Source organism: Plectropomus leopardus, chromosome 14, assembly GCF_008729295.1.
Source record: "Plectropomus leopardus isolate mb chromosome 14, YSFRI_Pleo_2.0, whole genome shotgun sequence".
NCBI lineage: Eukaryota > Metazoa > Chordata > Actinopteri > Perciformes > Serranidae > Plectropomus > Plectropomus leopardus.
In genome coordinates this window covers 17,676,372-17,820,550 of record NC_056476.1, presented here as the reverse complement: position 1 = coordinate 17,820,550, position 144,179 = coordinate 17,676,372, and the positions used below count along the sequence as shown (strand labels likewise).

General features: G+C 41.5%; 7 protein-coding genes across 10 annotated transcripts; 2 read left to right on the top strand and 5 right to left on the bottom strand.

Moving 5' to 3' along the window:
- Nucleotides 1–5,530: 5,530 nt before the first annotated feature.
- Nucleotides 5,531–36,073, bottom strand: tmem260 (transmembrane protein 260). The gene is made up of 16 exons (XM_042500870.1): nt 35,706–36,073; nt 32,284–32,315; nt 30,192–30,343; nt 20,071–20,248; nt 19,842–19,955; nt 19,307–19,486; nt 18,961–19,001; nt 16,038–16,124; nt 14,798–14,906; nt 14,307–14,479; nt 12,224–12,395; nt 10,366–10,505; nt 9,565–9,741; nt 7,672–7,725; nt 7,286–7,370; nt 5,531–7,117 (listed from the first exon to the last, which is right to left on the bottom strand). The coding sequence occupies exons 1-16, from the start codon at nt 35,812–35,814 to the stop codon at nt 6,857–6,859; spliced, it is 2,064 nt and encodes a 687-aa protein (XP_042356804.1). The 5' UTR covers nt 35,815–36,073; the 3' UTR covers nt 5,531–6,856.
- An 8,613-nt stretch (nt 36,074–44,686) lies between these two features.
- Nucleotides 44,687–62,401, bottom strand: peli2 (pellino E3 ubiquitin protein ligase family member 2). Its single transcript, XM_042500438.1, has 6 exons — nt 62,108–62,401; nt 55,285–55,414; nt 51,787–51,888; nt 49,938–50,135; nt 49,618–49,806; nt 44,687–48,982 (listed from the first exon to the last, which is right to left on the bottom strand). The coding sequence occupies exons 1-6, from the start codon at nt 62,209–62,211 to the stop codon at nt 48,404–48,406; spliced, it is 1,302 nt and encodes a 433-aa protein (XP_042356372.1). The 5' UTR covers nt 62,212–62,401; the 3' UTR covers nt 44,687–48,403.
- A 3,537-nt stretch (nt 62,402–65,938) lies between these two features.
- Nucleotides 65,939–91,883, bottom strand: ktn1 (kinectin 1). 4 transcript variants are annotated; one of them, XM_042500126.1, is made up of 36 exons: nt 91,751–91,883; nt 85,483–86,192; nt 84,673–84,837; nt 84,476–84,592; nt 84,227–84,357; nt 83,980–84,084; nt 83,726–83,866; nt 83,526–83,632; nt 83,067–83,211; nt 81,600–81,696; nt 81,294–81,478; nt 80,094–80,183; nt 79,954–79,991; nt 79,764–79,854; nt 79,367–79,435; nt 79,226–79,263; nt 78,996–79,086; nt 78,784–78,852; nt 78,647–78,684; nt 77,003–77,093; nt 76,768–76,880; nt 76,580–76,676; nt 76,288–76,328; nt 76,090–76,180; nt 75,220–75,306; nt 72,973–73,062; nt 72,038–72,124; nt 71,857–71,946; nt 71,682–71,774; nt 71,496–71,564; nt 71,291–71,374; nt 70,122–70,205; nt 68,364–68,447; nt 68,174–68,269; nt 67,952–68,062; nt 65,939–66,972 (listed from the first exon to the last, which is right to left on the bottom strand). In XM_042500126.1, the coding sequence occupies exons 2-36, from the start codon at nt 86,189–86,191 to the stop codon at nt 66,943–66,945; spliced, it is 3,864 nt and encodes a 1,287-aa protein (XP_042356060.1). In that variant the 5' UTR covers nt 86,192; nt 91,751–91,883; the 3' UTR covers nt 65,939–66,942. The 4 variants fall into 4 exon arrangements, with proteins under 4 accessions (XP_042356060.1, XP_042356061.1, XP_042356062.1 ...); XM_042500127.1 differs by having other exon boundaries at nt 84,476–84,589; XM_042500128.1 differs by lacking the exon at nt 70,122–70,205.
- Nucleotides 91,884–92,935: 1,052 nt separating this feature from the next.
- On the bottom strand, nt 92,936–101,735 carry msh4 (mutS homolog 4). The gene is given in 21 exon segments (XM_042501206.1): nt 92,936–93,142; nt 93,441–93,529; nt 93,614–93,788; nt 94,004–94,132; nt 94,237–94,355; nt 94,460–94,660; nt 95,345–95,469; nt 96,245–96,348; nt 96,843–96,979; nt 97,075–97,244; nt 97,333–97,397; nt 97,540–97,614; nt 97,797–97,864; nt 97,974–98,146; nt 98,680–98,853; nt 98,938–99,053; nt 99,635–99,745; nt 99,871–100,034; nt 100,430–100,462; nt 100,465–100,599; nt 101,374–101,735. Coding segments are annotated over 21 exon segments (2,763 nt in total). The 5' UTR covers nt 101,576–101,735; the 3' UTR covers nt 92,936–92,944.
- Nucleotides 101,736–103,582: 1,847 nt separating this feature from the next.
- Nucleotides 103,583–106,015, top strand: vcpkmt (valosin containing protein lysine (K) methyltransferase). The gene is made up of 5 exons (XM_042501075.1): nt 103,583–103,845; nt 104,366–104,479; nt 104,588–104,660; nt 104,825–104,944; nt 105,055–106,015. Exons 1-5 carry the CDS (start codon nt 103,589–103,591, stop codon nt 105,157–105,159), a joined length of 669 nt encoding a protein of 222 aa, XP_042357009.1. The 5' UTR covers nt 103,583–103,588; the 3' UTR covers nt 105,160–106,015.
- A 9,937-nt stretch (nt 106,016–115,952) lies between these two features.
- On the bottom strand, nt 115,953–118,531 carry arf6b (ADP-ribosylation factor 6b). The gene is made up of 2 exons (XM_042500873.1): nt 118,427–118,531; nt 115,953–118,181 (listed from the first exon to the last, which is right to left on the bottom strand). The coding sequence occupies exon 2, from the start codon at nt 117,543–117,545 to the stop codon at nt 117,018–117,020; it is 528 nt and encodes a 175-aa protein (XP_042356807.1). The 5' UTR covers nt 117,546–118,181; nt 118,427–118,531; the 3' UTR covers nt 115,953–117,017.
- Nucleotides 118,532–124,598: 6,067 nt separating this feature from the next.
- On the top strand, nt 124,599–143,208 carry aspg (asparaginase homolog (S. cerevisiae)). The gene is given in 19 exon segments (XM_042500839.1): nt 124,599–125,128; nt 127,076–127,202; nt 127,720–127,760; nt 130,529–130,615; nt 130,618–130,637; nt 131,186–131,311; nt 131,418–131,501; nt 132,675–132,801; nt 132,895–133,007; nt 134,318–134,503; nt 134,622–134,735; nt 134,890–135,009; nt 135,307–135,402; nt 136,042–136,205; nt 138,624–138,710; nt 139,232–139,331; nt 139,427–139,492; nt 140,074–140,139; nt 142,033–143,208. Coding segments are annotated over 19 exon segments (2,016 nt in total). The 5' UTR covers nt 124,599–124,878; the 3' UTR covers nt 142,075–143,208.
- The last annotated feature ends 971 nt before the right edge of the window (nt 143,209–144,179 follow it).

Genomic DNA, 144,179 nt, shown 5'->3' with positions numbered 1-144,179 from the left:
CAGCACATCAAAACAACCTGTAAGTTTCATTTCCGATACCCTTGAACCTGCTGACTGGCCATACTGTCCACTAGCTGACACTTTGAAGAGTACCTCATCTCAGTCGTCTCCTCTGACGTCGTTCTGTGTGGTCCTGAGAAGAAACGATTGATGATACATTCACTAAACAAACACATCTCATCCATGTAAATAATGAGCTAAAAAACAGCAATTTTCAACTGGAATTAAGGGATAATCTTTAAATGCATCAATTAATAATTTCTTTCAAAAGTTTTATACTAGGTAGCCTCCATATAGAATTTATTGTGATCATGACAATGCACTTTAATTGACCTCTGAGCCATTAAAGAGGCATACCAGTGAGTATCAGCATGGTTCCAGTCGCCTGGTTTCCACAGAAGAAGGTGCTGGTGCTGATGTGAGATGCTCTGGATGTGCTGTGCCCATCTGGCAGGGCAGGGTTTAGCCCTAATCCCAGAGCCCCTCGGCAGGGGTGCCCCAGTCTGTTGATCACTGCCCCCCTGCTGGCTCCTCCACAGTCCTGACCTCCTCAGCACACAAACACGCAGACCTTCGTCGCAAGAAAACAAGCATGCAAACAACATCAGCACAGAAAGCACTGCACGCTATGCAAGATTAGTTCAAGAGAACACCGTACTCACAAACTTTCTCTCATTTTTGTGGACATATGTCAATATTGACTTTTGATGTCCAGTAGAAACACACAGGCTCAGGTAGGAGCTCCAATACACAAATACAAACCGGCACTGTGAAAGACAAGAAGGAAACGTGACCTCGACCAACAGGAAAACACAGAGAAACATATCCCCACACATGCAGAGGGCACAGAGACTTGTTTTTGTGAGGCAATGTAGAATAACACATTTATCACACACACACAAGTAGAGACCCGAGTAAATATACACACACATAATTACAAAAACATAGACAGATAGGCAAACACACAAAGACACCCAGAAGCAGTCACCCAGCCATACACACCACACACCTAACCACTGATAATCCCCTAGACACGGGAACACACTCACACACACACACGCACACATACAGAGCATCATTATGTTTATCACTGTGAACCAGCCCACCGACACCCATCACTCTAATTCCATTTGTCTGTTTAGATTCGTTTTGCTTTAATCCTCCCTTGTTTGTGCACATCTGCAAGCACTGCAATAGTACAGACACAGCGAGACCGGGAACGAGAGGGAGAGAGACAGACGGAAAGACACAGAGAGTGAAAAAGAGAGAGAGGGAGCGCTCACAGGGAGCACTCTCCCTCCTGACATATACTGGTCCCTGTAGCTCCAGCAGAAGGGGCAGACAGGCGTATCTCCTTACCCAGGGAGAAGCTCCCTGTCCCAGCCACGGAGCCGCCGCCAGGCCCGCAGGCCCCTGTAATCACTGCAAACAGTCAAACATCCAGTCACACAGGCTCTTACACCAACACAACATTACAGGCTTTTTACACAGTATTACACCACATCTTATTATCCCATTCAAGTCCCTCTATTAGCTCAATTGGATGGTGGGATTTTCATTTGTAAATTGGGGGATTTTAGATTAGCTTGTCTGTCAGCGATGAAATGCCCCCTGAGACTGTGAATTATGTGACCAATCACATATGAATCAATGCTTACGCATACTGTAGTGCATGAATGGATGGTGTCAGCAGAAGGAAATGAAACAACCTTAACCTAGATTATATGCTGTACGTATACTACATCACAGATTTTTATCAATGTAAGCACCACAGCTGTATGGCTGCGTGGTCACAGATTAGACACACTATAGTCTTTAACTTCTTAAAATGCTAAATACGGCCTTTAATGTATCAACAAAACGTGAATGACACCATTTTTGTGTAGCTGACAATGAGCAGTGTTAGCTTTTATATGGCAAATAATATTCAGGTCTAATAGAGAATTATTAAAGAGATAAATATTAGATGCAATACACACCTAGCAGCAACATTATGCAGAACTGAAGCCGGTTGGTTGAAAGGAGGCGAATGAATTACCCCTCTTCCTCCCCAGGCCTTCCATTCAGACACGGAGTGAGAGAGAGAGAGGGAGGAGAGAGAGGAAAAAAAGACACCCCGAGCTAGTCGAGAGACCCGGCAAATTATGAAAATGCCTCTCTGTGTCCTAAATGGAGGCCGAGCTCTTTAATGTGGCACAAAATTAGAACCTGGGGGAGGAAGTGTGGCCCGCTTGATTGGCGAAACCCCTCCTGGCCCACTACCCTCCTTCCCCTCCTCCCTCCCCCTCTCAAAGCACACAGAGATATTATCCTGTGGCTGGTGGCACTCTCTTGTATTGGGGAAACTGAAGGACCCCAGAGAGAGCCCAGGGGCGTCCATAAAGGTGCCTAATTTGTCAGTTTACTCCTCAATTATTTAAATAGATCTAAGAGGGGAGTGGAGAATGGGGCTTTTTCTGCCTCTTCGCAGTCAAAGGCAGAGAGAGACCTTTCTCCACGGTAGCCATTTTCAATTGCGCTCTGCACTGCTGTCTTTGATATACAGAAGTGCTGTAGTGGAGAGGGGCTGTATCAAATAAACAAATGTGTGTACACAAGATAACAACGGGAACTTGGGGATAATATTCAGTTTGCTCTGAAGAACTCAAAGTTATTTCACATTTACAGATTAAAACAAACTTTACGAACGTGTACACACAGAGTACACACACACACACACACACACACACACACACACGATAACACATGTCACACATGAGCACACACACATGCATTTCCGCATCTATTTGAGAGGATTTAGGTGAGGTTTGGATAAGGGATGCAAAATATTGGATATTTTTTCCCAAGATCCGATATGCTGATATATAACAACTTATTTCTGTGATAACGGACACAGATATCGATACCTTTTTCTCTACCTAATTTTAGTGATCCACAAGGCTCTTCTATAGTGGAATTAACATATTATCATGATGGCCCATCAGCAGATGGGGATATAAAATGTAATACTTTTCAGTGTATGTAATATGAATTCATTGTGCAAAATAAGAAAAATACCTTGACTTAGGGTTGATGTTTTCATGTTCACTTTGTCAATTAAAAATAAAAAACACTGGTTTGTAATATCTGCAAAAATCAGCATGCTGGCAGATACCGATATTTCATTTTAAAGCCAAAATGAGCCGATACCGATGACGTGCCGATGTCATCATGCATCCCTTGTCTGGATATAAAACGAGGACCCTTTGTTACTCATCCCTCTGCTCTTCCATCCATCCACACTATCAGGTTATAACCCCCCCCCCCCCCCCCCTCCCAGCTCTCAACACCCAGTGGGAGCACCAGCTCACACAGCCTGGCAATGCCAACTCACAGCCAGAGAGACCACTGGAGGTATGCGGGGCCTGGGGCCAGAGATTACCAAGCAGTTGAAGATTGATCCTGGAAATGGAGATGTCGCATTCCCCAGCCCTCTGACCTCTAATCCTTCACATATCTGCTTCTATTGTTTGGTTTGTTTTACTAGAGGGGTGAGGCTGTGCTGGCTGAGGAGGATGAGGACGCTGTGAAGGTGGAGGGGGTCCACACAGGGTCCTAAGGTGACCTTATCTCTCATATGCGTCTGGCGGAGGCAGGTGAAGGAGCCTCTCTGTATATGAATGGCTTGCCACAGACCTCTATTGAGATGAACTCTCATCTGTGCAACAACAATCACTTTCAATAAGCTCTATATCAGCAGCCATGCCAGCACTGGGTCCAGTGGCAGTAGTACAATAGACTGGGTGCGCCTACACAAAGACGTGAGCACCAAGACAATAACACAGTCCTTTAAATACAGGAAAGACACTTACAAACAGCGAAAACACTTTGTCCATTCTGGCACAATAGACGCATCGCAACCCAAACAGGAAACACAATGGAGAGCATGACAAACACCTGAGCAAATAAACTCAGTAAACCTGCAAACATACTGTACCTGACACACAAACCGTGGGCACCACACACTGAGAAACACACACATCAGGAGTGATAGCAAACAAAAACCTGAGACAAGTCAATCATGACATCATGTCAACACAGACTGACGCTAATGGGTCTAATTCTACCCAATACACATCACAGAGTTAATAGGAAAATATTTAATTTAGCCAAAATAACAATAGCTTGAAGTATGTTAAAGTTAAGGTTCCACTCTGTTGATTATCTGTTATCTAAGACGTTGCAGTCAACCAAAATGACAAGAGTTGCCATTTTGGTTAAACCTGCAACTTAGTGGGCTAGAATAACAACAAAGCTACAAATATGTGTGGAGTTTGGTAGCAAGCATTGGCACCACTCACAAAGATGGGTGGCACCTCGTAAACATCCTTGAAACAGGTTTCTCATGCTTAGGGAAGGGATCTGCCGGCAAAGTTTTTCAGAGTGCAAGATTCTGCAAAATCTGTGGCCAGCTCAGTATATCATGCCTCTCACACCCTCTATTCTCTTCCCAAACACTAACCAACACACCCCAGCCCTCCGCCTCCCTCCACTCCAAGCTTCCATCCAGCCAGGGAGAGGAGAGGAGAGGAGATAGGCCCAGTTGCTAAAGCTGTCTTTTCAGCCCCTGCTCCCGCTCGGTCTATCTGAGATACACAGCAAGCGGAGGTGTCGCTTTTCCGCTGGCATTTCGGACAGTATCTACTTATAGACGGGAGAAAAAGAGAAAAGAAAAACAGAAGGGGTATTATCAGGGAGGGATGAGAGCAGCAAAGGCATTTTGTCTTTTTATTCCCCTCCTAAGCCCTGGGCTTTGCTCCCAATCCGATTGGTCGATACGGCCAGGGATGTAAATGAAATGCAAAGAGGAATAAGGCTGGCTTCCCATCTCCAGTGTGTGCCCCCCTAAGTCCTCCGCCCCTCTTTCTCTGTTTCACTGTCTTGCTCTCTGGGCTGTTTATGGTGTTGTGTTTCTGTCTCCCCATTCACAGACTTGCTGCTCTCCCTGCTTCCGTCTCACCCTCCTCACTCTGCCTCATCGTTGTCCTCCTCCTCCCCGCTCTCGCTCCTCTCTCGCTGCATCCCTCCCCTCTCCCTGGCTGGGCTCACAGCTCTTATCTCCTCAGACGCCCCACATTCCAGCGTTGCCGTGGCTCCCTGCCTGCATCCCTGGTCACGGCGATTCCATGGGTTCCCACAATCCTCGGCAGCTTGCTGATTTAGGGTGGGCAACTGACTCTCAGAGACAGGGGAGAGAAGAGGAACAGAGGGGTTAGGGAAAGACAGGGTGAGAGGGGATGAGAGGGTGGGAGACAAGAGAGGGATGACAAAGGGGAGGACAGGAATAAAGTAAAGTAAAAATAACAGCAGGGCACGAGAAAAGTGACGGCAAATGACTGCGATATACACAACATGAATATGTAAGGGAGGTTAAAAAAAACAATATCAATATCAAATATCAATATTTAATCTGTGGAAAAAAGGGTCCAAAATGTAATAAAATAAATAAAATCTTTATTGAAATATTTGAATTTGTAGAAAGCAGAGTGACAGTTTTCCCTTTTTTCTTCTGAGAAACCAAACCATCTGTGCTTACAGCAGGTCGAATCTCATCATCCAGCCAGCTGACAGCCGCTAGCCAGGCCTGCGAACAGAGAGGGCAGATTACATTCTGAGAAAACTGCACTTACTGTCTTTTGCTTTCTAGTGTTGTCTTAAACAGATTATTCCTCCCACAGTGTTTTATAAACTTTAAAGTAATAGACCGTTTTGACTTTGTGCAAAAATATGCATATGGAATCAGCGTTTACCAAAAAACAGTGTGACATTTCAGACTCTGAACACACGCGAAAGACAAGTGACTCTGGTCCACTTGCTGTGTTTGTATGCTATGCTGTCTCTCCAGCACCCCTTACTAAACTAAAAGTCCTGGGAGGCTGATGGTCCTGCATGTTTACGTGTGTCCCTGGACTTTGCATGACTTTGTATGATGATTGTAGTGCTTTTCAGTGTGCCGATCTGTTTATCGACTATTCCGGGAGAGAAAAGGCTTGGGTGGAGATTTAAGCGTGTTCACACACACATGTCAACATGCAAATGCACACAGAAACGCACCTCTAAAAGGGTCCCTGGCATTGTGACATTTCACATTTCATTTAAATCCACGAGGGATTATAGGCGTCCCGTTAAAAAAAAAAAAAAAAAACACTCATCGAATCCATTAGTTTTAAACATTTAAAGGACCATCTAAGATAGACTGATGGAAGGATAGAGCGGTGGGTGGGTGGGTAGTGCTGGTTATGCGGAGTGAGGACTGTGTGGCACAGCACAAGTCTGTCCTAGATTAAACAGCCGCTCTAATCCCCCATTTCTGCCCCCAAATTGGTTTTCCCTCAATCTCGGCCTTGCCATCCTAATGTGAGAAAAAGAGAAGTGGAACAGTGGCTGAGGCAAAATAATCAGAACGTTAAAAGCTGTGAGAGCAGAAGAGGAGAGGGAAAAAAGAGCAAGATGTAATGATAAAACAATAGAATGGGGGATTTTAAGGGAGCATGCACAGTTTGATTGGGGTCAGTCAAGGCTCCCTAAAGTCAAGCTCTGACCCTGGTCGACTGTAAACGTCCATCCAATGAAGCACTGCTGAGTGGTAGATCTCTGTCCTTTGTGTTCTGCTTGGTAACCAAGTATCAGTACTTCTGTATCACCATTCCTCTTAACTCTCAAGTCCAATTTCGCCAAAACTTTAACTAAGCAACATTGTATCCTTCTGGAGCACTGCCTGTAAAAAAGCCCACTGTCTCAGACTTCGTCCCCAGCACCTTGTACTTTGGCTGGGCTCGCAGCACACTCTCAGCTCCATGTAGGTCTCTGGATCTTGTCATGGGGTTGGCCTCCGTCTCTGGCGGAGCTCACCTCTCTCTTTGAGCAGGTGAGCAATGGCCGAGCGTATGGCGGGCTCCTGGGGATCTGTGGGTTCCTTCTCTAAGTAGAGACTAAAGTGCTGGGTGCTGCAGGTCAGCAGGCTGTCTGGACTGTAGCCCCGATGACCTGAGCGGAGCAGCCTCTCGCAGGCCAGTGCCAAGTTCTTATCCCAGTTTGGAGGGTAGTCTGAGTGGGCCTCCACAATCTCCTTATACAGCTGCCCAACAAACACATATACACACAGTGATAAACACATAAAAGCAGATTTTACCACAAATAACAACAAAGACCCTGAAAATGTTGTACTTTGCCTTGTGTGGCACTTAAATCTGTCCCATTATCGCAAAACAGATTGTTGTTGCATGTTTGTCGAGGTCAGACTCACAGTGTAAGACAGCTCAAAGAGGCGAGCTTTCCCCTCTCCCTGCATCCTTTCTGCCAGGTCAAACAGAAAGAAAGCCGTCTTCATCCTGAAACAAAGCACGCAGGGCTCAGGGCTAAGTGCTGGATGGATGAGCCATGCAGATCCACACTCACAGACGCACCACTCCAATGGAGTGATTTATGTAGATGCTGCCACCAAATAGAATGTACATGTAGATGCTCTACCACACAAGACTGGTTTATGGAGATGTTCTAGCGGGCTAGTATGCATCGTGACGCAGCTTTTTATCTGCACACTAAAGTATACAACCTTTCCAAAGAGGAAACTGCTGTCTTTTGTAAAAAAAAAAAAAAAAAAAAAAAAAACAATAAAAACTTTCACTGTACCTGGCTTGCCACATCTCCTCATTAGCAACACGCTCCCAGGACGCAGGATGGAAACTGTTCACACATGAAAAAAAAATAAAATTCTTTATCTAAACAGCTTCAGGCATTGGCTTGTGCACAGTTCCACTAACTATAAATGATTATTTATGTGAATACATTGTTCCACTCAGCTGTGCAGGTTTTGATACACTAAACATCAATATTTGCTGCATAAACATTAAATGACTGCGCAACAATACCAGCTAGCACATTAGACATGGAGTAAAACCACATCTCCCTTTTTCACTTTGTTGACTGTAAACACTTGACCTCTTCTTCAAAAGAATATTTTAGCAGGTTTCCCGAGCTAATATTTGGCTTGTGGGCATTGGCGGACACGCTTGTCGCGAGGGTGCGGGAAATAATGTCACAGTATTCAGTCGTGGATATCTGAGTGAATGAAGGGCTGCTGGCAACAGCAACAGAATATGGAGCTTTGACTAATTCTACTTTTGACACAGTTATTGACAAAATGCAATAAGAAACTCATTATTTTTCATCTTCAGTTTCATTTCAGATGGCTGAGGGCCTAATGTCTTGCTCTGGTTGAATTCACAAAAAGCTGGATCACAGCATGGAGAACAGAGGACAACCTCACTGAGGGGAGCTCTGTGGAGTCTGTGGAAGGATGATTGAGGAGACCACAGAGAGATGAGGAGGGCGAGGAGATGTTGAAATATACAGTAAAGACTAGTTAGTTGGAATTATTATCACTCTGAGTGAGCATTGCTAGTTTCATCTAAACATCATCAGTTGATTTCATCAATATGCAAAAGGATTCGTTGAGTAGGTCTCCTGGACATTACATGCTTATTGAACTCCTTAAACTTCACTGTGTTACCACAGGGCCAGTCTTTACAAACTCACAGTGGAGCTAAAAAGGGGTTAAATCCACAGAACCTTATTTTAAATTTAATTGGGATCCAAAAGTGTCCAAAGATGTCCAATATGTCAGGCTTGACAGTGGGGAAATGTGTATTAAATTATGCACAAAATGTACAAATTTTCATTTAAAGAATGTTGCTGCGATAAAAAAAGCTATTTTTGTGTTTACGTCACATAGCTTTGATGAAGAGGTGGAACAAGATTATACAGAGGATCTTCGTTATTGTTCCTTTTCGAAATTAAAGCTACTTGAAGCCACAATCAGTAACTTTTATGTAAATAAATAAGTACATGAGACAGACAGTCTTGAATACAATCATGTTCCTTCTCTTGTTCCTGCTTCTAATGGCATTAGCTTGAATCTGCTGTGACGCACCGCAAACAACCAATCATGGCCGAGAAGTCTCTAACGCAGTTTCTGTCATGTCAATCCCTGCTCATGTGAAGTCAAATTAGGCAGCACTGATCAAAAGTGAATCAAGATACTGTTATTACATTGCCCATTTCTCTCCCCAAATGTTTTCAAAAACATATTTCAGTGCACTGTTTAGCAGTAAAATGAGAAAATTTGTGACTTGGCCACCATTTCGGAAATAGTCGACCAAAGGACCAAACCGACCATAGGGACTAACTTTCTCATTTTACAGCTAAACAGTGCACAAAAATATGTTTCTGAAAACATTTAAGGTAAGACACTGGTTATGCAGAAATAGAATCTCAATTCATATTTGAGTCTGAAGACAATACGGTAAGCAGAGAAATATGATTTTTTAAAATATTTTCTCTCTCATCAAGTGCTGTATGGATAAAGAGTTTCAGCATAGATGAAAAAAGGCTTTTTTTTAAATAAGTTACCAAGTACAGCTTTGAGAACAGGAAAAAAGGAGAACTGTAACTTTAGGGGTTAAGCACATGCCTGTGTGTGCATGTGTGGAGCTATTACTTAATTTTGCATATTTGTGTATGCACCTGTTGTGTGGTTCACTCCAGTTGTAGATGTTGCGAGTTCGCTGGGCCCACCTCTCAGGGTTAAAATGCCTCTGAACTGGCACCAAGTAGTCACACACACCCATCGGCCAACGAGAGAAACTCTGCTCCCAGCTTGAGTCTCCATCAGGCAGCCCAATGCAGGTGAACACATGCCTCCTGCAGGAATACAATCAGAAAAGAGGCTTGCACGCATCCTCTGTTACCATCCCGATAAACACCCCACTTTCTCCTCCCAGGAAACTGATGATGATGAGACACACAGGAGCACCATGCAGACAAAAATTTCTCACATCCAAACTCTTTCTAGCTTCCCTCAAGCCCTTTGCTGCTAACCAAAGGCTCGGGGCCCTGAGGGTTAATCCCACAGGTCAGTGTTGCCCCACTGAAAGACAGGCATGTTGGCCTGGCAAACACTGCCCCCTGGTGGGCTTGGTATTAACAGGTCTCCAGCCAGTCTCTTGCTCTCAATTCTTCTTAGAGCAGGGAGCAGCAATGAGTCCGCCAGAGACTGTTTAACCAAATCAAGTAGATTAGTCGACTTCTGCAGTTCCTCAAACTCCTTTTATGGACTCAACAGTTCTATAGGCTTATCTTCTCCCTGCACTCACCGCTGTGTCGACCATCCCACCGATCTCTGCCTCATTAGATCACCCACTTGTTCATTTGGACCATTGTTGCCCTCCCAATTCACTCTCTCTCCAATTAAACACTCCTCTATTTATCTGTTGAGACCACCCTTTTATCCTCTCTCGGCGCTCTGCCTGTGTCTCAGTGACTCACTGTGTGTTGTGGGACAGAAACTGCTCCAGACTGAAGGTGTCTTTCTCCTCAGGGTGGACTGGGTCCCACCAGCGGCCAGGAAAGTGAACCCCCGGGTGGTGCTGCGCCAGCTTGGCTACATACCAAGCATATGTCATCATCTAGAAAGGAGGAAGAGTACCACCAACTCTACTGAGTTCTTTATATTCCCGTGATTAGTCGTTAAATTACCATTCAGCTTACAATTCACCTAAAGAAAATGATTTATTGACTTTTTTTGTGACTTTTGCTCCATATTTCAAATGGGTTTTATTTTCTTACTTGAAGTTATGGTACGCAGGAATTGTCAGCTACTATTTAAACCTGCTAGCCAGCAAAAGTGAAATTCTCATTTTGGAACAAGCTGTTCTCTGCTCAGTATTCAGCTTGTTATATTTGCGTTTTTTCTGTGCTACGTCCGACTTTTTTTAGCTTCCTCTTCGATACTTGTTGCAAAAGATTTGGCAACTGATTGCTCCCTCTCTAATAAGTCCCTATGTCACCTGCCCACTGTGCTCAGTAACTTCCTGAACACTGAAATAGAAAGATAATAAGCCAATACAGGCAAAGGGCAGAGTCTGCAAACAGTGATTACTTTTTTACTAGTCAATACATTGTTATTTTAGGAAAATCCAGCATACCACAACTTCAAGAGTCTTAAGTTTGAGGCTCTTGTTCTCACTTTTAATTTTCATTACATTGCCGTCTTAAATCCCTTTGTGATTGTGAAGAGATATACAAATTTATGTTGTATATAATGACTACATAATCAACTCAGAAAGCCTGCAAGAGACTGTTATTACATAGAGAAGGTACATTACCATTTTATCCAAAGATATCATTTGCCAGACAAATCTTTCTTATCTTTGTCTGAACTCTACTGTATCTTTCTGACTTGACAGCCAAAATAAACCATAGCAATTCTGTCATAAATCAAATAAGCAGCTTATAACATAAAGGACAAAGAAAGAACATAAAATATCAATGCAATACACAAAATACAGCATAATGGCTTTTTTGTTCCTCTGGTTGGCCGGTGAGTTATTCTATTTTTATACCTACATTTGTAAAACTACTTAAACTAAACTGTGTTTAGGGAGAACTTTGCTTGGATGTTTTTTGATTCTAAAATTAAACAGTTTGTAATATATTAAATTCCTAATTTTGATTTGTGCTGAATAGAGTGCTTCCAGAATGAGTTCTAAAACCCAGAAATGAGTAAGCATTTTAGCACTCCCAGTTTCCTGGACTCTAAGTTAATGGGTTTTTTGAATGTTTTGTTGGTTAGATGCCTAAAATAAGGTCTATGATTAACATGAGCTTAGGAGATTTTCAGGTTTTGTTCTACTATATAAAATATGTCAGTAGATACCCCACTCTTGAATTTTGAAGCATTAATCTTTCTTAAAAAAGAGGATTGATATCAAGTGGCTAAATGAGACTACAGAACATAATATATGTCAAGCACAGCGTCGCAGCCTTTTGTGGTGGTGATGATGAAGTCATGTGACTGTAGTGTAGTTCATCTATTGCCTAACATTAGTGTTTTACTTCTGACAACTGCATTTCAAAAATCATAAAAGAGGTGTTCATTTATGAAGATTAACTTGCAGAACAAAACGTGTAAGTGTCATAAACTTTTGTTTGTTACAGCAAATATTTTCTGCTACAATCCAAAATCTGATGAAAAAATCCCATAGGCTTTTTGTGGAGGGAAGCAGGGCAATGCTAACTTCTGATCTGGCCTACAAATAAAAGTCATGTCTGCACCACTCTATATTAAAACTTCAATGAGTAGAGTTTTGCAAAGATGACATTGAGAAGAAATAGAAGCTCTGACCTCCTGGTCAACCAGACGTGCGTCGGGCCGTACACCCTGGCAGTAGTATAAGTAGCGTAGGGAGTTTCCGGGCAGATCTCCTCTGGTCAGGATGATTGAATCTGCTGGGACGGAGGCCAGAAGCTCCCTGCCGAACCTCTCAACCACACTGTTTCTGCTCTGATCGCACTCCCTTAGGATTATCAGCACAAACACCATCATACATTTATAATATCATCAAAACACAACTTGTGTTTACTTGAATTTAAAAAGGGAGTTGAGTACATCCTTACTCCCGCTTAGAAGTGTGTGTGATGTGTACATCGGTGTGTATGTGAATGTTTGTAGGTACGCTTTCAAGGTGCTCTGAGGGTAAGTTGTCAGTGCCCCCGCCCCATCCCCTCTGCAGAGCGCTCTGGCTGCCTATCTAATCGTGGGGAGACAGGTGTGATGGGTCTGACAGCACAGGCCATGCTCTCCCCTTGATCAAAGCCGCTCAGTGATGGCTGTCTGGCACTCCCCAGCACTACGCTGGTGTAATCTGCCTTCTCGGACAGCTAACATCTCAGACTGAGCTGTGTGAGTGGAATCTATGTGCTAACCGTGCCTCTCTTTAGCCCCTACCATGGGGTGAGCAGAGAGAAACCTGACATGTGGAGTTCAGACCTGCGGTATGAAGCGCAGAGGAGAAACAAATCAGGTTGACTCAGGGAAAAGTTATGCATAGGGATTTTAGCAGGAACTAGAATGAGAAGGGAGTTTTTATTTCACTTGAACTTTACCAAACAGAGGAATTAAAAAGTAACTCCGGGAACATTTGGCACAGGTGTAGTTACTACAACAGGGACGCTGTAAAAAACGATTTCACGGATAAATGCACACAGATTGTACAGAGTCGGACTGCTTTTTGAAATCAGGACAATCAAAAGAACTTCTAAAAGAAGAGCAGCTTTACACAGTTAGAGCTTGGAGTCACTAATAGCCTACAGAAGTACAATACAATGCTGCTACAATTATGTAAGAATATTTTACTTCATTTCATGCAAACTTTTTAATAAGTTCACTGATGCAGTGTGATCGCAGTCTTTATTGTTGTAGATTTTGCTTTTTCAATTTTATTTTGTGTGGCTGTATAGACATGCATTTAGTTCCACCCCCACCAAAGTTGAAAATAATTTATCACTCTCTATTGACTTTGTATTGTGTGAAGATGCCCCCTTGTCACTTGTCGCTTCTAGCAAACAACCTAAAAATGCCTAAAAGCTGGCATGTCATGGAATGCACTATAAACAGGATAATGAATCCAGAACCTGGTTTTCATTAGCTGCCGAATCGAAAAAAGGGAGCTTTAAGGCAATGAGATGCGAGGCATCCCCAGGATGATTGGGAAAACCGTGGGATCATGACACCTAGTATGGTTATATGCAGCTACCATTTTGCTAATTTGGTCAGAAAAACTGTACAGATTAAAGCTAACTAAACCTAACTAAGATCTGGTTTTGATCTTTGTTATATTAAATGATGATCTTACCTTGTGATTTGATTAAATAGTTGTAAATATCAAAGTATTTCAGACCTGGTCATTCAGTGGACTCACTTCTCCAAAATAAGCAAGGTAAGGAAAAGGGACACTTAGACAGATTGACAATATTGAGTTTGTAAATGTAATATTTCCCCTGTAGTAGACAAAGGATGCTACAATAATTGTTTGACATCTTATCTTTAGGCATTTTGTTAGTGTTTCAGCCCTTGGTTGCATATCGTGGTGCCATTTATCTTCCCCTCTGTAGGGTGTGTTTTTTAGAGTGTGATGCGCTGCGCTCCGTCTCTGCTCTCTGTTGGGTTGGAAACAAAACAACCCAAGGGCAAAAAGGACTATGGGTCCTTCAGTGTTCATCCACAATCCATGTTAACACCACCAAAAATCTTAAAATTTAAAGTCAGCCTTTTTAATATCATAGCCATTGATTAATCTAAAATCGAATATGTTGTACCCAAACAATGAAAACAAATAATAATACTGTTTTGATATTTAGCGACTACAATGTATGTTTTCATCATATTCAACAGGAAATTTATTTCTGTAATTGAGTGCAATGCTCACCTGTGATTGGTGTGCACCATATGTGCCAGCAGAGCCATGGTGAGGACCCAGCCTGTGGTCTTCCACACCCCCCCACAGCCCAGCCTCCTCTCCAGCTCACTGTGTGTCCGGCTCAAGCCGAGGCCTGCCAGCACACACACCGCAGCATCACTCTGCAGCCAGAAACGCTCAACCTGCAGGTAGTGAGAGTGAATATAGACAAACAAACACACACACACACACGTCAGTGTTTCCCGTAATATTTGGGTTTTTTTGGCTCTCAGTCCAGTCCTGAGGTTACTAATGGACCAGTTCCAGGATCTGCATATACTGCTGTTTGAGTGCTTTAACTTCACGATAGATGTACTGTCTACTGTATAAAGATTTATCATATACTGCAAATTAAATTGTAAATAAATGTATAAGCTTATTGTAAGAGCACCGCAGGCAAATAAAAACAAGAGAAACATTTTGGCTTGGAGGGAGGATGTTGAAATGAGTTGAAGTCTCACCACTCCGAGCAGAAGGGGTCTGCTGATGTCCAGGTTGGCTCTCCAAGCAAAAAAGAGCGAGTAGACCACCAGCATGGCCGCCAACAGCCAGGACACTGAGCGACACGTCCTAACATAGGAAAGGCCACTAGTTATTCAGTATACAAATATTATTCCCTTTTTCATTATCACTTCATGAATATTGTTCTACAAACTCCCGAGCTGCCATTTCCCCATATCTAGTCTAATGTATTATTTTGTCTGTTTACTCTGTAAAAATATTGTTGTTTTGAATAAGTCCATACAAACATTAATGCAGGGATGGAGATCACAAGCCCAAGAGCAAATGTATACGCCAGCCAGCTAAGAGGTGCATGATTGATTTTCTAATGCAGACTGAGTCATAATGAGCTGGTGCCAAGCGCTGAATCACAAACTCATTACAGTACAGCTGTAAAATGTACTTATGCACTAAAAAGAAAACACGTTAGCCTTGTGGCAATAAAAAATCATCATCTGAACCTGAAGAGACACTTTCAAGCCCCAGAAAATGACTTTTGGATTTTCCAACAAATTGATCTGATGGGTTCCACTGAGTGGCCACTAACACATACTGTCAAGATTCTGTTTTTCTCTTCACATTATGCACAATTAGTAACAAAGTAAATGATGAGTTTTTAGTGATAAATGTTCTGATATTCTTTACATACAAAGAGTTCCACTCCACATTTTAACATTAGGTAAATTTGCATGGCTTCCTTTTGGCATTTTATAAAATGACCTTGCTCTTTTTCATCTGTGTGTGTATGCAGCCAAGTCTATCAAAGTGCACCCCAGGAGAGGAGGAAGCAGGGGGTAGCTGGCCGGTGCACCACAGACCCCCAGGGCTTCGCTGAGCTTTATCAGCTCCACCCCACAGACCCTAGTAAAGGCACTGCTGTAATGAATTACTGGATCACAACGCCACACTGCCACATACAGATACATACAAGCAGCGATTTACTCGTCCACACAAACATGTTTTTTTTGAAAATCCAAAATACACATCAACCTCTCTTGATTTGAATGTGGAGCGTCGCGACAGCTTGACAGTTAGGTGCCTCAGTGTTTTTTTGTATTCTCTTTTTCTAAGATCAGCATTTTGTCAGTGGTTTTGTTCCCTGTCTTTTACTCCGGGGGATTAGGTTTTTGGTTGAAGTGGCTGCTGAGATGAGTGTGACAGAGTTTGGTGTTTTGTATGCCGGCGTCTCGCTCATCCTACCTGTCCCATGATGAGAGGAGAAGGCCTATTCCTGCCAGCACCAGCACAGGAAGCGAGAGGTCTTCCAGGCAGTGGTCCAACTGGGCCCTGCGCATACACAAACACACACAAGATATATGATGGACACCAAAGACAAGCTCAATTACCCTCCCTGCTAATGAACTCAAGGACACCAATTACTAAATGCCCTCCATCCTCTATCAAAACAAACTCCTTGGACTGTGCGCTCCTCCTTTCAATCGGATTGACAGATACGAATGACTGTGTCATCCACCCCCCGCTGCCCCATCCTCTCCTCACAGTGCCTGTCAGTCACAGAGCGCTTGCTCAGAGCAGAGAGATAGTTTCCTGCCTCTTCCTTAATACCCATCTCTATTTGACAGCTTATTGAGTCTCTATATCTCCCAATGTACACTATGTGTGAATGTGCTCATGAGCGTGTGTTTGTGGGTGTGTGTGTCAGCTTCTCCAGCGGGTTTACGTCTCCAGTGCGACATGCCTGTCATGTTCGCCTCTCTTCCCCATCTTGAAGGTGTGCTTGTCCATCAAGCAGCAGGGGTGATGGGAAGGGGTGGGTGCCTGGCAGAGGGGGGGCTGGTAGTGGGGGGTCTTAAGACGCACATGCACCCCCATCCCGTCAGCTGGAGAAAGATACCAGGAGTGGGTTGACTGCGGTGGTGGTGGTAGCGGGGAGCAGGGGAGGGGGGATCGGGTGGAGGAGGTGGGGGGGGGGGGGTGTTGCTGGAGTGGAAAAATACAATTTCTCCAGCTCTATTGCAGTGTCTGTCATCACAGCTTGTCACGCTTAAACACCAGAGCTGAGTGATCATTTCAAACTGCTGGAGAAACAGAACACAGCGATTTGGCCCTCTAAGCAGGTTCAGTTCTGCTTTGATGGGAGAGAGTGGAATGGGAAGAACAAAAGCTGCTGGGGAGGAGAGAGAGGCAGAGAGAGATGGGCTGCAGAAACGACTCTGGGCTCTCAGAACAGATTGGAGTGTGTGTGGTTAAACCTGTGTAAAACACCGGAACCAGGGCAGAAAGTGGTTGGGTCCTTCATTTGGAGAACCAGCCTATCACAGTGCCTTTAGATCAAATCTCTACAGCTTTCATTGTTGTTTCTTTCCTACTCCATCTTCGAACCTAATGTTTAAAGGCCTAAACAATCTGACGAGAGTGTTTTGAAGTACACCTAGTGTTTTAAAAGGCAGACTGTGCACCAAAAGTGTTATGAGGAACATGAAACTGCTCTGACGCCACTACTGTGACCTTCTTTTTTGATTTTGAGCTTTCAAATAAGGACCTTGCGACCAAAACAGTTTTTTCTGCAGCTACAGAAGCTGATGCGAAAGGTCCCACTTTGATTTTTGGGTTTCGGGTTTCCTGTTTGGGTTTTTCCTTGTTTAATTTTATTCACTCATAATTGGTCTGTTTCCTGATTCATTTTAGGTCCACTCCTTATGTCAAGTCCATAGACAGTATATAAAGATGGACAGCTACCCCAAAGTGAGGCTATTCGATCTCGATCGGCCCCTGGTGTCTGACTGCAGTACAGGTCCTTAGGCCCGCCCCTCCATGTTAGTGAGTGGAGATAGGCCAAACTAAACTCAAAGTACACACCAAATAAATTATTCCCAAAGACGGTACCTGTCACTAAAGGTAGTTCTCATCACCATGATGTCTGTTCAAGTGTTGGTTTTTATGATACGTTGTACAACACGTTATACAAAAGGGGGCTTTTCCACTGTGATTGACAGCTATGACAGCCAATCCGTGCACTTGCATTCAATGGAGCTGCTCATAATTGGCCGGAGGGGTGTGTCTCAATGACATCACCCTCGCAAGATGACAACGCCCGTATCCTGGATATTTTAACCTCACCTCAGTGCAGCGGGGGTAAGTGGGGGCGTGTTGTCCATCTTTATATACAGTCTACATTTTACTTTCTGCCTTTATGTGTTTTCCAAATTAGAGATCATCTGACTCAGATACTTGTTTAACCTGTTCATCAACCCTGCCATCTCCGTGGCTATTCAAAAGATGTTGGGGCACGCTTTTTGACAGCATGGGAGGGATATGACACGTGCAGTGTAACCAGAGTTGTGATGATGGAGGGTTATAGCAGACAGTATTAGATATGAAAAGATGATGTCAGCTCAGGTGCTTTTTGATTTAACTCAAACTGATGGTGGCTTATAAACAATTGAATGTTTATGTAGAAAAAGTATTTGTTTATTTGATGAATGATATTGCGCGATCCAGTGATGGTCTGTTGGGAGCAAATGCACTAGTAGCATCCTGCAGAAGTAGTCCTGTCTGTTGTTTGTTGGTTATTGTGGGTCTTCTGTTATTGTTAGTCCACCCTGGACTGCTATTCAATGAATGAATGGTGATCTGTTGATCTTACTATCATCTGTCCATTATGGATGTGGCACACTGTTTCCTGGTGTTTCTGACCATTTTTGTGGTTGTGCTTACACAGCGTGAGCTCGTCCAACCAAATGCACTGAAGTACAGCTGCAAGTTTCTTCCTCTGTGCTGCAGGAGATATGGATCTTATGCTGTGACGTGTATATTGTATTGTATGTATTTGTGATGGACTACTGCCCGTAAAGCAAATTGCCTGTTGGGGACATGGATGTTTTTTTAAATCTTGATAGAAACACTATCATTTACAATTTTACTACGCTTCAGACCTAGTTGGCACCCCTGTTTACAGAACATTGTAATTTGTTAGCATGGATGCTCAAATCGTTAGTGTCATAGATATTGTTCTTGGTCTAGACGGCCCTTTATCTCCATTTTTACATCATTCTCCCCAGGAAAACATTTCAGTTCACTCCAAAATATGTAATAAGTAGTTGCATTTTGTGTTTTAAATGTGTTAAAGACAAAAAGTTGAAAAAAGGCCTAACAGACTTACTTTAGCATTGAGGTCAGGTTTACAGAGCTCTCTGTCTTTGCCTGCAAACACAAAAACAATACAATGAAAACCTGATGCTGTGATGAAGGCAGCTAGGCTGAACTGTTAGCATGTTTCTTTGACATGGCCAGAATAAATTATAACTGAGACTAGTTAACTTTGCCCTGACTATCTGTGTGTGTGCTACATTTTTACCATTGGATATTCAGCATTGGAGTTGTAGTGAAAACCACTGGTATACAAGGTAAAAGAATGTCACCAGAGCCCATATACCGACTAATGGTACATGATAAAAAAATCTCGAGTAGTGGGTTGATTTTCTTATAGTGAGGCAAGCAGCACGTACCAGACTGAAGGTGCCATATTCAGCCCTCAGCAAGTGGGTGAGCAGGCCTGGCAGGGAAGTCTGATCCCCCCAGCTCCAGCGGGCTGTATTGAGGTAGGAGGAGATGGGCAGGTAGATGTATGGCAGAAACCCAGCCAGGAAACACACTCCCAGAGAGACAAGGCCACGCAAAGACAGCTCCTGATGAGATTGAGAAGAGATTTTCTTGTGAAAGTAAATAGAATAATCAGAGTGGAGCTGCTAGGTGACATTTTCCATTCCAGGTGTGACATCTCGCTCCCCTGACAGCCTCTTCTTCTCCTAGTAAAATTTTACATATTAAAAAAAGCTGCATCCCAAGAAACTCAAACGTACATTTTTGTTATTACACTTGACTTGATATTTAATATATAGAATAGCAAGTGCCTTCACTGTAGATGGGACAGCAACCAAAGCTACTGTATGTTTATAACCATACTTTTTGTACCCGTCTTGAGGTTCTTAAAAACATAATTAGAATCTGTTCTACGTTTATAAAGAAAACCCCAGGACTTACCCTGAGAGAGTAAAGTCGATGAAGGACCCAGGGAATGATGACTAATACATACAGCACCAGGGTGTGCTGGTTACAGAGCCCCAGGCCACAGCACAGGGCTCCCCAGTGTGCAATCTGACAAGGTCAAGCATTTAAATACAGCACAGTGAGTCCAATTTGAAGTTTTTTTAAGGAATGATCAGAGAAAACTGAACAACAGAGACCCCAAATGAGGGTCGCACTGAGTTACCTTCCCCCTCTGGGTGGCGTTTTCAGCACAGTGGAAGCTGGCAGTCAAGAAGAAGAGCAGACCGACAAAAAGGTTGTTGAGGGTGAAGACCTCTGCCACCATGGACCACTGCCAGCCCAGCCTGGACACAGCGAACAGCCCCCCAGCCAGTACTGCTCCAGGGCCGGGGCCTGCCAACCTGACAGTGAGGGAGGAGAGGCCTTCATAACTACACACAACTTTAGAAAGATCTGCAACTTCTCACACAAACACAAGAATATCACAAACAACACCTTGTTCTAACCAAACTGAGTAATTACAGTCCAATATTTAAATATACCAATCCTAGCCTTACTTTTTGTTGTTAGTCACTTTAAAAGGCTACAGAACTTCTTTTATTTGATCTAAGTAAAACTAAACTGACACAAAAAAGGAAAAACAACAAAGTCAGCAGCTTCACACAAAATTTAATTTTTGAAAGGCACAACTTCCCCCAGACTAATTTGGGGACCCATTATAATCTTCCCGCGACCCAAGTTTGCTACTCGGACAAGACCTTGAAAAACACCCAGTAAATTGGGCCATTCACATATCATGAGAACTCCCTCCCCAGCAGAGGGTTGATCTCGAGCAGACTGGCACAGAAACCACCGTGGTAGAGATAGCACTTTATCCTCAGCCTCTTAAATATAATGTGTGCACAAAAGTTTCCCCCTTCCTCCTCTCCTGTACTGTCTCCATCTCCTTTGCAGTAATTGAAGCAAACTTGGGATAATCTGTCATACGCTAAGACCCACCACTTACTAAAAATGAGAGACAGAGGGGGAGAGAGAGAGGCGACAAATGATGGGGAGAAGGAAAAGAAAAGAAAAATAGTGCAGAAAAGTGTGCGTTAAAGGGGTGAGACAGTGTGCGGGATAAAGGATGAAATATAGAAAAGGGAAGAAAAAAGTTCAAGAAGAGAGAGGGGAAAAAAGAGAAAGGAGAAAAAAAAAGCAGCCCAGTCCCCGGCATGCTGGCTCTGAAATATGAGCAGGCTCGACAATTAGGGAAGTCAGGCAGTATGGCCCTTTCCGCCATTGTGTGGAGTGGCTTAGAGTCCTCATCAGCCTATCAGCTAACTGACAGGCAGAGAGCTGCTCTATTCAGCACCGCAGATACAAGCTGCAGGCCAAACGGCTGCCAGGTCCCTTATGACCCCACAATCCCTTGCCGGTGACAGCTTCAAGCTCCATAGCAAATTAGGCGCTCTCACATTACAATCGCAGAAGACAGATTCCATTAACGGTATCTGAAATTGAGTAGAGAGCAGGCCCGTTATCAGACCTGACTCATAAGCACCGCCATTAATCACAAGGCATGATACCATTTATACATTTCCAGCTCTCTGCCTGCCGCTGTGATAGTCAGCCACAAAAGGCCTGATGAGACTTAGGCTAGGGGAACAATGGAGCTTTCTGAGGAAAGCGCGGTAAATCAGGAAAAAAAGGAGAGGGAGAGCGAGAGCAGGGTGAAAAAAAACTCTTGCTTGCTGACTACTTCCCCTTTTTTTCTTGGTTTTTCTCTCTCCTTCTCTCCACTATTTTTCCTCTGTGTTCACTGTAAGGCGAGCACGGTGAATGAGTATGTATATGTGCGTGTGTGTGCACTTAAAGACGGGGGGGGTGGACTGTGTTGATGGGGCGTCTAGGAGTGGGTCTTAATAAGAGATAGCAGCGTCTTTCTTGCTGCACCGCTCCAGGAATTAGTTGTAACTTGAAGGAAGGATGAAGGAGGATGGGGTGGAGGGGGGCAGATGGAGACTTTTGTTGAGGTGCAGAGACCCCCCGCACCCATAATTTTACCTCCCTGCATGACAATTAACCCACAGCTCATGCACCTAGCAGGGGGGCTGATTTTGGGGGCAGCACTGGGTGCACAACAGTCGTGGGGGTCCACGGACGAGGTTATTACACCAAGTGTGTCCCTGCCTCTGATAGTCAGGCAGCACTCGTCACATATTCAGAGACACACACAAACACGCGCACACACACATTCCTGTTCTTCAACTTCTTTATTCTCCCCGAGTGCCTGACAAATCTCTCTGTTAGAGCTTGTCATTCGGTAAGAGCCCAGTGATGTGTGTACAGTGCGGGCTGTAAATGACCTGTCTGTCTGCACGGGACCACCTGGGTCCCAGTCAGCCTCTCAGCCTCTCCATAGCTCATTCTGCGGGCTGGCTGCTCCCAGGGCGTGCAGATAAAGCAGGACACATTCTGACACCAGTGTGGCCGTGTTCCCTGTTATCATGACTCAATGCGGTGCAGGGATGCTGCTGTGCTGAAATGTTGTGGCTCAGTGACAATGGCCTGGTTGAGACGTGGCAGGAGAATAACACCGCTGACAGTGAGACTGTTCTACCCTGCACTGATCCACCCTGCCAAAACGTCTGTGTCATCACTTGGGTAATTAACTGAATGAAAAATACATAATGCATACACTCTGGAATTGAGCACAAACTTCGTGATAATGTAAGAAAATTACAAAAATTTTAAGTTTTTTTAAAAAACTAAAAATCATACATACAAGGAAAGAAAATGGTTAAATAGAAAAAAAATGAAAATGTTTGATACAAAACAGGTTCAAACAGTAAGTTCGAAGGTAAAGTAAAAAAAAAAAAAGTAATGAATGACTGATACAACAGACTCTGGTAAGCATTGCCCCCTTCAAGGACACAACAAAAGCTCAGTATAATCACTTTGAAGTGTCAAAATGGGACCTGCCTCATTTACTCCCTCAGTTCTACAGTACGGGCCAGAGACGTGCCAGCACCAGTCGTCTGTGCTAAATAACAGCACACAAAAAGCCTTCACCAGCACTCTGCACTGAATCAGGCTTCACAATGGAGCTGGCCAAGGGAGCCACTGTCACACACCACCCCGGGGAACAGACAATACCACAGCTGTGCCATCGCGGATCAGCACCGCACTGTTCTCTAACCGAGTGGTGGTTTGGGAAAAGCAGCGCTGGAAAAGAATCACACATTCCTGAAGAGGGTAGAGAGCCCAAGAGAGGAGGTGGCCAACTCGGGCTGAGGCGGAGGTTTCCAGCTGGCCCTCGCTGACACCCTAGGGCTCTCCTCTGGCCAGGACACCAGGCAGGGTACTTAGTAGCTATTATATGACAGGGGTAAGTGTCTGATGCACAGCTTTGAAATTTCAAAGCCAAGCAGAGATTGAGATACAATTCAAGCTTTAAAATGAAACAGTATGTATGTGTCAGGAAATCTAATACTACATAAAAATACTACAAAATGTTTTAGAGTCAGTTAATGTATAACTTTGGGCTGAGCCATGTCTTGAAGTGAAATTAAATCATTACAACATCATCACATCATTTAATGATTAAAAAAAAATTGTGTGAACTTTACAATGTTCGTATCGCAACACACGTACTTACATTTACAGAGTAAAACCGACTACTGGTCAGCCTGTGAAAAAAGATGGACAATAACTGCGTCTAAAATCGCATACTATACACCATGTATAATATACATGTATGATAACTGCATCTAAAATTGCATACTATACACCACATACCCAACATGTTGACAACTGTTCAATATACTTTTGTGTCCACAAACAGTATGTATCTTTTCCAACACGCTGAGCTGTAATTATCTAGTCACTTTTCCAGAGCCTCCTTGCCGGTCGCCAGGCACGTAACCTGCTGTGTATTTTTATTTTATTGTATCTGATTTATTTATTCTCTTTAATTCTATAGACTTTTAATAATTTTTTAATATGTTATTGTCTTATTGTTTTAATTTTCTAGTCCCGTAAAACTTTATGTATATATAATTGCTTATGTTATCCTTTAAATTGTGTCTGTGTTATTTCAATTTTACTACGTGAAGTGCGTTGGGTCCCATGTTTGTATGAGAGGTGCTATATAAGTTGAGTTGAGTTGGGTAACCTGTGCTAACCTCAGCTCTATTATTTTGCTTTAAAAATATTTTTAAAACTATATTATTACGCCTAGCAAAGTGAAATCTTACACCTCTGACATATTAACACTTAATAGGAGGCTTTATTGATGATCCAGAACTGTCTTGGCTGCTGTCCATTACAAACTTTGTCCACTTCAGCATTACATTGTGGAATATATATGCCAGTGTTTATATGCTGTAATACTTCACTGGGAATAGTGTGGAAATTCCACACTCTTGGTTTCCTACCATGTTTTCAGACTATTGCTGCGTTCAAAAGGAACTCTTGAACTTCAAACATGTTTACAGCATGGGAAGTTGTATACACGAAGTCTAGAACTCTGAGTCCTCCAAAATTTTCCACTAGAGGGGGGCGTTTATATGGTCACTTCTCATGAACATGGTAAACACAACCCTTTTTGAATGCAGAAATAATAAAAATCTCACATGTTGCCTTAGCCTATTAAAAAGCATGACAGCCAATGTCTTCTGTGGCGATGTAGGAGCTTTCCAATGTTTAAAAAAAGATGCTGACATTATCAGGTTTATTTTGGCTTTGGATTTTTTGCAGAAAGCCTGTGTTACAAACATGGGGCATGGACATGGAAAGACATTAACATTAACCAGGCTGGGAGAGTTTAATGACAGATGCTAATGAATTGGATTTTAGGAACTGTAAGATCTGGTGTTTAGATGGCTTTGTTGTTTAGTCCCCTAAATTTATGTAAGTGCAATACTAAATCACTGGGGTGCCCCATTAAATTAATGATTTCAAGCAAAATGTAACTAAAGACGAACATTTCAATGCCTTATTTTATGTGTAGAGTAACAATAACAGTGTAACGGAATTAGTTGCATCGAAAATTTTAGATGTATTCTTCAATAACTTTTTCATATTGACCGGCCTGGGAAATAGATTGACATTATATCAATATTGTGATATGACACTAGATGTTGCCTAAGATTTTGGATATTATAATATCGGAAGTTTTGTCTTTTTCTGGGTTTTAAAGGCTTCTTTACAGTAAAGTGATTTAATTTTCTGAACCTACCACACTGTTCTGTTACATTATCTGACACTGTATCCACATTAGTGATGGTTATTTATCAAATAACTCATTGTGTAAATATTTTGTGTATGTAGAAAATAGTTAAACCTACAATAATATTGATATTGAGATATTTGCTCAAAATTTCGGTTATATTCGATTGTCTCCATATTTCCCAGCTCTACATATTGTGATATCATCATCACTGATTACAATATTGTTTTTAGCCATCTTATCCCATCGTTTTATTGATATATTATTGATATCATTACAAGATTTTTTTTTTTACTTGAAAAGCTGTTCTATTTGTGTAAAATACTCAGTGAATGCTTTTACTTGTACCATTTTTTCAATAATCTGGGGTGAAATTATCCTCCACAAGAACCCACAGTCACCACCAAAATTTCACATTATTAATGTTGAGGTAAATAAAATACATATTACTGCATTTTTTCAGTATTGCCAAGCCCTGGTCTTTTTTTATAGCTGACTTTCAAACAGTATATTGGAATCTGAGATGCCACAGCGTAATTTTCAGCCAATCACCAATCCAAGCACTTCCCTGTCTTTCCTGCCTCATCCGGTGTGCAAAGAGGATGCTGTCTGCTTGAACAGAGAGGAGGGTAAATAAGGGTCCCGGCGCTGCCGCTCAGACACCCCTCCTCCAGGAGAGCGCTCCAGTGCTCCAAGTGCGTGTAAAATTAATCACCACAATTCTGCTCAAACAATGCAGCCACTGACATGACAATTTCTTCCAGAATGCCATCTTAATCTCCACCCAACACACAAAAATTACAGGAAGAGGGAAAAAAAACAATTTACAAAAACCCTATGTTTATGCAATTCACTGAATGCCATTTCTATTGCTGCTTTTTCCAACAAAGTCATTAGGCACACACCAGTGATACATAAATGTTGCTGTATAGATTCCATTAACTAATTCTGGGTGAATTGTAATTGCCGAGTCTGATCCGTCTCCGTGCCTGGTGCCTTATTAAGACTGCCTGTGGTGGGTGAGGAATGTAATATTGACGTCCGAGGCAGACACAATCTCGGGCCCACGGGCGAAAGGAATATTAAACTGGTACTGTATTCTGCTGTCTATCTAGCCCTCCTCCCTCCTCCTCTCTATCCCCATCCCATAGCCAGTAATGAGGAAATAACATCTTCATTAGACATCTGTTTAACTGTATTAGAGGATGAGTCCTGGGGGAACCATTGGTCATGCTGAGGATGGGGGGGTGGGGGGTAGAGGAGGTCTGTTGGACTACAATATGACGGATGAGATATTGCAGAAACGGAACAAAAGGTCCAGATTTGGGGCCTTTTAAATAGACAAACCTAAAATTGTCTTTTGCATTTTCAGAAGAAAATAGAAATGGGGGTATTTTCTATTGCCACTTGGGATGAAGATTTTATCCTAGCATAGCAGATGTGAGAGGGAGGGGCAGCTTTGCCACCTGCAGGGAGAGGTGAGAACATTATCCAACAAAACAACTCTATTCAACTGTTTTCACAACTCAAAACAAAACCACGCAAATGGCTGCAAAACACAATCCCCACACACATTGCTCCTGACATGACCCCAACAAGATACACGCAACTCTGTGGAAAAACAACCCACCTGAGCGAGGAGGGAAGGCGCCATCAGGACCATATGGTGAAGGTCCTTATAAGGAGCTGGGGACACAGCACAAGGCAGGGGATGGCACCACGCCCACCCTCAGGTCCACTGAGGTATCAGCTGTGCCACATGGGCCAGCTCTTGGCGGGGGAGCCTCTCGCAGGTGCATTTGTTTAGAGGGCCGCCAGGGAAAGGGAAGGCCAGGCGCTTCAACAGTTATGTAATCATGTGATCAAAAAAAAGTGCTGATGACTGAGCGTTGCGAGGTTGTTTTTCTGCTCTGATGGCTGTCAGCACACTAACGTGTCTGCTCCTGGTTTCTCAGGATAAGCTCGGGGAATGGAGAGAGATTCCTCCCAGGTAGCAGAGATTCAGAGCAGCTTTAGCAGATAAACTGTGAAACGAGAGAGCACAGAATACCAAGCTGTCTGGATTATCCCGCTATGAAGGGTGCATTCCTCCAGAGACTCGTGGCTGAGGAGGCCTTTAGCATTCCACAGGCGAAATGTTTCTTTCTGTGAACCTCTGAGTGCAATCGATAGTAATTATCATTACGTCCACCATCCTCAAAGGCTTGTCAGGCCATGGTGTGAAAACATAACAAGACATGCAATTTGGCCATCAAACCATATGATCAAGCCAAGAGAACTGTAATTGACAAATCAAAGGGAGGCTAAGTGCTACATTTAAACTTATGCAAGAGAGAGAAGTGGCTTCCAAGCCTATCAACTTACATTCCCCCACATTAAACACGGCAATCTGGCCGACTAATTTAAATTGATACATCAAAGGCTTGCCATGTTGGGTATACTCCAGATGAATTTCAAGGTCTTACAATTTACTATTTGAGAGAAACTGCCTTCAAGTACCCGCATTAACTTCAATACATTTTGCCATCTGAAAATAATCACACAAAGCGATGATTTGTTTGGGGAGGGGGAAAGTCTACTTCTCAGCTGATGCAAACCCAAAAATAAGAAGTAGTGAAAAAGTTTAAAAGGGCCTCAAAGGAACAGAAACAACAAAATACATCCCGGAAGTTAATTATGTTTGGGAAAAGACACCGTAAACTGGCGTTGCTGCAAGGACAGAGCAGGTACGAACGGGTGTCAACTGGTCAGTTTTGGCATTTCATCTGAGGGAAAGGCCTGGCCAGATAATCCCTGCAGGGATGTGGCATGACATCTATGCCAGTCGTCTCAGTATGGTCAAAGCACCCAATGCCCTCCGTGCCAGAGCTGAGATGGAGGTCTTGACCATCCGGAAACATCCCCCCTTCATCTTTTGCCCTCTCCAGTAACCCCTCACCAGGCAGAGTCTGCCAGCTGATCCACGGCCACAAGCTCATCCCAAACTAGGCCCTGAGCAGATAATGACTAAAACCTTTTATGCTTATTTTTCAAATTGAAAGCGTAGATTATATGTTCATACTTAAGAGCTTATATGGTGTGACTGTGTGCTCTGGCTGAAGTCCTTGCTCTCCATCATCCCTTGTTGGGGAGTGGGTGGGGTTGGAGGTCCTCATAATGACTTTTCACTTGACCATAATCCAAAATTGGATCTAAATCCCCAGAGATTACAAACAGGGCTACAGTTAACATGCCCACAGTGAGCCAAATATCACCCAGACTGCATGGATATTTTCTGGCCTCAAAATAACTGTCTGTAAATGTCTGGCCAAGAACAGAGTCCAATCCTCCAATTGACTGGTAACTCATCAAATGTATTAGGACATGGGGGCAGTATAGATACAAAGGCAAAAAATCGCAAAAGAAGCACAGTGCTGCCTCCTTTTTTTTTTGTCCACTCTTTATTCTTTTCTTGTCCTGGTTAAAACTGGTAACTTTTGATTCACCTCTGAAAGGCAGAAATGCAAGGCAGGGTGTAAGACTGATGCAGTCTGGGCTTAAGGCCAGTCCCCTGGGTAGCATTTCCTCCCAAGCCTCTGCCCTTCTGCAGCAGGGCTGACCCTGTACCCTGACCCACTGCAGACCACCTGCCACCTAGCACACACTGGCCAAGCACACAGGAAGTAGGCCCAGTGCTGAGCACCAGGGAACACACACACAACTCCATTTTCACCTGCTTTTCCCCCCACTATCACAGCCTGCCGAGGTGTACAGCAGGAAGAAATTACATCATATTCAACAATTCCTATTCTGGCCGAGTAAATTAGAAGTATATGACATGCTTGGAAATGCCCCAGTATGCACAAACAGTGACAAAAAGGAAAAATGTTGACACTAAGCTGCCACCAACAATGCAATGTGGGAAATTACTAAGATCAGCAAAAGGGTGATGTAAGGTAGTGCGGCCAACCATGGGAGATAAACACACACACAAAGAGGGACGGGGTAAAATACTCCTTACATGATAGGGTCAGCAGCAGGCGAAACTGCAGGGTGGTAGATGGCGATGCAGAGAGCGTAAACTGTGCTCATGACTGAGCGAGGGGAGAGATGGTTGAAGAGTGGGGAGAGGGAGGAGCAGAGTTAGTGATCCTGTTCCTCTCAGACCCAGGAGGCAAGAAGGGGGAGATAAGAAATCGTGCCATGTCAGGATTGAGAGCATGCTGGGCAGTGGGGGGTGCAGGAGAACAGGGACGTCAGGATGGGGGTTTGGAGGGCGCGATAATTGTGATATACATACACACACACGCACGCTCACCACGGGTGGCTGATGGGTAAACAGGCAGGGCAGGGTGGTGGGAGGGAGGAGTGCGGCGGGGCTCTGCTCCTGAATACTGAACAGAGGATCAGGGACGACACTGCCAGTCTGTCAGGACCCAAAAATACCACTCTCTGTTCCAGACAGCATCAAGATGCAAAACGTCAGTAAGGGAATGTTTGAAGACCCCCTCCACTTTAAATAATGTCTTCCTTTCATTGTGACTTCCCTCAGATGTTTGACTTGTGCTATACAGACTGATGCATGTGCAGAGTTTGTCAGTAGACGGCTGATGTCAGATTCCTCTGCTGAAGGGGAGCTTCTTTGTGCTTTCCTGAAGATTGCAAGTGCAATTAAGTGACATCAAATCATCTCAGACAACTAGACAACTTAAAGAAGTATCTCACTGATATAAAGAAGTCCCTCACATAAAACTACGCTGTCTCTGCAGTAGAAAGACGCAAATACTCTTGAAATTGGTGCTACATGACCAGAGAAAAAGGACGCTTTTGCTCAAGAGGTAGAAAACCTACTATTACCAGATTGCTATGTGCCTGATGTGATGTGGAATGGTCCGTGAGAATGAGGGGGTGGGACATCTGGGTACTGGTTAGACCGAGGAAAGTTTACCGCAGTTCATCTACACATACTACCCACACTGTTTTGATACAAAGCTGGTCGAAAATCAGCCAAATATCTCTTTGAAATGCCCTGTTTGGGAATTATTTTTATAGAAGCACATTATTCAAAATATCAGCATAGTACTTGCTGAGCAGAGGAATAACATAATTACGACAACAAACTCTGGAAAACGACTAATATTTCATGTTCCTACCTGCAGACAGTTATGCAGAGGGCGCCGCAAGCTGCAGCCCCCAGCAGGCTACTCATCAGGTTGACACTGTGGGCTGGAGAGAGTGAGGGCAAGAGACACATCGCCAGGCGAGCCAGCAGGGTAAAGAGAGGGTATCCTGGAGGATGGGCCACCTAAGAACAAATGACAAAGTGTGAAATCAAAACCCAAAGATGCACTGAAAGATCACAGCCTCAAGAGAACAGCAAGGTAATGCGCCATTTAATATGTGCTTGTGTGGACGGCAAGCTAAGATGATAAAGGTGTTGTTGGACTGTTTTAAAATGATATGGGAGGAGTGAAAATAAAAAAGCAAGAACATAAAAGCCTGAATGAGAATATAACAGGTGACCACAGCGCACTTACAAGTTAATTTTACTTTAAAAAAAAAAAGATCACTCTGTAAAATGTAAAAAAAAAAAAAAAAAAAGAAAGAAAGGTATATATAACTCGTGATATTAATTTATGTTTACTGTATATCCAATTGTAAAGTTTATTTAAAATCAAGTTATATTTACTTGATTTTGTGAAGTTGCTGTACCTTAAAAATGGCACATTTAATATCATCATTTTTTCTAAGTTTTAGCAACTTCAGTACACATGTATTGTGCATATGTAAACAAATCAGAACTTGAAGATCTCCTTACTTCATCACTGGCAAAATGAGTTTTGTCACAATCAAGTTAAGTCAGACTTACTACTCCTTGATTTTTTTTGTAAAATCAACTTGTCAGATTTATAGTGTGAGGCAGTGAGGGTGTGTTATTTTTTTACAAGCCTCTTCTGACAGAGTGAGAAATCTAGTTGCTCTTCTGCCCTCGGTAGATGCCAGTAGTGGTGTGCTGTAGAGCTGCAATAATGGAAAATCAAGACACATCCCGCCTGGTCTGACCGCAAACTGACTCTGCTATGATACCAGAGCCCTCTTCTCCCTCACTTCCTCCCTCCTCTCACTTCTTTTCCTCTGGCCTCTTCCCAAGGACAGTGCAGCTCCCCAGAGCCCGTGGAAGAGCACGTGGTGCTCACCAGCCCCAGCCCCCAAACCACCTCCGAGCCGCAGTCATTCTCGCCTGGGGGATCTCGGCAATCACAGCAATTAGCCGCTAAGTCTCCTCTACCCAGATAAGGGCTCAGTCATTAAACACAGACTCATTCCCTGGCACTGATAACACGAGCCATGCAGGCAGGGAGAAGGGGCAGCTCTTCCAATGAGCACAGAGCTGAAAGGTGAGAGTATCAAAACCTCACTGGTCACCTCAGACATGGCAAAGGCTACTTGGTTACATTCAAAGAGACACAACTCCACCTAAATCGAGGGACGAATGTCATACAATGTCACGCATGTAGGTCAGGAGAAGTTAAGGAGCAAAAAGGGAAGAAATAATGTAGAGACAAAAAGACAGAGAAAATATGTAAAGTCAGGTGTCAGGTAACACTTGAGAACGTGGATGAGGGACTGTGTCGCCAACAGGAGTGGACAGACATGCAGCAAAAGGACAGCTGAGGGACGAAGGCCACAGGGAGCACGGGAAAGCGGAACTCAGGAGCTCTGGGGATCAGAAGGGGGGGCCAGCAGCCTGGGGCCCAGGGACGGCCTGCGAGGCCCTGGGGAGGCCTGAAAAGCAGACAGGCAGGCCACACGGACTGCAGCACTAACGGCAGGATTACTGGCATAGTGACACCGACACAGCCTCCCTAAAAGGATCACAGCGGCGTAATAAACTTTATTAAATAATAAAACTTATTATAACTGTTAACCCGATTTAGTTCATTCTTCGCGGCTTACACACACACACAAAAAAGAGGGGTGGATATAATAAGCCTTATACCGTACATAAGGCAAAGCCTACAAAAGCCATCGCCTTACCATTGACTTTAATTGGATTTGAAAAACGGGTTGCAAATTATAGCATTCTCTACTTGCAACTTAGTAAAATAAGTGTATAGAAAAGAAGGGGAAAAACCTGTGGACTGAAAGTAAATTAATCTGCTTTCTGCCCATGCTTAATTAAACTTCCTTAATGCTTATAAGAGTTAATGAGTGAATTGATTAAACAATACAGCTAATACTTACCCCCAGCTCACAAGCAGTGGTGATCAGCTCTCCTGTGGAAGAGAATAGGGGAGGAAATTAATGTAAACCCAATAATTATTATTAAGAGACAAGTCTGCTCCCAAAGTTTTCCCAAATCAAATACTTGCACTGGGGTTTTGCATTAATTTGCCAGGATCAAAACCTACAAATCTTCCCAGTGTGACATTTCCTAAGCGGCACGCTCATTCTCTTCATCTCTCGCTTCTCCCCTGATGCCTTCCTCCCCGTCTCCAGCACATACACACAGTTATAAACACACACACAAGCCATTAGACTCCCTCTCCAATGCTCTGTCACACAAAGACACACACATATGCTGATCTGAGAATAATGCTTCCAGTCCCATCCTCCCAATGCATCAGGGTCCTTTCCTTTCCTCTCTTTTTTTCTCTCCTGCTGCTCTACGTGCCTCTCTCCTGCTCCCACACTCCCAATGCCTCAATGTCTCGTTTAGTCCGTTGGGCACAAACAGAAAGGCAACGTTGGTGACAGTCACAGAATGAGGTAAGCTGTAAAAATAAGAGCCGGCTGCACAATTTTTTGACAAGCTCTGTGTGAGGCGCAGCACAAAGTGAAAAGAAAACCCCTAAAAGCTATTTGAGGAAGCTTTAATGTATCTGGGCACAAACCCATTTGTGCCAGAATACACCCAGAGCGTTTCAAATTATACTGATTTCTCACCAGTTGTTTGCATCTCCCACTCATGAAAATTGAAATTTGGTTCAGATTAAATGACATTGATAAATGTTTAGGTTCAAGATGGCTCCCTCTACTGGTACTAAATGGGTAGTCATCTCTTGCAACCTATACAGCCAATTAAACAGTGGCCTTGTTTCCCATCACTTTACCAGCATAAAAACTAGAAGTACACCTGGTAAATTAATACAAATTACGCTGGAAACGGGTTTTAACTTACTTTTTAACCAAATCCTTAAAACAGCAACAGAGTAGTGTCGGTTATCTTCAATTCTAGCATCTGTAAGTGGTTTTTCAAAATAAACATTTGAAGAGAAAGGACACGGGCCCCAATGAAGCATCGACCATTATAGAACAGAACGGCTGAGTTTCAGATGGCATTGGCTGCATCACGCATTTTGCAACCTTGCCGATACAGTGAATTATTATGCCTAAATTTCTGCCACATGAGGAGCCCTAACTCTTATCACTCTAATGGACCATGAAGTCAGAACTCCTCCACCTGCACAGCTTAAATGTTTTCACAGCTCCATTTCACCTGGCATGAGCCGCCAGCTACCTGCCATCATTTTACATCACACTTTCTCAACCCTCATCGGTTTCTCAATTTCACTTAATTTCCCTCAGTAGTGGCACACTTTTTACACCATTCAACACAGAGAAACTCAAACTAATACTGAGCCAAAACATCCATCTCAGTGCCACAGAGATGCAGTTCTGCAGCCCCAATACTAAAAAGGGAAAAATATTGACTCAACGGGGTAGCAGCATGGGTGCCAAGAGTCTTTGTGATAGTGGAGCATGGGCACCCACACCAGTCTTCCCATAATCCCCATCATTTCCACACTCCACATTCCTAGACAACAGCGTACCCGCGGGGCTGTGCTCAAGCCTCTCCAGGGCACATCACACCTAAAGAGATTAGGACACAGAGACGGAGACCTGGAGAATTCAGAAGGGTGTTCAGCTGGCACTATCAGAGCGGGCATCCTGCATGGTCCCTAAACACTGTGGAGAAGGGGTTGGCCATTTTTTCAAAGGCCCCGTTCGCCAGACAGCAGCACAAGCAGCAGGGCTACTCAGCGCTCCAATTGCCTGCTCTCTCCTCGTCTCTCCTCGCTCATATCTGGCCGAGCTTTTCACACGCTTTCATTCTGCAAAATGTGCATTCCCCTCCACAGCAGCTTGTATGCCAGAGCAGTGCAAACCTAACAAGCAGAGCCTCCATGCCCTCAAGTCCACATTTACAAGTTTGTAACCTTGCTATCACTTCTAAACACTGTTTGTAATTGTGCAAGGCAGTCCTTCATGAACTGAATTACAAGAATGTTGGAAAACATGCTGGCCTACAACATAGGAATGTACTGAGTGAAAGTCATTTGGGCTATGGCTGGTTACAGAGGAGAACAGATTAAATTTATGCATACACACATAATATGAAATTAAACAGCCCATATTTTTTGAGAGTAAGGCACTATAAACAACACACTGTCATTACAAGTGGTGTCTATATTCCCCTCCATGGCACTGCAGTCAGTATTGAAATTAATTCTCTACTTTATTTCTCCTTGTGGCAAATGTTGGTTAAAACAATAGTTATTGTAGATATGTAAAATGGAGAACATTTTGACGCAGTAAATAACTTTCTGATAACTTTATGAATCACAAAAGAGTTTGGTGCAAGTGACTGAAATAAGTTGTTGGTCAAATGGGCAAAGTTAATATTGTGAAAACAATCCTGGCATAAACTGATGTTAATCCATTGGGCCAAATTTGTTTTTGATCCTGACAGAGTATGATTTTGACATTTTTAGATTTCAAAGAAGCCTTCTTATCACATCCTTTCAGTCAAAAGTAAAATGAAATTCTTTCTACAAGCATTATCTCAATTTAAATTTACAAAACCCTTTCAAAACTCATTTATATAATAAGATAAATAAGCTAAGCTGCCCCACCAGGGCATGAAATTAACTTTTGTATCACCAATAAACACAATGTACAATGTACCAAAAAACACAGAAACAATATATACAAGACGCTTCACAGAACATCAAAAAAGGCAGACGTATGTGTTCAATGGTTCATACAATTTATAAAATTGTATTTGTTTGGTTTTTTTTTTAATGGTACTGATTGCACAAAAAATCCCTTAGATATCTTCTTTTTCTATAAAGCATCTTTAAAATCAACCGTTATAAAGTGCTTCATGCACAAGGACATGCATAAAAGAAGGCAGAAAACAAATGCAAATTCAACAAAAATCAGCAAATATCAACAACAATAATAGAACAAAAACAAAAAACAAAAAACCCCACACACAAACGTGCACATGTAAGAAGAGATGACATAGATAACAGATAACATAATCAATACCAGAGGAACGTTAGACTATGAAGACACTGCTGATGTGTGAACTATTTTGTTCTTGCAGACTCATTTAAATATAATAAAGATGAACCTTTTGAAAGTTCACAAAGAACATGTCCTAGTCTGCCAATGTCAATCATATGCGTGTTTTAAAATTAATGCATTAGTAAAACATATGCATGGTTAAGTAGATTTTGTCTTTCATGTACCTGCAGTACCACGGACAGCACCAGTTTAGCTGCAGCGATTGCACCAATAAGGCACCTCACGATTGGCTGCCTAGCAACAACAAAGCCACATGACCAGAGTGGAGCATTAGCTAGCATGTTAGCACCAACCTGAGTCTCCTCCGGGGACAGTCCTCTGCACACAGGGCACATACAAAGCGGTGACACAAGCGACAGTAGCGCCTGCCAGTATCCAGCTTGTGCTCCGCTCCGCAGACATGTTTCTGTCTAAATAAATGCCGACAGATTACAAACAAATGATAATGTCGGCTAACTGACAAGCTAGCTACCGTTAGCATCAATACAATTCCGGAACCGCGGACGGTAAATAGCACTGTAAACTGCCAGTTACATAAAAAAAAACCGATGGACGTCTGAAGTAAAGTTAATATAAAAGTAAAAACGTAACTTTACGGTTTTATTTGAGGAGTCTTGGCAGTTAGCGAAGTTGTAACGTTTATGTTCCCGAGGAAGCAGCAACCGACTTCACGCTCACGGGGTAAACTCGCGAGACTACCGGACGCGCCATTCTTTAAAGTTACAGCAGTCGTTAGAAAAAATCTGTTTGTTGCCGCGATGTTTCTTTTTCACAGATCTGTTACCTGACACAACCTAATAATAATATTTCCTGATTTACTGTGCCTCAGTTGTCGAGAATGAGCTGAAATCTCACATCATTTTTGTTCACATGGCCACATTTACTGTCACAACACCTCTAAATAGGATGTAGGGTAAATGTAATTTAATCAGCAAATAACTAAAATGATACATGCCTATGCCTTTTTATTTCTTCCTTGGTTTATATTACTTTGTCATAATTATGACAAGTAGGCCTTTAATATGGATGTGTGCTATATAAAAAGTGTCCACACACAAAAATAAAATAATTATGTAGCTACTAAGTTTTCCAACTGATATTTTTAAGGTCAGGATTGAACTCTTATTCTACATTTTATGGATGACGTCAGGCAGGGGTATTTTCAGAATTTGAGGACATTGGGAACCTAACTTTCAGGTATGCTTCTGTTTTATTTTGTTTTTTCTTTTGTTTCCTATTTTGAAGGTTTTTAATGCACTCTGGTACCTTATTTACCCTTAAACTTTCCAGATTGCCTATGCATTGTGATAAAAAATATAGGATATTGGTAGTTGTTTGTAATTAGTATTTAGTAGGCCTACAGAACACTTTAGAAATGTTATCATCAGAAATACATTGACAAGGGTTGAAAAACAAAAATGTATGTATTTATGTTAACAGTGGTGGAATGTAAGTAGCCTACATTTATACAAGTATGAACAGAATTACTGATTATTAGATCTGAGGCATTTATTATTATAAGGTCTATTCTTATTTATGACAAATATATATAGCCAGTATATTTAGATCTGAGGCTGCGAGTAAAACATAAGGAGCTGAAGCCCTTTGAAGCCCATGCCTAACAAGACCACTGACAGCAAGTCTTTAACACCACAGAAGAATGAACATTTAACATCCATTTTTATCAGAATAGCTACTGAATGGACCCTGCAGTGAAACTGTTTTTACTACAAGTTGTTTCAAAGGTCAAAATGAACCTCCAGTCTTGATTATGAAGGTCATGTATTTGTGCATTATTAATTTCTGCAAATTGGACCGTGAAAGCTGTTTGCAGTCTTTGACTATTGCACAATAGATCCCAAACCTGGCTCAATGGCACAGACACAACGTCCTTCACATTCAGTTTAAGACTGTAACAAAATGTATGCGTCATTCTCCTGACTATTGTTTTGTTGTAGATGCAGCGGAAACCTGTTCTCTCAGTGGACTGTGGTGCTGTCGAAGAATCAGGTGAATGATGCTCAATGCATTACAAGGGGTTCAATACAGAGGGCCAGCTTAAGAGTGTTGACATTCCAGGTAAACCCAAACTCAAACATAGCTGCCTGTCTCATCCGATTTGGAGCCTAAAAAAAAAAAAAAAAGCTCCACGCTATAGTCCCTGCAGACTCCCGGGAGTTGAAGAATGATTGATGGATTTATCCAAAATTTAGAATAAATGTTTTATTGTGACCAGCCTTTTCTAAAAAGAATGGAGTTGCATTTTTTTGTGATACTGTGCCAGCAAAAAGAAACTTTGATTTCCCTCTGAAACATTATATTTGTATCGTGTGGTATCCATTTAAACACTCATACCAGAGCAGTTACTTTACCTGCTGCTAATACACAATTAATTGTAGCAGAGAAGAAGTAGATTATAACTGAAACAAGATAAATCCACCCGTAAATGTCTCACAAGTGTCCACATTTCACAGGTTGAAGGGTGACTGTAATAAAGAAATTGCCCTATTGAACTGATAATAATCCCAGCCCACCATAAATGAGTCTGATCCCTCAGTAAATTGAGCCCTTGGTGAGGTGGAGTGGTGTCAGCACCTAGCCAACTCTCAGATGGCTCTCTAATCCTCGCTTCCCTCTCACCACCACCCTCATCGTCTAATCAGTCTTGAACACACACATAACGCTCACACCCCATCTGACACACACACACACGCACCCAAGTACTCACCCTTCCTCACACTCGGGCTCAGCCATCTCTTCAGTGTGATGTCACTGCTAATCCACGCTTGGTTATCCGCTGGGCTGCAGTGCTGCCAGAGGGATATGGGGAGGAGATGGAGTGAATTTGGGGAGGTGGTGGAGGTGGAGGGGGAGTAATCAGGCACGTCATAAAGTTTTCTCTACTTCCATTAGCCCCACCACCACCACCACACAGAGTCTTGCACCCGACTGAACAGCATATGCACAAATGCTCAATGGAGTGCTAATGTGAGCATATTTCAGCTCTGATAGGAAAGATAAAACACAGCTGCGAGTACATTCAGAGGCCTGTAGCTCCCATTCGAGGCACATACAAATCATTAGAGAGTCTGCTGGATTAAGCAACCCCCCCTCCATCTCTCTCTCTACCACACGCATCCACAAAATGCAAGGCCTTTTTATTGACAGCTTGTCCAAAAAGAGGAATTACCAACATGGTTGAGGCCCTCGTTCCATATGGCACCAGGCTATTAACAAACATTAGTTGACTCTAATAGCAGTGGTATTAAATTCATTATCTTTTCTATGTGAGGTGTGTGAGTTTGTGCATGTGTGTGAGGCTAGAGTGCATGTACACACACTCAGTGTGTGCCAGTGTGTGTGATTAGAGACTTCTAATGTTCCAGCTCTGGGGATTTGTAGCATGAGATAAGAAAGGGCATTAATGGTGAATTGTGACGGTCCAGCAGAGCAAAACTGTTGTTTGAAATGTGCGTATGTTTCCCTTTGCTGATTTTTTTTTTTTACACTAACAATCTACACATTGTCTCACATAGAACAGCATCAGATTTTTAAACTCACAAAAACACACAGGATATAGCCACGCATGAGCAAGTGGCTTACGAGACCACTGAGTGAAATTCAATCTATTTGATTTTGTATTTTCCTCACTTACCACATATCTGTTTTAATCTTACCTTAAGCATCCTTGAAATGAGTTGTAATCCAGTTAAGTCCTTTTTGAATCTGCTTCACAGCCATATTACACCCCATTCATCATCCCATAAACATTCGCACCGCTAAACAGTAGCTCACTGAGAGTGTCCACAAGCCAAAATTCACACACTAGATGCTGAAAGATCTGTGGTGTTTGCATTTGAGCAGGTGTGACGCAGGCAGCGTAAAGAGAAACAATGCTCAGTAGACTTTAACAAGTCAAAACAATAAGCAATGTAACAACACATGACATGTAAAATTGTCACCATCAGGTGTGTCGTTTTTGGGGGGTAAAATGGGACTGATTACCCATGACCCCAGTGGGAGGGCCTCCCCCTAGCAGATGGGATGTGGGCAAAACTAAAACCTCAAAGTTACAGTTTTTTCCCAAAGATGGTCTCTGTCATTTTAGGTAGTTCTCATCACCCTGATGTTTGTTCAAGTGTTCCTTTCGTTTAGCTAAGTTTGGTTTGAATTAGGTGTTTGATGCTATAAAAAGGGGGCTTGACTTCACGATGGACAGCTGTGTGTGGCAGTCAGAGTGCTGGCACTTGATACTGCAGAGATGTCTACTGCGCACAGTCAGGCTCCATATCACATCACCAGCTTGAGACGGCAGCGACCATGCCTGGAATATTTTGGTTTCATTTTTGTACAGTGAGAGTAAGTGAGGACACTTCGTTCATCTTTAAACAGCTTATAGCTGGGACATGGTCTTTGACCCCATCAGAGCTGGGGGGTATGACGTATGCATAGTGCAAGTGGAGCTTTGGTGTTGGAGGGTAACAGCAGACGACACTAGAAATAAAGGGATGGTGTCCGCTCAGGCACTGTTAAGGTGGATTCTTTTTTGCGTGTTTGGGTGCACTTGGCCTGACAGAACTTTTTTGGTACACTCAATTGGATGGCGGCTGATGTACAACATAACGTTTCCATATTGATGCATTTGTTTATGGTCTTTTGTTAAAGACTTTCAGTAATTGCAGTATTGTATTTAAATTTCACCCCCCCCCCCCCCCCCCTTCACGCTCAACCTGTCCTATGGAATAAAGGCATAAAAAGCCCAAAAATCATCTTTAAAAAAAAAAAAAAAGATGTATTGTGACCCTAGGCCAACTGCAGACGCTTCATTAAAATAAAGCAGGTGCGGACCAGATTTCAACACACGTCCTGTACCCAGATGATGTGACATGAGACGACGCCCTGACCTCTTTGCCTTACACCAGAATTTGTCTTAAAACACAGCCAGAGCCGATTCACAAATATCAATGTTGTATGCATCATGTTTGGGTACAGTTGTTGGCTCCATTATTTGATGCACAGAAACTACTTATGCACAGGGCCAAACATTTTTGGTGCCACGTCCCTGGTCGTGTCAGAAAACCAAAGGGCAGCATTCTGGGCAAAAACAGTTAAGCACAAGCTGCAAGACACATGGCAAGTTTGCATTAATATTCCAAACCTAGAATCAAATGCTGGGCCGACGAAAATCAACAAAACAACTCAATTTCCCTGCACTTTCTCTAAAATGCAGCGAGGCCTTGAACCAGTGAATAAGTCTTCAGAGAGATTAATTCTCCTCTGTGATCCTGTTCTCATTACAACAAGCAGGGGACTCAAACACACGTAATAACAGGGCTGACTGCTGTTCCTTTGTAACATGTGGCTACCTAAATGATCCTAAATAAGATAGATGACAAGGATAAAGCAAATCATAATCGGCATTTTGCACAATGGAACATAATAGTCTGAAGAGAACAAGGGACAACATACAGAGCTCCTGTTTCCATCGCCCGGAGCAGCACACCTAGTCGAGAGCAATTAAAATGAGAGGATTCAATTTTGTCAAACACCAGGAACCTCAGATAAATCTTGTATCTCATTTTCCAGCGGAGGACACTCCCTCACGCCGGTGCTATCATGTTTGTTATGGTATTTTATGAAGAAACAGCTGGTTACTGACAGAGTTGGTGAAACAACCCATCACCCCCCCCCCCCCCCCCCAATGATGCTAAACCCAACCATTTCAGTGTGAGACCCAGGGGGGAGAGAGAGAGAGGGGGAGACGGGTGAGAGCGGGAATAAAAGATGGTCTCAGACTGTGGTGTTGGAAATTTAGACAGAGCAGGAGGGGGGAAGAGCAAGACAGCACGTCTCTGCATGGTTTCCATGTGGGAGAAATCCACTTACTTGAACTGATAAAGATTTAATTAACACAAGACTCTGCAATTACTCCATAATTAAAGTAATTTGTCCCCTTGTTTGGATGAGTAGGCAGGACGCCACATGCCTCTGTGAGAGCAGATGAGAGAAAGAGGGCATCAGCGGCTCAAAGAGGTACACTCTTAATGTTTGAATTTAATGCTTGATTTTCCAAACCTATTTCCCCCTCACATGTTCTAATAAAATATTTGTACCAGCCTCTCTTTAGCCTGTGTTTATTTGTCTTTTATTTGACAACTCATTTGTTATTCATTGAGAAAGTAATAAGCTGAGTAGGCTGAGTACAAAGTATCATCGAGAGCCACATGAAATAGTAAATAGGGCTGATATAATCATAATCCTCTTCAAACTGCATGGCATACAGCCTGAATTGTGTAATGTTAGCGCCACAAAGCTCGCGGAAAGCTGGAAAACACGAAAAAATGTGATGCTTTTGTTTCACGAGGTCAAATTGCGTGAATGAAAAGTGAGAGTCCTGCGTGAGGTGTTTGACCTTGGCTGTGGATAAAGACAGGAGGGCCTGATTTACAGCAAAATATCAGTGCAGTTAGAAGAAAAAAAAGAAGCAGTCTCCCGTAACAAATAGTGACTAACCACACAAGACAGAAATAGTGAGGAATTAACACCGTCGTCCAATATGTGCCACCGTGCCACGGCAGCCCAATTTGCCGGGAGATAAAAAAAGAAATTGCTGCCAAGTTTACTATATTAAAAACAGGAGAGACAAATGTGTCTTGTGTTTGCTTCTGAGGGTTGTTACTTAATTTACGTGAGGGGAAGAGCACTATCTCTTATTTACAGATGATGATCTGCATATAATTTGCCTCAGTTGCATGCTGGGTAATTGAGGTAAATATCACAGCCTATAACTTGCCAGCTAAGGTGTCCTGCTGATAACTTGGCACACAGCCCGCAGACACCTGTGGCCCTTCACGTGTCAGGTCCCCGGGCAAAGAAACACATAAAACTGAGGCTGAAGCCTTTAAAACAGATAGTTAAAGGTTTTTTCTGCCATGTGACAGACAGCTGTTGTGCATCATGTTCTAACCATAGGTGAAGATTTCAGGGGGAACGCAGGGGAAACATCTCCCTTAACATTTTGAAACCTAGGGCACATCACATTTCTTGCGCTGCTTACAGACACCTTTCACAAGCATTTAAATCTTTGAACCCTGAGCAAATTGGTGCGATTTCTCTCAGAAACATTGGGGGAAAAGCAATGAGCAACTTGGCAAAAAATATCCCGCAAATTGCAAGAGATTAGTACATTTAAAAAAAATCTTTTACACAAAGCTATGAAAAAATGTCTGGGGGGAGGAGAGAAAAAAAGCTAGGGGGAAATTATATTTATAATTATCATAATTACATATTTAAAGTTACATCACAGAAATATTCTGAATTTTAAGCACTTTTTGTCTTGTTTTTTTGTTGTTGTTCATGGATTTTTTTCCTTTCTTTTTCATTTTAAATCAGTCTAAAAAAGTCTTAAATCTCACTTGCCTTAAGATGAAAGATATTAAACCGGGCGAATGGAGGTTTCCAGGCAGAGGGCCATATCAGCCTCAGACTGCAGGTGAGGGAGGAAATGTTGCAAAAGGCAAAATATGTTGGATTCTACTTCATGTGTATTTTCACACATTAAAATTTTTGAAAATAAAAAAAAATCCCAAAATTATTGAACAATAATTTGGCGGCCCAGCTGCAGTAACTGGTGACCCCATAGGGGTCACGACCCCACTGTTGAAGAACCAGGCTATAGGAACTTAAAGTAACTCAGCCTTTCCTGCTTTAATATTTTAGCTCTCCAACTTCATGGAAGTGAATTACTAAAATGCTGGAGTACCCCTTTAATATCAAGTTTAATCACTTGGTAAACAATCTCTCTCAGCACTTCACTTACTCCGTAAACAAACTGTCAGGCTAAATAATAGTCATTTTGTATGTGCTAATTAACCAAAGAAGCACTTTTAAGTAAAATTATAATATAACCAATGCAGCTGAAAAAATATGATCCTGTAAAATTGAGTTGTGTGTTAGAAGTTAATTAGGTTTAAAAAGGTGATGATAGAAGTTCTAAGGTTTGTGTCAATCTGTTACAAAGACCAGCGTCAGTAAAGCACATGAACCCCATCCAGGAAGCTGGTTCAAGAAAAAAAATATTGTATCATTCCACTTTATTTGCATAACCCTGCCCTGCTTAAGGCAGGGGAGCCACCGAGTGATCTCAAAATTAGCATGCTGTCACCTTCGGTGTCTCTTCTGTCATTCAGAAAAACAGGCAAGTGTGCAGACATATGAACCCATCTCACATCTACTGCAGAAATGTTAATTAGGAAGCATGGCATCCCACAGCTCCATTCCCCTCCAAACGCCTAACTGACATGTTATGTATTTAAATCCCTTTCATGTGCCCTTATTATAGAGGAGATGAAGTCACATGCGAATGATGGGAAATGTCATCGTCGTCATCGTACAACATTTTTTGCATGCACACAAAAATAAAAGCTAAAAATTGCTCACAACTGTGCATATTTGTCAGCCATGCCTTGTGTATGATGCCAGGATTTAAATCTGGAATAAATCTAAGAACAGTGTAATTAATTTGGAGAAAAAAAAATACAAAAGCTCATGGATTGCTAGAGATGAATCAGTAAATATAGATATATAGCCCACACATGTCCTGTGGTAGCGTAATTGCACATATAGAGGATTTTCAGGCATCTATGAGCATGCAAATTCAGTCAGAGCCATTTCTTGTTTCAAATTTATTTGAAATGTATTTATACAGATTCCTTTTTCATAATAAACATCAAACTTCCATTTCTTTTCTCTGTGTTTTTGGGCTATTGAATGCCGCAGGCTCAGTGGTCTGCTGGGCTTAGTGCCAACCTCTCTATTGTTGAGGAAATAGTGCCCTCTTGTGGCTCCAGAGGGGGAACTGCACTCATCAGCAGGGAAAGTTGCTCATGCAGTCATTTTCTATGGTAAATAAGAAGAGGCTGATAAAGTATAACGTGAAATGTGTATATAATAGACTTCAAGAAAAATGTCTTCCTTATCTCACAAAATACTGTGTTTGATAGAGCTATCAAAATCCAGGGCCATTTTGGCGACCGAGATAGCTGCATGCTGAGGAATGATGAAACACATATGTAACTGTGATTAAACATCACTGCTATGTTGTGCGTACACAGCCGAGACATCTGGAGTTCAAAGGCAGCGGCTTCAAAAAAAGCTTCATTAAAGTGCACGTACCTTCACAAAACCACTGAATCAGTATCACAACCGTACCGCACGTGACCGTCAGGTTCTCAGAAGGCCTAAAAATCAGAGAGACAACCACTTCAACTTTGAATTATTTTTAAAAAATATTTTATTCTTTGCAAAGGAGGCATTGGGAGCATCAGTGCGTTCTATGGCTTGTGTACAGAGTTCCTGTAGGAGACAAAATCATAGAACAAGCCCTTGGGTGAACCGAGGGCCCCACCCATGTTTACCAAGGAGGAATGTTTGAGGCAGCTACTCCGCAGCTGTTACAGAACACGGTCTTAAGCAATGGGCACAGTGTTTGAGCTGAAAGTGTCGGAGAGGAATGCTACTGTACAATACGTGGCTTAGTACTTGACCTTGCTCGGCAGAAACATAAAATCTGAGGACAGAAACGCTCTGTGGTATGAGTGAAGCGTAATGCTGCGGATACTTTCAAGAATGCTAGGTTTGTTTCTCTTCAGGAACCAAAGAGACAGCGATCATAGTCAGGAGTTTTTGTGAAGTAAAGGAGCCCTTAAAGGGGTAGTTTGGATCTTTTGAAGTGGGGTTGTATCACATGTAGCAGATGTCAGTCGGCATGCCCCCAAGATGGAGAAACTGCAGCAGTACCACCACAGAAGTTAAGCAGGGAAATGCTGCGGACGGTGGCCAAAGCAAAAAACGATTTTTTTGGCCAACTTAAACATTCTCTATCAGTATAAGTGTACACTACATTTAGAGTATTTCCACAGCTTTACTTTGTCATCAGGCAGTGATTTCCAACAAGAAACTGAAGCCGTTATATTGCTCTATTTACAGCTGAGAAAAACAGTGATTTAACGTTACTGAACACAGGTGCTGCTGGTCTACTGCTGACTCCATCGGTTAGTGTTTGTGTGACTTTGGCATTCACAAGGGTTGGTTCAGATGAACCCAAGTCACACAATGACACTAACTGACTAGTTGAGGCAGCGGTACACCAGCAGCTCCTGTATTCAGCAAGCCAAAATGAGTGTTTTCGTCACTGCAGTCTGGAAGCTTTGACTGGAGCACAGACAGGAAACTGAAGCTGTGATTGGCTTCCCCGTCGTGACAGGCTGTCTGACAGAAAGGTAACGCTGTGAAAACACTCAATTAGGGTTGCAGAGGTATACTGGTTTCAAGGTAAACAGTGGTGTGAAAATCAGCAACTATCATACCGTGTACATTTACTTATCTTAGACATCTTAAAAAATACGCGGCTAGATAAAGAATCTCACCTTTATTTGAGCTTTTTTTTTTTTTAAGGGAGACTATTTACACATACTTTTATTTTAAGAAGTGGTTTCAAGCTTCAATCATAGTAATATAAATGTTTGTTCAACCAAAAAAAACTTTTGTTTTTATTCATTTAGGGTCATTGTAACTGATAATAATTCTGCACTACCTTGATATCTTGAAACCACAATATTTTCTGAGATGGTTATCATACCGTGAAAATTACATGCTGTTGCAACCCTATTCGCACTACAGCGTACAAAAATACTGTTATCACGGCTGGTATTTAACTTTTGTCTATCTGCCATTGTGGCTGGCCACAGAACAGACTACTGTTTTTTTTTGGCTGGTAAATGAAGCAAATCTAGCAGCAACCGGCATATTTTACAAGCATTTGGCTGGTGGCTGGTGCTAATTTCCAGCTCTGATTATAGAGGTTTTTAGGTTGGAGTTTTTTTTTAGGTGGCTAACTACCTTTTGCTGCTGCCCCTGTTCACAGCAGTACATTGCTTAGCTTCCATGTAAGCACTTCTGCTGCTTCTCCAAACAGGGAGTGTGCTGACTGACATCTACTGTATGCAATACACCGGCTATCGATAAGTACCCTGTACAACTCCACTGTAAAAATGCAAACTATCCCTTTATTCCAGGTGGATTCTGCCCTTCAAAGACACCTCTGATTATTATTCATCATAATGCAACCTGAAGAAAATTAAAATGCTATGATAGGAACTTCAACGTCTTACAATTTTAATGCTCAATATTAAATTTGATAAAACAAGAGGCAGAATTAATGCCTTTACCTAAACTCTACATGTGGGCACAGTCTGGTGAGCTAACATCACAGAAGAATGCACAGATTCGTCCCAGATTCTTTAGTTTCAATTCATCTGCTACTTTGTTTTTGGACAACTTGACTCATCCGCGCACAATGGAATTTAACCAAATTTGGCATGGCGCGTGATAATATCATTATTCACGTGGAAGCTGCTTGAACAGCCTCGACTGTAATCCAGAGCCGTCAACACTCCACCGTAGCAGCAGTTTGGGTTTAGGGATTGTTTACAGAAACACTTTGGATCGGGGAGAGTGGTCGTTACATCTCGCGTGTGGAGAAAAAAAAAAAACACATCTCCTTATATTTGGTATAATCTCTGGATGCTGCTGAGACTGTGCCCAGGTTTGACAGCGTACAAATCATTGGATCAGACCCAGCATGGGATAAAGCTAACAACAGTGCAGACTGAATACAGTACACGTGTGTGGGGCAGGGACGCAGCTAGCTAGCAAGGTAGCGAGCTGTTGATGCATAATGGTAGTGAAGTTCAAATGTTGTCTTTCACTGCGAGTGCGACATTACCTTTAACGGCAAAGCCACTGAGAAAGTGAGTCGTATAACTGAAGCACCACCAGTGAGGAGAGTCGATGTATTTCAGTACATTCATTGTCAAACCCTGCGAGGTTGGTTTAATTCCTGTGTTCTCTCTGGTAGTGTTTTGGGTGGTGGGCGAGATCATAGAGAGGGGATTGGGGGTGAAATGATGCAGGGCGATTTCAACAAAGCCCAAGGGCACCCACACAGTCCAACCCACACACACACACACACACACACAATCACACATGCATGCACGCACTCTCAAACATTCTCATTATTTACGCAGGAGAAAAATATATTAACATTTGCATTACAAAACAGTAAAAGGGCCTCAGTGTAGTAAAATACATCTTCTGTCAGATAAAAATGTGTTGAAGAATCCATGTGGGCTGTCGTTTCCTTACGTATGCAAAACTATCTCTCCCTTTGCCTTCAACAAAATATCTTTTCTCATTTATTAAAAATATTCCCACAGATTAATGGGATTTGAGGCACTGGATTATATCTCTGTACACAAAAAGTCCCCCCCCCCCCGCTCCTCAAAGTTTGTTCAGCAAATGGAAGCCAAAAATCGGAGAGCTACATGATCTAGATGCCATTTCAGGGCTGACAGCAATGGGGAGCACTTAACTAGTAAGCCATTAGACCCCGAGTTTCTCCTGGCTTTTCTCCCAGCCAACAGTCCAGCTGTCTGGCTCTGTAAAAACGTCTCAGACCCACCAGGAATTGAACTATAAACCCTCCTTTTTCTTTCCAAATAGATTCAAATCCACCACTTTTATCTGGTCTGATTCATGAGTAAAATCAATTCATTCCTTCTACAAGCTTAAATCCACTGATGGAAAACCAGCAGTTTAAAACAGCCTTTTTTTTCTTCTTTTTTTTTTAAAAAAGCGGTTGGTTCGCAGAACAGCTGAAACAGTATTTCATTCTGGAGGAGCAAGGCATCTGTGGTCCAGTGTGCTCCACATCTCCCACAGTGGCCATCCAAACAGCCACGAGAGGCCCTGAACAATCTGTAATGGCTCTCTGTTGTGCAGAATCCACAGTATTTGACCAGAACTCGAGAAGACTTGCTCCTTTCCACAGCTGGCTTACACGAACAAAAGAAAGCACAAAATAATCGGAACAGTTTCACAGCATGTTGGCATTCCTGTCTAATCTTCTCTGCTGGAGCAGGACCCTTCAGGCTCAGTCCACCGGGCCCTGGAAGATTAGCTTGGAACAGCCCTGAGTGAGGCTGAGCTGGGTGGCACAGAAGGGGCAGGCGGCGTGGAAGGCGTGGGTGCCGTGGGGCAGCGGGATCTCCGCCCAGTACTTGACCGACTTCTCGGAACACACGTGTCCACATGGCACGAAGGCGTGAGTGGGCGCGCCTGTGTCCACGTAGAAGGCCGGCTCACAGCCCAGCCACAGCGGTACGTAGGGCCCGACCACCCGGCACATGGGACACTCTCGCTGAGTGTTGGGCTCCTGCTCTGAGCGGTGGCCCCAGTTGTGGTAGCCGTGCACATGGCCGCAGGCCAAGTAGACCCAAGGCTGCTTGTCCTCCAGAGAAGAGAGGGCGCGGCTGCGTTGCATGCTGGGGAAGGCGAGCGTGTTGAGACCCACGGGGCACTGGGGGCGAGCTGCGTTGATCTCCTGCCTGAGAGCCTCCAGATGCTTTTGGGTGGGAGTGTGGAAGAGGCCTTCTGCAGTACGCCACAGCAAAGTGGCTCCGCACAGATCCACCAGGGAGCCGTCCTGCAGAATATTACTCTCATGCTCCACCTGCAGAGGGTCACAGAGCATACACACATTTAGTTTCTCTGAGCAAAAAAAAAACAAACAAACCAGAGAGTGCTCATATTTTGCATGTAACCATCACGACCAAATTCTGTTTGTGAACTGAGAAACATTTGCGCAACACTGGAGTCACAGTGACACTTCTGCTATATATATATATATATATATATAATAAGGAGTTACTGCAGGGGTCCTACAGCTTGAGGCGAGCAAGATTTAAGACTTTTTAAGACTGATTTAATGCCACTGAGAATTAAATTGATAAGAAAATTGAAAAAAACAAAACAAAACGTGAACTGACATCAACTACTTTGGGTTAGGGACAATTTTGCTCAAATGTTTACTGAATATAAAACATTTTTGTTGTTGTAGTGAAAAAGTGAGATCATCTATTTAAAATGTTGAAAAAAAAAACCCCAACTTAATCTGCATGTCAGAGATGATGTTAAACAAAGAAAAAAACATTTATATAATCCTAGTTCCCATGTCCCAAACTTTATTTCAAGACTTTTGAAAGACTGATTTCAGATGTTTTAATACCAATTAAAGCGTAACTTTTAGATTCATAAACTTATTGCCTTTTAGGACTTTTTAAGGATCCGCAGGAAGCCTGTACTGACCAGTTTGCCGGGAGTCTGCGCTGAGCGGGTCTCTCTCAGAGTGTAAACGTCCCCACAAACAGAGATCTCTCTCCATACGCCGGGCTTCGACTCCTCTGTGAACCCACCCTTAGGGTGCATTACCAAGACGCCATTGGTTGTTAGACCGTCCATGTGACCATCAGGGTTCTTCCATTTTGCGGCTTTTTCCTGTAGGCGAGACGGAGCTTAGAAACAAACTGATTTGCTGTTTCGAAATCTGCTTTTTTCACAAGAAATGACATTTGTTTATCAGCACTGTAAATAGAGAAACCGTATATAATGTATATAATAGTGATTACCCCGAGGAAGATGTTTTTGGAAGAATCAAAACCAGCTGCGTAGATGCGAGCTGTGTAAGGCGGGTTCCGCTCACAGACAACTCGACAGGCAAAACGGGAGATGGTGCTCTGTGTGATGGGAGTCTCCTCTCCTTCTTGGCCTCCTGCTACTGTGTCAGTCACAACAAAGTCTATGGGACTCTCAGTGGAACGCCCAATCTACAAAACAGCACAGTCATTAATCAAAATCATACTATAATATATATCATTGTTTCTCGTGATCTCTTGTCAGTATAATGGCGCGGGGGAAAAGGAGTCTCTTCTGAACTCCCTGCAGATATTTAAACTGAACCGATCTGCTCCCCGGTTGTTTAGCCTTTTGTAGCGATTTGACATTTGAATGATGGCGCACAAGATCCTGTTACTGTGTGTGTACCAAAGTGTCTTTTTTACCAAAGTTTAAACAGCAGTAAGTTGTTACCTCTGAAGAGAATCCAACCCTTTTTTCTTTCTCCTCCTCAAATCTAATATTTCACGCATATTTTTAAACAGACCACCGGATTCAACAGTGAAAAACACATCCAAACAGTTCTCAAGCTGAATAAGCAGAGGTAAAAATAAGCATTTCCCCTCTTTCATTTCCTCTTTTTTTTAAATCTCAAAACTGTACTGAAGTCTTGTTATTTTTCAATAGTTTCCCCTCCTCTGCTGTGTCCGTGTTTCTATTTATTCAGTGTTGTTCTAACACACATGGACACAATACAGGGCTCAATGTGAAGCATGTGTCTGTGGTGTTGACTTCCTTCTGGTCATCCGTCTCCTCACTACACATTCAGATTAAAGCTAAAGACACGACAGTTAGCAGTACACATACAGGGCACAAGCACTCACTAGCTGAATTTAAGGCTAAGGAAGCAGAAAACAACTAAATATCCTGAAATTCTGAAGGTGTCAAATCCACTGAGATATTCTGATAATTCCTTCACTGTTCATTGGTCAATTTTCAAGGTGAAATGTTAAACATCTGCTAATTACAGACTCTCAAATGTAAGTTTTTGATGCTTTTTTTCTCAGTCATCTATAGTATTATATTAGATATGTTTTAGTTTGCACTGTAAAAACAAGTACTGTAAAACAAGCTATTTGATAAGCAATTAATAGAGAGAAATAATAGAGAGAAAAATCAATGTCACAATTTAAGAGAACACAATTTTCGAATTGCAAAAGCAGACTTTTTTTTTTTTTTTTTATAATGTTACGCAATCTAACCAACCAGAGGGTTTTGAAACACCTGGCACTGTGGGCTTCATATGCACACACGCTGGTTACACTCAATATGGCATATGGTAAGAGAGGAAGATGAGAGAGTATGCGAAGAAAACGATTTGTAAAATGCCACATGCAAGCTGTGGTGCTCACAGTGCTATTGTGTAAAAATCGCAGAGGCTGGGTTTCAATGCAAGCCATATGTTTATACATTACATTTGCATAAGAGTAGTATAATGTGTGTGTGGTTGAGTGGGAGAGAGGCAGTGGATGCGCTCAGAGCAGACAGGTGTTGTCGGAGCAAAAATTACCGGTAAAGTTGTGAAGCGGCAGTAAATGTACAGTGTAGGTTTCAGTTTGTCAGTGAGCCACAACTCATCAAAACCAAGTAAAGTTCACATGTCTTGCTTCCCAGTTATTGGGTGATGTGAAGCGTGTTGGTTAACAAGATATTTACAACAAGGATTGAAGGAGAGCCATAGCCAGTGTGCACTAATGAAAGTAATCTTTAGTTGCAGCCCTAACGGTGTGTTGAGGATTCACCAAGTTATTCAAAATACAGTCTTAACAAGTAACAGTGTCATTAAATGTTTTTTTTTTTTACCTGAAACATGTCTGTGTCTTTGTCGTGGCTGTACTCCACCACCACCGTGTGGTTCCTGGACAGTGTGTAGGAGATGCTGTGTTGGCCTTTACAGTTCACAGCCTGAAATATAACAAGCAACTCATTACCAACACCATAAACATTGATGAAAATACACATTTTAACAATTTATCTTATTTAGTAGTAGTAGTAGTAGTAGTAGTAGTAGTTTTATTTATCTTAAGAACATTAACATCACGGGAGTGTTTCACTGTTTTGTGTTATTGTGATGTCAGATGAAACTCTCTGATGTTTGGTTTGTGGTTTTAAGAACAGATCTGAGAGTGCCAAAGGTTCACAAACAGGAACGACACCACCATATGCAATCATTGCATCATGGAGGTTAAATTACAGATCAGGGAAAAACAAACCTCACTATTAAAATGGAGGGCATTGATGAGTCACATACTAGAATTCAGCAACAACTTGCTTGTGGGAAGAGAATATACATTTGTCCTCATTTCCACTCTGTTATTAACAACAACATCTCATCTCAGGCTTTTTATTACACTGGATTATTACTGTGTTTTTAACAGCAGATATGAGAATATTTTGTCATTACCCACAACCGGAGATCTGTGGCAGGATTTTCTGCTGGGGGAACAGGGAAGAGCGTGTAATGTCACACGTCCATGACAGTGACCATAAACTGCCCACTGGCCTCAGTTAACACGAGCTTGTCTACCAGATGAACTGCCTCAGTCAGTGTAGTGAGGGAGGGTAGGTTAAAGCCACTCAGACCCAGCTCCCATCAACACTTTACCACATGCCACTATCATCACGCTCTAATCTGCGGATTTCCATTTCCCAAACATCCCCCCCCCCCCCCCGCTTTGTCACGTGCAGGAGGGAAAGAGGGAGAGAGAAAGTGGGTCATCAGCGCTACCACACTCTGCTGTAACATCAGAGACAGACGGGGACAAATGTCATCATCGCATGCAGTCTTGTCTCGACTGTGCCGCTACAAACAAATGGTGCTCCACCTGTTCGACGGCTAAAACAAGTTTCTGCACACTCCAAACGGAAACGAATATTTTTAAAAGCACAACACCACCACCCCCCGAAATGTCACACACGCCCTCCCACGGATGAAGGAGCAAAAATAAAAACACAGCCACGAGCCACGCAACCCTCCAAAGGAAGGCCGATGTAAAACAATCACATTTGCACAAACGCAGTAATTGAGATCAAGTGGGGGAGATGAGAAAGCAGGGGCAGGATCTGAATAGGAGGCTGGCAGTGGCATCATGGGAGCTCCTCATTATCTGTCATGAACACCAGAGTGTGCACAGACACGTGAGCTTTCCCTCGCAGCTTCGGAGCCACAGAGCAGTTCATTCGTATGAGACTGCGACACTGAGAGGGAGCTGGAGTAGTGTTGAGGTACTGCTGCAGAAAAGAAAATAATAGAAAAATGGGAGACGGCTTGGTTCACTGTACTCAAAAAGAAGGCTCTCCTGTAATCAGGCTCACCACCCTGCATGTCCCTTAAGGAATGGCTATATTTGACCGTGTGTACAGCTGGGAGCGCGGGGTCAGGCAACTGCAACAACTTCCTCCTCACTTCACCCTCCTAATCCCAGCCGTGGTGACAGAGCGGCAGAGAGCAACAGTGGTGAAAGGGGAAGAAGGTCACGGCAGTTCCCATTTCTTAAACAGCGACTACTTGTTTAAAGTGCAGCAAAAGAACATTTAGTCTCATGTCATAGACAGTGGTGGTCAAAGTACACAACTCTGTTACTTGAGTCAAAGTATAGATACTCCTGGTCAAATATTACTCCAATGCAAGTTGCTGAGTCAAATTATAACTTCAGTTAAAGTACTGGAGTCTTTGCTTTTAAAAAAACGTTAGCTAAAAAAAGAAAAAAATCAATATATTGTACATTGTCTAGGGGTCGAACGATTTTGCTTTTTTCAGGGCCGATAACTATCATTAGTAGTTAATGTGACAGATAACCGATCGTTTTGGAATCGATACACATTTACAATAAAAATGAAATATTTCTATCAATATTTATTATTAGTTTAACAAACTACAACACAAAACCTTGTTGAAATGCCTTGGGCAAAACATTTTTAGCAAAACTGAAATGTACAAAATGGTACATTTTCAGCAATTTCAGCAACAAGCAAAGATTTAAAGAAAAATTGAATAAATATAATAACTCCCTGAGGCTTTGCAAAGTAAAATTTCCCTCCATGCTGACACAAGCTTGTTAAATATGCTGAAAAGCTAAAGAAATGCCCATAGAAAACAAAAACTGACGTTGTCTCGTGTTGGATGGTGAATTCTGTGATAAAGTTTGTACGTGATAAACACAGCAAACATTTTAAAATGATGCAGATCATTTTTCATCTCAAACACTTCAAACATGGATTTCAGCTATGTCCCTTGGTGATCTGGTGAGGAATCTTCATCTCCATCTGCCGCCGAAGCCATTACTAACACTGCATAACCAAATACAAGCGCCTGCTGATGACCTCTCTTATCTGTCTCTACTGATGAGCTGCACAATCTGAGCAGTGCATGCACAAAGCAGAGGTACAGGAACACCACTTAGACAAACAAAACACATGCAGAACTGCATGATCACAGTTTATGGACTTTTGCAGTTCAAAAAAAAAATCACCTGCTGACTTCAAAGAAAATGTAACAAGTAACGAGAGGCCTAGTAGCAATGTGGTGGCATCGAAAGTACAAGATTTGTCTTTTAAATGTGGTGAAGTCAAAGTAATAAATTTGCAAAAAAAAAAAAAAAACTCAAGGAAAGTACAGATAGTCAAAAAGTGTACCTAAACTTAAGTTAATGTACTTTCTTAATGTCCATCACTGGTCAAAGACCACTGCTGCAAAAACTCGAATGGTATGATGCACAATCTCTGTGATAAAAAAGCCTCAGTCACAGAAAAACCTCACAGCAGATATCAGGAGTCAAGTTCCACAAGGTGAGAGTAACCTGAACCAGAGGGCCTTTAGCCAGAGAGCCAATCTCCCAGCAAATGTCTGGAATATCGGCCTCCGAGAGGTGCAGAGGTAAGCAGGTCCTCCAGCTTGTTTAGCAGTTTTGCTTGGGAACCAACGGCAGGAATGCGGGAAAGCAGACGTGTTATACTGGATGGAGCTGTTTCTGGCAGGCGCTCCAGTGCAAAGAAAAGCTATGAGGCCCCGCTAGGAACTACGGTTATTGTACTGGAAATGTCAACATTAAGGTCTGCCAACAATAATGTAAAGGAGTTCACAGCACGTTCCATAAGCTACTGAAATCACTGAAAAAAAGCAGTCAGTTGGGCTTTTGCAGATTTTCCTTCGACTGAATTTAATCACAGTATGAATTCAAAACTGCTTAAGTATATTGACAAAATTTGTAATAGCCCTCTGTCTCTGTTGATTATTTACATGCGAACATAAATGTTTGTCTTACATATAAAAGACAGGCAGACAATTAGTCTCATCGGTACCTTGCTGGCCTGGGGTGTGTTGAGGATGTGCACAGCGCTTGGCTTAACACCATTGGCTTTGGTCCTCCTGTATAGCGCAAATCTGCTTTTCCGTCTACCCCGATCTCCATTGGGCAGAGAGCCATTGTACCTGTCATGAAAAGGGGTGGAGGGAAAGGACAGCAAATTAGCAAAACATTTAAAAACTGATATGGAAATGTAAACCGGTTTTTGTAGCTGCAAAAAGATGTGTCTAATGAGATTTACAGGCTAAATTGTTGTAATCGTATAACAAGTAAACATGGAGAATTAGAAACATTTGCGTGTTTTGAAAAGGAGCTTTGCTGTGCATTACATCACTTGCAATCTAATGCACCCTATTAGCAATCTAAGCGTTACCTTGGATAATGTCTCTTATTACATAATGCACTCTGGTACTTGTGATTTCTGTGAGCCAACTCTGTGTACACTGCAGCTGTTCTTTTGCACTGTGTCCCTGGCAGGAGCAGGTTTTAAGATGCACATCAGGTTTGCTATCACTTTGGGAACGCACAGTTGGGGTGGGGAGCTGGCTCACATGACTGAAACACGTTCTCTCAAAGCTGATTTTTTTCTCATGCTGATATAGAAAGCTCTAAGATCTCAATTTCAAAGTCTCAGCACCACCAGAAGAGCACCTGAGAGCATTTTCTGTTTACCTCTCAATATCAGATTTTCATTTTGCCCCTCAGTCTGCTCTAAGGCAGCTCCTTGTGAATGAAGAAGCCCCTTCCGGTAGGACTGCTCCTCTCCCCATCCACCAGCTGGTTCCTACAGCTGGGACACCCCATGCTCTACTCCCATCCAACACACAGACCTTCTGTCACCCACTCACATGTAACCACCGCGAGCTGAACGAACATTTTGCACAACAGAAATACCGCTATTAAAAGCCACAAGTTTGCATAGCAATGCATATCATGGAAAAGTGGACTCTACTAACAGCTACATAATATAATGTTTCTCCTCTTTGTTGCAACACAAATGCAACAGTAGCAACCAAAGCCCCCTCCCCACCTCCCTTCAAAGCTAGTCCACCTGTCCCGTGTCTCCACACGGCTGGTCAGGCATGGAAACACATGGTCCCAGTCAGCACAGTGCACAAAGCTGGCCTGTAGGACAAGCCACCCACAGAGAGCAAGAGAGGCTCTGATCATAATGTGGACACAACTACAACTAATACACCAACAGCAGGAGGAAATGTCAAAATATTAGTGGATAACTAATTGTATTAGTGTTTCAAAATGTGGGGAAAAGTACTCATAAGGTATTATTGTAACGACACAGGAGTTTCTAACTTCGATACAACAACAGCTTGAAAAATACTGATATATGTTACAAATTTCGATACTGGGGAAAAATGACATGAGGGCATAAAAGTAGAACAATTTCATTAAAAAGATAAATATAAAAAGGCTATAACATGACGGCGACAACTTGTCTTTTCTTGGTTAGCCTCGGGGAACAGCAGAATGACTGTGGAAAACAATAAGAGAGAGCATCAATCTCTCTCATTATCATCAGACACAATGGCAACTGTTTAATCAAAATTAAAACTTGTATTTATTTTTATGGAAGTAAGGTAAGATTCTTTGACAAGCTGAATTTTTCAAAAACACTGTGGATAAGCAAATTTACAGGGTATGATAACCATCAACTTTTTTATTCCACAGTATACTTTGAAACCCTGCAGTATAGCGCAGAAACCCTAGTACTGATAAAATCTATATTCATCACTATACTAATGTTGATAATTGTCTGATAGTATTTTTCTTTTAGGTGTTGCTTTAAAAAAAAGACGCTCCGATAACGAGGCGCAGGACAGAAAGCAGAACAGTAATGAAAATATCCTGGTTTTGATGCTAAAGCATATTCACATGGAACAGAAATACTGATGATTGCATTAATAAACAGGCTTTTGAAGCTAATTTCACAGTGTGCTGACACTTTACTCTTGATTTCTTTCGACCTGTCCTAGAAACTCCCGACCTAAATAAAGAGCAGCTAGGCCTATGTGTCGTTCAGATTTCTATTGAGTCTGTGGGAGGGAGGGGGGGGGGCTATTTGCTGGATACCTGTGCCTGGATGTCTCACATACAACACACAATACGATGATATGCAGCTTAGCATTTGGCCACGATGAATTCTGACTGCAGAATATACCCCTGGCTCTCTGAGAAACGCCACACATACCTTCTTTTCTTCACCATTACATTGAGGAACAATATTCTGTCATCTAGGAACCGCCACCGTCACATTAGCTAGGACAGGCTTTTTAAAGCTGCGCTCCAACCAATTGTGATTGCTTTCCCTTTTGACCTGTGCCAGACAGACAGCGGATTTACCTTCCAATACTTAGGAGCGGGGATTAGAGGACTCTGGCGTATCACCTATCCTCCAGGGTTGCACTAAGGAGCCAACAGCACCTCCCACCTCTTATGCTAACATGAAAGGCTAGTGTTGAGCAGAATGAGGAGGAGATATGCTGGGCTGTTATAACCCTCGTTAGCATGACACAGAGGCAGGGTGGCCTTAAAGGGTCACAGAAGATGGCACAGAGGTTAGATGATGCTGCAAAGTACGACCACAGGCTATTAGCGCTTCAGATGTGTTGTTCCACACTGTAAGAACTGACGTCAGTGTTGACTGATGATGATGGATGTCCCGATTGTGTTTTAGAGTCATTTGATATTATCTGTAGATACCAAGTCCTGATCTCATGCCTGTATTTACCTGGATAATACAACCGGACAATGCTCACTTCAATTACTTTAAAGCTATTAAAATCAATCTAGCGTATATGCTTACAGTTTAATAGCTCTACAACACAATACAAGAAAACACATCTGGATCCAAACAGTTCCTTATGGGTTTTTTATTTCATTTTTTACAAAAGTAAACAAACTAAAAATAAATGTATATGTATGGTAAATGTATATGGGTCTTTTTTTTCAATAAAATTACCAATAAAATGTCTTAAGAAATAGCTCTCCATTCCACTTATTGCAAGATTTGCTTTTTTCAACAAAATCGCAAAGTAAACAAACTAAAATATATCTTCATAAATTTCTCTCAAATCAACTTGCTGTGGCAAGGTAATAAAAGTACAGATACACTATAAATGAGTAATATAATCACAGTTCCACTTCAAAGTAGTGTTATAGCTGAACTTTAACATTCCCCGTCACAACAAATAAAATCGGCCACAGTTCAGCTTATTACAGCATTATAGTAAAACTAGTTCACTAAAAATGAACAAAAGAAATTTCAATTCCAATTAAAGTGGTGTAACAGCTTCAGTTAAACATGAAAATTTACATACGTTTTTACTTTTTGGAGTAGTAGCATTACAATAAAATTTGAATATCTGCCGCAAATTGTGCTCTCTGTTTATGACACCTGCCTGACGGAAGACGTAAGCGAAGGATCGGACCCATGCTTAAAATAACTGATCCTTATTAATTAAAAAAGGTGTTGAACTGGCCCGATACCGATCCTTCGATCCGATTGGGACATCCCCTGTACAAACACTTCAACAGTATGGCACAGACAGAGAAGAGCATAAGTCAGCTGAGTCAGATTTAAGCTGCCATTGCCCAAAGTATCCGCTTTGGATAAGAAACTGACACAACACCAGCTCCACCTTCACTCTGACCTTATTACGAGTCTAGGAACGCAAAAGGATAACTCTTCTCCTTATCAGATGAATGAAACTTGATTTCTATCCGTGCCAGTTTGTACCAAAGACGTCTCCAAGCTGATTTGTACACTTCCTTTACCGAGCCGTTCTTTAGGGAGAAATGTACAGAGTTCAATCAATAGGCCCAGTCTCCCAGCCACAATGGACAGAGGAAGCTGAGGAGAGGCAAAGGCTGAGTCCTGATCAATCCATCCTTTCATTTCCAGGATACCCACGCAGCTACCCCCACCACCCCCCTTCACTGACCAGCACCAAGCCAATCCGCCCAGGCAGAGATGGGGGCAGCCATGCAAGTAATAAGAGCCACCACGGTCATGGCAACACACCACTGAGGGAACTGCTGCTCAAACAAGCTTTGTTCCATGCTGTCAGCTATCTTGTCTACCATCAGTTTTATCAGTGGGATGTGATGTCATGGCAGTGATTATACACCCGTCACATCTGATTCAAATATGTGTCTTTATGTCAGGAGGGAGAACAAAAGTATCAGCTTCAAACATGCCACATGTTCAGCCTGGGGTAATAAGCAGTCAGCACTTTTTGTCCCTTATAATAAGCAGTAAGGCTGTGAGTGTATGGGTGGAGGGCAGGGGACAAAACCACACTCTGCCATGCTCTGCATATATAAGCATCTCATTTCGAGAGCTTCAAACAAATGCTATATACATGTAGCACAAATACCTAAAAATGTTCATTTTAAGAGAGTTGCAGTACTGGAAAAACTCCAATCACTGATGACACAGCAGGTGGTTTTCATCGTCTTTGGCAGCCCTTGCCCTTGACATTTTATCAATATAAACACGATAGTTCAGAATGATAGCTGGCTGCAGTTTCTCCTGAACAAATCCTAAAAAACACACAGTTGTGGTTTTGAAATAGCTCTGACATAAACAAAGAAAAAGCCCCACCAGTTTCTATTCTGTGGCAGGATGAGACATGTATACTAATGCCACTGTAACTGCTTTGTTTTCTATAACAGCAGCATATTAGGGCTGGGCATTGTCTGAAAACTTAGTGTCAATATGATAGTTTCAGGCTATGAAAACCTTATTAAAAAGATTTATTTTTACAAAAGCAAAGCAAACAAAGCCAAAGAACTCATACGTAAAATCTTGTCTACACACAATGCATGAACATTTCCTTAATAAAGTACCAGTAGTCTAAAAAGAGAAATGTAGTGGTTAGAAGCTATCTTATAAAAAGAAGTACATGAGATCTGACATGGCACTTAATGCCAACTACACTTTGGAGAAGGTTTGAAACAAATAATTGATTAGTAGAGGTGAGAATCACCAGAGGTCCCGCAATATGATATTATCACAATACTTAAGTCACGATACAATACTGTAATAAAATGTACTACGGTTTGCTGAGTATTGCAATAACAAATACTGCGATTAAGGATGCAAGATAATATCAGCAGGTATTGACTTACTGAAATATCATAATTGGCCAACATGCTGATTTCTGGTGATATGACAAACAGACACACACACACACACACACACACACACACACACATATACATATACATACACCCGAAAAGTGACCATGTAAAAAACATCAACCCTAACCTGAGGTAATTTTCTTATATCACACGATGAATGAATATTAAGTTGATCCACCATCTGCTGTTAAGAGTCCGCATAATATGATGTTAATTCCACTTTAAAAAAGAGACAAAATGAGTTGTTACATATTGGCATATCCATGGAAAATCCGACATCGCGCATCCATTATTGCGATTTATTACCTTTTTCCGACTACCAAGTATGTCCCCAACAAAAAAAAAATCTGTTTTATCTCATAAGATAAACTCTTCAGTCTGTTCATCTCAACTCTCACATTTAAACGCAGAAAAATTTATCCTGTGGACTGAAAAACTATTGATTTTAAGAGGCTACGAAAAGTTTAATTTAACTGCAATATTAATTATTAATATAATAATAAAGACAACCACTACTTGGCGTGACAATGAAATGTAAGCAAGGGTGAGACTTCACTTTTTACAAAATAATATTAAACTGTACCCCCCCCACACACACACTGCTATCAATTAGTCTATAAACATCTTGATAATCATGACTGATGGTTTAATTCATTTTTTAGTAAAAGTGCTTGACTGGTGTTTAATTTGCTGGATTAGCCAAGAACAAATATATCCTGCTAGGTAATTATTCATGAACAGTAACACTATTTATTTCCACTATAATATCATGATTTACATGGATATTATGACAGAGAAAAGGCATGTATTGTGGTTAAAGATTTTATCCTCATCCTCTACTTCTAGCTGATGTTGGTCATTAGTTGGAGTCAGTTGAGGTCCCCTACCTTTCCACGTGAACAGCAGACATTCATGAATGTAAATAAATCACATTTGTGCTGGGATCAGCAAGGTGTGTGATTTAAAACTATTGGAAGTAGATCAGTTTTGTCATCTGGGAAATAACATGGCCTTGTAGTGCATGCAGAAAGTGTGATGTAAAGTTGTGCGGTGTGTGAGTTACAGATAGTTCAAAATAGGAAAATAGGAAGAGCTCTGGGGGCTGGGGGAGGGGACCACCACCACTTCCGAATTCCTAAAACCCCATGAATTCAACTTTAAGGTAGTAAAGAAAGAGCGCCCTGGTCAAAGTTGCTGAGTATGGGGTCCACCTCACCCGTTTTTTTCTTAACTCATCCTAAATATATCTCTTTGGTGGATGTCGGCTGGTTCTAATGTAGCAATACTGTTTATTTCCCAATATGCACACACTGAAACCGCCACCAAATCAGCGAAACGAAAATGTACACATTTCTGATTGCGCACGTGTCTGATTAGTGGAGTAACGTGAGCGCGTGAATCTAAACTGGGCTTGACGTTTTTTTTCCTAAATATATCAAGAGTTCAAGTTAAATGCACAAAAGTCGATAAATGACTAAAATAACAGCATGTTACTAACGGTCTTAGCTTATTTCAAAGCTCGCTAAGTTAGGTTAACGTTACCTACATGAGTGTCTCCTTTTGGGACTTCCTCAAGATAAACACTGGCTTTTACGTCAACGTAGGGGAGCTAATAAAGTAAGGGTTTCAAAAATATACATCAGCAAGGCAAAACTTACCCCAGCACCACCAGCTCCCCGTATTTCACTGGGTCTTTGGACGGGGCGCAGTGCTCCTCTTGGCTTGACGAAAACATGAGGCTTCTGGCTTCACTGTGTAACATTAGCTATACAGTAGTCACAGCGGCTCAAAAATCACTGGGAATTACCTTCAAAAAACACGACAGGCTCTCATTTCAGATCATATATCCAGTGGCATATGTCTCCGTGCCCACGCCAGTCCAGTTTTCTATAAATAAACTGGTCTCAAACTTCTTCAGCGTGACATGGCAAAATGTAACTTACTTGGCGGTTGAATCCGCTCTGAAGCACATACAAAAACAGCGAGGAGCAGGGCCGGAACGTACCATTCCGTTGTTCTTTACTTTCTGTAGGGGGGACTCCGATTCAAATATTTGTTTAAATTACGTTTTTTGACCTAAGTGTGTTGTATATAGCTACAAGAATAATTAATTAATCTAAAATTATGTATTTTTCTTGTAATGTATCGCTGGGTTGCTAAAGTTATCGTGTTTGGAGTAAAACTCTTTACTATTGCCACCTCAGATTGTCCATGGATTACCCCCTGTGTTATGTAAACAAAGAGTACAATCTGGGAATTCTTAAAGGGGTCTTGCTTTTCCTGAGAAGTTTCCAGTTATTCATAGTTAACGAGAATACGCACTTTTTCGTCACAACATCCTCTTAATATGGGCATTATATGTATTGTTTGTGTGTGTGCGAGTGTAATATGAGCAATATGAGAGTTCAGGACATTCGTCTACATATTACCTAAATGTTCTAGTTGTATTTGGGTAAATAGACTAATAAGAAATACATATGTCATCATTATGACTTTGCTAAAATAGCAAAAGGCTAAAGTAGAATTATTTCCTCTTAATATGTTTATTGTTTGCTTATCTTTGCATCAAACCCAAAGTAAATTCTTTGTAAGGGAAAACCTACTCAGCAATAAATTTTATTCTGATTCTGATAAAGTTAAATAGGCCAAAGTCAAAGAAACTATAAAATATATGTATATAAAACTATATATTTTATATTTATCCTTGGCCTAAGTGAGTCTACATAAGGTGGGGCAGTATTAGTGGGAAACACATGGTGAAAATAACCATCCAGGTACATTACCTGACTGTAATAACATGCAGAGAGGAGAAGGGTGGCTAAATAAGGTTTGCTTATTTAATTGGTGACCCCCTTGAGCCTTTTTGAGAACTGTATTTGATTATAACTTTATTGCAGTTGGCTAATGCCTGTGATTGTTTATGCAACGTAATGACCTGACTGTTTTATCTGCATGCCTGGGAGTTTTATTTTCACATTACCATTGCTCATTCTGATCCTTTCATTTTGTTTTCTAGCTTCCTCTTCTCATCTGTCCTTTTGTTGGTTCACCAGCCTACCTACCTACATGCCTATTTCTTTCTGCAGTACTTTAATTAGTCACCCGGATCCACATGAGAAAAGACAAAACAATCTAAAAACAACACCAAGGCTTAGCAATTTGCTCAATTGCTGTTGACTCACAGACTAGAACTAAATGTCCACACCTTGGATGTCAAGAAACTCTCAACCTTTCACTATACCACATGTCCAGTTGTTCTCACGCCCTTCCGATGAATGTGCCACTTCTCCACCTTTGTCTGGCAGTCTCATCAACATTTTACGGCCCCTCTCTTGTTTTCACAAGAACCTGCATGGCTGGAGGTGCCCTCGCTGGTTCAGGCCCCATCACCGGTGCTATTGCCTCTGCAATTATGGCCTCCTGTTTGAACTGGTGTTCAGTTTCAAAGTGCAATAACACTTGACACAAAAACAAAAGGTAGTAGGGGGTCACTGAGGCCTGTGAAGGTACTCACCTCCCCACCCTTATGAGCTTAGATCTCTGCTGAGATACACTGATGTGTAACTCCATTTCTAAGTAATAGCACTCTGATTAATCCACGGCATTTGTTGGTTCCGATCATAGCTGCACATACTTGTCCATTAATAGTTCAGAGGAGTGAAGTTCAGCTCCTTCAGCAGTTGTGCTCATGGATCAAGCTGCATTAGGCCTTTAACTACAGGCCTCAGGGCTGGACTTAAAACTGTGGGTATAATGAATGTTTACTGCTCTTTTGTGTCACTGTCTCTTTCCGCTTGCTTTCATCCATCGGGCATTGTCTGTGTAAACGGGCACTACAGTCTTTTCTATGTCTGTCTGACTCACGCTCTCACATGCATACACACAGAAACACACACGCAGTCGAGTTGGGGGTGGGGAGGGTGGGGGGGATCAAAGGCTCTCTAGCACATACCACACTGATGGAGAGCAGATGCAGGGAGTGGGCTGCTTTGCTGAAGTTGTGCTGGCGTAGTGTGCAAATCTATGTTTAGGAGGAGGAGTTAAATGTTACCAGGCAAGAAGCATGCCGAGGAGAGGCCGACCGCAACAAGCTCAATTGCGCAATTGAGATCAACAGTATGAGCAATGATGACATAGGAAAGACAATGTTCCTATTAACTTCCCTCACTGTTCCCTCAGCCTTTACACGTCAGACTTTTGAAGAAAGTCATGAGGCTTTCTGTAAGTGTCTGTGACAAAGTATAACCGCAGGCAGATTTGTTGTGGGTCTTCTTCACAATTTTAAATGTTTTATCATTTTCGCACATGGGATGATGGATTTTTCTTAGAACTGTGAGACACATTATATTGGATAAAAGTGAAAACAATGTTCCTCATCATACGTTTAAAGATCACCATACACTAAAATGTATCAAAAACAGCTTGTTTATTTATATTTTGAGGGATCAAGACATTTAAACCCATGATTGTATATTAGGAATCAGAGACAGGGGGCTGTGTATATATGGAACAAAGGCAGCCTCCAGCAGCAAGCTGTGAAAGGCACTCCCTGTTACCCAGTTAATGACGAGTGTGTTAAAGATACAGTGATGCCTGTTTCATCGCGAAGTTTCCATGAAGGTAAAAGCCAGATCTCCAATCAGCTGACTGCAGCATGACAGTGTGGTAGAATGCGAGGAATGTGCTGATCCCATGTTGCACGCGCCCCTAACCTGACCCCCCCACCCCCGACCAGCACAACAGTACTGTTGTTTTAAAGGCCTTTTAACATGCAAAAGATGAGAGCAAGAGCTTTCAGTGCAGGTACCCAAAGTCAAGACCAGTGAAACAGAAATTACATTTATCCTTTCAATAAAAACAGAAAGCTGGCAGTCATTAAGATACACTTTAAAAACATGAAAAAGAAAACTCAGCACATCTAAGTTTACGTTACACTTTCACACTCAGCCACTCACAGCATCAACAAGTGACCACAACAGTGTTTTTTTCCCCAACATGACAGCCAAGTCAGACCTTAGTAAGCTTTTGATTATTTCAGCAACCAGCTGAATTCTCACTTCCTTTCACATGTTCTTGCTGGTGGGAAATATTTTGTGTAACCTCAGGCAGGAGCTGAGACAATAGTGTCCTCTTCTGAGCGATTATACATCATGTTACCATCACAGGAAACTGGTCACACCCAAAACATTCCATAATTTAGACAGCACAGTGCGTCACCTCCTCCACTGTTACACAAACCCATTAATTGAAAGGAACCACTACATGACAAACATGTTTATCATGAACGGGTCAGATGATGGTAAGCAGAGTTATACCTTCCAGCAAAAGCTTCATGAGAAGAAGCTTTGTAATTTTCCTGCGCACATTCAGGTTTTTCAAGGCTGTGCGTGGAATCAGTTTGAAATGTTAAACTGAGGTTGCATGCTGCCCCTCAGTGGTTGGGAGAAAGAAGTGCAGTAGAAGAAAAAGATACAACACAGGACGCCGGACAGATTTATCAAGCATCCCTTTTATTAACATCGCCTGTTACAAAAAGAACAAAATCTTCAGTGTTAATGAACTTAGCAACAATATAGCGAGTGCTGATTACAGATGATATGGGACGCTTATTCCTAGAGTAGTTGCAGTAGGATTAAAAACCTCTACACTGTTGACCTGACCTGCTCTTTCAACAGCCAGGGTCACAGACTCCCTTCTCTCTGGAGCTGCAGTACAGACTTGACTACAATATGTCCATGCATCTCCATAGTTACAGTCACGTAGTGACGCTTCTGATATGCCGAGACCTCTTTTGATCTCCCTTCTGTCACCCAATACTAAGCCGAAGGTATGCATGGAGCTATGAATTCATGAATGCACGATGATGCGCAGTTAATGATAGTTTTCTGGTCAGGAGGTGAACAGATCAACAACATAGTGTATTGCAGCAGGTCCTAACTGGTACAATTAAACAATACATATCTTTAAGTTAAGAAAAAAAAAGACTGAAAACCCATAGTTTGTTTCATCAAGTTGGAAATTTGTATCACTGCCCTCTCTTGACAAATAACAACAAAAACTACTGTAGTATTCAAAAGGATTTCATTGAAAAATACAGGTGTTTGAAACAGAGGAATGGTTGCCACGCAGTTTAAATTATGCTGGATGTCATCTTTATGTTTAGAATAAAAATTAACTGGCGATGCTGCTGAAAAAGAGGAATGTGGTGGGAGTGGAGTAGTGTGTTTTGGTACAGTGTCTGGAGTGTCTGGAATCAACAGTAACCTTGGCCTGCTCCTTTGGCCAAATTTGAGACTGGGAGTGGTTTGCCAGCAGCTTGGCCAGAGTCAGTTGGAGACTGCCTACAGTACACAGGTGAGGTGACGGAGGATGGGGAAAAGGGAGTGGCTGGGTGTGACAGTATGGTGTGACGGTGGTAGTGATGAGACCGAAGGTCAAAGGTGGTCTCTGTAGTGCAGTCGGAGTGGCTGCGTGGGTGTCTGTCCTCCTCTCACTATACCTTGGGCAGGTCCTTGTCTGCCTCCTGGGGGAAAGGCACAAACAGTAAAATCTTAAGACTCCACATTTAAATACACAGATTCAAGCAGATAGACTATGATACTGTTATTAGGGATGTTCCCATCCAGTTTTTTGCCCCCAATCCTGATCCAAATAATTTAATGTTGAGTATGTGAGTATCCAAGTCCCAATCTGCTAATTCCATTAACCTTTATTACAACTGAACAGTGCAGACTTCAAGTACATTTAAGTCATTAAAATCAAAACTACATCCATAGGGTTCCTTAATTTCTTTTCTTTTCTTTTTTTCTTTCTTTTTTTTTTTTTTTTTACAAATTCTTATATAAAATAACAAACCTCTTTAATCTTTTTGGCCTTGTCGCTGTCTCAAATGAAGTTTTTCTGTCCTTTTCAGAGAGTATTCTCCAGTGTTTGTTACTTCTGTGGAGCTTTTGCCTGCGTTACTTTAATGAACTGTGTTTTGTTCAGTGTTTACTTTTGTTGTTTGTACATCTTCTGCTGCAATTACATTCATAAGTTTTTCTTATTTTTTTTATATTTTTGCCAGCAGAGCTTTTGTTGCACTTGCAGTGGTGTGGTGAGTGTGGTTGTTGTTAGCTCTGCACCACTGTCTGTCTCTTCTTAGACCAGGGTGGTGAAACACCATGCGCCACCAATGACAGCAAAATGCAGCAGACTCTCATATTGAGCTGGAATGAAACTAGTGCTCATAACTTATGTAAATAACATCAATAAACAGACAGGGACACAGGCTCTGCTCTTGCACACACGGAGCTCAGCGAAGAGTTGGAGAGGTGACCACGGCTGCACTTGTTGATGTTGCATCATGCTTTGCTGTACATAAAAGCTTTGCAAGTAAAAACACTTGTAAAGCAATCAATCATGAAGAAAATGCCTTCATCAGGCATCTTTGAGATTGGATTGGACATCCCTTACTGTAATGTTTTATTGAGCTGGAAGAAGAACACAGAGACCAGCCTTACCCCGTCCTGTCCCTTGGTGAGTTGCCGGCTGACACCTTGTAGCAGCTGCTGCAGTTCTCTGACTGTTTGGTTCAGCCCTGCAGTCATTTTCTCCTTTCTGTCAATCTCTTCCTGTCAGGGACAGAACAGCAGGTTTAGAGCTCATTGCAACTACCTAAAAACCACACATGCATGACATTTCCTACAAGCTGTTACAACACCCACACCACACCCAACTCTTACTCTCTGTGACGACAGACTGCTGTTTTCTATCAGGTCATCGGCGTTGTCCGTCACTTTTGAGAGCTCCCCCTGGATCAGATCGAGAGACTGCTGGGCCTGGATGACGGACCAGAAAGTTCCAGTTGTTACAACGTGGCCTGAAGTTTAATCCAAATCAGTAGTGTAATGAAATACAACCGAGTATTCTTACCGTATACAGGTCCCCAGCCACCTTTTGCCTCTCATTCTCTTCTGTCTCCAGCTTGGACAGCGTCTCAGTGAGCTGGGTTTTCAGCTGGAATCAAAACAGACACTCAGCACATGATCTACGGCACTATAAAGCTTCCCTGTCACACCTGTGAATCCCATTTCTAATTTAGCATTGCATGTGCACAAAGAGCATTTATTTGGAGCCTCCTGCCAACAGTGCCTACATTCAAGTGCTCAATATTTGCACAGATGTAACAGTTTTTGCTTGTCCTACTTGGGCCATATTCAAACCAAAAATAGCACTGAATAAAAGAGTGCAAAGGGCTGCACTGGTGTGGTTATGTTGCAACAGGTACTTGTGAGAGGAGGATTCACGATCCAGGGTCCAGTTTGAGTAATACGTTGATGTTTTAAGGCTTATTAGACACTATAAACCTGCACGATGGTATACAGGACTTTACAACCGGATTTTACAATTCTGTTAAGTTAGGATGACTGCAGTAATTTTGATGGCAAGATAAACAGTTTAAGTACATCATTCACCTAACAAAGTAACCTAACAGGAACAGCACTTAACGTATCTGATAGGCTAATACATTGCTGCTGGAAAATGCCGCAATGTGCTGCGGCCAAGTGTATCAATCAAATGTACCAATTGTAATTTATCAGGAGGCGACATTTTTAATAGTGCTATTGTCAGTCTGAACGCAGCAAACATATTGTCAAAAATCTGCTGTCTGCTAACACGTCACAAAGACCACAGGTAAGCTTCCAGTGACATTATAGGGAGACTAAGACCACAAGACTAACAGACAGACAGACAAGGTTTGCAAGAAGGCAGTTCAAAGTGTGGAGTAAAATTAGAGCTGAAAATGGAGAAAATTGAGCATATTTTTGGACTCTGCAAAAAGAAGGCGAGCTGACAAGAAAGTAATTTGTTAGACGCCTGACAAGGCAAAGTGAGAGGAAGTGGAGTGCCAGCGTAGAGAGTTAGTTTTGTGAGTATCATCAAGAGTGAAGGTGAGTCATCATTCTCAACCTGACTTTTGCTACTTTACAAAGTCACATTTCCTGGATCCAAAAATCACAGAAAATATTCTTGAAGTTAAGGTTTGAGTGAACATGCTCACTGAGGTTATGGATGATGACCCACAGTTGCAGAAGATGGAGAACCCCACCCTGTGGCAGTTAGTGTAGAGCCACTGCTGAGTGCAGTGAGGGATAGGTTTTAAACATAGACTGAACAAAAGAAGTGGAGGTAGCCACCGTGACGTAAACCATTGGTTTGTGGACTACCGCTTTGAAGCCTCCTGTTTGGCATTTTGGCTGTCACCATCATTTTTGGAGCCAGAAGTGACTATACTTGGATGAGATGGTGCCTCTTTCCTGACTGACAGGTTGTTGTTAGAAACATGTCAGTCATGTTGCTACTCCAAATGGGACCATCATATACAAAATGAACATCATGTTGTATTGAAGACTTGAAACTAGCAATTGAGACCACAAACTCATTAGGAAAATGTTTACTGAGGTAGTAAGTCAAGTGAAAAATAGGGACAATTTCTCATTGACTTCTACGTTTACAATCTGACTTCTTTTTGCTGCCAGTGGAGTCGCCACCTGCTGGCCAGTTGAAAGAATGCAGGTTTAGTGTATTTTGGCACTGGCTTGACTTTTCAGACTCGGAGACTACGTCCACATCTTTTATACAGTCTATGGTTTTAAAAGGAGCTCTAGCTACAGGGTGAGCACCGCTTACCAAATTCAGCTCCTCATTCTGTCTGATAGCCTCAGTATATGAGCCATCAAGTCTGGTCTGCAACTCAGTCAACAGATCTTTGAGCTGAAATTAAGTTTGAGATTATGTTGTTTAAAGGGAGTCAATCAGTATGTTTACATGCACAAGAAAGTGGAGCTATGGTTATAGCTCCACTTGGCCATTTAACTGAACTACTGTCCTCGTCTCAGTATACAAACACCGGGCAAGAATTGATTTATTGTCGGAAGTATGTCTGACTCTGCAGAGGCGGATGGGGATATGCAAGAGATAACGTCTCCCAGTTGACCTAATACGTCACATACCTAACAAGTTAGCAGGTGGAAAATGGGTTGCATGTCGAATGGTGACAACAGAGATAACTTTTCGGCACTGTACATTTCCTTCGTACTCCACGCTTTCCTTGGTACATTTGTCTCGTTTTGTTGACTTCTCTTCTTCTTTTTTTCCCTCCGGCTTTCTTCAAGGAATTATGCTGTTAAATTATGCTTCCTGTCAAAGCCCTGTGCGGGAACTATGAAGCGCATAACGCCTAAGCCAATTCAGGTCCTGTTGAGGTGTATACATGACGGAGTAAATCAACCCTCAACCGTATTATTTAAGTGTGTTAGTCCCACTTTCAGAAATCGGATTTAGTACGACTTCAATCCAACTAACATGTTTACTCGTATTTTAAAAAGTCCAGTTTTAGTTGGACTAACACAATAGTTCAACTTTTTCTAACATCAAGCAAGCAAGCGTACTATGTGAGAGTCGGTCCGGGACAGTGCTACTAGCAGACAGTCTACACAGTAATATGAGCTGATCGGGACAGAAGACATCTACATAAAGATAATCCTCTGTGTAGTAATTAAGAAAGCTCAGGATCCTGCCGTGACTGTAAAACACAGAAAGCAGTCTATTAAGTTAGTCTGGTAAGTAGTGTAGTGTGTAGGGTGTAGTGTGTGTGGTTTCAGTTTAACTATATTTTGATGTCAGTGTTGTGAGGATTTCAGATGCCCCAAAAAAACAGGATGTCACAAAAAAAACAACAAAACGGAAAAGCACACCATGACCATGACAGTTACACACAACGGAGATCACTCTTTAGCTGCAGGAGGATGAATGCAATGACATGCCTGAGGAACACAAGGGTGAAGGTTTCCGCTCACCTCTCTGACCTCCGTTACGTAGGTGGCACTCTCCCGCTCTGCCCTCTCCAGCTCAGACTCCAAGTGCTGCTTTTCTCTTCTCAGCTACGGAGAACAACAGAGGTTCAGACATACTTATGACCAGGGCGCACAAGTTAAAATGGCATGAAGTCTTAGAAGTAACACAAGAGTTGTTAGTTTAAGTTGTGTGTTCAAGTTGACTGACATTTTCCAACTCTCCTCCATCAGTTAGTCTCTCAATCTCTTGCTCCAGCGCTGTGACTTTCAGGCACATCTGAAGGCAGAGACAGAAGAATGATGCAATGGAACAAGCATGCGGTGCAATAATATATCAGCTCAGTGTTTTGGTATTCAATCTGGGAGTTGTTTCCTGCTGAACCTGAACACACACCTCTCTGAGCTCTCCCTGCGATAGCTCCAGCTTCACCCTCCAGCGTGACTCCTCCTGCTCGACGCTGCTCTGAAGGCGCTGCAGGATGCCCTCCTGTGGACACAGCCAGTATGACACCTCAGTTTGCATGAGATAACACTACAGAAGCATTAAGTGTTAATAAAACTCAACTCACCGTCTCAGCCAACACCTTCTTGTATGTCTCACAGTCTTTCTGGAGAATTTTTTGGGCTTCTTCAGCTTCTTGCAGCTTCTCAGCCAGTCCCTAGCAACAGAGAGAGAGAGGCATTTGTTGCTAAAGACATCTTCAGTTTACAAGGAAAGATGTCCAAATTTACACTTCCATTTTTATTTACCGTAGAGTCCCCTGATACAGGGGTCGATAGTGCAGCTGAGCTTTCAGCGGCTGCCCCCTCAAATCTGTGGAGCCACTCCTGATAGTTCTTGTGGAAAGAGGAGATGGAAGAGTAAAGTGAAACATCACGACAGAGTGGAAACACAACAAAGTTAGAACAGGCATTAGGGCTGCACAATATATCATTTCAGCATGAACATGTGCAATAGTTGAACCACAGGATGTGCAATGTCAAGCAAGGCAAATTAACTCAAACAAGTCATGTTGCAATTCCTTTTCTGCTTGATACAAAAGGAAAACCTACACAGTTCTTAATTTTCATGACTAATGTAACTGGCCAAGTCATCCCCTTTAAGACCGGTTTCAAGTTTATGTGATGAAGTCTTGCGGCGTTTGTAACAAGGAGATTAAAAAGAGAAGTCACGTCGCCACATTGCTTCATATCATTGGGGTACAACAAATGAAAAGTAAAATTTGGTCTGCACTTTTCAAAAGCCTCAGTAGTGGCACGATAGCACAAAACATAAGGGATGATTGATTCGTTTCACTGAGGCATCCACATCCGGCATTGAGTTGGAATATATTTAGAAATATCCAATTACAATTTCTCAATTATTGAAAAGATCCTCAACAACAGGCAATAAGTTTACACAATAAATAACAATACATTTCTACATGAAAATATTCTATTGTGTATTGGCCGCCATCCATTTAAGTGTACTCAAAAAGTTCTGTCAGGCAGAGCTGAGCCGAGTGAACGCAGCAACTAGATTGATTCATTTTTTTACAAACAGCTTCTGAAAACATCTTTTGAAAATTCCTGCATTTTTAATATAGTAATATATGTCGCAATATCATTTTTTTACAAGTATCATGCAGCCTCAACGAGCATTCACACACAATTTGGATGGAAGCAAAATTCAAAATTACCCATACCTGCTCACTGGGCAGAGGCACATGGGGCAGAAGTCTGTGCAGAACATCTCGACACTCGGCCTGACATGCTGCCAGTGCTGTCTGGTTCTCCTATCAGGTGACAGGAGGGGGGCAAAAGGGAAAAAAGAGGAGAGGAGATTGAGCGCTGACTGTTCAAATAGTTCAATCACTGCGAAGACAAGGTCCAGTGGTCCAGTTTCATCCTCATTCTACTCTCCATGATACAGTTTTAAACCAATCATCAAGTCATCCATCAAGCCACTCCAATCAACGTCGCAGGATTGATTCACTTAACATAATCTTAAATTAGAATTCTCGAGCATTAAGATAAATGCTGTCTCACTCCTACTTCCAATTACCCCGAGAAAACATCAGCATCTTTCAGAAGGCCACACCTACACCAAGTGTCAACACCCTCAGATTCAGAGCACATCACATGCTTCATTTTTTCCTGCAACCACAAACACATCAATCTGCTTTGATGAAATTGCACAAAGTACCTTGAAACTCTTCAATAAATAAAAAAAGGTAGCTATCAGTTCTCCCACAAAAGGCTAGCATCATGCACTGTCACTCTGAGGCCTGGAGGGAGAACGTATGCCAAGCACTAGCCAGCTGGCAGTCTAACCACTATTCACATTAACGCACCGTGTCACAAGGCAGCTCTGAGACGAGTGTATGGAGCTGAATACGACCAGCGTGCACTGACAGTACACAACAGCTGCCAAGGAACTCCCTGGCTCAGCTCTGAGAAGGTGCTTTCTACTGTACTCAGATGGCAGAAGAGCAGCTGGTGTGCTGATGGTTCAGCATGTACCCTTCCCTAATGTAGGGGAGGAGGGCAAAAATATACGCACATCACTAGAACTGTTAATAGACCGGCTATCTGGTAGCTCGCTCTGCAACTATGTGAAGGGATCTGAAGCTACAAGAAATATACTGATAAGGTTGCTTTACATTTAGTTGCACAAAGATCTTTCAGTCTTGAGTACGGAGGATCGAGACATACATGGTCACTGTTGCATATTCATTAGAGGTTCTGAATGATCACACTTTTTTTTTTTTTTTTTTTTTAAAAAGGTCCGGTGTGTAGAAGTCAGGGGGACATATTGGCAGAAATGGAATATGATAATATAATACAGACAAACCAAACACTGATTTTTTTTAAATGTGAAACTGTTTTATCCAGTGTTTTTAACCAGTTTAGATTATTTGGTTAATAGGTTTTGGAGAGGAAGAGACCTCTGCGGATAATTTGGCTGATGGTAAAATCCTCCTGAATGTCTGGATTATTATGTTATCAATGAATGCTGAGCACACATTGGTATGTTTTGTGTGAACTGCAACCACTTTATTCAATATTTTTACCAGTTTAAGTCACTGGCTACCTTTGTTTTAAAGTAAAAGAGACTCCCGGTAAAAACTGAAATCTGGATCTAAAGTTATCCCGGAAAAAAGGTTAGAACAAATTAGCAGGAGCCGGGCTAGTGCACTGACTTAAAACTGATGAGTAATGCTTTATCAAGCGTTTTAACCATTCTTAATCACCTTAAGTGAGAGGAGGAGACCTCTGCTGATAATCGGCTCCCAGTAAAAACTGTGTACACTTGAGGAATTCTAATCGGGAAAGGTTTCAGCTGTAATTCTCACCACTAGATGCCATAAAATCCCCCTAAATCTTACACACTGTTCCTTTAACAAGAATAAACTGCATTGAAATTGTAGTCAATTAAACATATTTTCATTGACTGATTAACTTGTGGTATCGACATTACGGATGTCACAAAGCAGAATGAGGGAAAAAACATGCTAGAAATGAGTGACATGACAGAAAGACAGGAAGCGGCGAAAATTATTTCCATGAATCTCATTCTAATGACATCTAGTGAAACAATTTCTAGGTCACTGCACACTCATTTCCAAGCATCAGCCTGAGCTCTGGGCATGAAGAAATCTATACATTTCTTAAAGCAAAAAATATATCCGCTGAAGAAACCAATGTTTGTTAAGTTAATAAAGTCTGAGATTCCCAAGGGGAGTAGCGAAGCTCGACAGCTCAACACAAAGCCAATTGAGAACTTGAAACAGCGGGGAGGGGTGAGAGGGAGGTAAATGAGTATGCAGCTTTGTTATGGATGATGGCGAAAAAAGAAATCTCACTGGGTCAATTATGGCAAAAAACAGAATTTCGGGGAGGATGCATCAGATTGGAACTAGAGTGAAGCAGACTGAGGTGGGGTGTCGAACCTTGACGGCTTTGCTGAGTTTCCCTTGCAGCATGGACTCGGTGGCTGAGAGAGCTTCCATTGCACTCCAGTTTTTCTCCCGGAGCTCCTGTTTTGGTCAGTTCCAGAGAGATACTACTTTCAGTTCAGCCTCGGGAAAAATGCAGTCAGTGACCCTCAAATAAAGACTGGAAGAGTAACAGAACAATCCGAACGCATTTCTCATTTTAAAATTTCTACCACCCTGCTTTCCACCCATGCTCCAACCGCTATGAATAAGTATGAACAAATAGCCCCGAGTGCCAGTCTTGCACCTCGTGTGGGTAAAAACAACATGCACAGGACGCAAGATATAAATGGCAACAATGTTCTGTGAGTGCTTTCTATTCAAATAAGGTAATGATGTCTGGAGATATATACGCAGGAAAAAAAAAATCCACATAAATATGCATTTCAATTCAAAAATGGCTCTTTTGAAAATAAAAGGTAGGCGAGTTTCTAAAGCTCTTGAATCACCCACAAGCACAGACAAGCTTGCCGAAACAGTCATGGCCAATGGCGAACATAACAAGAGTAGGCTGGAAGCCCTGTTATGCAATGCTGAGTTTAAGCAATCCAAATCAAAATAGACATCTGTACCGATGTGTGCAATCATGTTGAGAAAACAACCTTAGCTAGAGAAAGCTTTCTATGTGGTTTAAAAAAGAATGCAAAGCAAAACAAGTGGGACTGAGTGGCAGTGGACAACAAGAAGTATGGATGTATGCAGTGTGCAACTCCAGTGTGAAGGGAGTGTTTTCAGGGTACCACACAAGGGGGGGAGGCATGATGTCTCGCAGGGCTAGACCAGAGCAGAGGCACACAGTTCAGGTCGTAGCAGCAGGAAACCTACGTTGTTCTTCTTCCTGTGAAGCTCCAGGGAGTCCCTCAGCTCAGCCAGCTCAGCCTGCAGATCTGAGACCTGTTTCTCCTTCTCTGACAACCTGACAGACAACAACATAACCACTCATTACGAATCATTATGCACTTAAGTGTTCCTTGAAATGAAAACAGGAGAAAAATATGTATATTATATTGCAACATTACTCACGCTGTAAGAAGCTCTGGGCTTGGCACTGCTGTGTGGGATTGCTGTTTGAGGAGGGAAAAACATTAAATTAAAACTAGGACTGGCAGATCAAAACCTCTGAACAATTTAAACATTTAACTTTCTTGTTTGTGCTCAAGCACATATCTCTACACATTGCACATTTCTTCCAACATTAACAGTTCTACTATGCTTATTTGGTAAATCTTTTCTAGTAAGTAAAATCTTCCTGATTCACACCATGAAGTGTGTCACACTTGCACTTAGTGGGCATATCTTTGAGGTTGCTCCCCACCTGTTGATGCATCTGCTCCACCTTCTCACTCAGCTCCCTTGTCCGTCCCTCCAGCTCAGCCTGCAGCATCTGGATCTCATGGTTCTTTGCTGCTAGTCTGTGGGTCAGATGTGCTCATCATTAGCCTGACTTTGTGATGGCAACCCTTGAAGATTACGTGTTGAAATGTGTGTGTGGACTTTACTCACTGAGCCTGGAGTTCCTGTAGCTGGGCACCAGAGCTGATCAGCTCTTCTGGCGTCTCCTTCTGTCTCAGCTGCTCCATCTCTGCCTGCAGGGCAGCCAACTGCTGCTCCAGAGCCTGCAAGACAAAAACTGCTTCAGACAAGAGCTCAAAGTAGGACATTTAAAACATTAACAATATGAGGACAAGCATTTGAAATGTGCACACACAGTACTTCATTGACACAGAAAGGCCCACACCTCAACTTCTTTCTCTCTGGTAGAGCTGTTTTGTTGTGCTGACTGTAGACTCTCCTCCATTGATTTTAACTTCACATCCTTCTCTTGGATCCTATAAAGCAAAGGCAAACAATCATTCATCATACAAAACTGTCTGTTGACCCACAAAGTCTGCTGATATTTAAATATATAATAATATCTGTTACAAAAGGATATTCAGCATACACAGTCTCTTGTGCCAGCAGGGAATTACGATAATGTGTGTGTAGAGGGAGTGGCTTCTATTGCCGGGGGAATTAGTTCTGATATGCTCACAGTAGAGTAACTAGGAGCCTTTGGTTTCATAATGTGTAATTATGACCTGATCTTTATCTCATCTAGCTGACAAAGCTGCCGCCACTTACTGACTATTGAAACTTAAGTTAGTGTTAGAGCCCTGACACACGAAGTCTACCATTGGTCAATGTAGGGCCATTGGTGAACACTTGCCGCCTTGCTTTTTGCGGCATGTCCTGCACGGTTGGCAGTAGTCGGTCCTTTTTTTTTTTTTTGGTCGATTCAACTGATTTGGAGTTGGAGCCTGTTGGGGGATGAAATCTCTCTAGCCCCTTTGCATTGCCTGTTCAAGGCAGTTATTTCCTCTCGCTGTTTTCATAAAAGGAATAATTGCGGAATGGGGGGACAGAGTTGTCTCTTCAGAGATGGTCACAACAATGTGATGTTTTGTTATGTCTGTAACCCTTTAGATGCCAATTCAAAGAAGAGAAAATGGCCAAAGATGCCTGCAAACTGGGAAAACAATGAGGTCAGGGAGCTTCTTCTTCTCTGGGCAGAGGACGAAATCAACCGCCATATAACAGGGACGGTAAATGATTACTATTACCATGTTATGCCATGGCTGTTGTTAAAAAAGCACTGCTGTCTTGCAAGTTATGTCACACTAGAGGCCGACACTGTTGTATTACATATCACACCTGTTACATCTCTTGCTTCTCGGGTGCTGGTATGCTGTCTAAAATCACACACTAGAACTGCATGATGCTGCTGCTGTTTGGGTCTGAGTAAAAAATGTAAAAGCAGCATAAAGAAGGAACTTCGTAGTGGTCATATAGCGCAATTTCTGTGTAAAAGGGGCTTTCAATTGGCAGTTCAGCTCAGTGGATGACACGAGAAACAAAAGTAAAGCAAACAAACAGCTAAAGTTAAGAGGGTGTGAGATCTAAACAAACTTTTTAATATTAGGTAAGATTTACTTTTAGCAGAAACAGTTTGGAATAGTTTGCATTACTGCATGTTAATGTACGGTAATTATCATTTGTTGTCTACACTGGGTTGTATTGTCAATGTGCTGAATATCGAGCATCTTAAATCCATCCTGTTGGTCTCCCAGTTTCCCTTTTTTAATTGATGAATACAGACTACTGCCATCTGCTGCTATGAAGTTATGTCCTCTTACGTAGGTGCAGAATGAATGTGTTACTTGGCCGTTGGCTGTAACCTTTGCAATGTGTTTAGTGCAACTTTTTTAATAAGACAAAGGCGACACAACAGTTGTCACCACTAGCTCTCTGATATCGTGTTGGTGTGTCTGGGCCTTTAGTCAGTGTGTATTCATATTGTTGTAGGTGGGATTGGGTGATCATGAGACAACTTGATTGATCTTACTTGCTCTGGAGTTCTTCCACTATAGACTCTGATGTTGCCTGTGATAAGCAGGAAAAGACAATTTAAAAGGCCTGAATACAAAAAAAACAGAAGAAAAAAAAAGCAGGTCTTTTGAGTCATGAGTTTAGACAACTCACCTGTTCTGCCATCTTTCTCTGAAGCGCCTCTGTTTCCTGTTTTAGTGCCTCGTTTTCTTCTTTTACAACCTGCAACAGGGAGAGAAATGACTTAAAGATTTTTTTTCCCATTAGAGATTGTGATTACAAGGCAGACAGTGAAATGCAGAGTCACTTAGAGCATGCTGATGCCAGTCAGATTAGAGTGAGGCAGCAAAAGACAAAACAAACACCTTGAGCTCTTCCTCCTTATTGGCCACCTCAATCAGCCCTTTCTCCAGCAGGTCCTCTACAGTTTTCATGTTGTCCTCCTTCTCCCGGACGCTGGGTAGAAAACAATGATTCACAAGATCATTCAGTTATTTGTTGCGGCTAATTAGTTTAATGAGTAACAGGCCTAACCGGCTGACGTATTCAAAATATGTTCCGGTTTGCACACACACGCACACACACACACACACACCTCTTCTGGAACTGGTCCAAAGCCAGTTGGGAGGCAGTCTGCAGAGGGGAGAGTCAAACAGAGAGGGTGTGTCAAACAGAAGAACACATAAGCGCATAAGGGCCTTCAAAACTTGGAAAAACTGTCGAGGTATTATCTAACCTGATCAGAAATCTGTGCCTGCAGATTCTGAAGCTCTGCCTTGAGTGACATGTTCTCATTGTGCAAGGCCTGCAGAGGAAGAACAGACAGGAAAAGAGAGACTTATTATGCCAAGACGATACAGGATCTGACAGACTGCAATAGCCTGAGCGCTGACATACCACTCATAATTCTGTCTTAGGTTTACGTAACTGTGAAATAAATTATATCCGTTTTGCATTTTAACCCAAAATATCTGCAGATGTGAATCAACATGCCCTTTTTCTGGCAGTACATGGCCTTCAATCCATATTCCCTCTGAACACGACGAGAGGCCTCTAACACGTTTACCAAATTCCAGCAGACTAATGAGCCAATGCGATGTTTGTATAAGAAGCTGTAGATGATGCGACTATACCTGCATGTTAGTTTCTCTACTGGCTCCACTGCTCCGCTCAGCATTTAGAGAATCCTCCAGACTCTTCCTCTGCAACTCTTTATCAGCTAGTCTGAACAGAAGAAGAGAGGGGAGAGCGCATGAGAAACAGCTCAACAGTATGGCTTGAAATGCAGTTACTATGTCTGAAAAAGCCAGAATTGTTTCTCACAGCTTCTGTAGCTCCTCAATGTGAGAGGCATGGGTAACCTAAATGAGAAGAACATACATCTTATTAGCCTACATGCATACAGTTATGTAGGTGGGCATCTTTTCTTGCTAAAAATGGATCAATGAGGTTGACCTGCATACCTGTGAAGAGATCTGGGCCTGCAGGGTCTCATTCTGGACTTGCAGGGTCTCGCTCTGGACCTGAAGGCCTTTGTTTTCATTCATAAGGTCCTGTTAAATACACACTGCATTAGTGTATACAAGAAGTGTGTGTTGCTCCGCTTCACGGATATTCACTCTGCATCTCAATATTGAATTGACACTTCTGAGTACTAAAATGCATTTCAAGAATCAATCAATGTAACGGCGCTGTGCTCAGTGTTATCTTTTAACGTTCAAAGCCTCTACTGAGGTTTTTATATGAAGCTGTCGTCACATTTTATAACATCATCCCCATAAAAACGAAGGACATCTTCGAACAAAGTCTTTAGTTTGAATCATGGGGTTATTGGACTAAATGAGTTAGCCTCTCCTGTCTTTTTTATTTTTGTTTTACTTATTAGCAACAGTCATATAGTCATCTTCAGTTTAGTACTTTTACAAAGTGAACTTTTTTTTAGTTTTTTTATTTACAATTTAGAAACTCAAAATAAAAATACATAGTTGAATAAACATACTTAAACAAAAGAAGTCATTTCAGTGAAATATTCTTTTCTTTTTATGAAATCAACTATTTGATGAATAAATGCAATTTATGGTGCTGTTAGACTGCTGCTGGTATACCCCACATACTACAGGGGCATACCTCCCTTTGTGTGGGGCAAGTAAAGAGTTTTTAAACCACAGTACAAATGCTGTTTTTTTTAAAAAGGCTTAACATCAACATGGATTGAAGCAAAAATATTTTGTTAGATAAAAAGATGTGCATTTTGCAAATGATTACATCTCACTTTTTTCAAAAAAAATTTGGACTTTTGGGCTTCACAACGCTCAGAAGTAATTGAAAATGTTTGGAACACACGAGCTGCAAAAATTCCTTCACAGCCATCGCTGGAATTCATCCCATGTCTTGACTGCGAGCGAATCAGAAGCGTTTTTCACTCATGTGCCTCACTCAACAGATTTGCTCTCGTTTCAATCTATGCATCTGTTTGCACCGGTGTCCCGCAGGCCAGCATCTCAGCTGCGTCTCACAGGCGAAAACATTACCTGAAGCATTTATTTACAAGACAGAGCTGGTAAACAGCCGCTTCAGTGTAAGCAGTGGCTCAAGCGAAGATGTACAATGAGATAGACTCCTTCAGTTTTGAGGATTTTGCGTATGATGTTGTGGCGGCTTACCTGAACCCGGACTTGCAGTGAGTCATCAGGCATACTGTGCTGGGACATCTCCATCAGCTCCATCACTCTCTGCTCCAGCCGCTCCTTGGAAACCATGGATTCAGTCAGGCTGCTGTGCAGGGTCTGGATCTCCTTGTTCTTGTTGTTCATCTCTGTCTCCACTGCCAACAGCTGGCTGTGAAGCTCTGCACCCCGACATAAACACAGACAATCAGCTGCTGAATGTAACCTGACGATATACTTTAATGAAGTAGAAGCAACAAGCTGAAAGGATGAAATGTTTAGCGTGACACTATATTTTGTCACCTTGCTTTGAGGCCTGAAGTTTCTCTCTCTCAGCATTGACATTGTGAAGGAAATTCTGCAGTTCTTCCCAACGTCGCTTAGCATCCTGCAGTTGGGCCTGGGGATGGAGAGAGATGAGATTTGTTGAACCTTTTTCTCCCACACATTATAACAGCAAACAAGGGCTGTACCGCCACTTCCCACTTGGTAAACGAACATCAATTGTCTTAACCAGGATTTCTATAGATTAAGGCAAGGCAGATTTAAGACTTTCTTAAATGCCACTTGGATTTAAGCTTAAGACCAATTTTCTAATATCCAAAATTACAAGAGGGACAATTTTATTTGGCCCAAATGTTTTTGTAACATAAAATGTGACTTTTTTGTCCAGTGAAAACTTTAGATTATCTATTTTAAATGTTGGAAGAAAAAAAAGCAACACATTTTTTGAGTGAAACACATTGAAGACAAACATATTACATTATCATAAATGTATGTATTTGGTTTACACACAGAAGTAGGAAATAGCTGGAGTTTCTGGCCAATTGATACATCCATGAATTCTCTAGGTGAGTTTGTGTTTTTCACTCTGCATGTGAGTTTCCACTGCTTTGATTCCCATCATGACGATTAAGAAGAGCAATGTGTTAAATTAGTTAAAGAAAAAAAAATGTTACCAAATATTTTGAAAGTTCACTAAGCAACTTCAGAAAAAAAACTATTTGTAAAATCTCACTTCCCATGAGTATTTTTGACTTTGAAAAAATTAATTTAAGTCAGTTCAATAACAATTAAGGCCTTATTTTTTGATTAATGAATTCATTGCATTTTAAGACTTTAGGACCTGCGGGAACTGTGGTCTTAATTCTAACTGTCAATATCATTACTATAGGGTCAGTGACTAAGGTTAATTTGCATTAACACCAGCAGACTGTGATTCTCCAGTCTCTTTTTCCTTAAGAATTCAAACACAGCTCTGTATCTGCCAAAATACATTAATGGATAGTCCAAATTAAAAATCGTCCCGTAGATTTTTTAAATTGATTTCTTCCTAGTCTGTGTGTGTGTGTGTGTGTTTACTGTCATCAAAATCTCTCTTGGCATGGCTCTCAGCTTTTCCTGAAACTCCTCTGTGTCAAGCCAGCCCCTTAAAAATCCACCTATGACTGCGGTAAATGAAAAGACAGGAAAGGCTGATCTGGGTGTCTCGCAGGAAGGTGTTGTTCTTACACAGCACAAAGCCTCAAACATTCCAGCCCCCAAAGCCAACACAATCCTCCCAACTCAGGTTCAATTTCCCACACCCCTCCCCAGGGCTTCCACTACAACCTTCTCCCACTTCCTTGCTAATGTTACCACACCCACTGACCAGATTCGAAGCTGTGCAGCACGGCCCAGGTTTTTGTACAGCTCAGTTCATTTTTTTTCTCGGCTGGGGAAACTGAAGCACGGGCTAAATAAACACACTGTGCATCTGGATTAGCGTACCTCCAGCTGGGACACGTTCTGCTTGTAGCTGACCTCCAGTGACTTCCTCTGGTGCTCCTCCTGCTGCAGCTTGCTGTTGTTATCTGCCAGCTCTTTCATCAGACTGGCGTACTCAGAACGCAGCTTGTTCAGCTCGGCCGAATTCCTATCAGGCAGCACACAAACACAAATGAGGGATGTGAAAATGGTGCGATGTTGTTGCAATTAACTACAAATAGGCTGAACGGGGCATTTCACACTGTGAAACTGTGCATACAGATGGATCTCTTAATATGAGCAACAAATGCAGAAAAGGAGAATAATGTTGAAATAGGAAGTCTGAGCTATAACAACATGAGCTGAAATTCTGATATGAATTGGATCACTGATTGTTTTACTACATCTGAGCAGATGAGAACGTGCATGAAGCTCTACACAGCGTGATCAGTGGGGTCTAATCTACTGTAATGTAACACTTACTTGCTCTCCATCTGGTTGGTGGCAGAGCTGACTGCGTCCCTCAGGATGCCGTTCTCCTGCTGCAGTCGAGTGATCTGGCTCTCCAGCTGCTCCCTCACCTGCTGGAACTACACATAAACAAAACGATTCAGTCTCCGTGCCGCCTTGAGAAGAATGCCAAAAGGTCTGGGTTCCTTTGCATTTTTAAAATTCCAGATCACCTTTATCTGCATGGTCTGGAGCTCCTGGTAGCTGCCTTGTGCTTTGCCCTGCATGCTACCCAGTTCCTTCTCCATGGCTGCACGCTGCTCTCTCATCATGGCCTCCACCCGACCTGTCTTTTGCTTCTCAACCTGAAGCTCCTAAAGCACAGAAGTACAAAAGCGTATGAAGCTCTTACTCAAACAATGGAGGAATAAGTTGTGAATAAAACATTTATTGTGTGTTTTATTAAGTAGAGCGTGGGGAATCAGACCTGGCTGAGCTGTTTCACTTTGTCCTTGGCAATGGAAGCCTCCTCCTGCAGAGTCGTGAGAAGTCTCTCTCTTTCCTGTGCAGCCGGGTCAGGCCTCGCTGCAGACTGGTGGCGAGACATGTAACGTTAAAAAAGCGAGCAAAGCAAGTCCAACTACAAATACCATGTCTCCTGCCAACTGCAAATGGTGTGAAGTTGTCAGATTCCACAATAGCTAACTCAAATGTATCCCTTATTAATCTCTCACTTTTTGCCAGGCATCCAAGGCATTAGGGCTCTTCTCCCGGAGGAGCGCCATCACGCTGACCGCCTCGGCCTCTGACAGAGCCAGGCTGGACAGACCAGACAACAGCTCCTTTAGCTTCACCTCTGTGTTCTCTGTTAAAACACATAAGATAAGAAATGCAATTTAGCACTTTATTTTATGGTTGGAGAGTAGACATGGAATAGCATGACGAACCAAATACTCGATAAGACTTGTTTTTCCCTCTGTTACCTTTGTCAGTCTCATTCTTCTGTTTCTTGCCGCTCCCTTTAGATGGTGCATCATCGTTATGGCCTGCCTGGTGGTTGGCAGAAGCTGCTGAGTCAGCCAGAACATGAGCTTCATCTACTGGATTTGAGAGAGTTGGTTGATTACAAAGTGACAAGTTCAGGATTTGGTTAAATGCATGTCTTGATATTTTTGATTACCAGGCTCGGTCTTCTGCTTCTTGGCAGAGTTCTTCTTCTTGCCACTGGGAGCACTTGGGGTTGCACCGTCCAGAACTTTGGTTTCAGCCACAATGGGAGCTTCCTTCTTGGCTGGAGCTGGAGCCGGCTCAGCCTTAACCTCTGCCTGCTGGTCATCCACTGTAACTAAGGAGGAATTTATTGAATGAAGAGTGAGCAATTTCCATCTTTTCAACTAGCAACTAAGCAACTCATGCTCTTTGTACTCTTTGTAAATACAGAACCCCAGTTATGTGCCCTAAAACCCGGAAATGAATTAGCATTTCAGCACCTACAGTTCCCTCTTCTCAAAGTCAAAGGGTTTTTATGAGTGGGTTTTTGGTTAGAAGTCTCAAATAAGGCATTTGTTTAACACAAGCTGAAGAGACTTTCATCTTTTGTTCATGAGAGTCAAGTAGTTGTAGTTGACGGTTGCCAACTACATCACAGCGAGCTGTGCCCAACACATCTTTACAGCCTCGTAGCGGTAGCAATGCAATCGTAGTGTAGTTCATTATAGCCTAACAATAGTTTTTTACTTCTGGTAATTGCATTTAGGCTTTAAAATATCGGAAAGTGACATTGATTTGTGAAGATTATCGTGCTGAATAAAATGTGTAACATATCATGAATGTTTGTTTATCACAGAGGTTATTTTCTGCAATGATACAAAATCCAGTGGAAAAATCCCATGGGCTTTTTGACAAGGGAACCAGGGCAATGTTAGCTTCTGGGGTTGGCCTACTGAAAAATGTGATCAGTGGGGCACTCCATGTACTCCTGGCTACTCACCAGGCTCTGCTTTTTGTTTCTTCTTCTCTTTCTTTTTCCCAGAGGTCTGCGGAGGTGTCTGAGCCTGAACAGAAGCCTGAGCTGCTTGAAGCTGGACCTGAACCTCAAGCTGGGGAGGGGGAGGGCTGGACTGTTTGCCTGCAGCTGGAGGTGATTCAGTCTTGCGGCTGACCGGCTTTGAGCCATTCACTTCTGGTTCTTCAGAGGGAGCTGTGGCTGCAGCTGCAGCAGCAGCAGCTGCAGCGGCTGCAGCAGCGGCCTTGGCAGCCTTTTTCTCCTTCTTCTTCCTCTCCCTCAGACCTGCAGGAGCCTCAGGCGACACTGAAACGGGCACATAAGGAATAGGTGTAGGTGGAGTAGGGTCTGGTGTAGACACTGGTGCAAGTTCCTCCTCTACTTCCAGAGTGGAACTGTTGGCACCATCAGCCACATCAAAATCCCGAAGATCCTCTTCCGACTCTCCTCCACCTCCGCCACCTCCACCGCCTCCTCCGCTGGCACTCTCCTTCTTCTTGCTTTTCTTCTTTTCGTTTTTCTTACGGGTGTCTGGCTTGGATGGTGGTAGTTTGAGGTCACGTTTCTGCCTGGCCAGCACCTCGTCATAAGAGGTTTCCTTCATGAAGAGCCAGAAGAAGAGGAACATGAGTGCGATGACCAGGGAAGGGGCCAGGATGAGCAGGTACTGAGAGTCGTAGATATCCACCGCCATGCTGAAGAGAAGGAGAAAGACAGAGGAAAAAAAATTTAATTTAGGACACTTGGCACAGAGTCAGCACTGACAGTCTTTTTCACATACTGAACGCATGATAGGTAAAATCTTTCTACCAACAAAGACAACTGGTAAAGGCTGCTCAAATCCAGTGAACCAGGGGGACTAGGGCTGTCTCTTGAAAGCCGGAGATTTGATTCATCAGTCAGAGGCCCTAAGTTGATTGATTGCTTGCTTCAAGTCGTGTCTTTGTGTCTTTGTGGTGTAATTTTGGGGATGTTTTGGCCCCCAGATTTTGATGCAGAGTGAGTACTCTTAACTTTCACACTACTCTCTGATAATGGGAGTTGTACATGCATGCAGCAGCAGCACGGAGAAGGAGAGACCTTCTGCTTAGAAGTGGTGAATTTACAGCTCACAGCAACTTAATGATACAGTCTCTGGCTTTTGTTTGATATCTAATGTTGGCAAAAAATGTTGCTCATACGACCTGTCATTAGTGCCATTGGCTTGTTTACCATATTACCCTAATGCTGCTGTCACACCGAACCTCCCATGGAGCCCATTTAAACTTTGTAAGGAAAACAAAGCAAATTGTGGAATATTTGTATTGAACAGACAAATCTGATTCGACTGGCATAATTCTGAGTCTGATACAGCCCTAACAAGGACATGACAGCTCAGAGATTTGCTGTACATGAATCTGTGATTCCAGCGCTGGTGTATATTAATATTAATTTGGAGGTCAACAACTGCTGTCAGCCATAAGAGCTAGCCTGCTATGTGTGAACTGGTGCATGTGCGAGATATGGGAGGTGGAAGTGTTGGTACATCAGTAGTGCTGAGAGGGTGCGAGTGAGAGGACTCTCACTGACACCCTGTCCTCTTAGTGATATGATCCAATTAGATAACACTCCCCCAGCTACACAGCTTAAGATCCCCACCTTTATATAGGTTCATAGACATGCATGTACTTGAAAGACTGCTTGGTAAGAGCCAGATAGAAAACATGTCTCACACTGGCTTAAAGGGGGACAAAATAGGTCAAGAACGTCAGGGAGGCAACTAGTATTAAAAGAGGATGTCTCATTTAGTCACTGCCCTTCTTCTAGCCCCCACAAAGACGACATGGTGGTATTCTTAACTCATATCAGGATGGATTTGCAAGAGGCAAAAATACACCCACATGCAAGTGTCACCCGAGGTCTGCTGCAGCTGCAGTTTGACCTCCGGCCTGCTTCGAGCCAAGGGAGACGAGGTTCTTCTTCCATCGCAGGTGAAGTTTACAGAGTAAATGGTGAAGTCCTGAGACTTCATCAGTTTAGCATCTGCGGAAGATATTCTTAGGAACTATGTGTTGTCTCCTCAAGGCTAAGCAGTAAGAATGAACTGGGGTGGAATCAATGCAGGCAAAACAGTAGAAATCTGAGACACATTGCATTTTATTGCTCACTAGAAGCCACAAACCGAATGTAAGCACTGTTCTCGTTTCTTGACACAAATGACTCTAGAAAAATGGCTGCATGACGGCTATGAAGATGAGGTGTACTCGATATCTATGCATCCATCCGTGCAGCTACTCAGCCAAGTTGCAATGACAAAGATTTCAAGCGAGGAGTTTGCAGGTTCTCTTGATTTTCCTCTTGTATGCTCCCATCTTTTTATCTCATATTTTTTCCTGCTTAAGTACCCCAGATGGCAAGTTTGATGTGAAAACTACTGAGGTGGTGCTGCAATTTTGTAAAAGGCAAACTCAATAATAGTGCTCACAATTCTGATAAAATAAAAAGAGCACTTTCCAAATGAAATTGCATCTGTAGAGCATCTCTTGCAAACTAACAGCCATGCCTTTGCACACTTAAACGCTTACTACAAAAAATAAGAGCACTGTTTTGAAAACCGGGGACAAGTTTTAGCCTTTAGTGACGACAGCAGCATTGTGTTGTCAACAATGTAGAATGACACTGACGGGGGGGGGGGGGGTGGGGGTGACCTGAAGTGCTGCACAATCCCATCCAATACCCAGGATCTGTGGCAGTAACACAGCGTAGGAGTCAGCATCGTAGAGCAGACCTCTTTAGTAATTTGGATTAAGGAGATTACCCATGATAATACATTTAAGAATAACTTTCCACTGCAGGGCTTCCTGAGGACTGGCAGGCTTAGCCTTGTAGTGTAATGTTGACCCTGTTTCATTCCCACCTTAAAAACCTCATTGCACCCTCCACAACACAAACACAAATGTGCCAGGCCTGTTGTTTAATATTTGACGAACCTTATTTTGAAGGAATGTTTAGCCCTTTAAGCACCAACCTTTTCCTCTGAGAGCATAGAGTACAAGACATATTACATAACATTTTTTTGCGGAGCGTTGACTCTGATGAATGCATCTCATTTTACTAGGTTGTAGGAATGTTTGCCTTGAACATTTAATTTCTATAGAGTTCACTTCCTGAGGTGTTTTGCTTATGTGTCAGAGAGCATGCATTCCTCCTCTCCACACACTCTATAGGTTACAGCTGGGGGCAAACTCAAAAGAAAAAAAAAATAGAAATAGTAGTTGGCTTAGAAAGAACTGTGGAGACTCAGCACAGAACCGAAACATATACCTTTATAAGAATAGACTTTACTTGAGGTTTATTTTATTTTCTCGTGTATTGTATAGTTTTCATACTTGTGACCTCATTAGCAGATGTGTCATATTACAATGACAGTACAGAAGCTACACATTAATGCTGATAAGCAGCATGCCAGTACCAAATAAGCCTTTCTGTTGCCTGGAGATTAAGACCGTATAAAACCTGGAAATGAACCAAGTGGGCCAAAGTTTTATAAAAATGAAACAAACTACACCATAGTACATTATGTACTATATACACACCGGGGGCAAAATAGTTTTAACTGCTACCTTTCAGTGGCTACCACATCAGGAAATTCTTTGTTATAACACATTCATTGTATGTTCCAGGAAACTCCCCTGACCAAACGAAACTGTGAAATAACTCTTAAAGCAACATCACTTCCTGGCATATTAAGTGTGGGTGGAGTGAGTGGTGTAAAAGTTTGAAGCCTGCTCGCTTGCTTGCTTTCGTTCAGCCCCAGGCCTCAGAGCATAGTGGAAGGTGCATGTATTTCCTTGTGCAGCATGAGCCTTGTCCCAGCATCAAAATGAGCCAGGAGGACAAAGCCCTCTCGGGCTGTTGGCTCCCCGGAATCTAACCACTTGGCTGGACAGGCCTCCTGATTTGGCAGGCGCGGACAGAGAGGGAACTCCTAATAACCATCGGGCCCAAAAAGCAGCACAGACAGCACTAGAAAACCAGGTCATACAGCACTTTACACTTAACATCTGTAAGATGGCAACAACTCCATAAAAGCGTAGCAAAGATGAAAAGATGGAAATATTTCAGAGAACCATTTCACTGTTGTATCAGTCCATACTGTCATCTACAACAGAAAATGCACTAAATATGATAATTGTGGTAGTGCTCTGTAAAATGCTAAAAAATGTTTTGATGATACAAAATTTAATTTGCTTAAAATTGACTGGATAAGTTCGAGAAGCATAAATGTCACTAAACCTGCTCTTGGTACGAATAAATTAGACTGATTCAGCACATAAATAAAACAGAACACCCAATTCTCCTATTAAGAGTGATATGTAGGACTAAAGGAAGACGGTTCTGTCTGAATAGTTAAGCTGTACAAAATGTCACGCCGGTAATTCACCATTATCAGTCTTCTGACAATAAACTAAAAAGAAAGTAGCAAAGTACACAGTAGGGCAACTAATTATAATGCAAAACATTAACAGCTAGGTATTGGTCCTTTGAAACTGTCTGCTCTTCCTGGTCAGGCTACAACAATGGATCTTATTGAATGAAGCACAAACACAACACCCTAGATAAGAGCTTATCTACAGATAGACTGTAAGGAAACTGACAAAGATGCCAACAACACAGAGTTGACACCATGCCACAAGAAAGAAGAGAGTCAGGACTCTAAAAGCCAACGTTTCTGAGAGATGGGGCAGCGGATTTTTGAATGATTTTGACTTCGGTTCCAAGTATTTAAGTTGGTTAAAAAAACAAAATCTACATATACAGTACTAAACAAAAGTCTTGGGCCACCGTAAACTTTGTTATTTTAGCAAGGGTATTATGAACATACAGGAAATATTATCATAAAAAATACAAATATTTCAGAATAAAACAACTTCAACAAGCTAAAGTTGCAGGTATTTAATGTGACCTCCCTTTTCACTTAGAATGTCTTAAACTATCTTGGACAGACAATACGAAGCCTACAATACTAGTCTTCTGGTATATTTACACTAGGTTGCATTCAAGACATATCAAAAGCTACATATTGATTGTTTTAGCTTCGTTATAGATGTATAGTTCCATGTTTCACACTTATTGTTGACTTCAGTCTGAAGAAGACATTTTGCAACCTCTTTTTAGTCTTTTAATGCATTGTACATATTCTCTGTATTATTTTGTATCTATCTATATATATATATATATATCTATATATCTCCATATTACAACTTTGCTAAAACAATAAATCTAGGGTGTGACCTAAGATACTGTAAATCTTCAGGAGATAGTGTGACAGTTTTACAGAGTCATATCTTTAGTCACCACCTTATTGCAGTTGTACTACGGCTGCAAACTCAAGTGTTAAACATTTTAAGTACCAAAAATAAGTTACAACACTTTAATTTGTCTTTAATGTCCAGTAAGTCTCCTAAGATTCAACAAGGGCAGCTCACTGTGGTTGAGTACCAAATGTCCCAGCATGCTCAGTCATGTCTAATCATCGGCCTTGCGCACACAACTGAACTGATACGTAATGGCAGCTGTTCTCACACTACGAAAAAGGCTGTTAGTAGATACAGCCTGTAATCTCAGGGAAAAAAGCAGAACTGATATAAATATGACGTTAATCTTCCTTGCTAAGTTAGCCCAGCTAGCTCCCAACTCACACGTTTAGATGTTAGTCAAATGAAGCTCGAAACCGACACAGGAGGCACACATGTCGGCGACACTTCACCGACATGACTGGCAATGAGCATGCGTTTATGTTAAAAGTGGATGTCCAATAGTGTCCTGTACGTGGCTACAAGTAGCTGCCACAATATCCATACAGAAAAAGGCTTGTCGTCTCACAAGTTCGCCTCAGCTCTATGAATGAGCTAGCTAACATAAAAGCTAGCCAACCAACGTGAGCCAGGCACTAACGTTAGCCGACCAATCCAATTATTACACAGGAAGTCTTCAGCGATACAACTGACCAACTAAATTTTAACAGGAATACCCGAGTTAATTTCTTTCACAGCACATATGGAGGCGTGGACATATGCCCCCACGGGCCTCGTCTTGGTGGTGACCCAGCCTCCCCCTCTCCTGAAATCTCTGACCCGGTCTGCTGCCTCATTCTGCCGCTGGGGTCCTGAGGGCCGTTCCCAGGCCCGGGTAAAGAGCTTAGCCGCGCTAAGAGGGGGATGAGCGGCTTTTTGACAAGAAATAAACACGATACCAGCTAAATACAGCGTACCTGTAGCTTCAGTTGGCTGTTCTCTTAGCTAGTGTTGAAATGGCGTTGTTCTGCGTTGACTCCGGCAGACTCCTGACTTCCCAGGGCAGCTCCAGCCTGGCTTTCTCCTGCGCTATCCGTCAGACTATCTGCTGTTTCTGGTTCGCGGGGGCGGGTCATAGGCAGGCTGCTGGGGGACGCTTGTTTTGAGACTCCGGGCACACCGTTCGGAGCCGTTGTCACGCGAGGCCACACAAGGGATAGCTCCGCCTTTTCGAGACAGCTTTGGTACATAAATCTGACTATCGACACCAGAGCAGAGGGGAGTGGTCATTGCACTTCACCAAAGTACATGAGTACAAAACGCACATTATTATATGGGGACTTCTAGTATCTCCATGGTATTTAGAGAATTAACCATATTTCTTTTAAGTTCTTATATCTGTGGTAGACTTGATTTGACCAAACCACACTTCTTTAATGCCTTCTATTTTTTTTATAGTGACCTAAAGGACTGTACTTTATTTATTGAGCTTTGTTAAAATTGTTCTGACTTTGACACTTACTGTACAGGGGTGGCTGGTGTATGACTTTTCTTTTTTTTTTTTTAATATTATGATCTTCCCTGGAGCTACAAATATTTTTTCTTGAGCCTCCATCAGTGACTGGGAGAAAATGCATGATACTTCTTTTGTTATAATCAGCCATATTTCACAGTTTCTGGCTATGATAAATTGTGTGATTTGGGGGATTTTTAAAGAAAACATGCCTTTCAAACCCACTTGCAGTTGCAACATTATAAAGCAGAACATCCCTTCCCTAAGCCAAATTTTTTTTAAAAAAGGTACCTCCCCCACTTTGCACCACCCCTTACCTTCCCATAAATAACTAACAGTCCCTAATTTTTAATTTTAATTTCTAATGGTATGAGAGCACTGTCATTTCAACGTACACAGCTGTCCTTATAAATAAATATACTTTAAAAAAAGGCATTTAAGGCATGTTTTGCTACAATATTTCACATTACTTTTTCAAAATGAACAATATTATTATTTTGTGGGATTTTTTTATAGAATAGCAAAAAAATAAACATGTGACCACTGGAATTCAAAGAACACAATTTATTATCAAACAAGTCAACCTAAACACAATATTCCTCATAATGATACTGATCTTTCATTTTTGTGAGTGTATCACTGTGTCAGGGTCAATCAGTCACTCCTCCTCCGTGTCAATGGACGCTGGCTGCCCTGCTGCCTGCAGCTCTGCCTCATACTGCTTCTTCAGGCCCTTGAGATACATACGCAAGCTGTCTGGGTCCAGTCTGGAGTTCCTGGCAGTCTGCAGGAGGCGGGTGGCCAGGTGGTACACAGCTCTCTGCCTCTGTGTCTCTGGATCACTGTGATGCTTGGCCTAGAGCAAAAACCACATCATGGGTTTTGTCTCTTTACTCAGCACTTCACTGATATAAAATACAATTATTTATACAAAAAATACTTGTGCTATCCATCATGTGAGGCACAGCATTTGACTCTGTCAGGGTTAAATATTGGTTTCTTCTAAAATTAACAGTGTTTTACCGTTGCACAAATATGGGATGTACTATGAAAACACAAGCTAAACTGTACTGCAAATAAAAAGGCACACAGAACAGGTTGGGGCACCAAAAATGGTAAGGCAAAAGGAAAAAGCTGTTCTTCAGGAGCCATACCAAAAGCTGCTGGCTAACTCTGGAGGCAATTATCTTTGCCTCTTGGATTATGTTTGGAGGAAGTGCAGTCACCTCTGCTGCTCTGAGACCTAGAAAAGCAAAAACATGCTCTGAAACCATTTTCACCAGACCAGTTTCAACAGGATTCTGCATTGATTTCACTGACTCTGTACCATAGTGTCTTTCGTCAGAGCATCCTCGAGTCAGCAAGTACGTATACACCAAACTCTCTGCACCAGTGTCAGCTCTGCGTGTGTGCTGGACCTCCATGTGCTGGTTCTCCACGTTGGGATAAAGCGACTCCAGTTGGCACAGCTCGAGAAAGTGTGTGGCGAACAGGGTGAACGCCTGCAAACAGCCGAAAAGCAGCACACACCTTGATAATTAAATCACTGGAAAACAAGCTATAACTGTACTGACGTAGCTACTTTACTGTTGAGCTAAGAGGTGTACCATAACAAACAACAAGGCATTAAATTACTAATACAAAGCACAGGAATCTGATTTATCTGGTTTTCATTTAGGAGGAAGCAGTGTCTGTACAGTATGCGTGCAAACTCTACCTTCAGGCTTAGGAGGAACTCACAGACTGAGTGACAGATGCCAATGCCCTCCTCAGCACTGGTACCACGCCCCAACTCGTCTATGATGATCAGTGATCTGTCACTTACTTTGTGGATTATGTAAGAGATCTTTGGGGAGTAAAAATGCACTTAATCACAACATAATGATTTTTTCCCTTGTATGTGTAGTTAAGGAATGTGAGCAGCCCTAATGGTAAATAAAACAAACATACCTCCTTCATCTCCAACATGAAGGTGGAAGAGTTTGTCTCAAAATCATCATCCACACCAATTCTGGTGAAAATCTGATCAGCAACACGAAATGAGGCGTACTCGGCAGGGACAAAAGAGCCTGAATTAATTGTAATGCAAGGGCAAAATCAAGACAAATCAAAGCCTGGCGCTGCAGAGCTTTGCATTTCAAATTCATGTGAGGCTGAGCGGTGTGCTGCTGACCTATCTGAGCCATGATCTGACACAGCGCCACCTGTTTTAGGTAGGTGGATTTGCCGCTCATGTTGGGCCCAGTGATGATGACAAAGTTGCTGCCCTCAGAGATGTAGCTATTGTTCGATACAGGCTGCTGTCCAACCATTCGCTCCAGAATGGGGTGACGACCCTGCTTGATGGCCAGTGTGTCTGTGAACTCTGGGCGCACTGGCAGACACAGCAGAAAAACAAGCAACAGTCAAAAATGGCTTGATTTGTTGTTGTTTTGTTTATATAATAACTCTCTTTAATGCATTTTCATGGGGTGATCAAAACGCATTAAAAACAGATACACTTTATGAATTTGTATTTGGCGATTAGGGGTATAGTTTCATCTATAACGTGAAATTGAGTATTGCTGGTTGTTTAACTGACAGGTGTGTCACAATATATTAAAGCTGATTTCTGAGGGAGGTGTGTGCAGTGGTTACAGCCAGCTAGCTCCTCTGCTGGGGAGATTTGTCTTGGTAAATACAGCGCGCCAGTGCACACTTATGTAACCAGGGTAATCTGAGTACAAGCTGGCTGGGATAGAGGGGGGCAGGCAGTCAGCACATGTCTATGGCGATACACTTTCAGACAGCTGAGGGCCAGTGCTCACCACCCACGTGCCTGATCGGGCTGGTGCTGCCCACAACCCACACACTCACACACACTCACACATACACAAAGAACTGAGGCCAGCAGAGGTGCCAGCTCAGTGGAGCGGTTTCTGGCTGTCATGTGTGATGCTGGCTGGGTGCTGCCTTGTGTGCACACAGCACTCCCTCAGACAACAGATCAGACTTCCTCAAGGCTAATGTGACAGTTTGCCTGACTTGAGATTGGATATCAGCAGTGACTCACACTCACCATAGTCAGAGATGGTGCATGCGTTGGCCAGTGACAGCAACATGTCCAGCATGGACACAGCATCAGAGAGCTTGTACAGGCAGTGAATGTGCTCGTAGATGGTGCTCAGCAGTTGACATATCACCCTGTATGGAGATAGGTTAGATGCTGCAAGGGGCAAAATTATAGCTGACAAACAGCGTCCTCTAGCGGACAAAAGGTAGAATACATGAAACTCATCAAAATCAGCTGCTAATGAGATGAAAACACTTAGTTATAGAAATGTATAAACTTACAGTGCCCATTTTTAATGAGTGAATTGACTAACTGCTTGTTAGATCTATGTCACTGAAGAAATCATTCTGAGGCTTTTTTATCTGGGGATTAAAAATCAGTCATTACTGTAAAATAATAGTCACATCTCTGGAATCCAAATAACATTTAAAGATATGCTTTAAACACATATCTGCATGATCATAGTCATCTGTGTAATTAGATGAGTGCCAAAGAAACAATTTGACGGATAAAATCGACTAATCCTATGAGCACTTAACTGTAGCTGAGAAATTTGAGAATGGCCCATGCACAAATTATTAGTTCTCAGGATATGAAGTACAGTGTTATTACGTCCTTCGATCTATTATTGTGTATTTTCTTTTAAAGCCCTGAAAAAGACCTGCAGTGGCTGAAACATGTTGGCTTTTTTTGATGATTTAGCCTCTACAATAAAGGATTTCTAATACTTTCTTCTTTGTTTTTTTGTATTTTTGGTGTGCCTCAGCTGCTTTTCCATGTGTATCCTATTGTTTCCTGTTCTACATGAGAACCCGACACAGGGTTTCTCTGATTATACAGAGCAACCAGTCATCGCTCCCATATTACTGTGCATGTTTGTAAGTCATAGGATCATGGTCTCCTCACACATAAGACATGTGAAAGATTTCCCTCAGGGCCTCGTCACAGCGGTCGTTCATCTTCACCAGGTCAGCGATAGTGAAGCTGTAGTTGTTCTTGTGCCTGGTAACCTGTGGCAGCAGATATTAAAACACAGCTTTTGAGTTTATCTAAATATTCAAATTGTATTTTCTCCATAGGGTAATATATCTTGCCTCACTAACATCTGGTATTGAGTTTTCTAAGGTTCCCACACATTTTCATTGGCAAAAATGTTTCCATGATTTTTCAAGGACCCTTAACAACATTTAATGACCATTCACAACGTATAACACAAACAGAATTGTATAATAAATTTTACTTTTCACTTTATTACCTGATACTGATCCGTTTTTCGTCTGGCGTGGCAGCACTTCACTTCCATAAATTATTGAAGATTATTATAACAGCTAATTTCATTACACACAAAAAATCCATGACTTTTCCAATACTGTCAATATTTTTTACTAATATCATGACTTTTGCAGGGCTGGAAAATTAAATTGTGAGGTTTTTTTTGACCATGAGCACCTTGGTTATCATTTTTTTTGTTCTTAGTTAGTGTGTTAGCTCTCAGTGGTCCTACCTTGATAAACTCAGAGGGGAGTTTCCCTTCAGGCAAAAACACTCCTTCAAGCTTCATCTGGATGAAGAAACCACGAGCTGTGCTGTAGCTGGTGCGTATCGGCAAACCGTATTTCTCCCCCATCTGGTTCACGAGCCCTATGCAACACGATACCACTAAATAAGCGTCTGCTGTATAAATACTATACATACAAACACTGTAAACCAAAGATATAAACAGGAAGAGCACACACCTGCAATGTCATCCACTATCTCAGTGTAAACTCTGCGTGCAATGTCAAGGTACACGTTGATGTTGGGGCGGACTGCATAACACTTCTGCGTACGCATGTTCAGACTCCCCTTCAGGTAGGTAGTGTCATCATTTATCACTGTCTTGATCTGCTCCAGAATCATGTCAAACCTGAGGTAGACACAAATATACACAGCAGAAGGAGTCAGTAGGCAGCACATATTAGTAAATTCATATCTGAAAGCACAGCGCTCAGTACCGGTTATCTTCCAGCGAGGTGCTGTATGCCTTTAGCAGAGCTGTGTTGCAGTTCTTCAACACCATCTGTTCAGAAGGTGTAACGCTCAGAGGATTTACTCTTTGCATCCTAACTAAATAACAATTAGTGCAATGCTTTTGTGAAGTAAAAAGCTTATTTTGGTCATTCTATCAATCTGTAGGATGATTCAAAATAAATTTCACAGACCCTTAACCTTGGCACCAGGTCCAATGTGTGTTTCAGTTGAATGATGTGTGTAATTTTTGCTTCAGCAACCTGAACCTGTAGAAATACAGCAAAAGTACTCATAAGTGCACAAAATAATGGACTTATATTTCACATGGATGCAATTTGGGGCATTTAGTTCCTATAGCACTTTAAAAAACAAACATATGAATTCACTTTATGACAAGACATTCCACTGCAATGAAATCATCTTGCACAACTGATAGTACTGTACGTACAGTTTCCTGCTTTGGGACTTGGACAAGAACAGAGAGCAGCTGGTCAATGTCAAGGAAATGACCTATGGCTAAGGAGTGCAAAAGAACAGTAAACACTCAAATACTGCATCATACTTTTAACTACAATATACACAATATTTAATGTAAAAATGAAAGCTGTTTTTGTTTATTCCTGACCGTTCTTCAGGCCAAAGAAGAGCTCCTCGTCCTGCAGCAGCTCTTGTATGCTGTCCAAGCGTATGTTGATGGTGTCCACATCCACCAGAGGCTCCAGAATATTGGAGCGCAACCTTCTGGCACCACCAGGTGTTTTGGTGTGGTTCAGAACCCCTAAAAGAGTGTGCTTGCTCCTATACACAGATAAGCAGAGACACAGATACTGAACACTCACTGTACACCAGGGATGTCTAGCTCATTTTAGTTCAGGGGCCCATATACAGTCCAATTTGATGTCAAGTGGGGCAGACCACTAAAACCATTGCATAAATGAAAAAATATGAAGCTGTTTTTTTATAGCGCCTCCAGTTTCAAGTCATTTTAAAATAGAAATGGGAGACTTTTACTTTGAAATATTTCTAAATTTACGGATAAAATGTTTTTTTTGTGTCTGTAGGTAGTGAGAGATGTCCTTAACTCAAATGCATGAGTCAATGTCAGGAATTATCTATATTAGTTTGCCTCTTTTGTTTCATATAAGCGTGTGTTGTTGATATAATCAGTTGGTCTTTAGTACTGATGGTTTCTTTGAAATTTCACTTTGCAAAGTCACCCTGAAGGCCAGAATAGACCCTTCTGGTCCGGAGGCGGCATGTTTGACATCCCCGCTGTGTACGATTATACAAGCACTACATATACAAAGATGTATGTAGTCTTGCCGTCTTACCTGTGGTCTCTATTATTGACCACCAACTCCAAGTTGGAGGCAGATGCTGAGTCAATCATTGCCGTCTGTTCACTTCCTTTAAAGCTCACTTTGAGAGACTTGGCAGCGTAGACAGAGTTCTGGATGAACTCTAAATATTTCAGCAAAGCAGCTGCTGCTGCCAAGCAATAATACCTGAACAAAGCATGGCATTAGGTAATTAAAAAAATAGTGTGACTGTGCATCTACTTCTATACATTATTGTTCTCAGTGGCGTACTTAGCTTGCACTTCCACGATGACGGTGCCAAATTCTGGAGTACACAGCTGCTGAATGTACTCCAGGCCTTTCCTCTCATTAAAATACTTCCTTTGGACAGCAGTGAAAGCTACTCCCTGACAAAAACATCATAAAAATTAAATATTACACGAACAGTTAAGAACAACATCTTAATAGGTGGAGCGCTTCATACGCAGTTTGAAGTAGTGCCAACAAAGAGTGAGTGAGTGAATGAGCGTGAGTGTGCTACTTGCTGAAACCTGGAGCGACATCATATTTCTTGTGCTGTTTTCAGACGCCTATCATCAGTATTTAAACCTTTGAATTCTCGGCAAATTGGTGCAATTTTTTCCAAAATATGGGAAAACAGGCAATGAGCAACTTGCTAAGAAATGATCCACAACTTGCAAGAAGTTAGTAGATTTAGAAAAATATTTTAAAAAAAGGTTATGGGAAAAAATGTCTCAGGGAAAAATTTGTGTTTATAATTGTCATAGTTACATATTTGAAATAAGGTTATAAAATCATTAGAATTTTTAAAGTACTTTTCCCAGGTCAGTTCCTTGTTTTCTTTATTTTAACTTTCTTGCCTTAAAAAAAAAATCAAGCCAATTTGCTCAGGTTTGAAAGGGTTAAAGGTGTGTACTTGTTTGAATTAATTATGCGTTTTACTCGTAACACCTATCTTTATTGGTACCGGGAAGTTCTCTGTGATGAGGTTGAACAGCTTTGTCCCTTTCCCCTTCTCACTCGCTGTGTCTGGCATCAGGATCTCCAGCGGCACCAAATTGTGAATCTTGGTTATGACCTTCACAAGAGTAAACGTACGAGTGAGACAGGAGTTTCCTCTATTTTGAATGCTCTGCTGAGTGTAGCAATGATTGACAGCCAATAAAGCATGCAGGTTATAGCGTTTGATAACGCACGGGTTACCTTGGCATATGTCCCAGTGTCTGCAAACTGCGAGAGGATAAGCTCTGGACATTTTAAGTTGATGCTGGCCATGCCAATCTCTCCCCTGGCCAAACCGCGCCCTTCAACCACGGCCACAATCACAGACGCACCAGAGGTTGTGGTCGCAGAGGAACAACTTGTTGCTGCAAAAGCACAGTAATCAGAATACAAAACACAGCTTCAACCATGTTTACATTTAAAACTTTATCTAGGACAGTGTTTCCCAACTGGTGAGTCGTTGTCCAAAAACAAGTCGCTGGTCCATTCTGAATGAACCCTTGGACTCATATCAAGTGTGTAAAAAACACACTTCATTTTGAAGTACAGTGGAATTCAGGCCCGCAGCTTTTATTTTGAAATGCCCTGTTTATTCTTACAGTATATTTTATTTCACTGGGTTCTACGCCAGCAAGTTATTTACATTTTGTGAAATAAAATTGAATATGCAGTCCTATATAATGTGTGGACCTTGAACCAATGACTTAGAAATCTTGACTGCGTGATAAGACCAGTTGAGAGCCGCTTATTCAGGGAGTACCAGTGGAATCACTCAGTGGGGTCTGCTGGGGCCGCTGCCAGCGGCCCCAGCAGACCCAGGGGTCCTCCTGAGTCTTGGTGTTCCTCCACTGCTGCGAATGGAGCTGTCCGAGGTAGATGCAAGCAGTGATGAAGTGGTCCTCCCTAACCTGAAGCTGTGAGGGAAATGACCTATGTCAAGACAAAATAAGAGGAGAGGGTCTGTCATATTATTTCTGCAGCACCCTGACAACAGGCATGATTTTTTTTTTTAACAAAGTGGCCTTATTGACCCTCTATGGTCCACTAGCAAAACAAAATTCAGACTTAGGCTGTTCTATACTGGATTTTTTTTTGCCAATATCCAATATGCTGATATATCACTTGTTTGGCTAATCGCTGATACAGATCCGATATTTTTGTTGTGCCATGGTGCTATTAACTCTTTCATACCTGAGCAAATGGGCTTGATTTCTTTCAAAAACAAGGGAGGAGCTTGACCTGAAACTTAAAAATAAATGGCCCAAAAAATTAGAAAAGAAATTAGTAAAAAAAAAAAAAAAAAAAAAAAAAAAGAAAAAGTCAAAAGCAAATTACCTGAACAGAAGCTGGACTAGTTTTCTAGTAAACTAGTTTTCTTTAAAAAAAAAAAAAAAAAGAAAAAATTATATATATATATTAAGTCTAAATTCTTGCTTTAAGTCTAAATTCTTGCTTGTGTTGTACATCGCTTTGGATAAAAGCGTCTGCTAAATGAAATTGTAGAAATATATATGTGTGTGTGTGTATCTTTTTTTTGCAGTTTGCGGGACACTTTAAGATGTTCGGCATGTTTTTTCTAGCGTTTCTGAAGTAAATCAAAACAATTTTCTCTGGTTTCTGAGGTGTAAATGCTAGTGAAAGGCCCCTGAACGCTCCAGGTGTTGAAGGGTTAAAGTACAAGATGCTAACGTTAGCTTAAAGTACCTGAGGCTACACGGGGGAGTGATGGACCGTGGCTGGAGCCCGTACTGCCTTCATCTAAACTGTGGTGGGACGAGCCGGAGGAAGTTGATGCGGGACCGTACGAGGTCGGTTCGCTCAGTCCGCTTTTGTCCATTGGGGACACCCCCCATGTTTGTCCACACTCCGAGGTGTCACCTACCTCCTCTGTGCTGCTACGAGACATTTTAAAACCTAGCAAAGGTAGGTCGGTAAAAGTATATTATAAAACTCATTAGTACGTCTGTAAAATGCGGTTAGTGTGATATTAAGGATAAACACGAAGTCCCACAGGTGTTATCAGCTCACATAAACCGTCGCACCGTCACTCCGGCGCATCTGCGCGCGACCTCGTCATTTCGTAGCATCTAGCGTCTGCGCATGTCAGTAACGTCACAATTTCAAACCAAGGCATTGATTGATTGACATAACTGACATGAACCTATCACTAGAAAAATCAATCTTGTAACTCTTACTCACTTCTAATGAAAATTAGCTATCCCCATTTTTCTGGGGACCACCTTAAACTCCCTCAAGGATCCCTGGGGGTCCTGGACCCCTGTTGTTGAGAACCACTGATCAAGAGTATATTTCTAAATGGATGATTTGGGTATTTTAGGGTATGTGTGAACAACAGCAGTGAAACAGTAGCCTATAGATTCGTAAAGCAACCCTCAAACTACCAACAAGAAGGTATCTATGTACACAATGCAATGTCTGATACACAGAAATATCCTACTTAGATTTGTGAATAGTTGGCAGTGGACAATAATGTTTAAGTTTTATTAACAAAAGTGACAGCTGCCTCAAGGGTTCAGCAAAGCACAATATGGCAAGAAGAGGAACTAACAAGAGTGAAGGGGAACAACAAAGCATTGAAGAAAAGAGGAAGCAGTCAGGACATTAAGCACATACACAAAAGCATGCGTGCTGTGGCCTTTGGCAGGCCGAGATCATAAAAGTACTCTTTACTCTGAAAATAGCTTTCTGTCTATGTAAGCACCTGTGGAGGCCTATAGGATTATGTGTAGTTTCTACCAATTAAATATCTAGAGAATACAGTTTCTGAAGAAATAGCTGACGCTACACTGATCTCTTAATGTTATTACTTTTTCCCTGTACGTTAATTAGTTTAATCACTCTCGAATTAAAATTTATTCTGTTTTTTTTTTCCCCAATATGGCTCTAATCCTTCTTGGTAGATTAAAATGAAGTTACCTGTCATATTTTTTTGTACATTTTAAGTTTTTTATAATTAAAAGTTTTCGCCTGTCAATCTCAAAGGTTCACATGGGCTGACTTGTTCTCTGTTTCCTCCTTGTTTTTCAATGGTGGCATTTTGCAAGTTGACATAGATATGAAATGGAATAATAATAATAATAATAATAATAATAATAAAGTTTGTAAGTGCAAAGTTTGAAATTTTTAGTTGATCACACACTCCTGTGTGATATTGTCACCTACTAATGAACCTCAAATCTGCATCTTTAATTAAAACTTCAGGTCATTTAAGGGACAGATTAAAGTGCAGTTACCCGTGATATTCTTTTATACGTTTTTTAAAGTTTTTTTTTTCTTTTAAATTAAAAACACTTTAGTTTTAAGTCAAAGAAGCAGAGAGAGAAAGAAGACCAGACCGAAGCTGCAGACAGTTCATCAACCTGCAGAGAAACAATGTTTCTTGCAGGGTGAAAGCTGCTCTGGTGTTCTTGAAGATGAAGACTCAGTTAAGTAAAAAAAAGTCACAGATAAAGAGAGCAGGACACATGATACTGAAAAGCAACAAAGAAAGATTTTGCTCCATCAGATAAGATGGATGAATGGTTATTGTATAAGCCTTTTATGCTGGTGTTTGGGGTTTGAAATCAGCCGTGATCTATGCGTCGTCAAAAAAAGAAGTACAGACTTTGAATAATTATCGATTTCGTCCCTGATGTATACAATTTGAGAATGGACACTGTGTACATTAAGTTTTGCAGAATATCTATATGAGCCAGTTCATATTATCAGAAAAAAGTTGTAATATTACATAATTAAAACTGCATTTCGCTTATAATTTGTTCCTGTGCAAAAATGAAGTCTTCTACCTAATGTGTAATATCTGTTCATCCAGCGCACGAGCCCTGCTTTGTAAAGGATACGCTTTTATTTTGGAAAAAATTTCACCGGAAGTTCTCTTTTTGTCCCTGCCGCGGCCAACATGGCGGCCGACGCAGCGGAGAATGACTATTTTGTGAGAGAAATAGAGAAAAATGACGGCTGCGCGTTAAGAGTGAAGCAGTGCTACTTAGGAGACGTTGGCTGTGTCGTTTGGGACGCAGCCATCGTCCTGGCTAAATATTTAGAGACCAAACAGTTTTATGATCCGTCCTCAGGGGTGAACGTGTGGGCTGGCAGCAGAGTTGTGGAGTTGGGAGCTGGGACAGGAGCTGTGGGTCTGATGGCAGCAACACTGGGGTGAGATCACTGCTTACACTGTTGTTTACGTGTTAATACACATGTGGTTGTATCACCATAGTTTTTACAGTTTAAGGTGCTTGTACTCTCCTGATTGTGGTGTTGACAACAACCTTGATATCATTTTATTCATGAAAAAATATCTATATTTTAAACTCTTAGGGATGCTATTGTGTATACTTTATATATTTAAACATTTTTATAATGGTAGAGAAGCCACATTGCTCAGAGGAGTTCTGTGCACTGCACATCTAACCTGTTTTGAAGTGACGGATAAAATTACACACCTTTTAAGAAGTTTATTTAACCTAGGAATAATCCCATTGAGATTCAAAATACCAGAACAGGATACATCAAAAATGTATTAGTCTTTATCCATTACGCATAGTTTTTATTGCATGTAGATGTATGTATGCTTTATGTTTAGATGTTTCCTGTTTTGTTTGTGTTTAATTGTGAATATGGATGCTGTGTAAAGTCATTTCCGTAATGATCAATAAAGCATCTATCTGTCTCACAGAGCTCGAGTCACTGTGACAGACTTGGAGGATTTGCAGACCCTCCTGAGGGTGAACATTCAGGAAAACCAGGCACTTATCACCACTGGATCAGTTACTGCCAAGGTACTGAAATGGTTTGTACTTATATTTTGTCTACTGGATTTCAGTCATATTATGCAAGCTGCATGTTCAACATACTATAAGACATGTCCTAATGATGACTGTGTGGTGTCTCTTTAAAGGGGTGAAGATGTGTCTGACTTCCAGCCTCCCCCACAGTATGTCCTGATGGCCGATTGCATCTATTATGAGCAGGTAATCTACCGTAAGAGTTTTCCACAGACGCCCTGGGAGTCAAAACACAACAATAATGTCATCTTGTAGTGTTTTGAGAAATGTTGTTGTGTTTTTGGGAAATTTGTTGTGTTATGACCCTCAGATTTCAAAGTGTTACAGACCTCTTATTTATTTCCCCGCAGTCTATCGTTCCACTGGTGGAGAGCTTAAAGCTGCTCTCTGGACCAGAGACCTGCATTATTTGCTGCTATGAGCAGCGCACAGAGGGCGTCAACCCAAAAGTGGAAAGGCGTTTTTTTGAGGTGAGAGGCTAACTGTGTGTACCAGTTTTTTATACTAATAAATAGATAAATAAAAATCAAGAAGCATCACTTCTCAGGGAGTCACTGTGGTGTTTTATGTTATGTTTTAGTTGCTGCAACAAAACTTCAACTGTGAGGAGATCCCTTCAGACAAGCAAGACCCAGAGTTTAGTAGTCCGGACATCCACATCCTACACATTCGGAGGAAAGTCTGAGTTTGTGCACACTGCATTCACTGTTCCACCCTATTGCAACATGGAAATCAGATTTAAAGCCTACTGGCATGTGTATAATATTCAGTGTATCTTTATTGACACACTCTTTTTAAAAATATATTTTTTAAGTAAATGTATCACTAAACACTGTTCTGTTACAGTGACCAGAGTAAACAAAACACGACTTTAAATGTGAAACCATTGTGATATTTATAATACAGTATAAACCAATTTAAGATCGCATGAGCAGTGTCACTGGTCTGTGTAATTTTAGGCTTGCAAAGGTAGATGGCAGACACCTGCATGCACAGACATGACAGGCTCTGCTTATCTTTCTTTTTTTTTAATGAGTTGTTTAAGCTGAAGGGGGTCATGAATAGACCAGTAGAGGACTGTACCATTATTTGTGATGTTCATATGGATGTTTGAGCTTTTGTTCTGCACGTTTGATCGTTTTTTTAAAAATGCAAAACACTGAAAATCCAGAGTTTACTGCTCAGTAAATTACAGGAAACTACAAACATGAGACATGGTGTATTTTGCTCTTGAGCACTGCACTTTTCTCTCTGTGCATAATTAAACACACATTGCTGTGTGCTGTGTTTATGATAGCACACACTGTCACATGTGAGATTGAAATTGTTAACCCTCCCCCAGAAATGAGAAGCCACTAATAGCCATTAATTGCTGCCAGAGTGGTTTTCATCGTTCACTTCTCATTTTGAACGTTGCATGTAAATTCAGTTGTTGCCCATTTGGAGCACTAGGGGGCAGTAGTTGCCTAAAGCCCCCCAAAAGTATTTTAACTGTGTAAATGTTTAGTCTGTGTAATAAAACTGTAACTAGATTATCCATATTAAGAGCCAAGATGATTTTTAGATCTAAATATTATTCCAAGGTCTTAAAACAATGTTGTTTCTACTTTATTAGAACTCACAACATAGAGAGAAGTGAGGAAATAATTCATGACGAAAATTCCTCAATCCATATGTTTAGCCTACATAGCTTTTTTTTCTTAAACTGAGGCCATCATAGTGCATTCCCGCTCTCCTGGAAGCTTTTGTCCTCCATGCGAGGGGAATTCCACCCCAAGCCCCAGATTAGCTGGAAGATTATGGCTCTTTTTCAAGCATAAACCATGAAGTACGCCCCATACTCCCACAGGCATGCAGGGGCCCCTCACAGCCTTTCATGCTGCTCTCTGTTTACACAGTGAGGCTGTAGTGTAATGAGCAGGGTGGCCTCTGACGCTCAGACCAAATAAAATGTTAATGCTGAAGTTGATGGGGTGGGGTTAACACTGAAGGTCCTATTAAATACTGAAACTGCTTAATAGCTGAGTGCAATTGGAGCCAGCTTTGATTAATAAGATGCTCCTCGTGCTTATCCTTATATCTCCATGTATGGATGTTCAAAGCTAACCTGCTTGCCAGAAATCAGCAGAAGAAACAGCAGAAACAGCTTTACCAGACCCACAAAAATCCCTGAATTTAATAATGAGACTTTTTAAATTTAAACAGAAACAAGTAACTCTTCATGATCCAACATTATGCTGATGTTTTAGCTTTTTGTGTAGAGTTGATAAACACCAAATGGTCTTTATATACAACATTATCAACTTTTTGTGCATCGGAAAACACACATTTGTGCATAAATACAACTATGGATACTGACCAGGCCCAGTGCCCCCCCCCCCCCCCCCACTCAAATTTCTGTTGTTACAGCTTATTAAGTGTGAATATATTCTGGTTTATTTACTCCTCTATAACGCTCAACTGAATGTCTTGGGTTGTGGACAAAACAAGACATTTGAGGACTTGGGAAACCGGTCAACATTTTCAGCATTTGTTTTGTAATTTATTGAAAAATGAAAAAATGAAATTGAAAAATAATTGACAGATTAATAGACAATGACAATAATCATTAGTTACAGACCTAAAAATGTCACTCAGATTTACACACACTGACCAAGAGAAGATTTTACCACAAAGAGAAGCAAAGAAATTGTAAAGAGGCAAAACAACAACAGAAACACAAAATTACTATTAAGAGACACAGGATCTTAACGTGATGCAAATGACTACAAAAACATGCACAACAACAAAAGGGGAAACCACCACAGAGTCTGTGTGTCTCGCTTCTCCTATGTAGGAGACGCGTTTGGGCCTCCTGCATGTCTGTGCCCCGGGCCTGTTGTCTCATAAACTGCCCATGAAAGCAACCCTTCCTGTCCAAACTAATAGATTCCTTTGTTACAACATTACATTAACCAATATCCCAAAAGTGATTGTGAAACATTTGAAATGTGTGTATAGAGAAAGAAAGAGGTGTGGTCATGTTGAATCATAGTTTAACAATCTGCCCCCAGAGTCCCCGTTGGTCCATGACAATTCGCACAAGAGGGATGGGGTGAGATTACTGGCCTTTTTTTCGTGAGTTACAAAAATTACTACAACGGATCATTTAAGATAATCACTCCCCGTGGCCCTTCTCTGCCCTCACACTTCTGCCTGGGCCAGCTGGACTGCTACAATCTGAGTCAGCCTACTATTGAGGTCTCCTATGGCTTTGACCAGGATATGTTCAGCTAATTAATTTGACTCACAGCTGGTATTAAGTCCATGTCCCTCAGTGTGGCGGGGACAGGACCCTGAGGGGTTATTGGGGAGCTCCACTATTCTTTTTTAACATTTCATCCTCCTTCACACCCATAGTCGATGAGTGCAGTCACTTAAATCTATTTTCCAGTCTCTATGGTGTTCTCTCCTTCTCAAATGTTAACCAAAAAATAATTAAAATAATGTAGTGATAGTCTTCTTGTGGTTGGCTAATTAGGCTAGCACTACAGGGGAATACAGGGAGGCTGAGAGTAAATGAGGACAGCCACAGTGAAGCGGTGCTGTCTCTAATCTGTTATCATATACACATTACAGTTGATTCCGGTGACCGTAAAAATTTATTACTGAACATGTGGCGTACGTGCTGCATGCACCAAGACAGAATGGGGGCATTTACTGCCAACAGATGGTGCTATTAGTAGAAATAACTCTTACCTGTGTATGAAACCTGCAGTGGGAACAACACAAATAGCTGAGAAGGCCACATAGTGCACAGTTTCTTAAATATGGCATTATGACAAAAAACATTATGGCTGTTTTGTCTTTTTGCTTGTTACTGTTATCCTTGAGATTCATGCGCAATACAACCCCAGGGCAGTGTGCACTTTCTTTGCACAAAACATAGTGAAAAACATCTGCATGGGCTCTGCAATGCATGCAAATCCCCCCCCCCCCGGTTCTTCCAAAACATGAGGGAGCAGTGCAGTGCCCCTCCAAACCAGATGGGTGGAGGAGAGTCTGACTCCGTGCAGCCTGTGTATGGTGTGCAGTGCTCTGCTGCATCACAGCCAAGTGACACAGAAGATCCTTTGTGTCACCATCATCACGCTGCCTGGAGCCAAGAGACACTGTTCCAGAAAGGAAGACTCATTTTCTCGCTAACTATTAGGGAGTGGCTCAAGAATAGACACCAAACTGGGCTGATTAAAAATAGAAGAAGGCTGCATGAGTGTGTGGCTCCTCTGATCCAGCAAACTCTCCCTGTTCCCACTCACACTTAGATGAGATCACCTTTTTGCTCTTTCACAGGACAATCTGAGCCTGATGAACTTTACAGCAGGCCAGAGCTCCATGCCAAATTAGAGCATGTGATTTTTGCAGCTCTGATAATGAGATGTAACAACGCTGATAATCTGTGGGGCTCATGTTCGGTGGATTTAAAAGGGAGAGGTGGTGTGGTGCCAGTGAAGCAAAGCCCGGTGGGACAACTAGCTTATAGAAACACAATGCTGACTCAACCCCCACCCCCCTCACCCCCCTGCAGGGGAACAAGAGGAGGGCGGGGGTGCTGTTAAGACAGCTGTGCTGCAGTTGAGAGGGGACACAAATCCAGAACTGTGGGAATATTGTGCCCCTTTCTTCTTCCACTCCTGTCGGCAAAAGCAATATACACGCCAATGATTGTCTATATTGAAAATAAAAGAGTTTGACACAAAGGTTTATAACTCCTGCTGAAGGCGGTGTCAGATTTAAAACTGTGACGATAAAGTTTTTTGTGATCTAGGTTCAGCGGCATCAGTAAAAATGTAATAGTGTATCAATCCTTTGAAATACTACAGGTTCCTTGACGGCCTGTGACGGCATTCAAGTGTAATGATGTATTTGTCATCATTGGGATGTGTGGCGGCCCAGCACCGAGGGGAGAGTTGCAGAGGGGAGGGTGCAGCATGTGTGTGTGTAGCGTTTCCCTGAGTCATTACCTCTCAGTAGTCTGAATCTGGACTGTGTGTGTGTGTGAGCAGCAGCAGCAGCAGCAGCCTGACTTGACTCAGATCAGAGATTTCCTCTCTAGTCCGAACTGTGTAATCCAGACGCAGTGTCACTCTGAACACTGTCTCCTCTGTAATTAGAGCGATGGTGTCAGATATACAGATGTAGTCAGTCATGGAGTGTGACAGTGTGGTGGCAGCTGCTGAGGGAGGCTTTAGAGGTTGCTTTGTGTGGATGTTCATCATTCTGTCAGTCATTGTGTGGAGGCTGTGAGGGAATACATGTGGCTGACTCAGGTCTATGTCACTGTACACTTTGGTGTTAAAGGCCCCATTTTTTACTATAAAGCAGGTATAAGTGACAGGTATATTCAGGCAGACAGTATGAGAAAAATTTTTTTGTGACATCAGAGCATGTAAACACGATCTTGTCAAAAAACACAAGTATGAACTTTAAAATGAGCCTAATACAGGACCTTTAAAATCACTGCTTTTGTGAGTGTTAAGGAGATTAGAAGCCAAATGATAGATGCCACAGGGCAAATGTCAGTGTTCTGTATGAATAAGATCTCAAAAAACATTAATTTGATTGGATTTTGCCTCAGAAACAGATGCACTCAGATTTCTGTTCCTTGTAGCCACGGGATGCAGGAGACCTCAAGCTGCAGCACCATCTATAATCCCTACCCCCTCCCCTCTCTGTGCTGTAGCATTGCTTACATCTGAAGACAGGATGGTTAACACTCAGCTATGATCCCCTTCACTCTCTGTGTGTTACAGCTGGAAAAACACAGAGTCCAGGGACAAACTGGTTCACACTCTTACACAGCTGTGTCAAACATCCTGCAATTCCCAAGAGGAACCATGTGGACAAATTTTAGGTTTTCACATAATTGAATATAAATAGAAGCCCTGAGGCTTCAAAAATGTAATGGGACTTAGATTGGATGGTTTTTCTAAGTGGAAAAAACTACATGATTATAGACCAGTGAGACTGTATCAACAAAACCGTACGGTTTTGTGGCTCAAATTATGTTGTTAATGCTTGTATGAGCACTTTTTCTATCCATTAAAAAAACAAATTGGTTATGTCATGTGGACCTCCAACACTTCATAGTAATTTTCTGGCTCTGTGAATTTGTAATTTCACCACAGCAAGTAACCTTTAGTTTCAGATATGAATGGAATGTATTTTGGACCAATGCCCAGAGTGCACCTTGGACTTTACAGACTCATTTTCAACCTTATTTAGCTGGCCTATACCACAGCATAGCCCTTTTTAAAAACCAAAACTTTTTTTAGATTGTTTATGGGTAAAACCTGCACCAAAACACCTGCAATCAAAACAATTCCACCTACAGTATGAACAGAATAGAGTGCATCTATGTAGAGGCAAACAGGGTTTGCGTGTAGCGTGGCGTTCAAAAGCGTTAACTTCAGCAGGAAACCTGAAACACCTTCAGCCACTTCCGGACTTGTTTAGTGAGTTTGCTCTGCGTGAGTTCAATATTCGACAGCTCATTCGAAGAGGCTACTGAGGGTGCAGAGAATTTAACCAGAGGACGAGGACGCGGAAGTTTCACAACCAGCGAGGTTGCTTTTACTGTCCTTGAAGATAAGCAGCCACTGAACATAGCTGTGGGAGCTGTGGCTTAGAGTAGGTGTTCCCTCCTACCATTTTGCAGATAAATAGACCGCTTTAATAACGGTGTTCACCAGTGTGCACAAGAATATCCATGTCTGCAGGCATCACAAATCCTGCAGTGATTATCCAGCTGGGTGTGGCTGTTGAAATGAAGGCCAACATTAAGCCAGAGATAACTATATTCACAACCCACAGTCAGAAGAGGGTATTACATTTGTGCTACCTGTGCAAATGTAACCCTGCAGCTAGGGTTAAGAGGAAGTGAAGACAAGCGAGGAAGACAAACCACACCCCTTAAAAACCACCAACATAATTCAGGCTAGGCACGTCAGGCGTGCAGCTGTAATACCACTCACCACAGTTATTCCTGAGCTGCTTTAAATCTTTGTCGAGTTGACTAATGAAAGGCAAGCTGTCATTGCGACAAAGGGTAAAAAAGGTGGGTTCCAATATTGCCGAACTTTGCTTGCAGAGAGTGGTGGGGGGTTTTCTCTCGGTTTTCCTCCCACTCTTCCTCTTTCTAAGTAGAATTGAGGAACTGAGTGGAAACTTGCAACGCAGTCAGCCACCTATGTGATACCAAAAACACCAGGCTGCACTGGCAGAGATCCCATCAGGTCGTTGTCATGGGAACAACCCCAACAAACAGGCGTTCTGGCCGCCTAAGACAAATCTGTCATACACATTCTTGAGCAAACCAGTGGAAGTGTTTTAGTCATTTGCCTGTTTTAGTTTGTGAATTATGACACTAGTGAGCTGTGAATCTGAAATGAGCTGTTACTTTGTGAGCTGCTAAATGCAGTGGCGCCCACAGGATTTTTATAGGGGTGGCAGGATGGGGCCTCTTTGGGTGGCACACCAAAACCAAAAGCTAGAACTGAATTTCAGGAATTTGCCTATGCTGAGTATACAGGTTGTCTTAAAATGATGTCAGTATGGAGAGTTAAGGGATTTCAGCCTGTTTGGTTGTTTATTTTACATTTAATATTACTAATTTAGGGTGTCTGGTGGTTCACCTAGTAGAGTGGGTGCCCCAGATACAAAACTATGTCCTTGCTGCAGTGGCCGTGAGTTCGATTCCAACCTTGGCCCTTTGTGGCATTTCATCACTTCTCTCCGTCTTTCATACTACAATTGTCCAGTCAATTAAAGGGACAGGACACTCACAGAACTCATTTTCATTCAGATATATTTAGATGAGCGATCAAGCGACCCCCTTGAAAATTACCATGCCAGTTGTTCCCTTGCCAAAATCTAGCCTTACTTTGAAGGGTCTTTTAGCCCCTTTCCCAACAAACTAGGTTGTGCTAGAGAACCCCTATTTCATGCTGCATTTGCATTTTGACACAGGACCAAACGAAAACAACCTGATGCCGCTCCAGTGTGTGACTTAAGACAGTATGCCGGTATCATGGAATCAAAAGGGGTGTGACGGGCATGTTTAACGCAACAGCATCTGCTTCTAGTTGACATATGACATACACATCAGCAGCACTCTCGTAACAATAACGATGGCATAACATGGCAATAACAATAATTTACAGTCCCTGTTGCAGACTGAGTCCCAATGTTCAAAAGATTCCACAATCTTCACACTTGTTCAGATGAGACGCCCTCCAAGTATTTTCTCCAGGAGTGGCCTGGCCCCCTGGCCCCCCTTTGGAGGCACCACTGGCGAAATAAACACGTTGCTGTGGTGACCACGATTAACCCAACCTTTGCGAAACCTGACCAGTCTAAGACTTCATGAGCAAGAAAAATGAGACAATTACATAAAGCACCTATTACCGAGCTTCCCTCTGTGACCTTTCCTCTCAGGAAGTGCAAGGAATTCCAGCCGAGCACAGAGGGAGTTGACAGGAGGGCCAGGAGGTCTCATCTTTACAGCGGAGAGGTCATAAAGCATTGCTTACAGTCTCTGTCCTTGCCCCAGGGGCTCCAGTGTTACCAATAAAGCTGTGAGGATCATATGGTTGTAATGAAGTGGTGGGAACCAAAGTGGCCATTACAGCCCAATTAAACTGCCATCAGCATCTAACAGAAGCACTGGACCAAGCCCTTACTGAAAGCAAGTATTTACAGACATCCTCAGAAGCTTGGGTACTTTCTCAACTTGCAGTGTTTGTGGCTGATCATCTCAAATACACACCCTTCTTTTCCAACGGAGCATTTAAATCACGACTGCTAAAGGTGTGTGGGCTGTGCGAAACATCCTCTGTGGCAGCATATCTGTCTGTGTCACCTGACCTGTCTGACGGAAACCTCTGTGGTGCTAATGCAAACATCCTGAGGCCTCTCTACAGCAACTTGCTCAGCACCAGATTTTCCACAGTGAACGTCACCATGATTGTACAGCCAAGCGCTTATGGATGCAGACACATGTATGTCTGAGAATACAGTGTCCAGCTGTCAGTGAATGCTGCCAATTATGTGAAGACTTGAGAGACAAAGTGTGCATCCCATTCTTGCAAATGTAAAAACATGCTAACTGTGCTTTTTGAGCAGCTTCAATAGTGCCAGTTTTCTGTGGATATGCAAAACACTGGAAACAGTGTCCTTCAGTATGCTGAGTGGAAAAATCCTTAAAAATCTGCAGAACAATACTTACTAATCTTCTGCAGCCCTAAACACAGCAGTCAGACCATTTGTCACCATTAATCCCGTCTTTGTCAGGAGTGAAAACACACTTGATAATCAGCTTTAATGGAAACTAAAACATTTTTTCATAATGTCTCAGAGGTGTGTGTTGTAACTAATAAACAGTTGAACTGACAAACTCAACTGTTAACAGAACTGGTCTCTCTGCCTGAATTTAAAGCCCTCATAAGTACAGGGGTTAATGAATCTGTTGTGCATAAGTGTTTTTAATATTTCTACATGTTACTGTATATCTTTTATGTTTTTTATTGTGGTTATTGTTGTTTGTAACTTATTTGTGTGCTGCTGTCTTGGCCAGGTCTCCCTAGAAAAAGACATTGTTGATCTCAAATGGTTAAATATGGATTAAATAAAAATAAAAATAGGAATATTTCACTAAGTTACCTCAAGATAACAGTTCAACAGCAATATGAATTAAATGAGGTCAATATTTTAGCAGAGTTTAAAAAGGGGGAACAACAGAGACACCAAAGGATGTGGGCCTCATCTTTCACGCATGTTAGATACCAGGGGCAACGTGCTGGGACTGATTACCCAGGGCCATAAGATTTATTTAGCCAATTAAAATTGGCTACATAAATCTGTTCAAAGACTGAACTTTGTTTAAAAAAGTAGTGGAAGATCTCAGTAGCCCCTCCGACCCCTTAAAGGCGCAAAATGGTTTAGTCCACCCCTGCCCTAGGATTTGTCTTTAAAGCAGCTAAAGCCATGCGAGTGATTACTTGTGGTGCTGCAGCGCACTGTCGTGATTCCTCAAGAACGGGAACTTAAGTTTCCAAAGACAGAAAAGAGTGGAAAGGGAAGGAAAGCAAACTGACTTTGAAAAAATGAAATTCAAAAAGGTGCATGACAGAGACATGGATCAAGTGAGGAGAGGCTGGGGGCCCACAGAGACTGCTTATGCATGGGGCCTAGAATTTGGTGCTAAGTGATCACACTCACTTTTGAGAGATTATATTACTACACAGATTATTATTTTAATATAATAATTAATATAAATCACACTCAAATATATCTCTGACATGCTTGTTGCATGTGAACCTTCTAGGACCCTCACTGAAAACTGGCACCGGCCTACTGACCGTCCCAAGAGTGAGAACAAAACATGGCAAAGCAGTTTTGTTACCATGCAGCACAAACATAGAAAAACCTCCCAGATGACAAACACAGACTCTGACCTCTTTTAAGTCAAAGCTAAAAAAAACTTTACTCTTTTACACTACCTACTCCACCTGGTAATAACTGCAAACTTATTCTAAAACTTGATTTTAAATCATTTTAAGTAGTCTTTTTATCTTTGCACTTTTTGTCTACATTTTTGCTATTTTCAGTGATTTTATTTAAATACTTGTTTAAAGCTCAGTGATTAATTTTACCTTCAATATCTTATCTTTTCACTCTTTTATTTTAAGTCTCTTTCTTTGTGTTGTATTTTATTGCTCTGTAAAGGACTTTGAATTGCCCTGTTGTATGAAATGTGCTACACAAATAAAGCTGCCTTTGCCATTATGCTCATGATCACGTGCAAAGAGTACAGCACATGGCAAAGTGGATCCTTTTGAAAAGTGCATTGAATAGTTTTATTAGCAAAGGATATCTCCTCACAGCTTGCATTTTATCCTACATACATTCCCTTTTCATTTCTCAACTCCAACCCCGCATTAGTCAGCTTCAACAGACGTCTTTTTCACTGAGTAAAAACAACCAAGACTTGCTTTTTGATGCCAGTCTCTACCAAAAGCGAGTCAGGAAGTTACAGCTGACAGCTCAGCATCAGCTCCACTGTGGCTCACAACCAACATGCAACATTCAAAAAGAATTCACAATTCAGCTGTATATCTCCGCTGCCCCTCTGACTCTCATGCAAACTATCATGTGGCTCTCTTGTTGTTCCAAAAAGACCAGCAGTTGGACTTCCTGTTTTGTACATTTTCTCCATTTACTGGCAAGGGAACTGAGACCAGCAACGTGGTCTGAGGGTGGACCTAAACCCTTTATGAAGAATCTGCCCAACAGCACTAAAACCCAAGAGAATTTTAACGACGCAGACTTTGAAGTTATTTTTAAATCCATATGTTGAGCTACTCACAAATAAACAAATCACACATCATCTAATCACGCTAACTTCCTTTAATCCGTGAAAAAACAAACAGACATAACAGATTTAAAATCACTTTTTTAATAAGACATTACAATGACATTGTTCTGTACATGGTTCCCCCAGTCAAAACAAGAGCTGCACCACAGGGTGTCTTCAACGTTCCCCCAGTAAACAGCTCCCTCTGACTGCACGACAGATGGACTCTGATGTAGGGTTACTGTACTTTCGTACTCATGCTACAGATATAGGCTATCATATAATGTCCCAATACTGAGACTAATCAACTGTGGTATCAGATTGAGAGAGCTCAGAGCTGAATGACATTCCTTTGGAAAGATTGAGTCAACTGACTACGTGTTACCCCCCCAAAAAATTAAAAAAAAAATGCATCCCGACAAGCATGTTTAAAGAGTTACTGGAGGCCTATTTGTTGAATATTTAGCACAATTAGGTATCAAGACGTGACACAAAAGGTCAATCAGTAAACTATATAGCCCACATAAAGGGATTGGGAGGGGTAACAAAACATGTCTGAAGTAATTTTGTCTCTCTGATGTCACAGACTGGTGACAATGAAATGTAAGCAATGGTGAGACTTCACTTTTTTTTCACTCCCTTCAATACCATTGAGAAGAAATACTTTTCATCACAGCACGGTGTTAGAACAAATGTCAAAGTCCTTCAAGTATGCTACATGACATTAAAGATCTCACCCTTAGAAGGAAAAAATGAAAGATCCAAGTTCAATGCAACAGAGACTGAAGAACATTTAAACAAAGTTTTAGTCCGAGAATGAAGACAAAATCTTCAGCTTCATTAGAAAAATCATACAAAACAGGGAAAAGAACAGGCAAAGGCGGTGATCTCTGTGGCTTTTAAGATTAGGCCCAATTCAATATTCATCAAGCAAGCCCCAAGATAATGAATGTGATATAGGCCTGCTACAGAGTACAAGCAAACTTTGAAGCCAGCAAACCCAGTTAAAGATAAATTAGTCATGGGGTAAACGTAGTATTAAAAATAAATGGGAGATAATCAACTTTTTCTTAACCATACTCATTTTGAGAAGTTATTTGTTACTTGCAACGTTATTATAGTTTTGACCTAAAACAGTCAGCACTCAATCATTAAGATTTGTAATTTGAGGTTAGCCATGTCAAGCCCTCATACAGTCCATCACCTGTGGTCGCACAGGAGGGCTGAACATACCAATTCCTATCTCTGATGCGGGTCAAGCCGAGCTTCTCCTGGATTTCATGTGGCTTCATGGCGTCCGGAAGGTCTTGCTTATTGGCGAATATCAAGATGATGGCATCCCTCATCTCCCGGTCATTAATGATGCGGTGGAGTTCCTGCCTTGCCTCGTCGATGCGATCCCTGTCCGCGCAATCCACCACGAAAATTAACCCCTGGGTGCCCGTGTAGTAGTGTCGCCACAGGGGGCGAATCTTATCTTGGCCCCCAACATCCCAGACGTTGAACTTGACATTTTTGTAGGTGACAGTCTCCACATTGAAGCCGACTGTGGGGATTGTGGTGACAGACTGTCCGAGTTTCAGTTTGTAAAGGATAGTTGTCTTTCCAGCAGCATCGAGTCCGAGCATTAATATTCTCATCTCCTTGTTGCCAAATATTTTAGACAGCATTTTCCCCATTTTGAACTCTTGTGCATAAATACTTTATTCCTAACGAGAAAAATGTCTGATACCGTGCTGATGGGTTATTCACTTTGACTATAGCTTCAGTTTACTTGTGAAAACATGACTCGGTGAGGAAGGGGTGGGGGGGGAAAAGTCAAAAATGAACACTCATCTCAAAACCTAACGAACAGTACTTAAAGGCGTTTGACTTTTGAGTGTGTGCGTCCAGTGAAGTGCTGGGACATTTATGTTCAGAGTATCACACTGTCTGCAGGGCCTGCACACAACATGGCACGGTGAGGCTAAGAACTTGGCAGCAGCTGTTGCGGGACGTTCATTCCGCTGCCCAAATCAACATAAAGCTGCGTGACAGAGACAGACGGTCAAAAACAGCAGACGGCAGACACAGTGTGTGTATAAGGCCCCCAAAAAGCCGCGGTGCTTGTGAATTCCTCCTGGTGTTTGTGTCTAGCGGTCCTCCTCATCGGGTGCGCCCTTGTTCTCTTCACCGCTACCGGAGCAGCTTTCTGCGGCTAGTCCATCAAGCGTCGCGCCGGGTACCGGTTCACTGGTAGGGACGTCTTCGAGAAAACTCCCCTCGGTGACTCAGCAACACATGTGTCCTCTCATGAAAGTCCACTTCTTATCCCCCTGAAGAGAGATTTAGAGGGAGGGTCAGACAAATTAGCAAGCTACCGCTCATGGCTGCTAAAAAGAGCTAGCAAGCTAACATTAGCTAGCTTGTTGCCTAGCAAGCTAGCATTACGCTAAGTAGATAACGGTAGTTAGCGGTTGCAAACTACTCATTTCTGGTTATAAAATACGCGCGACAGTGACAAAATGTTTACCTCGCATCTTTCTAAGTTAAACACTTAATTGAAATATAAGCAGTTTACCTCCTATCTCCCCCTCCTGTCTCGATAAGTAGACCCAGCTCTTCTTTCTCCTTTAAGTCGAGGTGGTCGCAGTGCTGCTACACCGGAAAGGTGTGGAGCTGCATTAACCGCCACTTCCTCCCGTCTACTTCATTCAACTGCTGCTGCCGAGGGCATCCACGATTCACAGCATAAACAATGACATACCCAAACTGACATTAAATACAATGTTACGTTATTTATTTTTACACAGTGTTTTTAGTTTTTAGTTGACGCAATACATAAGAACAATTAGTAACGTTAGAATACGACGTTTATCTAAACTGTACCCACATACGACACAAGTACGTTCATTTTAGGTATCTTTGTAAGTACTGCGTTAAATATAAAAACGTTTATTTTCATAATGATGGAAATATAGGGCACGGATAATATTTGCAGTATCAAATGTTTTCATTTGAATAGTCTAGTCTACTATGTCTGCGCATGCAAAGGGTGACAGCACACCCTTGTGGCAGTCATAGGCTACCTAAAGTCAGTCCCATGTGCCAATCATTTTGTGCTTTTCTTTTTGTCTGTTTTGTACGGAAGCGTATTGCTGCCACGCCAGAATTGACAAAAATATTTTTTAAAAATAAAAATGAGAATCTTGTTATAACAACATGTTTTCACGTTATAACAATAATTGTTAGAATAAGAAAGTATCTTGAAAAAATCTTGTTAGAACATGAAAATATCTTGAAACAACCCCCAAGTTATATTAAAATTACAATCTAGGTGAAATTTCAAACTCATATTCAACAAACTATTTCCCTGCAAGTTTTGCTGCTGCCAGCATACATTCAAATGGATTATAGATATGCATTTAGTGTCTGCACTTTGCTATCTAATGAATAGCATTCCTTTACAGGGCCTAATTTGTGTTGTTTTTTTTGTGTGTCACAGTGTGTCTCAGGTGCGCTCTCTTACTGATTGACGATGTCATTGATTACCACCAGGTGATGTATGTGTATGAAAAGTTGTTATACTGCTTTGAAAAGGATCAAGTGTGGTCAAAATGGCATTGATGCAGTAAATACACGCAGCTTTATGTAATGCCATCCTCTCTTAAAAATCTAGGATATTTTATGTCATAATTTATAGCCATTAATATGATCAGTTTTTGTAACTTTAGAGTTTGATTCCAACTGATAAGTTCTTAATAAACATGGCATGAATGAGGATTGAGAGAAACATTAAGTAAACAAACAAAGCTAGTTTCTTGCTTTGACACAAGTGAGAGAGCTGTGAGGGGGTGGGGGGGGTTGAGAACTGTGTTTCCCAACTGGTCCGGCCATAGGGTCCAGGTTTCTCCTTCGTCATTAGTTTAGTTCATTAGTTCAAGGTCTACACATCAGATAAATTACCACATATTCCATTTTATTGCACAAATTTAACATGTTCACAAGTCCTTTGTGGTTCATTCAGAATGGACCAACAACCCACCTTTGGGCTGAAACACACCAGTTGGAAACCACTGGTCAAGAACATGTGCATCTGTCCCACTCCCTCTACAATAAAAAAATACAAGAGATTAGCAGACTCTATTATTTTTGACAAAATTGTAGATATTTGCAAATTAAACGCATGCATACAAAGCACAAATTTGGCCTTAAACTTAACCAGAATGCTGAAAATTAAGTGTTTCATGCACACAATTGTCTGTCTTGAGGACCCCCAAACACTCATTTTCATATGTAGAATATAGAATAGAATATATCTCTATTGTCATTGCACAAGTACAACGAAATTGAAATGCAATCCGCACAGTGCAAGAGGATGTCATAAAATTACAAAAGGGTAAAAAGACTATGAAATAGATAATTAAACAAAAAAAACCTATTACGAAATAAATAATTAAAGAGACACATTACACACAGAGACATTCACATTCTGCAGGTATTGCACGATCCATATCAGTGTTTAAATTTTGCACTGTTTAGTGCAGTGTTCTTGAACCTGTTTGTCCCTGCTTTCCATATCCTGTAGCGCCTGTATGTGTTCCCCTAATTGTTGAAACAAAAACTACGTCCTTGGTTAAATGTTCGATCATCTATAATTAGCATTTTAATTTCTAACCTGTTTTGGTCAAACCAGCTCTAACGGCATCAGCCGGTGGTTATAAGGATGAGTTTCATTTTAACAAAATGTAGAGTAAGTAGCTTACATGCCTATCTTCAAATGCATTGCAATGCAATGCATTTATCTATTTAACTGATGTAACATATATTTTATGTGTAAATTATCTTATCTACTTAACTTCAGTGTATTTCTCTCACTTTCCCACACAACTAAGATACAGATGTCAAAAATGCAACAAATAAGAGTTGCAGTCTGGGGTGAATGTTTTTTGGAGAGAGGTATAAATTTTATTGTCATCCATCTGTATATAATGCAGTGCATAGAGGAACAAAACTGTGTTTCTCCTGATCCCCATGAATGATGCAACCTTCAATGGGAGTAAAGCTGACATTCGGTCAAAACAAGATACAGGCTTTTTGAAAACATACAAAACAAGGTTCAAATGTGATGCAATACGCAGGGAAACTGCAAAAGACAGCCTTGTAAAGATATTTAAAAGTCTAAATATAAATAAGAGTATATAGATTAAGTGTAAAGTGGAGGTGCAGTGGCAGTTAGTGGGTCCTTGAGGATATGTATACAGCATGTATATGTACTGAGGGGCAAGTAGTCAGACAGGCTATAGTGGCCTATAAAGCCTGTGTGTGTGTTATTATGTTTGTGTGTGTGCATGCGTATGTGTGTATGACTCATTTCCAATGATTTTATTGTGTTACGGATGTTTTCAAATACATGTTGATTTTTTTTCAAGTTAAACAAAAGCATCAAATACAACCTTACAAATATGCATCGATCACCTGGGGGCAAACTGCAATCAGTGACATCATTAGCGTGTTGGCTTATTTCACAGCATTTTTTTTTGACCTGTCAAACAGGAAAAGCACAAGTTATCCTGTTATCCAGGTTACTGTTGACTTGATGACTCTGCTCTGTTTAATCTGTACACAAGCACACAGTTTGGAGGACACATTTATTTAGGCAAAAACATTCATTATACTGTTTTCTTGTTCAATACATATTTCCTGTTTAGCTATGACTGCAGGCACATTTTTTTTAGCCTTTACTGTTAAAATGGCCTTTTCAAAGTTGAGAGATTGAGACATTTTTTAACACAGGAGCTTTTATTTTACACCTGCTGGTTTCAAAATGTTGATGGATGTTGATGTTTGTTTATTTTTTCAACCCCTTTCAAATGTTTGATCGTTTTTTGGATAAACTCAGGTGCACTATCTTACTGATTGATGATGTCACTGATTACCACCAGGTGATGTATGTGTGTAAAGTTGTTATACTGCTTTGAAAAGCATCAAGTGTGGTCAAAATGGCATTGATGCAGTAAATCCACTTTGAGCTTCACGTGAGGCCATCCTCTCTTAAAAATATAGGATATTTTATGCCATAATTCGTAGCCATTAATATGATCAGTTGTTGTGACTTTAGAGTTTGATTCCAACTGAAAAGTTCTAAATAAACTTTGGCATAAATGAGGATTGAGATAAAAAAAAAAATAAGCAAAAAAACAAAGCTACTTGCTTTGGCACAAAAGAGTTGTTTCAAAGTAAGAATGTTCTGTGAACTTGTTTTCATTATGAGATCTTTTCCACAGCAGAAATTTTCTAGCTACTCAAGTGAGACACCGGGGCTTCCTTTAAGTGGAATACAGGTGTCATTAATGTTACTGAGTACACCTGTGCTTTTCTTACTACGACTGCTGTGCATGCTGGCTCACTTGATGGAATTTAGCTGTTGCTAATGAAATTTGTTTCACCTGTGCCTTCCTTGTTAATGACAAGCGTCTGCTGTGAAAAAGGCCTATAGTGAAGCGCAGGAAAAACAACCTTAAGATTTCACTCTATATTTACTTTACATCAGACTCCTCTACACTGTTGAATCTCATAATCAGTGTTATTGAATCAACTCATTTTATATCTTTAACTAAATGTAATTAAAACATTTCAGTTCCACATTAGGCCTTATTAAATTATCTATTCATGTTGTTCAGAATTAAAAGTCATGAAACTGATTAGAAACATTGCAGACTTTCCAGCATACATTGTACTGGACTGATATTTATTTAAATTTAAAGAAAAGAAATAATGGAGGCTGTTATCTGTCTATTTGTGAATGTGTCTTAGACATATTTCATAGTCCCTGTGCCTCACTTCCTTAATTTCCTGTCATCTCTAAAGTCATAATAACAAATAAATTAATGTAAAACAATTCAAACCATGGGGAAAATGCATGTTAATCACTCCTCTCACTCTTTTTTACATTTACCATTTATATTATATCTCTCTGACAGCTGGGATTGGCTCCAGCCCCCCCGCGACCCTTACGAGGACAAGCGGTTACAGAAAATGACTGACTGATTATATCTCTCTTACATCAGTCAGCTGGATCAGTTACTTTGATAATAAATAAAATTAAAAAATGCACTGCAATTTGTTGTCTATAGCTGAATTTTCACTACTCTTTCATTTTTACATTTTACTAAAATATACTTGATATTGGTGGATTAGTTTACTCTGTCTTTACAGCTGGCTCCACTTTTATACTTGGCACTGTTTGCATAGAGTCTAGACAACCATGTCTACGCGATACACACAGTTGCGAGAATCTTCTACTGACCTGCCATATACAGTATATTTTTTTGCATATTTGTTCACCTCCAAACACGTATGTTGACCAACTAGAAGTTAGTGCAGTGACATAAACAAGATCCAGCTGTATTTAAACCCAGATCTTGTAGGTGTGTGTCTGGGGATTTGACAGGAGATGAGTGTTGGGCAAGCTTTTCCACTGCTCCACTCCACTGTCAAATTGCTGACTCTGGTACTGTCTCTTCACAGTAACTGAGTCATTCATTTCAATTAGTGAATTGGCTTTTTTACTTGGAAAACTGTGATCAATTTAACTTTTTTTTCTGTTGGCTCATGTAGCATTCTTTCCCAAAACTTCAACAGAACTGTTTACTCATTGTTCTAATCTCTTTAGAATCAAAAACTTAATTTGTGTGATGCTATTAAATCATATTTGTTTCATTTACTAATCAGATGGGAGGTAGTACACATACTGTACTGTACTGGGAATGTTGAAGTTGAGCTTTAAAGTACTTTGAAGTGCAGTTGTGAGTAGGCCATATTACCCATTTATAGTGTTCCGTATTATTATTCCAATGCTACACTAAATTGATTTGAGACACGTTACTTTGTCATTAAAAAAAAAACTGCATTAAGTGGATTTGTGATAAAAGCCACAGAGAAATAGTTTTAGTTTGTTTACTTTCTTTTTTTGTTAGACTAAAATAAAGAACCCTTAAGGCACAGTTTGGATGCAGACATTTTTCCTTGCACTGCATTGCAGAGCTATTAAACTGTCAATCATATACACTAGATTGATTTTAATCATTTTAATGTACTTGAAGTGTGCATTGTGCAGCTGTATCATCCAGGTAAATACAAGTATTGGATGGGGATCGGGGGTAAAAAAAGCTTGATCGGGACATCCCTAGTTGCTGTACTTGTTTACTTTTGACCACTAAACAAAAGTAATGATTCAATTTATTGTAACACTGTAACCAAACAGTAATGCAGATAAGTTTCCACAAAAATACACGAGAGCACAAATAATTTAGATTATAAACAAAAAATAATACATAATAAAAATAATATCAAAACATAAATCAATAAAAATCATTTTTAAATAAATAAATAATAAAGAAATAAACTAAAGCAAGCAAATTAAAAATAACTCATTCATATCACATCAGTAGGTTTCACCAAATCATTTTTGTAATAGTCTGAAAATCTGTTGCTTTTTTTTGGTTATTTGCAAAAGAGGAAAGCGTTGAGTTGCTCAAGATAGAAAGAGGGGTGTGAACCCAAACATTTTTCTTTGTGGATAAAGAATTTTCTCATTAAAATGATAATAAAAAAAACCCAACTTAAATAAAATGTCACTTGTATCAATAATAAAAACATAATAATCACAAAATCAACGATAATAAAATCACGACTTATATTAAGTTTGTTTCAATTGAGGCCACACCCACATCACTGACGTCAGAGTGTGCGCTGTCCATCGGCGTGTCAAGGGCAAAATCATAAAGAGGGAGTCTAGCGAAGCAAGAGTCAAGCACCGCGGGTAATGATACAGTACAATTAACATGATGGCGCCGCCTTCTGCTTACCACTTTACATGACAAAGATGTAAGCAGCGTTTCTGAACGACAGGCCGGAGACAGGGTACTGTGTGTCAGCGTGCCTTCAGCTGCACTTGAAGACCACCGTGTTTTGAACTCTTCCATCGGCCGTTATTAAAGGGACAGCACCAGCCCACTCGAGGAACTCATCATGGCGGACACCAGCTTCAACAACCTCACATCCCTCGCCCGGGCTTTATCGCAGCCGACACTAAATCTGGTAGAAGTGAATGATGTCGCTCCTCCGAGAAATGCGCAGCTGCATCCGTGCAGAAGGAGGAAGTTATCGAGCTGTAACTCGGTTGAGAGCATTGAGCCGGTGTCTTCACCGTCTGCCGCCGAGGCGCGAGTGCTGGTTATCAACACCGGAGGGACCATCGGGATGACGCTTCATGACAACGGTAGCTAAATGAACCCACCGTGTTTTTATTTCTGTCGTGCGGAACAACTACAGTGTGGCAGCTTGCTAGAGCCACAGAAGATAGTTAGCGGGCTACATGTGGTGCGTGTTGTTCTCGTGTTACTGCGAGCATGAGGCATGCAAGTAAGCCCTACGTGACAGCACGCGCGCACATCCTAAAATAGTCCCGCATCCGGCTTAACTATGTGCTGTGTTGGCCAGGTTAGCAGTTTGTATGCTAATTGAAACTACGTTGATGTGTTAACTTGAGCAAACTGTCCGACTTAACCCCGAAATCCGAATGTGAAATGGATCATTATTTCAGTGAAGGACAGAGCCAGCTCATTTAGTTTGAATGAAGTTTGACTCTACCTGCACTATAGACAGCTAACTGAAATATGTAGGAGTTTGTGAGGAGGCAATAACGCTACCAGCTGCCTCTAATGATGTAATGTTAGTGGAGCAACATGACAGGCTCTCTCAATGAATAACTAGATGTTTACATGAGGTATTGGCCAACATCCGATGTATGGGCAAAACATTCAAAGGTCCCACCAGCTTCAGGTACAACCTAGAACAACACTTCTTCATCCAAAGAAAAACATTAATTTTTCACCTCCTGTATGAAATGTAATCCTCTTACTAACTTTCCATTTACTTACCTCACAAAAAGCATGAGAATCATATGTATACGTATTTAGAAGAGTATAAATAGATAGATAGATAGATAGATAGATAGATAGATAGATAGATAGATAGATAGATAGACAGATGGAAGGGGTTGACTGATATTGGTTTCTCAGGGCAGTTACTGGTACTGTTGGTCGTTAATCATATCATATCTAGAATTTTGGCATATTTAGAATTTGGAATATAACAAACTCCAGTACAAAACTTTGTTTAATGACAAAACTGAAATGCTCAGCATCATATACAGCAAGTTCCCAGCAATGTAAAAAAGGTTCCTGAGGTTTTACAAAGTAAAAGTTCCTTCCATGGTGACACTTTCTTTGCACTTTTTAACTGATTCATTTTATCAGCGATCATAAAATAAAATACAGATAAAATGCCAAATGTCGGTCCAGATAACAGCCAGATGGATAATCTGTCTATTAAACAGAGGTGATGTGTGGTTCAGAGTTGTTGCTTTGGGCAGGAAAGAACTCCTGAACCTGTATCAGTTAGGTTAGAGGTTAGAGGTCAGGGGTCTGGGTTGGGTAAATGTGGGATGAAGGTCCATTGATATGAATATTGAACACACATTATAGCGTCTCACATTTGTCATGTTTAGAGAGCCTGGTACTATCATTTTCTAAGTCAGAGTCATTCAGTCAGCCAATTTAATATTCAGTTCAGACTGAAATATCTTGACAGCTGCTTGTTGTGGCATTAAGAAATTCCACCGCCAACCAGAGGCATGTCCCAGTGACTGAAACATGAGTCCATTTTGGACCTTCAGGTATATACTTTGTGTGCTTCATGGTTATAACTGCATGGTCATTTTCTCCTTTATTTTTACTCTTACTAAAGTCTTCCTGTCTTGACTGCTGACAGTAGCTTTCTTGATGTCCTCTGGGCCACATGTCACCTATCATTTAAATTGTTGTTCCTGCAGATTTCAGAGTGCCGAGATAAACAGCTCCTCTCCAGCAGCAGTTGTGTTGCTCCCACTGATTTCACAATTCTCCACTCTTTTATTACACATTTTAGAAATGTCCCTATTTCATTAACCTAAAAGATATGAATTCAGTGTGTGTATAAGAATTACAACTGAAAGGGATTTTTCTGCTTGTGCAACAATTATATTTCCCACATTTACCACTAGGGTTCAGTATGAGACTGATGTTTGGTGTTGAGAACATTGTAAATCCCCTGAACTATCCATCTGAGGTGTTACTGATTGGCAATATTACAATGATAAGTTTTTTTCTGTGTCTGTCACCCACAGTGCTTGCACCAAAAGCCAATTCTTTTGTGCAAGGCTTGCGCAAGTTGCCCATCCTCCACGATGAGTTGTATGCCCAGCAAACCTGCCTATATGAGTACTATGGATCTGAGAACAGCCTTGTTCTGCCGTAAGTGAGCCCACAATTTATTCCCGCTCAGTCATCACATAGCTAGAACTTTATTCAGTCATTTGTAAATTCAAAATGTTTATCACTTATATTGAACTTCAAGATTGTTACGCAGTATGTTTTTCATTTTCCTTATTCTTGTATTATTACATGCATAGTTGATAAAATAATATCTTTCACCTAAATACATAAGAAAGTCTATCACATCCGTTTCACATAAAGGACTACCTGTCTTCTTAGTGAGAAAGAGACTCCACATCATCTGATGTAAAGTAACAGCCCGAGAGGGCTAAACCAAGCTTAAATCATATTGTTTCTACTGAATGGTCAGACAACTGTGAAGAAAATGAAACATGTAATATAGGGAAAATAATGAACACTGCACCATAGAAACACGACCATAAGTTTACACTCAAAAGCACAGTTAGTATTTGGGTCTTCACTGAATTGACAGAATAGAAACAACTCGCTGTCCTCAATGGATTTTATGACTAAACTGCTTTTCTTGCTTTAACAGGAAGCCAACGCCCCATTCTGCCCATCTATTTCACGGGTGCTGTAGTACTGGTAGCATTGAGTGTGACTGCACTGTGCCTAAGAGTGGTTTGATACCTCTGCTGTCCTAGGGTGTGCTTGCCTGACAGGAAATGCATGCCGACGTGGCCTTTGGCAATAGGAGTAAATACCAGGAAGGACACAGGAGCAGGGAGCTGTGTGATGCCTGAAGTATTTTTGCATCTCTTACCCTGCACTCGCTAATGTCACCTCTGTCACCGACAAGCCAGCTGCCTCAGTGTGTAGCAGAGGAGTGGCCCGGCTGAGATTTTTGAGGTTTAGTATGTGCAAAGCTGCTGTTGGCATGCTGGGAAAAGCAAGTCTAATCTACTCTATGGCTGTTTGTTTAATTCATGTTGTCTTAATGAGTGGTGCATGTGCTGTGGAGCAGTAAGAGCAAAGCCCCTCGTGATGGGCCTCCCCCAGTCGATCAACGGGCTCTTAATTGTCTTAATTGTCAGTGACAGTGGGGGCGTCTCTTCCAGAGAATGCCCTTACTCACTCATTTCCATAACCCCTTCATGTCGTCTGCCACCATGAAAATTGGCTGAGCGGCAGTGGGATGTATGGTAAAAGATAAGGTATCCATACATCAGGTTGTGCTAGACTGGTGAAACTGTGAGGTCATCTGTGTGTAAGGCTTAGGGAATAATATTAGTAGGACTGTTGAGTTTTACCACCTTCAACCTCAGAGTGATTCCACACTTTGGCTTGCATAGTTCCTACTTGGTGTATGTCACCAAACTATGATAGTTCTTCCACCGTGAGGTGAACAGAAAAAATGCAAAGCGATCTTGTTCAATTATCCAATATTGTGTGGCAGATCACATATAGTATATTTGTATATTTTGAAAGACAAACCGCAGGCAGGTTAGAATTTGTCCAAGTGCCAAGATTGGCCCCCGGACTGGACCTTGGACGTGTCTAATGCAGGAAAACTACGATGTCAAAAATACCATAGGCCTTATCTACAGCCAGTGTTTCATTTGTCCATTCTGGGCTACTGTAGAACAACATGGCAAACTCTTTTGAAGAAAACCTGCTTTGTATGTAGATATATACCTCTCATCCTAAGGAAACAAAAATACAATTATTACTTTCAGTAATATACATATTTTTTGTTCCTTCTTATAAGAGGTATATATCTACATACAAAGCAGGTTTTCTTCAAAAAAGTTTGACATGTTGTTCTATTAATTGTGTATATATATATATATATAATATATATATATTATAATATATATATATATATATATATAATATATATATATATATAATAAGATATTATATATATGTAATGTGAATTTTATGAGCATGTTTTTATTAAATTATTTTGTGTCGAGAGCAGGATTTACTTTTTAATATTTGCTCCCATCCTTGAGTTGGCATAGTGTTTAATATCAGCTGAAAGTAGGCTTCATATGCAAGTCTAATACTGTGATCGTATGCAGTTGCCCGGCCTGTGTTGAGGAGGGAATTTAATTTAGTTTATTGATTTATTGAAAAGACTTTATTCATGTGATGTGGAGAGGCAACCGCCACAAGGCCGTTTGCCCCCCACCACCAACCCTCTTTCTCCCACATTATGAGTCCCCAATCACGCACACACACACATTACACACAGAGACATTCAATATTCTTAAGCTATGAGGCATCTTAGCAACTGGATATGCTAAATGCGTGTATGCTTTGCATGCACCTTAGGGTACACTCCCAGTTTAGATGAATAATTGTGATTTGAATAGTGTTTTTCTTTGGCACTTTGGCTACCAGATTATCAACAACATATGTTCCAGGGTCGTGTGTGGACATTAAGGCTAATTAGAGGAGTGTCCTGTAGGACCACCGGTTGGGTGAACTGGGGCTCGCTTTGTTCGGAGTCCCCCTGCTGTTCCATTCCGCTCCTATCTTCAAGTTTAGAAAAGGCCTGCCCTATGGTAATGTGGGGGATGGTCCCACACCATTTCTTTAAAAGGAGATTAAAAAGAAAATAAATTTCCATGGCTTGTTGAGCCCGTTATGCTTTTTTATACGGAGTGTCGCAGGTGGGGCATGGGGACGGCGGAGTTAAACTCCACTTAGAGGCGACATAAATATGTATATTGACATGCAAGGCTTCCTTCCATGTAATTGGAGTGAAAAAAGAAACACGGACTTTTGCCCTAACCTGACACAACTCACCAAACAACTCTCAGAGATATATCAAACCAGTCCCTCAGCTTTGCCTGTATTTACCATACACAGTGGTAAAAGCTCCATAGAACTTACATTTTACATGTGGAAAGAGAAAAAGCGACATTTCAAAGTGTAGTGTCTCTTTAAAAAGAGTATGCCAACTATGCCCCTCTCTTTTACACTTTCAAAATTCTCCTCATCTATGTGTCCTGAAACAGGTTTTGGCACCCTGCTGCTGAGACAGAAGGCCCGGCCTAAAATAGACTTTGTCTCGCTTCATAAAGTCCTGCTTGGTTTTTAGCGTTCCCCCCGATCCCTTCTTTAACTCACTTTTCAAATTTAAGCAAGAACTGCATCCAACTTTGTTAAAAGAGCATAAAAAAAAAAATCAAGACAAAAAACAATTTGTCCACAGTGAAGCTAATAATCATGTGTTTAGAACAAAGTGTCAATCTATGTGTTTTGGAGTGATTCTTGGCTTGCAAAGACCGCTGATATTCTATGGCTGTTTGTCTTGTTTTGTTTTTTGTATGTATGATTGAGTTTGTGTTACAGCAGAAACTCATGGATACACCTTCTCTCTCTTCCAGGCTAAGTAATAGACAATAAGAGGATTGTCTACAATGTGTTGGAGTACAGCCCTTTGCTGGACTTCTTTCAATAATGACCCACAGATGACTGGGGTCGATTGGAAAGGATATTGAGGTACCTGCTGCTGAATCCATTTTCACTGTAATTCTCACGTCGTATAAAAACCAAGGCATCAAGTCAATCCGATATCCAGGATTTTTATATAAACAATAGTTTATTGTGAATTTAAAATGTATACATGTAAATCAGTGTACAGCTGTAAACAAACCCCTTACACAGATCACACTATGCCACAAGACCAAAGAAAATCCATGTACAAAACAATAATATAACGCATAATAAAAACAAAATAAATTAATAAAATAAATGAACTGAAATACATAAATAATTGATTAGATTAAAGATATTAATGATTATATTAAATAAAAAAACATAAGAAAATAGAAAAAATAATTTAAAAATAGAATAGTGAAGTAATATAACAAACAAAGTAATACAACAAAATAAGATCAAATGAAATAAAAGAATCGTCAGGAATGTTAGGGAATCCTCTATCCATATTGCTCTTAACATAAAGCATGTAACATGGTATAAAAATGATAATTCTATCTATGCTGCCATCTTAAGTGATGTATGTAATGTTATCGTTTTTTCTTGTCTAGAAAAACTATGAAAACTATGATGGCTTTGTGATCCTCCATGGCACAGACACCATGGCGTACACAGCCTCTGCCCTGTCCTTCATGTGCGAACATTTGGGCAAACCAATCATTCTCACTGGATCACAGGTAAGAGCTGCTGTCCTTGAGGATCTCACATACAAAAAGACAAAATGTTTCTGCTGCACTTAAAGTATTTGCTGCCCTTTGAAGACAAGACATGTCCTGTCTTCAGGTGCCGATTTATGAGATGAGGAATGACGGCAGAGACAACCTGCTGGGGGCGCTGCTGATTGCTGGCCAGTTTGTCATTCCTGAGGTAAGGAAGTTGAGATGCGACATAAATGCTTCTCACCTACACAGTATGAGATTATCAGAGACAATTAATTTGGCAGCTAGAAAGCACTGATGTCATGCAAAAGCTAATAAAAGCTCTCCTAAATAACTTGTCGGATGAGAATGACGATGTTTCACAGTACTGAACAGCAATTGCTAGAAAAGGAAGCACAATGAAAAGTGTTATTAGTCTAGCTATGTAAGACCGAGGTGCAGTAAGTTTAAGTGCATAAAGCAAGTGCATTTTGGGTGTGTCCAACTTCTCTTTTGCCAGTTGAACACTGTTTAATCTGGGTGCAGTGTAAGGTGCAAGTGGCAAAGTGGTTTGATTTAGTCCCTTAATCATAGGTGTGTTTTGGTCGTAATATGAATTTCAATTTCATTTGCAAATAAGAAATATGAGTTGTTTTCTACTGAGAGGAATGGAGTAATGGCAATAATGTCACTGCAGCAAATATCATGGGGCATTTCAGCAGTAAAACTAAAAACTGGTTTTAAACTTAACAGAGGAAACAGAACTAAACTTGAAGTCACGTTGCTCCTTGTGCGTGAATGTGCAAAGCTTTACTCTTCATGGGGCAGCAGCTCTGCCCTCTGCTATGTTCACATTTTAGAGAAGGCAATTAATATTTTCTTCATTATTTATGTAATATTTCACCCCCTTGCAACCCATCCGCCTGTCCCTTTCTGTGTAACAAGCAGAGTGTACATGCAGTATGAACTTGCCTTGGTAGGCGCTTTTTACTATCAGAATAATGGGCCCTTTAAATAGCAGGAAAATATGTGCTATTGACTTTAGACCAGGTATTATTTGGTCAATGATGCAATCATTTTCTGCTGCTTCAAAATAGCAAAACACCAACAATGCACCTGACCACACTTCATTTTAAATCCTACACACTCATTGACGCGCACAGGGGCACATGCACATTTGCTACTTACACAACGTGGGGGTTAACCATAAAAATGACAACTGCATAGGTCTGAAACTAGCAATGACAGTAGGGCAGCACTGTGTGCCACTTTGCTCCGGATGTAAGATAGTGCCCTATGTTTTTACTATGGGCATATTTAAAAATAATAATAATAATAATTCTTTACAGATTTTCATGTAGAGTTAATGTTATGCATTAAATATATATTTGCCTTTATTCAGGTGTGCCTGTATTTCTACAACAAACTCTACAGAGGGAATCGTGTGACCAAGGTGGATACTGGCAGTTTTAATGCCTTCGCCTCTCCAAATTTGCCTCCTCTGGCCACTGCTGAAGTGGACATTACAAGTAAGCCAATGGTATAACACGTCAGTCTTAATGTGGAAAATAAATGCCATTTTTTGGTACTTTAAATCTGTTTTCTCTTATCCTTTTTTTTAGTCAACTGGGACACAGTGTGGAGGGCAAACACCACAGCGAAGTTTCAAGTCAGAACAGAGCTGAACAGGAACGTGGGTCTGCTCAGGCTGTTCCCAGGAATCACTGCTGCTACTGTAAGTGGCTCGGCCCCTGAACTGGAAAAGAGATGTTTACTCTGTCACAGCCACCTAATGTCCAGAGGTCACTTGTCGTCCTTAGGTGACCTGACACACGACAGAATAATTGATAGGTGTTTTTTTTTTCTCTTTGAGGAATTATTCAGCAGTTCATAGTTTGATTTATTGCTTCTTGCACAGACTTGACTGATGTGTCCAGACTGTTTGTGCTACACTCCAGACAAAGCAATCACTTTACATATTACTCATTAGCTGCTTTAAATGTAATTATTTGCATAATCACAAAATTTCTTTTTATCTAACAATCAAATCTGATGTCATTCAATTATTAATGGGTAATTACGCAATAAAAAAAACAGAACCAAATTATATTTTGGCGAATAATGAGAGGAGTAAACTGCATAGTGCACAAGTTTTCCTTCTCAGTGTTTTAAAATGCAATTACAGTTATGTTCTTCAAAGGTAACTGACTGCGCAGAACTGCTGTTTTGTCTAACTGCAATAAAATATAGTTAACTTTAATTTAATCGTGCTATTACCCGTCTTCCGTTACCTTCCCGGTCATGTAAACTGCCATCAAAGCTCAGCATGGAGAAGGATGTGAGGGAGTTATGGTCCATGACCAATCACCCTGTAAAGAGGGAGGACTGGCATAGATACTGTAACATTTAGCTGCACCTCCCCCCTGCAGAAACTGCTGGGAGAGTGACTTTACTGTCTCAATCTGCTCCCACTGCCCAGCTCGGCTATCAAGACTTCCTTACAGCCTTTTAACTGCCTTTTACGAGGCACTGTTTTGATTAGGCACCAGGCTCTCGTGTGCCCACTGTCTCTGCTGTATGAGGGCTTCATTGGTAATCTGCGTCCAAACATTTCTTGTCAAACTGCTTATCACATCAAAAAATACTGACCGAACCTGGCACTTTTAATGTCACCTTCTTCTCACATTTTATGGTAACTGCTTTGGTCTTGCCAAGTGACTTTATGCTTGCTAACACCTTCAGATTAATTGCTCTCCTCCCTGCCATTTCAGTCATCTGCCATTCTAGTCATATGCCATGGCTAATGATGTGGTATAGGGCCTCCTGGTGCCAGCCAACCAGTGACTGAGATACTGGTTGCATAGACGGCACCAGATGGGCTTTTAGGAGAGTGGATGGTCTCATGCATTGGAGTGAAAGGGTGCTGCAGGAAAAATAACATGGAATACTAATTCCACAATTTAATTCCACACAGCTGAGAAGCTAGCTCAGCTGGCTGTAAATCTTTGGCTTTGTAATGTGAATCCTTGGTGTGTTTGCATCCAGGTGAGGGCCTTTCTGCAGCCACCCATGGAGGGTGTAGTCCTTGAGACCTATGGCAGCGGAAATGCCCCGGACAACCGTTCTGACCTGTTGGAGGAGCTGAAGAAGGCCACCGACTCTGGCGTCATCATCATCAACTGCACCCAGTGTCTGAGGGGGACAGTGTCTGCATCTTACGCCACTGGCAAGGCACGCCATGTCACCTACTTGTCAGACCTAACCAATTTTAACAACATTTTGTGAATTACTAAGATGGAAAAAAATGTCCACTTGAGAGAATCAATCATATATACTGCTGCCCTCTCAGGTGTTGATGGATGCAGGGCTCATAGCTGGTGCTGACATGACTCCAGAGGCTGCCCTGTCAAAGCTGTCCTACATATTGGCCAAGAAAGACATTGGTCTCGATGCCAAGAAAAAGGTTAGTCTCTACTAGTCTCTACAAAAGTAATGTCACTTTTAAGACATAATTCTCTGTAGAGATTTTTTTTTAGAGTAACAGGAGCTCTACATAGATGATGGTATTAGTAATCATAAGATAAAGAAGTAAAGCTCATGTGTTTGTGTGTGTACAGATGATGGCTCAGAACCTCCGAGGTGAGATGAGCGCAGACTTGGCAGGAGCCAAGCTGTGTCTGAGCGACAGCCGTTTTATCCAAGTCATCGCCAAGTCTCTGAGCATCAGTTGCAAGGAGGTGAGGCCACTGCCTAAACACAGACAAATAATGTGACTACCCATAACCTCAGCAAACAAACAGCTGTTAGGATTTCCAACAAAACTGTTTTTTTCCTTACATTTTACTCGTATTATGACTAGGCTTGTCACGATAACTACTTTTGGTGGATGATATATTGTCCCAGAAATAGTTGCGATAGTATTCATTATTTTACAGACGTTTATGTAAACTTTAAGTGCAATTTGACCGGTGTGAGTAGGCATACAATTGAAAGGTGGTAATTCTAGTTTGAATCAAAGTCTGTGGTGTCTACAGGAACTGGAAGCCATCCGTGATGCCCTGACCCCCCCACTGGCATGTGCAGCTGCTAAAATCGGAGACATAGAGGCCGTCGACGCCATAAAGGAAATGGTAAATGCTAAACTTTTATGCCTGCAGAGCAGCGTTTCATCAGGCTTATCTCGGTCGTGTTTGTTTTGTAGGCTCAACACACCCAGGTGAACCTTTCACAGTGGCGGTTCACCAACAAATTTCCAGGGTCACTATTTCCGTCTTAGAGAGTTCATGGGAAACAAACAGGCACATGGTCAACAAAACATGAGGCTAGACTGGTAAGGCAGGCCTAGAATCAACCCAGCGGTCACGTGTACATGTTTGTATGTGGCTCGACTTGTATGCAGTTGCTGCTAAGATTAGCCTGCAGTTCCCGTGGACAAATTTGGAGTGTAAATGTGCTGCTAAATGTAATGTGTTTACACCCACAGCAATCTTGTAATACATTTCTCCCTGCTTGTGAAAAACCTTCTCCATCAGGATTCCCTTTTTCAGTTTGATTTTAATCTCTTGCTCTTCATTTATTTGTTTGTTGCCTCATGTCTTGCTGAACAGTAATAAAAAGGGCTACAGAAATTGCACAGTTTGTTAACCATTTAACACCTGGATTGACATCAGAGAATTATTTGGAATCCTCTCTCAAAAACACAGGAAAAAACAAAATGAGCAACACGAAATGTCCTGCAAAAAATTAGTAAAAGAAATTGTTTGGCACAGGGTGGTAACTTGTCTCTGGGTGACTATGATGGACGGACGCCCCTACACGTCGCCGCCTGTGAGGGCCACCTCAAACTGGTGCAGTACCTGCTGAGTAATGGAGCTACAGTCTATGCTAAAGATCGCTATGGGGACACACCCCTATACAACACTGTACGCTTCAGGTAAGACTCGCCTCATTTTAAACAATAGGGGCTGATGTGTTTGTTTTTCATCTGTCTGTTGAAGTAATAACGCCATTTATGAAGTTGCAAACACGACATTTAAAATCCCCCCTTTGGCCATTAGCAGCCATCGAGTGTTTCCTGAAAATATGCTGTTAATAGCTGCTATAGAGGGGACTTCATTAAATGAGCTGCTGCAAGGTAGGGAATCTGGCACTGCCTAAATGACAGGGTGGGAGCAGCGGCTGTCAGAGGGGGGTTGAGACCAGGGGAGCAACTCATAATGGAGTTAAGAGGCCAGGCAATAATTATAAACTAATTAGGCTAATTGTCATCTGACAGTTTAGATGGTGTTTATTTTTACCACAGCTTGTTTTTAAATTTTTTTTGTCATTCATTGACATTGCTGTAAATGTCTATCAGGGAAAAGGGAACGCTTAATGTTTCAGCATAAGTGCGATGTTGAGCCTCAGGGTGAAAACGTTGTATTTGTGGAAGCTGTGCCAAATGGCGGTTGTCTTATTTTAACGGTTGGCACTGCAAGTACGGACCTGTTTCCTTTGCAATGGTGGAGGGATGCAATGGAGCGCAAACACCTGTTGTCCTCTGCTACACACCTCTGCTGCCTTTGCCCTTCCTAAATGCACTTCATGAAATGCCATTAACAGAACTGGAGTTTTGAGTCAGGTGGTCAGCATGCCTGACGCACTTTGAATGTCACTTGACTTTTCATGACTGCAGCAGGATGCCCATATAAGGAGTGGCAGAAAGAAGTGCTAAGGAACAAATCAGGGGAGTGTCTTCTGAACCAGTCCTACCAACCTGCGCCCAGTTTCACAGATGAGAGATACTGGCTTTCTGCTCTCTACAGGAAGTCTGCTCAATCCTGTTTAATAGTTTCTTTGGCTCTGCCCTTACATACCTTTGAACAATTAAGTGTCAGTTTGGATTCTGCGGTAAATTACCTTTTTATATAGCAAGCTAAGCTCTTATTTATAAAGTCAGCTGCTCAGTGGTGAACCATTTTTGGCCTTTTGTTTTATTGAAAGTTTCCTGTCACCAGGTGTCATTGTGGGTGACTTGCGTGGGTGTTTCTTTACAGGAGTTAAGGAACTTGTTCTTACATGCCAAACTGCAGTCACACACCGACTGTACATGAAAGCCGGCATTAAACTGTTTGAATACATAAAGTTGTCCTAAAAAGTTTTAAAAGCATTAAATTAATTAAGCTAAAAATAAGTTGGTAAGTTAAGTTAATTGGTATTAAAATGTCTGAAATCAGTATCTCAAAAAGTATTTTTCTGTAGATGCAGGGTGAGGGTTTCAACTTCACTTTCTACCAAGGTGCACCTGAAAAGGGCAATATATCTAAAGAGGTCGAAGTATTTAGAGCAACTTAATTGCAAGACCAACACAGGTTGTCTTGTGGCCTTCAGCAGGATGACCTTGGACTAAATAATCCTCCAAATTCTGACCCCTTGCTTTTTCATGGTCAGCATTTGCTTGTTCTTTTACTTTCAATACATAATTACATTTAATATTTAACATTTAATATAATTACTATGAAATTACTTTTGATAATTAAGTACAGTAAATATCAGATACTTTAAGACTTTTAGTCAAGTAATATTCTAACAGGTGATTTTAACTTTTACCAAAGTCATTTTCTGGTAAGACATCTGTACTTTTACTCAAGTATAGCTTTTAGTTACTTCAGCTGGGATGCTTAGAGCAGAGGATCCAATATCTGCTAGCTAGGTGTTACTGCACCCTGGATGACATGGTGACGTTCAAATTCAATGAAAATTGACCACTTTATGCAGATTTTGTGGCATGGCTGAAACCAGAACAAAGCAAATCATACAGAGCTTGGTGTATTTAATTCAAAAAGTTTTTCAAATTCGGCGAGATCAATATGCAAAAAGATTACAAGATTTTGAAAATGATAAGAAGTAAGCTGGGGAAAATGTCCAGAAAACTTTATAGATAATTATCATAATGATATATTGAAAAATATGTTCCAGAATTATTATTATTATTATTATTATTATTATTATTATTATTATTATTATTATTATTTATTATTATTATTATTATTATTATTATTATTATTATTGTTACTACTATTGAGTGCCTTTTTCAAGTCAGTCCTTTCCTTGTTTGTTTTTGATTTTTTTCTTTTTGTTTTTTTTTTTGTTGGCTGCTAATTTTGTGGTAATTTTCTTGAATTTATTTATCCTTATTTTTTCTTTTACTAATTTCTACCTAATTTTAGGGTAATTTCCTCTCAATTGGCTCACTGCCCTTTTCCAAAGTTTTAGAGAGAAATAAATCCAATTAGCTTAATTGAATGATATGCTAAAAATAAACAGTAATAATAAGGATGTAGCTCTGTTGCATGTCCTCTAACTAACTCAGGCACAAGGAGGTTGTGAAGCTGCTGAGAAAGACCGGAGCCCATTTCTCCAGAGACGAGTTGGAGGAAGCAGGAACAGAGCTGTGCAGGTGAAAAATATGTCATCAAACAATTGCACACATATACTGTACAGTCACAGATTTCTCGGTTGCTCAGCCACCATCACAGTGACCCATCCTACATAGCTGACACAGGTTCAACCAGTCGTCCCACTCTTACACACACTGTTGGAATGCTCCCCGGCAGCATAGCTGCAGATTTGTTCTGTGTCTCTAGTGTCGGCAAGTGTACCACACACCGGCTGGCTTCTGTTATTTATCTCCCTTAGACGCCCGACAGGTTTTGTCGAGATTGTTCTAATTAAGAGTTTCAGAAACACGCCTCTTGTAAGTTACGACGAGCACGGCTTGTGTCACAGCTAAGATAAAAGAAAAAAAATCTGAGTCACGAGGTTCAACATTATCGATTTCTTTCTTTGTGCTGGCACAGTTTCAGAAAAGTCTGTTTACATGACAACTTGTCCTTGACCCAGTGGCTGTTTGAATAAAAGTGAATTTGTGAAACAGAGCTTTTTGTCTTAATAACTCTGTCATATTCTCCTGTGAGTCAGCCTGGCAGTCAGCGGTGACCTGGAGGGCCTGGAAATCTGGAGCCTTGCTGGAGCTGATCTGAATAAACCAGGCTATGATGGACAGACGGCCATTCGAGTGGTGGGTCCAGAGCCACATATTCCATGTTTAGTAACAAAGTTAATAAAGTGAAACCCTGTTTTATTCATTCTTTCTTCATCCTTCACGTGATGCAGGCCCAAGCTGTTGGCAAAAAGGAAGTGGTGGCATATTTAGTCCAACTCATGAGCAAAAAAGCCAAGGTAACCTCTGTTTTCCATTCTAGCTGCTTAGAATTCCTATTTCTTTCAGACACCCACAGCTTTGATCATAGAAACAGAATGAAAGGAAAGGACACTGAACTGATTGCCATGGTCATTTGACTAGTTAAAACACAGAAAATCGCAGTTGTTGTTAGTTATGGTTGACAACACACACACACATCAGTGTGTGTGCATCACTTAACAGTTTTAGAATGCCATGTTGGCCCATTCCCACACCTATTTTCCTTATTGAGCAGAAAAAAACAGCTTTACACCAACCCAAGTTAATTCATTTGCCTAGCTAACTCACTGTAAAATACACATAAATCAAACTCACCTAATTGTTGTGATTCAAGCCTTTATTTCACTGAGTTTGATGTGAAAATAAGCGGAGCTGCTCGCCGTTTATCCCTGTCGTCTCTCTTTGCCTCTCAGCTGCTACAGTACCGTTACAGGATTGTCTGTTCTGTTCTTATTCTGTTTCTATGGTTTTATCTTAATATGCATGCTAGTGAAACACTCTTGGTATAATTCTCTGTCTATAATTGCCTCTCAATTATGTTTGTTTTGTTTAATTTCAGACAGTATTTGGTGAATTTAATGAGTTTGATGAATATGATGATGATGATGATGATGATGATGATGAGGTAAATGAGATGTGGTGAGCATGTGTTTCCCAGTTTGTGCATTTCCCACTTTGAGCATGTGATCTCCTTTAGCATGACTGCTTTGGCTCCCCTTTTTTTCCTTTGTGTACTTGCCCTTGCGCCTATTATCCGCCCATCCATGATATAAACAGCTTATCCCGCTCATGGTTCTAGCTTGTGTGTCCCAGCATGCATTGTACAAGAGGCAGGCTGCACCCGTGGATAGGTCACAGTCTATCACAGGACTGAAACACGCATGTATACACAACAAACACATTCACACCTACAGGCTGCTTAGAGCTGCCAATTCACCTGGCATCCACAGGAAACCCCTGCAGACAGAGAAAACATCAAAGTCCACACAGAGACAGCTCAGTTGTCCCTGCTGGGTTTCAAAACAAGGGTTCTTTTGCCCCATGGGCCCATGTGCACATTATATTTTAAATAACACACACAGTACACAGTGAAATGCATCAAAAGAGATTTAAAAAGATGAGTAAGAGAAAAAACTGCTAATTGTTATTGAAAAAAATTAAAAAAGCAATTAATCAATTACTTGATTGACTGAAAATCAAACAGAAACAATTTTGATCATTTCTCAAAGCAAAAATGTCAAACATTTACAGGTTCCAGCTTCTTATATGTGAGTATTTCTTTTATTTCCCCTCTGTTTTATAGCATTGTAATTCAATGAGAAATGCTGGCATTTTTCTCTATTTTATGATGTTTAAAGGTTACGTATGTAGGATTTAGGGGCATCTGTTGGCAGAAATGGTGTATAATATAAGTAATAAGTATGTTTAGTGTAAAATTATCTGAAAATAAGTGTTGTTGTTTTTGTTAGCTTAGAATGAGCTGTTTATATCTACAAATGAAGTGATTCCTCTTCCATGGAGTCCACCATGTCGATTCTACAGCAGCCCAGAACCAGCCCCCTGATTAGTTTGACCACTACAAAAATTGGCCAAACTGTAATTGCACGTCATTAAATCAGTGGATACATTTTTTTGAAAGTCACAAAGCCCATGAATTGACTCTTTTCATCATTCATATCAGGATTTAATCTATTCAGTCCGTTAACATTTTGAAAGTCTAGAAGAGCTGAACAGTTAAATCACTGAATCTCTATTCAAGTTAGCGGGCGTGTAGCAGGTGAAAGTCAATTGCTCGTCCGCACTCTGCAGTGCTTGGTTGGCATCAGTCTCTAGTGCGCGTGCTCTATGGGCCACACAGTGCAGGAGATGTTCCCATCATCCCTGATTCATCCTGGTGATTTTAGATGTGGCAATTGAACCATTTTGGCTTCATGCACTGCTGAGCAACTCTCACAGGAATGAATGCTGTATCCCGTTTTCTTCATACATCCATGCCCAGAACAGACAAACCAAACACTGGCTCTGGAGAGGTTCGTTCGCATTTGTGCATTTGTGTATCAGCAAGCATAATTCTCCTACATGCTTGGCACACAAGAGACATTTCAGTTCTGCAACCTCACTATTAGATGCCACTAAATCCTTCACACTAGACCCACTTAATTTCTTACTTAATTGGTTAATCTTTGACTCTATAAATTGAAAAAAAAAAACAGCAGCAAACAAATTAACAGATTAATTGATAATCAGAGTAATTGTTAGTTGCAGCCATTGTTTTGAGAAGCAACCATTACGTTTTAATTTAAAGCTCAGCATGCCTCAGACTTCTCTGCTTTTCATCAAAGCTACATCCTGATCACCTGCCCACCAGCGCCTGTGAAACCTGTGCAGCCTGCTTTACACTGGACTGACCAGTGTTTGTGCTTTTCTGTGTGTGCACACCGTTAGTAAAGAACACTGAAACACCTCTCACCTCCCCAGTGCTCCCTGTTGATCCTGTCTGTTTTTGTCTCTGTGGCAGAGCGGAGTAATCGAGTTCACAGCCCCCCCGACAGGACTGTGAGCTGACGTTACCACAACCAACAGGAAACTGTCGTCTGTTTGCATCCAGTTCCTCCCAAGCCGTCCTCCGCACGCAGTCAACCGTCCTGCTGAATGTGACAGAGCTGCTCTCACTTTGAATGCTCAGATTTGCAGACTTTTAAAAACAGTTACTGCTTCCAATGTTTCCCTCCAACACATTTATAGCACAACGTAAGCACTGCTCAGAGTGCACGCTGGCCAAAAAAAGCAACACTAGATGTATGTATGTGTTTGATGGTTGCACATTGGTATATGTATAAGGAAACATATTATCATCTTGAATGCGAATGTCCAGTCAGGGATTAAGGGTGAAATTCACCTGAGCTATATTTAACATGAAGAGTACTCCTTTATCAATGAAGGAGTGCGCTTAAATCATTTTTATATGTACTATAAGTGACAGAACTCTGACGACTTTAACGTTACTTGATAAAGTAACGTGTCTTGCTATAGCAATATATGCATCTAAACCTACAGGGTACACTCAGATTTTATTTTTATGCTTATTTTTACAGTAAGATGCTGGAAAGTGTCATGAAAACTAATGAAAATAATCTTTTTATTATCTTAAATATTATTCAACTGTAGCACACGTTCACCTCCCCCCGAAGCAGAGATCTTCACTTCCTGTTTTGCTGAAACTACAAAAACCTGTAGTTATCTCTCAGACTCATCCAGCCTGTTTCAGGCGGCAAGCCGGAAGAGTCGCATATCTTACTTTGAAATGGAAAAGAGAAATTCAGACTATTGCGTGAGGCCTGATGAAGACCGCCCGCAGTTTCTGCGTCGTCTTATTTTAAACATCGTCTTATATTCTTTGTGATCACAATCAAGTGACGCACTGTTCTTTTCCTTATCTTTGTTGTGCAACAAGTAAACTGTTAAATCTCGTCTGGTATAATTTTAAAACCAATCTAGGTCTTTTTTCTTTTTTTTTCATTAACATCTGTAAGGGAATCTTCTTTGATTAATGTGACTTTAAAGTGCAACAAATTTAAAAAGACTTGACATTTTGAATGCTGTATTCAATGTTGTCCCACTGCTGTTTTAAAGGCTGTAATGTGTGTGAAAGTCATTTATTTGTCTTTTTATTTCTGTACGAAAAAAGCAACAGAAATAAATCTCTTGTTTCAAATCAGTGTCTCCTGTTCTTGCTCTTGTGTTGCACCAAACTCACATGTTCATGCATACACTGCTCCCAGCTAAGGACTCCTGAGCAATTTCCAATTTGACATGGTTTTCTGTATGAATTAGCGAACGTCTAACCAATTGTAGGAGTTCATTTCTCTTCGTGCACGGAGTCCCTTTGTGTTCTCTAAAGAAATGTGTTCTGAATAATAATTGAATCCATTGAGGCTGCAGTAGGAGCCTAACATCAAATCAAAACATGAAGCTTTCTGTGAGCTCATATTTTCTGAGATAAATCCACAAGAAATGAGACAAACTTAGATGAAATAAAAAATTCCATATGTCCATGTGACTTTCAACCTGCAGCAGCTGGTATTTGCTATCTCAGTCTTGAGGGCGGCTGCCCTGTTGTGCTCTTTGCTGGTGGAACCCAGCTCAGCCGGTCGGACCAGCATGGGCCTCATTCCTGTCTGAATGAGAGACTTGTATGAACCAAGCCCCAAAACACTATATAAAGAGCTCTTAACTGTACAGTCACTCAGTCTGGGTTGGGATGACAACGAGGAAACACCATCGCAAGGACAGAGCTCAGCTTCTCCAGGTAAGCACTCTTACACACAGCTTGTATTTGGCTTCTTGTTTTGTAGACGTCGTCTGTAACATGTAGCGTCTGAAATCTGCTGCTGAGTTGTGTTTACTGCCAACACACTAATCCTAGCTGCTGTTTTTTTTCTTTCACTAGTTGAGTCAACAGTTTGAAGGCCAGATTTTTCCCTGAAGAAGCGTGAGGTCCCTCTGATTAAGTGGTTCTCAACAGTTCAACAGTTCTTTAAAAAAATTGTGAAATGTTTAGGACCACTTGACCAGTCAGACAAATGCTGCCAGCTTGGGAAAATGCTGCCACTGAATGGATCTTTACCAGAGAATTGCCACTCGAGGCCTTGACTTTTACAGGAT

Excerpts from the sequence above, each read along its gene's own strand:
- tmem260 (XM_042500870.1), bottom strand. The coding sequence starts at position 35,814 with ATGTCTGCGGAGCGGAGCACAAGCTGGATACTGGCAGGCGCTACTGTC. Across the intron at positions 32,316-35,705 it reads TGTCCCCGGAGGAGACTCAG|GAGAGCTGATCACCACTGCT; the intron begins GTTGGTGCTAAC and ends TCTCTTCCACAG. Across the intron at positions 9,742-10,365 it reads TTTCTGTCCCACAACACACA|GAGGCATGTGTTCACCTGCA; the intron begins GTGAGTCACTGA and ends GTATTCCTGCAG.
- peli2 (XM_042500438.1), bottom strand. The coding sequence starts at position 62,211 with ATGTTACACAGTGAAGCCAGAAGCCTCATGTTTTCGTCAAGCCAAGAG. Across the intron at positions 51,889-55,284 it reads ACACACCCCAGGCCAGCAAG|GCTGTGAACTGTAAAGGCCA; the intron begins GTACCGATGAGA and ends GTTATATTTCAG. Across the intron at positions 50,136-51,786 it reads AAGACACAGACATGTTTCAG|ATTGGGCGTTCCACTGAGAG; the intron begins GTAAAAAAAAAA and ends GCTGTTTTGTAG.
- ktn1 (XM_042500126.1), bottom strand. The coding sequence starts at position 86,191 with ATGGCGGTGGATATCTACGACTCTCAGTACCTGCTCATCCTGGCCCCT. Across the intron at positions 75,307-76,089 it reads TTCACAGGAAGAAGAACAAC|GAGCTCCGGGAGAAAAACTG; the intron begins GTAGGTTTCCTG and ends TGACCAAAACAG. Across the intron at positions 72,125-72,972 it reads TGCCTCTGCCCAGTGAGCAG|AACTATCAGGAGTGGCTCCA; the intron begins GTATGGGTAATT and ends TCTTTCCACAAG.
- vcpkmt (XM_042501075.1), top strand. The coding sequence starts at position 103,589 with ATGGCGGCCGACGCAGCGGAGAATGACTATTTTGTGAGAGAAATAGAG. Across the intron at positions 103,846-104,365 it reads CTGATGGCAGCAACACTGGG|AGCTCGAGTCACTGTGACAG; the intron begins GTGAGATCACTG and ends TCTGTCTCACAG. Across the intron at positions 104,661-104,824 it reads ATTGCATCTATTATGAGCAG|TCTATCGTTCCACTGGTGGA; the intron begins GTAATCTACCGT and ends ATTTCCCCGCAG.
- arf6b (XM_042500873.1), bottom strand. The coding sequence starts at position 117,545 with ATGGGGAAAATGCTGTCTAAAATATTTGGCAACAAGGAGATGAGAATA.